This window comes from Vulpes lagopus, chromosome 1 (assembly GCF_018345385.1).
Source record: "Vulpes lagopus strain Blue_001 chromosome 1, ASM1834538v1, whole genome shotgun sequence".
Lineage (NCBI taxonomy): Eukaryota > Metazoa > Chordata > Mammalia > Carnivora > Canidae > Vulpes > Vulpes lagopus.
This window is the reverse complement of record NC_054824.1, coordinates 70,100,299-70,238,325: the sequence shown is the minus strand read 5'-3', so window position 1 is coordinate 70,238,325 and position 138,027 is coordinate 70,100,299. Positions and strand designations below refer to the sequence as shown.

The 138,027-nt window shown below is 53.1% G+C and overlaps 4 protein-coding genes across 21 annotated transcripts; 2 read left to right on the top strand and 2 right to left on the bottom strand.

The window, feature by feature from the left end:
* The first annotated feature begins 16,581 nt into the window (after positions 1-16,581).
* LOC121497432 (gametogenetin-binding protein 1-like) lies at positions 16,582-44,009 on the top strand. 9 transcript variants are annotated; one of them, XM_041767112.1, is made up of 7 exons: positions 16,595-17,272; positions 21,043-21,152; positions 23,326-23,363; positions 27,701-27,796; positions 28,015-28,162; positions 29,043-29,202; positions 30,418-30,445. In XM_041767112.1, exons 2-6 carry the CDS (start codon positions 21,086-21,088, stop codon positions 29,093-29,095), a joined length of 402 nt encoding a protein of 133 aa, XP_041623046.1. In that variant the 5' UTR covers positions 16,595-17,272; positions 21,043-21,085; the 3' UTR covers positions 29,096-29,202; positions 30,418-30,445. The 9 variants fall into 9 exon arrangements, 6 of the variants coding, with proteins under 6 accessions (XP_041623012.1, XP_041623003.1, XP_041623046.1 ...); XM_041767097.1 differs by lacking the exons at positions 29,043-29,202; positions 30,418-30,445 and adding exons at positions 40,712-40,928; positions 43,798-44,009 and having other exon boundaries at positions 16,603-17,272; XR_005989475.1 differs by lacking the exon at positions 30,418-30,445 and adding an exon at positions 30,805-37,031 and having other exon boundaries at positions 16,582-17,272; positions 28,015-29,202.
* On the bottom strand, positions 18,253-25,857 carry BAK1 (BCL2 antagonist/killer 1). 6 transcript variants are annotated; one of them, XM_041767029.1, is made up of 8 exons: positions 24,747-25,120; positions 23,309-23,384; positions 22,637-22,737; positions 21,496-21,631; positions 20,990-21,133; positions 19,714-19,894; positions 19,505-19,585; positions 18,253-18,380 (listed from the first exon to the last, which is right to left on the bottom strand). In XM_041767029.1, the coding sequence occupies exons 3-8, from the start codon at positions 22,704-22,706 to the stop codon at positions 18,261-18,263; spliced, it is 732 nt and encodes a 243-aa protein (XP_041622963.1). In that variant the 5' UTR covers positions 22,707-22,737; positions 23,309-23,384; positions 24,747-25,120; the 3' UTR covers positions 18,253-18,260. The 6 variants fall into 6 exon arrangements, with proteins under 6 accessions (XP_041622963.1, XP_041622954.1, XP_041622956.1 ...); XM_041767020.1 differs by lacking the exon at positions 23,309-23,384 and having other exon boundaries at positions 24,747-25,107; XM_041767022.1 differs by lacking the exons at positions 23,309-23,384; positions 24,747-25,120 and adding an exon at positions 23,649-23,827.
* A 4,189-nt stretch (positions 44,010-48,198) lies between the features above and the next one.
* On the top strand, positions 48,199-119,015 carry ITPR3 (inositol 1,4,5-trisphosphate receptor type 3). 5 transcript variants are annotated; one of them, XM_041735531.1, is made up of 59 exons: positions 48,199-48,891; positions 49,319-49,663; positions 65,584-65,654; positions 77,133-77,254; positions 79,797-79,883; positions 80,476-80,634; positions 80,790-80,888; positions 81,231-81,314; positions 83,580-83,726; positions 83,937-84,032; positions 84,613-84,663; positions 84,818-84,960; positions 85,959-86,058; positions 86,141-86,301; positions 86,866-87,007; positions 89,100-89,261; positions 89,961-90,133; positions 90,720-90,839; positions 91,177-91,359; positions 92,437-92,688; positions 92,775-92,919; positions 93,266-93,407; positions 94,045-94,244; positions 95,627-95,756; positions 96,222-96,279; positions 97,297-97,462; positions 98,358-98,522; positions 98,624-98,698; positions 99,106-99,231; positions 99,901-100,023; positions 100,105-100,305; positions 100,855-101,106; positions 101,344-101,469; positions 101,598-101,723; positions 102,923-103,043; positions 103,582-103,772; positions 104,257-104,405; positions 104,607-104,715; positions 104,844-104,934; positions 105,027-105,196; positions 106,729-106,903; positions 107,070-107,254; positions 107,366-107,566; positions 107,696-107,806; positions 108,213-108,308; positions 108,438-108,539; positions 108,651-108,737; positions 109,234-109,344; positions 109,442-109,634; positions 109,886-110,011; positions 110,457-110,629; positions 111,281-111,445; positions 112,098-112,290; positions 112,765-112,869; positions 112,957-113,084; positions 113,974-114,139; positions 114,720-114,880; positions 116,060-116,221; positions 116,899-119,015. In XM_041735531.1, exons 2-59 carry the CDS (start codon positions 49,575-49,577, stop codon positions 116,965-116,967), a joined length of 8,016 nt encoding a protein of 2,671 aa, XP_041591465.1. In that variant the 5' UTR covers positions 48,199-48,891; positions 49,319-49,574; the 3' UTR covers positions 116,968-119,015. The 5 variants fall into 5 exon arrangements, with proteins under 5 accessions (XP_041591465.1, XP_041591383.1, XP_041591530.1 ...); XM_041735596.1 differs by lacking the exon at positions 48,199-48,891 and adding an exon at positions 49,803-49,942 and having other exon boundaries at positions 49,184-49,663; XM_041735449.1 differs by lacking the exon at positions 48,199-48,891 and having other exon boundaries at positions 49,183-49,663; positions 105,039-105,196.
* Positions 118,801-132,459, bottom strand: LOC121479905 (ubiquinol-cytochrome-c reductase complex assembly factor 2). The gene is made up of 4 exons (XM_041735955.1): positions 132,294-132,459; positions 122,495-122,569; positions 121,633-121,702; positions 118,801-118,980 (listed from the first exon to the last, which is right to left on the bottom strand). The coding sequence occupies exons 1-4, from the start codon at positions 132,429-132,431 to the stop codon at positions 118,853-118,855; spliced, it is 411 nt and encodes a 136-aa protein (XP_041591889.1). The 5' UTR covers positions 132,432-132,459; the 3' UTR covers positions 118,801-118,852.
* Positions 132,460-138,027: the final 5,568 nt, after the last annotated feature.

The following is a 138,027-nucleotide window of genomic DNA, read 5'->3' as shown; positions in this document are numbered from 1 at the left end:
ATGGACAGACATCCCTTTAGTGAGTAACTCAGTACAAGTGACCAAATCCTTTCTTCCTCTCATTTGGTGGAATGAATAGGGGGTTTGGCTTTAGATCTCTTGGCCTTTTTCTTGTTTACTTAAGAAAAGGTTGACTAGGAAACCATTTACTCAGTTGGTAAAGCCCCAACTTTTAGAATGAAACTAGTGAATCTTTGTTCACAGAGGTACTCTTGACCTCATTTGTTCCTGCAGTTTGTGGTGTATTTGAATAAAACTGGCTGTGTTCTAACTGGGAAATGGGGAATGACAATTTGATCACTGCATGCAGCCCTTTGGATTATATTCTCAAAAATTGGACAATGTTTAGTTGTGAACCTATGAAAAGGAAAAAGATGATCTTTTGCAACACTGCTTGACTACAATATTCATTAGACTCTGGAAAAAAAAAAGCCAGTTAATGGATCCTTAAATTATAATATCATCTTGCAATTAGATTTGCCTTTGTAGGGCTAGTTTCCAAAATCTATAAAGAACTTATTAAACTCAACACCAAAGAAACAAACAATCCAATCATGAAATGGGCAAAAGACATGAAGAGAAATCTCACAGAGGAAGACATGGACATGGCCAACATGCACATGAGAAAATGCTCTGCATCACTTGCCATCAGGGAAATACAAATCAAAACCACAATGAGATACCACCTCACACCAGTGAGAATGGGGAAAATTAACAAGGCAGGAAACCACAAATGTTGGAGAAGATGTGGAGAAAAGGGAACCCTCTTACACTGTTGGTGGGAATGTGAACTGGTGCAGCCACTCTGGAAAACTGTGTGGAGGTTCCTCAAAGAGTTAAAAATAGACCTGCCCTACGACCCAGCAATTGCACTGTTGGGGATTTACCCCAAAGATTCAGATGCAATGAAACGTCGGGACACCTGCACCCCGATGTTTCTATCAGCAATGGCCACAATAGCCAAACTGTGGAAGGAGCCTCGGTGTCCATCGAAAGATGAATGGATAAAGAAGATGTGGTTTATGTATACAATGGAATATTACTCAGCAATTAGAAACGACAAATACCCACCATTTGCTTCAACGTGGATGGAACTGGAGGGTATTATGCTGAGTGAAATAAGTCAATCGGAGAGGGACAAACAGTGTATGTTCTCATTCATTTGGGGAATATGAATAATAGTGAAAGGGAATATAAAGGAAGGGAGAAGAAATGTTGGGAAATATCAGGAAGGGAGACAGAACATAAAGACTCCTAACTCGGGGAAACGAACTAGGGGTGGTGGAAGGGGAGGAGGGCGGGTGTTGGAGGGGAAGGGGTGACGGGCACTGAGGTAGACACTTGATGGGATGAGCACTGGGTGTTTTTCTGTATGTTGGTAAATTGAACACCAATAAAAATTAATTAAAAAAAAAAAAAAAGATTTGCCTTTGTAAAAGGGAAGGTAAATGCGATGTTCAGTCATTTTTTGCTTTTGTATCAAATAAGCCAGCTCAGAAAAGATGTAAAATTCTATTCCAACAAACCAGTAACACTAAAAAGCCCGTGTTGCCTAATCCTCACCAGGGAGAGGAGGATGATTTTTGATTACTTGGATTAAACTCCCCTTCTACTCTATGGGGGGCACCAGAGCTACTGCCTGTCCTCAGCAGTCCCAGTCCCAACAACTTGAACCCCTTACAGAGCCCAAACCATGAACCTCAGCCTCAGGGGGCCAACAGGTAGGAATGATCTCCCCTTCTTATACCCTAACTCAATTTGGTCAAATTGAGCTAGTTCCCAGGGAGGATAATATCTGCTAAGGCAAGTCCCAGTCTGAGGCTTAAATGCAGGGGAAAGGGGGATTTCCTGTAGGGATGATTTGGGTCCACTCTCCACCTTGAATTTGTGTAACTGGAAAAACAATATGCCTACTTACAGAGATGACCCCAAGAGGATGGAAATTCATTCACATCTATTTTTGTCACCCAAAACCCCACTTTGGCAAATATACAAAATTTGTTAAGTATTCTCCTCACTTCTGAGGAATGACACTTAATACTAAAAAAAAAAGCTAAGGAAGTTACCTGGCTGCATGCTAAAACCCCCATAACTCCCTAAGAGCTAAAGCCATGATGCCTGTTCCTACTGTGAATCCCAACTGGAATGTCAACATTGGAGACCAAGGTAAGTTTGAATACTATTGGTGGTATTTTAGCTAGATTAAGAAAGGGGGTTCCCACACTGTGCAGAAGGTTTTTATTTTGATGTAGTCTCAATAATTTAATTTTAGTTTTATTTCCTTTGCCTGAGGAAAATGTATCTAGAAAAATGTTTCTGTGGCTGATATCAAAGAAATTACTGCCTATGTTTTCTTCATGTTTTATAGCTTTCAGGTCTTACACTTAGGTCTTTAATCCATTTTGAGTTTGTTTTTGTGTATAGTATAAGAAAGTGGGGGTGACTGGCTGGCGTGCTGAGTGGAGCATGTGACTCTTGATCTTAGGGTTGTGAGTTAGAGCCCACATTAAGTGTAGAGATTACTTAAAAATAAAATCTTAAAAAAAGAAAGAAAGAAAGTGATACGGTTTCATTCTTTTGCACGTAGCTATCTAGTTTTCCTAACACCATTTGTTGAAGAGACTTTTTCCCATTGTATATTCTTGCCTCCATGGTCATAGATTAATTGACCATATAAGCATGAGTTTAGTTCTAGACTTTCTATTCTGTTCCATTGATCTATATGTCTATTTTTGTGCAGTACTATAATGTTTGATTACTACAGTTTTGTTGTATATCTTGGGATCTGGGATTGTGATACATCCAGCTTTGTTCTTCTTTTTCAGGATTGCTTTGGCTATCTTTTAGGGTCTTGGGTCTTATCTTAGGGTCTTTTGTGGTTTTATACAAATTTTAGGATTTATTTGTTCTGGTTCTGTGAAATATGATGTTGGTATTTTGATAGGAGCTCATTAAATCTGCAGATTGCTTTGAGCAGTATGGACATTTCAACAATGTTTGTTTTTCCAATCCATGAGCATGGTATAGCTTTGTTTACATTTGCTTGTGTTATCTTCAGTTTCTTTCATCAGTGTTTTATAGTTTTCAGAGTATAGGTCTTTCACCTCCTTGTTTAAGTTTATTCCTGGGTATTTTGTTCTTTTTGGTGCAATTGTAAATGGGATTGTTTTCTTAATTTCTCTCTCTCTTTTTTTAAGATTTTATTTATTTATTCATGAGAGAGAGAGAGAGAGAGAGAGAAGCAGAGATACAGGCAGAGGGAGAAGCAGGCCCCATGCAGGGAGCCCCATGCGGGACTTGATCCTGGGACTCTGGGATCACGCCTCAGGCTGAAGGCAGGCACTAAACCGTAGAGCCACCCAGGAATCTCATTAATTTCTCTTTTTACTACTTCATTATTCGTGTATAGAAATGCAACTGATTTCTAGGTATTAATGTTGTATCCTGTGACATTACTGAATTCATTTATCAGTTCCTGTATTTTTTTGGTGGAGTCTTTAGGGTTTTATATATATAATATCATGTCATCTGAAAATAGTCCAAGTTTTACTTCTTTCTTACCAATCTGGATGCCTTTTATTTCTTTTTCTTGTCTTATTGGTGTGGCTAGGAGTTCCAGTACTATGTTGAGTAAAAGTGGTAAGAGTGGACACCCTTGTCTTGTTCCTGACCTGAGAGGAAAAAGATCTCAGGTTTTCACCACTGAGTATGATGTTGGCTATGGATTTTTCATATATGGCCTTTATTGAGGTATGTTACCTCTAAACCTACTTTGTTGAGAGTTTTTATCATGAATGGATGTTTTACTTTGTTTAGTGCTTTTTCTGCATCTATTGCAATGATCAGATGGTTTTTACCCTTTCTCTTGTTAATGTGGTGTATCACATTGATTGATTTGTGAATATTAAACTACTCTTGCATCCCTGGAATAAATACCACTTAATCATGGTGAATGACTTTTTAAATATATTGTTGGATTTAGTTTGCTAATATTTTGTTAAGGATTTTTGTATCTATGTTCATCAGAGATATTGGTCTATAGCTAGCTTCCTTCCTTCCTTCCTTTGTTTCTTTTTCTTTCTTTTCTTCTTTCTTTCTTTCTTTCTTTCTTTCTTTCTTTCTTTCTTTCTTCCTTTCTTTGTCTTTGTCTGGCTTTTGGGAAAATTCTGGCCTTGTAGAATGAATTTAAAAATTAAACTATTGGGGGATCCCTGGGTGGCGCAGCGGTTTGGCGCCTGCCTTTGGCCCAGGGCGCGATCCTGGAGACCCAGGATCGAATCCCACGTCAGGCTCCCGGTGCATGGAGCCTGCTTCTCCCTCTGCCTGTGTCTCTGCCTCTCTCTCTCTCTCCCTCTCTCTCTCTATGACTATCATAAATAAATAAAAATTTAAAAAAAGAGTGCTTTTTTAAAAAAAATTAAACTATTGGGACTACACCAAATAAAAAGCTTTTATACAGTGAAGGAAACCATTAACAAGTAAAAAAACTACCTACAGAATGGGAGAAGATATTTGCAAATGATGTATCTGATAAAGGATTGATACTGAAAACATATAACTTCTTCAACTCTACAATATATATAGAACTTGGGATGCCTGGGTGGCTCAGCAGTTGAACATCTGCCTTTGGCTCAGGGCGTAATCCTGGAGTTCCAAGATCGAGTCCCACATTGGGGTCCCTGCTTCTCCCTCTGCCTATGTCTCTGCCTCTCTCTTTCTGTGTCTCTCATTAATAAATAAATAAAATCTTTTAAAAAAATATATAGAATTTATACAACTCTACACACACAGAGATACACACACAATTCGATTATAAATTGATTTATAAATATAAAGGCAGAAGACCTGAATAAACATTTTTCAAAAGAAGACATACAGATGGCCAACAGATACATGAAAAGATGCTCAACATCACTAATCATCAGGGAAATGCATATCAAAAGCACAATAAGATATCATTTTACACCTGTCAGAATGGCTAAAATCAAAAACAGATGAAATAACAATTGTTGGCAAGGATGTAGAGAAGGAGAAACCCTCATGCACAGTTGGTGGGAAAGCAAATCAGTGCAGCCACTGTGGAAAACAGTATGAAAGTTCCTCCAAAAATTAAAAATAGAATTACCATACGATCCAGTAATTCCACTACTGGGTATTTACCCAAAGAAAACAAAAACACTAATTCAAAAAGATATATGCACCCCTTTGTTTATTGCAGCATTATTTACAATAGCCAAGATATGGAAGCAAGCCAAATGTCCATCAATAGATGAATAAAGGCACCTGGGTGGTACAGTTGGTTAAGCAACTAACTCTTGATTTTGGCTCAGATCATGATCTTGGGGTTGTCGGATCAAACCCCACATTGGGCTCCACCCTCAGCAAGGAGTCTGCTTGATATTCTCTCTTCCTCTTCCACTGCCCCTCCCACTCATGCTCTTTCTCTCTCATAAATATATAAATCTCTAAAAAAAGAAAGAAGATATGATATATTTATACAATAGAATATTACTCAGCCTTAAAAAGAATGACACCAAAGAGAAAAAAAAAAAAGAAAAGAATGACACCTTGCCATTTGCAACTACATAGATGGACCTAGAGGGTATGATGCTAAGTGAAATAGGTAGATTGGTCAGAGAAGGACAAATACCATCTGATTTCACTCATATGTGGAATTAAAACACAAAGAAAAAAGAGACAAACAAAAAACAAACTTTTTAAAATAGTTTTTCTTTCTTTCTTTTTTTTTAAGATTTTGTTCATTTATTCATGAGAGACACAGAGAGGGAGAGAGAGAGGCAGAGACACAGGCAGAGGGAGAAGCAGGTTCCATGCAGGGAGCCCGACATGGGACTTGATCCCAAGTCTCCAGGGTCAGGTCCCAGGCTAAAGGCAGCGCCAAACCACTGAGCCACCTGGGCTGCCCCAAAAAACAAACTCTTAATTAAATACAGAGAACAAACTGGTGATTGCCAGAGGGGAGGCAGGTGGGGAGATGGGTGAAATAGATGAAGGGAATTAAGAGTGCACTTACCTTGAGGCACCTGACTGGCTCAGTTGGTGGAGCATGTGACTCTTGATCTCTGAGTATTGAGTTTGAGCCCCACATTGGGCATAGAGATTACTTGAAATAAATAAAGTTGCGACTAAGTTTTAAAAAAAGAGTATATTGGGGCAGCCTGGGTGGCTCAGCGGTTTGGCGCTGCCTTCAGTCCAGGGCGTGGTCCTGGAGACCCGCGATCGAGTCCCCACGTCAGGCTCCCTGCATGGAGCCTGTCTCTCTCTCTCTCTCTCTCTCTTTCTCTCTCTCTCTCTCAAATAAATAAATAAATCTTAAAAAAAAAAAAAAAAGATAGGGTGCCTGGGTGGCTCGGTCTGTTGAGCTTCTGCCTTCAGCCTGGGTCATGATCCTGGGGTCCTGGGAAGGAGCCCCATCTCCCCATCTCTCTGCTCAGTGGGGAGCCCGCTTTTCTCTCTCCCTCTGCCTGCCACTCCCTTGCTTGTGCACATGTTCTCTTTCTTTATCTCTGTGTCAAATGAATAAACTGTTTTAAAAAAAAGAAATAAAGCAAAAACAGAATAAGGAGCCTTCAGACTTTCTTGAAAGGATTTTTGAGATATATAGGAGATATACTGATATGGATCCTGTGGCACCAGAGAATTTAAAAATGATAAATATGACATGGCGGGGGAAAAATATCCTAGACATTCAAAAGAAACTCCAAAGTCTAGAGAGTAGGAATGTCTGTGTCACAATTGGTTGAGATTGCTTTTAATGTTGTTTTGTTTTTTTAGAGAGAGAAGGTGGGGAGGCAGAGGGAGAGAGAGAATCCCAAGCAGACTCTATGCTCAGCACAGAGCCCAGTGTGGGGCTTAATGGAGGACTTAATCCCATGACCCTAAGATCATGACCTAAGCTGAAATCAAGAGTCAGATGCCCAACTGACTGAGCCATTCATGTGGCCCTATCTTTATTTTTTTTTTGTGGCCCTATCTTTAAAGTTTTTAACAGACCATGTGCAAAAGAGAAAAGAGCATAGAAAATGAAACAGCAGGCTACCTTTCTATTTGTTGCCCTAATTCAAGGAAAACCAAGACCAGGCTGAGGACCACAATGAGGATGAGGTGTACCCAGATAAGAAATTTGAGGTTCTTGGGCCCCACAGGATGTCTCAATTTGGGGCTTCAAAGAAGGCCATTGGAAAAAGGAATGCCCCAAGTTCACAAGGTCTCTTAACGGGACAGAACAACAAACTGCCCACCAGATGCCTGAATTGACTGATAGTGACCAAGAATGAAGGAGCTCAGGGGTTCCTTTAAACCTTGAAAAGCTTGTCATCATTTCCTACAAGGAACCCCAGATAACAATGAAGGTGGAAAATGAAGTTACAGACTTTTTTATTGATATTGGGGACACAGATTCAGTACTGACCTCCTGGCTCTCTCTGCTATCAGATCAAACCATGGCTGTAGCAAGAGTCTCAGGGAGAAGTGTTGGCTAAAACCTTCTTACAACCACTCCTGACAGATGGAACAAATTCACTTTAAACACAGGTTTTTGTATATGCCTGAATGTCCCATTATTTTACTGGGATGTGACCTGTTAATTAAATTTAATGCTGAAGCTAGTTCTGTACCTGGTCACCTGGATAAAAAAGTACCCCCAGAGCAAGCTGGTGCCTTTCAAGCAATGTTACTACATGAAGGTGGATAAGTCCTATCAAAGCTTCCTGAAGAAGTTATCCAAAAGGTAAGATCACTTTACACACACACACACACACACACACACACACATACACACACACAAGCTAAGATCAGATGTTTGGGTCAATGGGAAGCTGGGGCGAACAAAGCCGGTGGCACTCATGCATGTTAAACTTCGTGGTGGGTAGAGATTCAGAATCTCAGTACCCACCAAAGGAACAAGTGAAAAAAAGAGCATTCAGCCCATTCTCCCTGCCTTTTTGGAATTTGGCCTCATCAGCCTGTGATGATCTCCATACAATTCACCTATCTTTCCTCTACAAAAATCAGGCACTCAAGACTTAAGAGGTATTCATTAACCATATTGCAGACTATATCCACTGGGTGCTACCCAATCTACATACTCTCTTAACAACCTTGTCTGGGGACTTTAGGTGGTTCACTGCTCTGGATCTAAAGGATGCTTTATTTTGCATTTTTCTTGGTTTAGATTTGTGTGAACTGAAGACCACTGAGATCAAGAGTAAGCAACAGTATTGGTGGACAATCCTTCCCCAAGGTTTTAACAACTCCCTCACCATTTTTGGGGAAGTCCTAGCTAGAGATCTGAGAAACCTCTAATTAGAGATGGAGACTCTCCTCCATTACGTGGATGATATATTCATTGCTGAGTAAAACAAAAGAGTCTTCACACTTCAATACTATTTTGACTCTAGACATTTTGGCTGAGGGAGGTTACAAAGTTTCAAGGAAAAAGGCCCAAATCTCACAAAGGCCCAAATCTCCCAATGAAATAGCATGGTTTTGAGTTTTCAAAGAGACAAAGAAATCTGCTCCCTGATAGAAGGGAGGCTCTAGTCTGAGTGGTAGTCCCTACATGCAGGAGACAATTGTGCAGGTTTCTTTCTTTCTTTCTTTCTTTCTTTCTTTCTTTCTTTCTTTCTTTCTTTCTTTCAAGATTTTATTTTACTTATTCATGAGAGACACAGAGAAGCAGGCTCCATGCAGGGACCCCGATGTGGGACTCTATCCGAGGTCTCCGGGATCATGCCCTGGGCTGCAGGCGGTGCTAAACCGCTGCGCCACTGGGGCTGCCCAATTGTGCAGGTTTCTACGAATGACTGGGTTTTGTTGAATTTGGATACCTAACTTTGTTTGACCTGATAGCTAAACCCCTTTATGAAGCACTTCAGTGCCTGATTTTTGCAAGAGGAAAAATGGGTGAATTGTATGGAGATCATCAGGGACTGAATGAGGCCAAATTCCAAGAAGGCGGAGAGAATGGGCTGAATGCTCCTTTTTCGCTTGTTCCTTTGGTGTGTACTGAGATTCAGAATCTCTACACCACCATAAAGTTTATTTTATTTTATTATTTTTTAAGATTTTTATTTATTTATTCATAGAGACACAGAGAGAGAGAGGCAGAGACACAGGCAGAGAGAGAAGCAGGCCCAGGGTCTCCAGGATCACGCCCTGGGCTGCAGGCGGCGCTAAACCGGTGCGCCACCGGGGCTGCCCTGCCATAAAGTTTAATATGCATGAGTGTCACCAACTTTGCTCGCCCCAGCTTCTCATTGACCCATTGAGTCTTCTTGATTGGACTAGAGAATGTCACAAGACCTTTTGGATTATCAGAGAAAAGTTGTTAACTGCATTGGGCCTCCTGGATATTAAGAATTAGCCTTTTGATCTATCTGTTCATGAATGACAAGGAATTATTAGCCTTGGAGTCGTTTTTTTTTTTTTTTTTTAAGATTTTTAATTTATTTATTCATGAGAGACAGAGAGAGAGGCAGAGGCACAGGCAGAGGGAGAAGCAGGATCCACGCAGGAAGCCCGATGTGGCACTCAGTCCCGGGAATCCAGGATCATGACCTGGGCCGAAGGGAGGCACTAAACCGCTGACCCACCCAGGTGTCCCATAGCCTTGGAGTCTTAACCCAAAATCTTGGCTGTACTAGAAGATCTGATGCTTATTTCTCAAAGCAATTGGACACTGTTACCAAGGGATGGCCTGTCTGCTTAAGAGCTGCCACTTGTGATCTGGTAAAAGAAGCAGAAAATTTTACTTTGGGCTAACCCATCACTGTCTATACTCCCTCCACTGTGTGCTTCTCTTACTAAAGCAAAAAGAGGAATATTGGTTAACATCTAGAAGACTGGACAAATACCAAGCCACTTTACTAGATAACCCCAATGTTACTTTGAAGGCTGTCTTCACTTTAAATCCTGCTACCTTGCTACTTGTTAGTGCAGAAGAACCCATTTATGATTGTATTCAATAGTTGAGCAAGCTTATTCTAGCTGTCTTGACCTAACTGTTGTGCCATTGTAGGATCCTGACATGGAAATGTTTACTGATGGAAACAGCTTCATGGGCCAAGGACAACAGAAAACTGGATATGCAGAGATTACCAGCTAAGGAACTTTGGAGGTGGAAACTCCTCCACCAGATACCTCTGTTCAAAAGGCAGGACTCATTGCCGTAACAAGGGCCCTTTATTTGGTAAAGGAAAAAGGTAAATTTATATATAGATTCAAAATATGCTTTCTCAGTGATTCATGCACATGGGTCCATATGGAAAGAAAGAGAATTATTAACTATAAGAAACAAATTAGACACACTGAAGAAGTTCTAAACTTATCAACTGCAGTAATGAAACGGAGAGAATTATGCCTATAATATAACCAGAACTGGAAGTAGTTCTTTGCCCAGGATATAAGAAGCCTAATAATTATATAGCTCAAAGAAATAATCAGGCTGATCTTGTCACCAAGGTGGCAGCCCATATGAAGTCTCCAAAACCTTCTATGATGCCGTTAGTGCCAGACATAGACCTAACTAAATGCCAACCCAGATATTCCTTGGAAGACCTAAGAAGGGCTAAGGAATGGGGATTTGGGAACAATGCTGGCATGAAAGTCGGCTAGAAGGGATGCCTGGGTGGCTCAGCAGTTAAAGTGTCTGCCTTTGGCTCAGGGCGTGATCCTGGAGTCCTGGGATCGAGCCCCACATCGGGTTCCCTGAAGCTTGCTTGCTTCTTCCTCTGCCTGTGTCTCTGCCTCTCTCTCTCTCTCTCTGTCTCTCTCAGAATAAATAAATAAAATCTTAAAAAAAAAAAGTCAGCTAGAAATGTAGTGAATAAGGAGTATTCCTTATCCCAGAACATCTTATGGAAGAAATAGTCATATTCACCAAAGCACCATTATGAGTGAGATGCTACTTTTCAGTGGGTATAAGATATATTGTGAACCCCAAACTCCAGAGAATTATCCAAAAGATAGTCTAGAAATGTGACATTTGTGCTAAGAATAATCCTAGGATTGTGTCCCCACCAGTTCTAAAAGGTATAAAACTAGGGGGCACCTGGCTGTCTCTATCAGTAAAACATCCAACTCTTGATCTTGAAGTTGTGAGTTCAAGCCTTATGTTGGGTGTAGACATTACTTTAAATACATACATACATACATACATACATACATACATACATAGAACTCAAAAGCACTGAACCTGGAGAGGACCAGCAGATGGTCTTCACCATGATGCGGAGAATAACAGATAATTTTCAATGTTTGCTAGTATTTGTAGACTTTTACATGTTGGGTTAAGCCTTTGCATACTGTTCAGAGAAGGTCTCACAGATTGTCAAAAAACTTTTTAAAAATTTATTTAAGAAATTTCTATACCTAATGTAGTTTTGAACTCAAGACCCTGAGATTGAGTCACATGCTCTACCAACTGAGCCTGACATTTGTAATTCTAATTATTGAAGTGTTATGTGTCACAGAAATAACCAGATTTCTTTGTCACCTGCATTATAATGAACTCTCATCAGATCTTTAACCATGGCCATTTTTGAGTCTTGTCATTTACGGTTATTGTTTTAATCTGTTGCTCCTGCAAATGTATTTCAGCTTCAGAGAGATTCACAGAAAGGACTCGGCGAATACAAGTTTTTGATACCTTTAAGATCATAAAACTAAGCTGAGTAAGAATTTCCAGAACTAATGGGCTGGATAGTAAATTATTCTGGTTTCCTCAAATACCTGACTATGACTCTCTAAATGAAAAATTTTCCCCATTCTCTTGACTTGGAATCCTTGAGAACCAAAACTGCCCTTTTTCCTAAAGCCCTGAAAAACTGAAGCTGAACAATTTGAAGTAAATTTTAGAGAAATTGCCACAATGGCCATGTGTAGACAATCTTAGTGCCTGTTACCGTATGGGCCACTCAAGAAGATGACCAGAGACATTCAAGCTGCAAATGGGGAAAAACTATCAGATTGCACTGCCTGCCCTCACTCCATCTGAAGATGCTTGAAGCCTGACATCTAGAAATCTTCTCACTGGCAGCACTCGGGACTCAAACACTGGATTTATAACATTAACCTGTGTTTTTCTTTTTGTTTCCACAGAAATATTTCTTATTGCCTCTGTAATATAAGCCTGAGAACCCACCTGCAGGAACCACCTCCTGAGATGAGCCAGCTGTTTAACTGAACTGACCTATTCTCAAGACTGAGACTGGTTCATGATGTATGGAGCAGACTTTGTACCTACAGTCCAGAATGAATATGAGGGAACAGTGTTGATTTGTGATGTTTTTGTAAGAAAAAAATCTTGGTCAAAAGAGGGATCTTCTCATTACTCCTAACCAATCCTGGGCTTATCTAGCTAGGTACTGACATTTGGAGAATTGGAGGGGTCTACACACTAGGGAATTTGGTTACTCCTTTCTCTGTTCACTATTCCAGTGAACTTTTAGACCTTTTATTGAGTGAAAAGGGAATCGACACCAGATAGGGATTACTTGCCTGGTTATCAAGAGGCTAGATCTTGGTATTCTTTTGGGAGAACATTTTTAGTTGGCTGACAAAGCTGCTCTTACCATTGTTGCCCAACAAAAAGAAAGTAAATTTGTTAGCTAAGGTAGCACTTGATAATCACATTGCTTTGCACTATATTCTTGCAGAACAGGATAGAATGCCATTGCTAACACAACTCACTGTGTTTATATTAACACTTCTGCTGCAGTAAAAACTAAAATCTCATTTAGATAAAATCAGAGAGCAAGCCACTTGGCCATAGCAAATTTCGCCAGAGGTGCCTGGAAAAAGTGACTGGATTACTGGACTCTTTTTCTGGATTCCCCAAGGGATTAGCAAGGTTACACGGACTACTCAGATTTGGGTTATCTATACTTTTCATTTCATTAATTGTATCTGTACTAATAAGATGTGCTTTCCAATGTTGCTCTAAAGTGGCCAAAGAAGAAACTAATGTTTTGGTCATGCAGAATGTACATGTTAAGCCAAATACTAGGAAATACTTCCAACAAAGTGCAAAGTAGTTTCATTCCTCAAACACTGAAACTGCAGGAAGTAGCCAGAGCAGTCATTGTCCCAATCCTTCAAGACTGAGGAATGATCATAACTCTTGGGGGGACTGAAAATGTGCCCCATAGGATTAATGAGGTTAAGACTAATAGGAAATTTAAAGCTTGTTTTTCAGAGGCCTGTCTCTCCCTAATCAGCTATTGTTTCGTTTCAGACCCTACAACAAATCCACTAACTGTTTCCATTGAGGCTTGGAATTCCATGAGGCTCACTGACACCAATGCCCTGCATTCCTTCCCTGTGATAATGAGCCCAAGAACTTAGGCAGTATATACTTCCTTTCAGAGATGGGCATAGCCCCTCTTGTCCTACAGTTGACTTCCTGACATCAGGCACCCAATTGTGCCTCGTTTTGATGTTGTATCTCCACCCTAAAGTGAACATGGGATGCGCATGCTCCATCTTTCTTCATGAATAGTCATAAATCTCCCTGTCTTTTGCATCAATATGTATGTAATCCCACCCCTAAGATTATAAACATTTGTTCTAATTTCACTCAGGGGAGACAGATTTGAACCAACCTCTGTTTCCTCTTTTTGCTGCCTTTCGAATAAATCTTTTCCCTGCTGCATACTTGATGTTTCAGTGATTGGTTTTGCCACGCATTGGGCAGACAAACTTGGGTTCATTTACAGCATTTGCAATTGGTTGTGTTTAAATCAATTTTCAATTTATTAAAGTTGTAAATTTACAAACAGATTTTCTTAAGTTTTTAAGTTGAACTTGCATAACTTTGATGTTCTATTTAGAAATCTTGTAATTTTCGTATAAAAATAAAAGCAATAACTTTTTCCTTGATTAATGTTCAATTAGCCCATGGGCTTGACATATTAAGTCTGCTTGAACATTACTCTTGCCATTTACAAAGTTAGCTAATTAAGTTCTCTTACATATTTAAACTACATTTACAAATTTAATATACTTGATTTTTTCAAGCACTTCAAATTCCTCATATGGCCAATTTATACGTCAAACAAGAAAAAATTCAAGCATGTAAATGACTCTCATAAACCTAATATTTCAAGCTTTTAAGTGTGGCAAATCAAGTTATCTTAAAGATTTCAATTGTTTACAAACATAATCAAATTATCTTATACCTTTCAGCTTCAAATTACAAGTCTAAAATAAATTACACAATTCAATTTGAAATCACAAGACTAATCTGTCAGATTCTCTAATATGCCAACTTCTCTTAAATATTATACACATTAAAAACACGTATACAGACTATCTCAATTTTCAAAAATTTTTCCTTAAGGGGGCTCCTGGGTGGCTCAATCTATTGGGCGTCTGACTCTTGGTTTCCACTCAGGGTCTTGAGATCAACCCACCCTTTGGGCTCTGTGCTGACCCGGGAGTCTACTTAAGATTCTCTCTCACCTCCCTCTGTTCCTCCTTGAAACTCCAACTCTCTATCTCTCTCTTAAAAAAAAAAATCTTTTTGCTAACCTTACACAAATGAAGTAACATTATGGACTTCTTTTTATATAGTCGTTTCTATTTTCCTTCCCAATATGGCAGAATAAAAATGTTTTCTGCTCATATTTTTCTTGCCACAATTCTACAATCATCTTATTGATTTGTCCCTACAACTAAAGAAAAGTCTGATAATTATCCTTCTATTTTTTTAAAGGTTTATTTATTTTATATGAAAGAGAGAGTGAGCATGAGTAGAAGGAGAGAGAATCTCATGCAAACTCTGTGCTGAGCACGTAGCCCGACTCAGGGCTCGATCTCACAACCCTGAGATCATGACCTGAGCCGAACCACAAGTCAGATTAACTGACTGCACCACCCAGACGTCCTTGATAATTATCCTTCTGAGTGTAAACCCAGATTTAAACGAAACTAATCAATGTATTAATTTATATTATTTATCTATGCAAAATAATAAAAATAACACTTATGATAGAGTGAATGATGCAACTGACCATTATCTTATACCATCCTGTTCTTTCTTTAGTATATATATATATAATATATATATAATATATATAATATATATATATTTGCTTCATCTATAAAATGGGCATAGTAATTTCTGTCTTAGTGAGAGTACAGCCAAACGAGACATCTGACATAAGTATAATAACTCAGCACATGTTCATTTACTTCTTTCTCCTTTTCTGTCACTACAATCTTTCCCCAAAACTCAGATTAAATTGGAGAAATTCCAGAGTCTCTCCTTCTTCTAAGTGTAAGGGGCAGGGGGCATATCTAGGAGGCAGTTTTGTGAAACACAGAAAAACTGGCTTTCTTCAGAGAGGCACCCCCTTCCTCACCCTCATCCCTCCACTGCCCACAGTAGGATTTTGAGATGATTCACTGTGTAAACAAATAGAAATAGGGGTGCCTGTCTGGCTCAGTTGGTGGAGCCTATGACCCTTAATCTCAGGGTTATGGGTTCAAACTCCAAGTTGGGCATAGAGATCACTTAAACAATGTGCATATTTGTATCTTGTATTTTAAGGATATGTTAAGGATTCTAAGGTCATGTGAAGACAATCTGTTCCATTACAATATATATTATACTATATACTATATATCACTATACACCCAGGTGGTTTGCCCCATACCCTTACCAGGATAGCACTTGGCTTTGAGCCTGCACACAACTCTTCTCTCACACAGCCCAGTAGCAGTATTATTCAGGTTTTGGAAACCTCATTCTTTTCCAGCAGCCATGGGAACCCACATCTCTAAGCTCAACCCAGAGCATGCCTTGCACTCTGATTCACAACATCCACAATTCAGAGATGCTGAATATGTCAAATCCTCCTGCCTTTCCCTGGTATGGTCCACCTGAGAATTTAGCAAGAAAATGTTCCCATTCTGGAGGAAGCCTACCCATCTGCCAGAAATGAATTGGAGAAATTGTTCTCAGAAGGCCAGAGGTCAAGTGAGAAAGGGGTCAGATCAAAGCATGACAAGGTTGATGAGCATAGCTTCCATGCAGCCAATCACCACATTAGTCTGAACTTTGCAAAAGGAGTTTTTCTTGTGATGCAATAGAGCAGGCAGCTTTGAAGAATTGCCTTTGTGCTGTGTTCTTAGCCAAAGCTGGGAAAAGCTGAGGCATTAAGCATCAGGATGATTCCAAGATTGCAAAGCAAGAGTTGAGGTAAGTGGAGATGAGAAATATTCTGATTTGCCTATTGATTTCAACAATGGATGTTCCCTCAAATGTTACTCTCCAGGGCGCCTGGGTGGCTCAGTCTGTTGGGTGTCTCTCTTTGGCTTGGGTCATGATCCCAGGGTCCCTGGGATTGGGCTCCCTGCTCAGTGGGGAGTCTGCTTCTCCCTCTCCCTCTTCTCCCCCCCCCCCGAATTGTTCTCTCTCACTCTCTCAAATAAATAAGCAAAAAATCTTAAAAAAAATAAAAAAAACCCAATATTTTAAAAAACAAAAAACAAAACAAAAATCAAAAAGCAATAAAAAATTAAAAAAACCCACAAATGTTATTCTCTAGATGTCACACATGCCTTCACATCCTCATAGGCATCCATTTGGTTACCAAATCCCATACTTCAGGTGGAGAAAGATTTAATTGAAAGAGAGAGAGAGCAGGGGTCTCTCTGCCTTTCTCTGTGCCTCTCAACTTCTCACACCTCTGTTTCTGGCAGTCCCGGAATGCGCTGAGATTTCGGTTTTGGAAACTTCATCCAGGCAGAACAAAGGGCGGAGTAGTGGGGGTCGGGGTAGACTCAGGCCAAACATTTTGGGGCTCCCCACGCCTTCAGGATGGAGTTCCAACTCTTCCCTTACAGGGGCAGAGAAAGCCACAGCCCTGCCGCTGCCCGCCCGCCTTTCTTCCAGCGGTAGAAACGCCCTCAAGCGGCTCTCAAAACCCGGCGGGGCCGGCGGGGCAGGTGCACCCGGAGGCCCCGCCCACCAGAGGGCACGCTGGCGTGCTTGGGGCGGCAGCGGCCATCTTGGATCCTGGCAGCCCGCCCACCTTCGCGGTCTCCGCCTTCCTGGGGCGGTGGCGCCGCGGCTGCGCGCGGGTGGACGGAGGCGAGTCGCCACCCCGCCCCTCTTGAGCCTTTGGCGGTCTTGTGCTGGAGACCAACGGCCTCGTCCCCACCTGGCCGGCCTCTACGTAAAACTTCGAGCCAGTATCGCGGTGGCAAGTGCCGGCTCCTGCCCCTTCTACCTGGTGACTCTGGGCAGGTACCTCAGTTTCCTTTATCTGTAAAGTTGGAGTTTAAGCCTCAGCCTCACCTCCCAACCCCTCAGGTCACTGATTCTAATACTTACTGATTGGGCGTGTATGATAAATTCCCAGCACAAGGCCTGGCATGGAGTGTGTTCCCTGTAGGTCGTCTAGATTGCAGGGTGCCTTGTAGCCACCACTGTTGGGGAACAGGCGGGGGATCGCCACGAGGGCAGTGTGTAGTGGACTTTGGTAAGACCCGAGTCCAAAGGGAGCGGGGACTGCAAGATGCCCTCAAGCAGTGAAGGCGAAGCCCCTAAGCCCTTTAGGACTTGCATGTGACCATTTTGGAACTGTGTCAGAAACACAGACCGGGATGCCCAGGACTGGAAAGACTTAGTAGGAACATTTGAACGCCCCCGTGCTTGTTATTTTTATCACCCCTCGTTGCCTGCCCATAGGGACTGGGATGCAGCACAAAATTCCTGGAACGAAAAGCCGTGTGTGTGTGTGTGTGTGTGTGTGTGTGTGTGTGTGTGTGTGTTTATGTGTGCTAGTTGTGGGGGACATGGGGAAGAGGGGACTGAGACAGTGTCCCAGGGAGAGCCAGTTGTGAGGGAGAAGGGCCTTTTGGGCCAGGATGGATAGTGGCCCCCGGGAGAGGCATTCAAATCAGGCCTGGCGGAGGCCTCTAGGAGTCCCCAGACATGCAACTGCCCTACCAGGTCCACAGGCAGAGCCCAGCACCCTAATTTCCTAAGGGGTGGGAAACTTGCCTGGGACACAAGAGATGAGGGAGGTGCCTGGGGAGGGACCAAGGCCTTGTAGGGAGCTAGGGCCTGGGAGAATCATACCCAGCCTTCTACAGGTTTGTGGAGGCCTAATAATGAGCTCTAATTCAGTAATAACGGGGGTGAATGCCAGGCATGCCTGGGTTCTCCTAGTCCAGCCTGGTGGAGTTAGGGGTAGCAGAGGATACAGAAATTAGCATATGGAATCAGGGGATTACAGTTTATTTTCAGACACACTCAGAGGGTGGGGGCTGGTCAGCGGGCTCCATCTGCATCCGCTCCCTGCATTTGGCTTAATCATGAACTTCTCTCTCCTTTCCCCCAGACCTGTAGGCTGTGCAAGATAGACAAGGTATTTCCACCTCCACTCACAGAAGGGGCTTAGGCAGGTGAGGAGTGTGAAAAGTGGGGGGTTGGAGGGTCGAGTTCAAGTATTCAGTTTTTCCATCCACACCCCCAGATTACACTGTGCCCAGGCCACAAGGGAGGATCCCAACCCTGGGGTTCCTAGTGACATTAACAGCCCTTTTCTCACTCAGAAACCTCCAGATGAGCTCCTTACCCTCTTTCCCTGACAATAGCAAACCAGTTCTAAACTCTACAGTCTGGGCAAGAAGGGGACCTCAGCACTCCACTTATCCAAGACCCCTCCTTCCTTGTTTGAAGTGATAGGGCCAGGGTGGGCTTCACTTGTAGTGAATAGGTCGGGTTTAAATGGTAATAGGTGAGAGGAAGGAAGAACACTGAGAATCTCAGGAGGCAAACTTAGGGGGTGCTGATGAAGTTGTGACAGCTCTGGTCTGCACCCCCACGCCATCCTCATCCCACCCAGACCCAGAATCCCTGAGAGTCTGCTGCAAAGGCAGTATGAGGTGGGGGCAGTGGGAGAGCAGGGGGGAGAGCTTAGGAAGGGCCAGGACTGGGCTCCAGGCCCAGTAGTCACGCTCTGACCTTCTAGAACAGCTGAGTCCTACGGAATATAGAGTGGCCTACTAACCCCCCACACCTCAGACATCCTGGCTTAGACAGAGTGGTGGGTATGGTAGGGAGGGTCCTTCCAAGGGCATTATAAAAAAGCTATAACTATTAAAAATTTTGGGTAAAGTGACTCTCAGCCTCTTGCTTCCCCAAGTTGTCAGTCTCCCCAGTACCCAGAGACAGGGTGGAGAGAGCCCCAGAGAGCTGAGGAAGAAGGATACAGCCTGTCTCTGACAGGATGGGGCCCAGAGAGGGGGCCCATTAGCACCATGCAATGTTGGGGCACCCCTGGCAGCCTGACTGACCCTGGGCTGGGGCCCTCTCAAACTGGAGTGCCCACTTGCTAAAGCTTCTGTAATCTTGAGGAGGGCCCCTGCTGGGGAGGGGGTGAGGGAGAAGGCTTGGCTGAAGTCCAGGCAGAGGTGTCAGCTAGGACCCAAAGGGCCCCTCTGGGAGTCATGATTTGAAGAATCTTCGTACCACAAACTGGCCCAACAGAACCACAGACAGCACTATCAGCACGTTCAGGATGGGGCCGTTTCCCAAGTTCAGGGCTGCCACCTGCCAGGAGAGACAGAGTGGTCACAGTGGGGCTGATGGAAAATATAGGCACTCCAGGGCTGGGGCAGAGCTGGGAGAGAGAGGCGTCCCAATAGCAGGGAGGAGATCGCCAGTGCTTGGGCACCTACCCAGCCACCCCTCTGCGCAATCCACCGGGCAATGCAATGATGCAGCATGAAGTCGGCCACGAAGCGGGTCACCTGGCCCAGGAAGCCAGTCAGGCCACGTTGGTAGACATGCAGGGCCAGGCGGTAGCCAAAGCCCAGGAGAGCCACCACTCGGCCCCAGTTGATGCCGCTCTCAAATAGGCTGCAGACAGAATGGTGATATTGTCAGTGGAGACCCCCCGGAGGGCCCGCGGCCTGCTCTTCCTCTCCCACCATCTGGTACCCACCCGCCCTGCTCCCAGCTGGAAAGCAAAATGGCTTAGCTGTGAATCAGGGTGGCAGAGGCTGCCCCAGTCTGGCCTCAGTTTGGGAAGAGCCTGCATCTCTGTGAAAGGAGAAAAACTCAGAGGGCAGAGGAGCAGGGCGCTGCTGCTGGATTGTGGCCCCAGTGCCCTGGGGAGCATAGAGGGGCAGAGAGCAGGGAGGGCAGAGCAAGCAGACGGAGGCAGCGGGGAGATTACCTGTGGGTGTTGCTGCTGGCCTGGCAGCCCGAGAGACAGCAGAGAGAGAAGGACAAAGAGGAAGTTAGGATAGGTCCTGGAATCCGAGAGGGGCAGGTGTGGCTTTGAAGGACGGGGCAGGATGTTCCAGCTCTGAGCACTAACCCTAAATCTACACCTACCCCTACCTTCACCGCAGCGTCAGTCACCTTGAGGCTGACTCCTAACCCAGATCTCACAATAGATGACACCAGTAAGTACAGCCACTGTTCTAAGCCTACTTCCTCTATTTTATAGACACGGCGTCTGAGGGCCAGAGGGTTTCACAAAGCCCGTAAGTGGCAAAGCCGAGATTTGACCCAGGCATGTGGTCTCACTAACTACAGCAGACTGCCTCTCAGACACCAGATGGTAGTAAAGGGGAAGTCATTTCCAGGACACAAGCAGCCTGTCTTTGGTAGGGAATATGATTCCAAACTGGAAGGACAGCTGTGTCTCGGCGAGGCTGGGAAGCTCTGGGGACATCCTGATCCTGGGCACTTCTCGAGTCCTGATCTATCCCGTCAAGTCCTCGGTGCCTCAGCTAACAGGAGCTGTGAGCTTATACACTGAAGATGACGAGTCTGAGCCCAGAGAGAGAGAGAGACAGGGGCCCAACACCATGCGTGAGCTAACAGCAGGTACGGGAATGGCACAGGTGTCTCTTGACACTGACAGAGAAGCGTGTCTCTTCCAACCCATGGGCAGGACACCGTGTGAAGGCGACAGCACAGTAGAGAGGCCAGGGCTGGGGCTACCTCGAGGCAATCTTGGTGAAGTACTCATAGGCATTCTCTGCTGTCGGCTGTAGGTGCTGCAGCATGGCCTGGAACTCCGAGTCATAGCGCTGGTTGATGTCGTCCCCAATGATAGCGAGCTGCCGACCCACCTGCCCCATGGTGCTGGAGGAATGGGAGCCAGGTAGGTGAGCACAGGACAGGCAAGGCTGGGGCCTGGGCTCACGGAGAAGGGGTTCCACCTAAGATGCCTCCGGCCTCGTGGACCCCTCCTTGGAGATTCCTAACCGTGTTCTCAGACCTGAGGGCCCAGCCTGGGGTCACAGGGCACACATGCTGCCATGAAGGGTGCAAGGTCCCAGATGGAGGTAGAAGCCCAAATGAAAAAGGCAATGATGGCAGAAGGACAGGAACCCCCGGACCCCCACCCAAGGCCTCCCCAGCTCCCCGACCTGCAGGGCATTGACCCCACACGAGCCTCCATCTCCCCGAAGATGTCCCAGAGGGCCTGGGGGGCTGTTGCTCACCTGCTAGGTTCTAGGGGCAAGGTGACCATTTCTGGGTCAGCTGGCACAGCCGCCCCCTCAGCCTCCTGCTCCTGCCGATGGCGGTAAAAAACATAGCTGCGGAAAACCTCCTCGGTGTCCCGGGCTACCTGCTCCTCTAAGGATCAAAGCCGGGAGTCAGGGAGGAAGGGCTGGACCAGGCAGCCCCGTGCTCTGTGGATGGGTCACCCTTCCTGAAGGCCCCAGCCGGCCTCCCCTGTGTCTTCCACGGAGGACAGTGCTAGCTGCTCCAGCCCTTCGTTAACAGCTAGCGATTTCTGTTTGGGATGAGCCTCCCAACAGCCTTGCAAAGTAGGTGAGCACCGGTGTACAGATGGGGAAGATGAGGCCTGCGGTGTTTACATACCTGCACGAGGTCACACAGAGCGAGCCACGGAGTAACCAGGGCCTAACCCAGGCATGTGGGATTTTTAGTGTGAGCTTAGTGTGCAATGGTACCTGGCCCTATGGCTCAAGAGTATGGAAGGCGAAATTTGAAATTGTAGCTTTTGGGCCCAGAAAAGTCACACAGGGACATAGTGACCGAGCGGAGCCCTGAGCCCGACACCCAGAGAGCAGTCTGTAGTGGGCTGGGGATGGCAGGCTTCCCTGATGGTCTCTTCCCTGAAGAGGGAAGAAGGGCAGCCATCTTACTTCCTCCCCAAAGTCCTAACAATTGCTTTCGCCAGTTAGCACGCCTGACAGGGTGATAAGCCTAGGAACTTCCTTCTTTCTCTTACTGTAGGAATAGGAGAGCCACACCCCACTCTTCTCACCTCTCCACCCCTCCCTGCTCCTTTTTCCTTGGGATGGTGCTCTGCCCCACCTCACACTGACTCTGGGGGCTCTCCTAGCCCCTGCCCCCCCACGCCCCACCCTGCCCCCAGGCCCAGACTCCTCCCCACTCCCAGGGATTAACCTGGACTGTACTCCAGCTTCTGAGGCCACCCACACCCACCTGCACTGGGTGGGGAGATGCTTTTCTCCTTTATCCCAGGTGAGTGAATAGAGGGCAGGAGAGCCTGCCTATAAGTCCTGCCTGGCCCTGTCCACCTCTGCTCTCACCATCCTCTCCGACAGCCCTGGTGGTTATGGGATGGGTGAGGGGCAGAGAGACTCTTACCAGAAGTAGAAGACGGGGCAGCCTCTCCACACTCCCGCCTGGGAGGCCCTGGGCCTTGCCCGGATGCCATATTTCAGGTCCCAGTGGAGGACCAGGTCAGCCTGTGGGGATGGGTGAGAAAAAGCAGAGATGGAGACAGGCTGGGGCTGTTGCGAGACATTCCCACAGCCCCACAGCCACAGAGAGAGGAGGAGGGGCCCCCACTCCTAGAAGACCCCATGGCCCTAGCTGTAGCCGCCTCTCATTTCACCACCTTGGGTCCCTGTGGAGTCTGCTGGCAGAATCAGAACTTCCTGAGCATTTCACTAGCAGTCCTTCAAGAGAGGGAGAAAGGCAGGGCAGTCAGGACTCACATCTAGGGACCCGGAGCCTGCAGCCAGGGCCCTGGGGAGGGGTGAGAGCAGCAGTGCCCTTGTGGCTCTCAAGTCATAATTCACCTCACTCCTGGGCAAATGAAGGGAGTTTTAGAGGCCGAGGGTTCTTTCCGTTGCTCCTGGGGCCTCTTACACCCTAGCTAGCACATGCTTACCACAGGATTGCCACCTTCTAGCCAATGACCCATGAAGGCTGTGCTTGAAGGGCCCACTTCCCCTTGGCCAGCCAGAGCATGCCTGATTTCCAACTCAGGCCTGTTAGCCACAAACATTTCCTAAGCACCTTCGCCTTACTTACTTCTCCCACTCCTCCAGGGGTGCCAGACACTGAAAATGTACATCCACTCAGCAAGGTAAGCATCAGCAGACCCATTCTACAGGGGGTGAAGTGAGGGACCAAGAAGTTAGGGAGGGGTCCAAGGGAGTCAGGTCGGTAATGGGAACCTCCAGGAGCTCATACCTTCAATTCTAACTTAAGATTGATTTTCCAGTTTGTGGGCCTCAGTGGGTACCCTTTCAAGGCGAGGGGACCTGTGTACAGCCCACCGGTGCTCTCCCCATTCCTGCCTGCAGTGAGCTGAGGAAGCCTTCTCTGCGGCTCCCCCAGCCCCCCCCCCCACAGGTCCCCTACCACATACCTGCTCCCCTGTCCCCAGCCCCGTTTTCCTCTTTGCTCAGTGCTGGCCACAGCCCTGATCTGCTCTGTGAACCCTCGGCCAAGGGAGTGTTTCCTGGACGTGAGCTCTTTCACTTTCAATTTGCACCCCTTCATAGCCAACCACCCCCCAGGCTGCTTCTGTCAGCCTTTTGGGGAAGTGCTCCTCCTCCCACCCCTGGGGAAGGTGTAGTCCAACCCTGGGCCAAGCACTGCCACCTCCTCCTCCCCTCCTGGAAGACCTGAGAGCACCCTCCCCGCCTACCTCCTGCCTCTCAGGCCTGGGGCCATTTTTGAAAGTGCCGCAAGGCAGGGGCTCTCAGGAAGGGGTGTGGAGGGCTCTCCGCCTCAGCATTTACTGGGGGCAGGGGTAGGGAGAAGGTAGGGCCTCCCCTCCTCCAGCTCTGGGAGCCAGTGCAGATTGCTTGGCACACCCCCACCCCTGCTGCTCCTTCCGGAACAGGATGCCCTTCCCTCTCCCCTGTCCCCAAACAAAAGTGGCACCCCGAGGACAGCCCGGCAGGAGGATGCTGACTGCACAACCAACTCCAACTGCCCCTAGCCCAGGGGCTCACTGCTGGGAAGTAGGAGGGGTGTCAGAGCAGCCTCCAGGGCCAGAGGCCTATGCCATCCTGCCCTCATCCAATGGCCTGACTTCCTGGTAAGGGGAGTCCAGTGCTCTCCACTTGCTAGGCCTAGATGTTCCCTAGGGGGAGATGCCTGCTTGGGAGGCTCCTGGGGCAGAAAGAAGCACCATGTGAGTTCTCTCCCTGCCCTTGACCTTGGCTCTGACCTCCGATTCCCAACTCCACCTCCAACCCCCACTGCAAAAGGACCCGGTTCTTTGGTGCCCAGGGCCAGGGCAGGGTCGGGGGTGGGCAGGTGGGGGGGAAACTGTCTGAGGGGCAGCCAGAGGGAGCCCTGCCTGGATCAGCCCCCAGCAGGGGTTTGGCTGCCCAGGCAAGCCTCCAGACCTACCCTCCCTGCCCGTCCCCCCCCCCACCCCAACCTGGCTGCCTGCAGACCCCTGGGTCTGGGGCTGCTGAACGCTGCGAGGATGGGCAAGACCCTCCTACCTTACCTGCGGGACTCTAGCCCAGGCCTGGGATGGCTCACAGGGCCGAGGCCAAAGATCCTGAGAGGCCAGCAGCTGTTCCCCGGAGGCTGGGTGCCCAGGCCCAGCTTCCAGGAACAGGCGTCAGGAGAGTCCTGGAGTCTGGACGCAGCCTCAGCCTGTCACGGCGTGGCCCTAGTGCCTCGAGAAGCTGCGGTGATCCTAGAGGTGCCGGCTGCTCCGGCTCCGATCAGCTCCCCCTAGAGGAAGCTGCTGTGTGGCCGCCGGATGCGGATGCTGAGCCCCTGGCTTGGGGGTCGGTCTAGGCTCTCATGTGAGGGAGGCGCTCCACCCCCCACACTTGGCCCCGGTCAGGCAGTGTGGCTTCCCCTCTCCCACTCCTGATGCCCAGTCCTGGCCTTTGATCTTCACCCCCTTTCATCAATCAGTACCAATAAAAAAGCCAGGATGGCAGAGTTTCTTAAGCACCACAGTGTGCCTTGCACTTTAGCGAGGGACACTTATCCCTCTGAATCTTTTCAGTAACCCCTGGAAGTAGGTGCTGTCCACTACACCTGTTTTACAGATGAACAAACTGAGACTCAGCAGGTTTAAGGAACTCCCTAGGTCACTAAGCTGGGTTTATAATCAAGTCTGTGGATGCTGTGGGGAATAATACCACTAAATTGAGATTCCACGTGCAATTGAGATGTGTACCCAAGGCACCTTGGTGGTCTCCAGAGATTTGAAATCCTGAAGGTGACAGACAGGTAGACAGAGATGAAAACAGGGGTGTCTGGGTACCACCTGGGCACATGCCAGTGGATGCTGCAAGGAGAGAAAAGAGGAAGGGCAGATAGCATCTAGCTGTAGGGGCTGGTTCTCAAGGGCAGGGGCAGCCCCGACCAGGGAAGGACAAGCCAGGTAGAGAGGGGTGTGTACAGAGGCCCCAAGAGCCCCTGCCCCCTTCTCCATCCAGATACCTCCAGCTTCCTCTACCAGCCCCCCCACCCCCCATGCCTCCTGGAGCCTACCCCAAATCCACTGCCTCATATCTCCTTCCCCTGCCTCATGACTCTTCCCTCTCTGCCCCCAACTAATCCCCCCCTACCATGTCTTCCTCCCAGCCTCCCCATCCCCCCCACCCTCCATCTGACCTTTGCCTTCTAGAACTCCTGGAAGTTTCCAACTGGAGGTTTTAATTTGGAAACTCCTCCTGTTCTTAAGCAGTTGGTGGAGGTGGCTGCTACGGCCCCTCCCTTGGAGTCAGGGTCCCTCAGGATGGAGACCCCAGCTTCAACCCCTCAATCCTGAATTTTGGGCCGCTCCTCCATGTTCTGCTTTTTCCGTAGCCTGGTGGGGAACAAGGGCAGCCTAAACAGCTCTGACAAGGGCCTGGTGGGGAGTCAGGCATGTCCCTCACAAGAGCAAGATGCCACCCCCCTGATGATAAACTGCCAGGAAGGGGTGGGGAGGAAGGAGCTGAGGCCGCCCACCACACTGTCCTACACGCTCTCTGTGGCTTTGCCACAGCACAATTCCTTGGGGCTAGGGATGGGGGACACAGGGGCCCAGATCCCCACTCCCATGGAGGTCCTGAGGGTGGGGGCCCAGGGTGGAGAGGTGAAGCCCATCCTGTCCAGGGGAAGCCAGAAGATGCTGGGCAGCCCATCGGAGAAGAAGGAAAGGGAAAAGAAAGAGAAGGCAATAGGGGAGGCCTCCAGAGATACAAGGACCTCAGACAAGTGAGGGACTGAGCTGTGGGGGGCAGGTAGGGGCCTTGGATGGGGGAACTGGGGCAAGATATGGGGCTGAGATGGGAGGACCCATATTGAGGAGGGTCCAGGAATATAGGTCTTCAGATGGATAGAGGACTGGAGTAAGGCCCTCACCTGGGTGCAGAAGGGACAGATATATCGAGGATAGGAGGGAACCTGAGGGGCTTGGGGACCAGAGATGGGGTGAGTCTTCCCACAAGTCAGGGGTTGTGGGTGGAGGCACCAAAGATGAGAGAAGGACAGGCTGGGGATCGGGAGGGGCAAGTGCAAGGGTGAGCCAGGCTGCCATGGCTTCCCAGCTCCTTCCTGGTCCCCACTCTACCCTACCTTCCCTCCCCATTCTCTCCCTCCTGGTCCCCACTCCCATGGGGACCTGGCATCACTCCCTGTGAGGAAGAGGGCCCACCTCCTCTTCTGTTCTCCACCTTCCTCCTCACTCTGCCTTCAAGGAGGGATACCCCCCTGTACGGTGAAGACCCTAGAGGGCCAAGCAGGGATCTGTTGGAGGTGGGAGGCGGGAGGGGCTTGAGCAGGGCCCATGGGAGGGCCTTAGGGAGTTTGGGGGGTTTAAGGAAGCCTTTGTCACATCTCTGGCTCCACCTGCCACCCCCATCTGACTCTGGTCAGGGGCCACTTTGTCCAAGCATTGGAGGTGGAACAAGCATGCCCATAGAGGGCTGTGGGGCCACTGGAGGTCTGCCCCAAGACCTTCATCAGGGAGGAGAAGGAGTGTCTGCTTGATGGTGAGTGTGGTGGCCATAGGCATCGAGACAGTGCCAGAAATAGGCCCTCTTCCTAAGACTCGTTAGGGGTGTGGGGCCTGGAATGGAAGGACAAGGGATAGGTATGAGGGAAGGAGGGGAGGGAGGGGGGCAGGCTGCCTGGATTTGAATCCCTTCTGGTGCACTATGCCAAGCTGTGGGATGGGGGCAAGTTGCTCAACCATTCTGTGCCTCAGTTTCCTTACCTACAGAATGAGAATGAAGCAGTATCTACCTCAGGGGGCAGGTGCAAGGAGTCAGTGAGATGCTCTTTGGAAAGTGCTTAGTGCTATGCCTGGCACATAGGAGTTGTTTGCTAAGAAAACGGGGCACCTCACCCTCACTTGAGCCTGCTTGGTGTGTCCCCATCCTGCTGGGCCCAACTAGGCCTGGGCTTACCCCTCGTTCCTGTCAGCCTGTCAGTTACACTGCTCCTTCACAGGAGACCTCAGGCTGGCCTCTTCGAAGGTCGGGGCAACTCCTTGGAACTGACTCCTCACCTTGTACAAGCAGCTTCAGAAATCAGCCATGGCCAAAGGTCTGTGGGACTAGGCTGGGGCAATAGAGGGGGTGAAGCCTGGGTCGGGGCCCCAACCCACATGTTGTGAGGCCCCGGGATTTGTGGCTTGGCCAGACCCCTCTCAGCCCTTGGGGAGCTGTTCCCTCCTGCCTTTTGTTTTATCTGGGGGTGGGGGCGGGGCTGCAGGCTTGGGTTCTTTTCCTCCTCACCTGTTCAGCAACCAGGCATACCCTCAGTTTCCTCTCAAGGAAAGCTTGTCTGATGAGGAGAAAGGCAAGGAAGAGGAAATGGAGGAAGATGACAGCTCCTTCAAGCTCTGTGTCCCAGGCATTGTCCCCCTGCAGTCACCGCTGCCTAAGACTTTTAGATCAACAGATACAGTGGGTAAGTGCAGCGTGCAGCCTGCCCTCAGGCCCAGAGGGCTCCCCTTCGACTGAGGCTCATGGGTGTGATACCAGTTCTTACCACCAGGTGGGACCAGAGGACCTAAGATGACTACTGGAGCCGGGTTGGCGGGGCCTGAGTCATGCTTAGTCTGGCTAGAGTCCTTTCTCAGCATTTGGGAGGCAGTGAAGTGGGGACTGTGACTGGGGCTTGCGCTCCAGGAGCATCACCCTTTCTGAGCCCAGAATTCTAACTTGTTTGGTGCCCCTTGCTGCCCAGACACAGTGAGCAAGGATGGGAATAGCTTAACATGATAGCATAACGTGATCATTGCTGTCGTTTACATAGCCATTATTACTATGGGCCAGACCCTCTTCTGAACACTTTTCATGAAATACCATATCACAACCCCGAGGTAGGTCCGATTATAATATCTACTTCATAGTGAGGAAGCAGAGGCACAGATAGGTTAAGTAACACAGACTTGTCCAAGGTCACACAGCTAGTAAGTGGCAGAGCTGGGATTTGAACCAGGGGAGTTTGGATAGTTCCAGATCCTTGTTCTTGAGTCTACAGCTGGTGGAAAGTGGGGGCAGGTGTTTGTCTCTGGCATGCTCTCCCCAGGAGGTGAGGAAACTCACACTCATGCATGTAGGAGGGAGCTCATGGCCAGTGAGCTTCCAGGGGGAAGTCAGGGAGGTGGGGAGGAGCTGTGTGGCTGGCTCCAGGTAATGGAGATGTAGGGGCTGGCGTTGGAGATGACCAGGGATTGCACAGGGCTGGGATGAGGTCTGGAGAGTCGGAGCCGCCTTTTCTTTCATCCCCAGCAGGTTTCTCCACCCTCTCCTGCCTGTCCCATGCCCATCTCTCTGATTCTCAGGTTTCGTGGAGTCGGAGTTAAAGAAGCTTCTGATAGTTCAACAGGAGTCCTAAGACTCTGGTCTCTGGAAGGTCTCTGGAAGAGGGGCAGCCATGAGGGCCGAGAGCTGCTGACCCAGCCAGAGATCACCCTGGAGGAGGCGGGCATTGTGGATGGCCAGGTACTTCTGGCCTGTCCCAACCACCACTCCTCTGCCTGAGGCCATTGGAGAAAGTAGGGCCTCCTACCTCCATAGGCCCCTGGCCCTGGCCTCAACCTCCCAGGGCCTAGATAGGGAAGGCATGATTCCCTCTTGGTAGTATTTCTGAGGGTAGGAGCCTGACCCCCGGTGCACATACACTTGCCCAGCAGTCTCTCCATCTCTTACTTGACCCCATTATGTTGCTCTTTTCCTGCTTTCTCTCCCAATCCCCCCATGCTTCCTCCCATAATCGCTCATCGGTTACCCATCTGTGTCGCACCATGGCCCACTCACTGCCCACCCTCCTTGACATCAGCCTTCAAGGTCAGGCCTGTCCCAGCTTCTCTGAGCACACACAGGTGGATCTGTTATTGAAAGAAGTATTGATGTGCTTTTTGAATTAATTTTCATTCATTCATCAACTCATTCTTTCATTCCGTGGACATTTGGCCCGGATAGCCTCTATAGTTTCCTTTTGTAGGAAAATGAAGGAAAGAGTGTAGGATTCAGAGGCCAAAGGCTTAGGTGAAGCCTTGTTTTGGCATGGATTTTCTCTGTGCTTTGGATGCGGGCTGTGGCATCTTTACTTGTAAAGGGAGACTGACTGGTGGGAGGATCAGATGGCACTTGATCTTAGCCAAATGGCCAAGAAGTGAGTGAAGGATCAAACATGATGAAGGGGGGTGCCTGCCATTGCCAAGGGCACTCTGGTGTTAGGGATGTGACTTTCCCCTTTGGGGGAGTGAATACCAGGAATGCCTGTCCCCATCCCCTGGGCACTGAGGGGCAGCCTTCTCATTGTCCTGAGTCACAATGTTCCTTTGTGCTCTAGGGAACTAGGCTGTGCACCCCATCCTAGACTACAGAGGGTGGTCAGCTCTGGCAGGGCCCCTTGCTTTTGCCTTTTCACGCTAAAGGGATCTTTAGTCACCCTTCCCGCCCTCTTCTCACCCCTATCCTCTCCAGAACCATCCTTGAGTCAGTCTGCCCCTGTCCCAGGGGTACGGGTCACGGTCCTGGGGTAGCCTGAGCAGTATTGGGGGCCCGTAGGGAGTTTCCGGGTTGTGGCAGGTCGGGGCCCAGCCCAGTCCTCACTTGGAGGACAGAGCTGCCTCAGGAATGTCTTCCTTCTATGGGTGTTTCGAGGGTCCTGTCCTCATCACCACTCCCTACTCTCTCCTTATCTGCCCTCAGGGACACCAAGCTGAGGGGGAAGGAAGCCACCCACCAGCCTTTGGGGAAATGCTGGGGACCTAGGGGAGGGGCGCTGAGGCAGCTGAAACACCACTCTAGGCTGGAGGGAAGGGTGCAGAGTCCCGTTGGTGTGGTATCCAGGACAGAGGTGAGGGAAGGGAGGGTTTGGCTGGGGTGCCTGACTCCTGGGGCTCCAAGGACCACCTCCCCCATCAAGTTGGAGGGAGAAGGATCCCTCATTTAGTGGGAGGGAGGTGGACTGGGCTGGCTGTGGGGAGATGGGGGAGGGTCTGGCATGGCCTCAGGGTGCCTATCTCTGGGGGTACAGAGCAGGAAGGGAGAGCCCACGGAGCTGATGCCTCTTTCTTCACCCATTTCTAACCCTAGCACTTGCTCCTGGAGGAGATGGACGAGATGGGAAACTGGCCCCCAGAGTGAAGCTGGTGTTGGCCCGAGTCTGCTTGCTCCCAGGTCCCTTCAGCCCCAGTAGAAGTTTAGTGTCTCTCATGAGGGCACACCTGAGGTGCCCCTGGGGCCAAGGGGTCTTAAGATCAATGGTATTCATGCGTCTGCGGGGTGGGATGCCCAGCAGTGTCTCCACCCACCAGACTCAGGCCTGTGCTATTATTAATAAAATGCTCTTTGACTTTGGCCTCCTTGGCTATCTCTGGAGCTCACTCCTCATCCTCAGGCTAGGTGCCAGCTCAGTTTACCCAGGATCTCAGTCTAGCCCTCAGTGTGTCAGCCCTAACCACAGAGCCCTGGGTTCTAGTGGAGGGGCTGCAGTGGGGCATCTAAGCTGCAGGGTCAGAGGCTTGGTGTACCTGCCTGGGTGGTCCAGAATGCCAGGGTAGCCCCTGTGACCACAGGGGCTGTGAGTGGGAGCATCCCTGACTTCCCTCCCTCCAAAGTTCCCAAGCCAGGCAGGCGGCCTCATGGGGAAGATCCGGGAATTCTGCAGCAGGAAGTTCCTGCCCAGCTACCACAGGGACAAAGCCAGGAAAGCAGCCTTGGGGTCATGGGGAGCTGCTTAGAGACTGGGCTGGGGGCAGGTAAGGGGTCCCCGGGAGTGACACAGGAGGGCCGCTGCTATAGGGGTGGGGGCCGGGCCCCATCCTGCTGCCCCTGGTTACAGCCCCTCTATGCCATGCTCAGTGCTAGGTGCCTCAGGGGATCTTGGCCAGAGGGAGGTCCAGACCCAAATCTTCATCCCAGAAGCAAGGATAGGCTTGAGTTGGGGGAAATGCTGTGCCCTTACTGGCCATGGAAGGGTGCACCTTCATACCTGGCTTTTCAGGGATGCAGTGGGAGGGAGGGCCAGGCCCGGTTTGGACACCAGAAGGCGTTGTTTGCCTGGAATCCTTGACGCAGGCTGGTGGAAGGGCCCTTCTGACTGTATGTCCCCTGAGTCAGCCAGGAAGCAGCCTTGTGACAATATGACTCACCTGTGCCCTAATTATTTCGTCCCAGAGTGCTGGCTGTTGGGAAGGGTGGGGGCCTTAGACAGTGGCCTGTGGGGGTTCCTGGTTCCACCTGGGCCCTTTGATCACCCTCAGCACAGATGGAGCACTCCTCACGGACCCTGTCTGTGCCCTACCTCCATCCTCATAGGCCCCTGACCTTGTGCCAGGCCATGCCCAGGCTTGGAAGGGGAATCCAGGGCCCAGAGCACTGTAGGACAGAACGTCTGCTCCCCCATTGCCCTCTGGGTGGGACCAGCCAGTGGAGTGCACAGACAGCCCTACGTTGGGTTGGGGTAGGCTGGGTCCCCACTGGCAGCTCAGGCTCCTTGGCTGCCCGTGTGAGCCACGTCGTCACTCATAGGTCACCTCTGCTCCTGGGGAAGGAGCATCTCATCCTCAGCCCTACAGGAGTGTGGCTGCTGGGGAGGCAGGGGGCAGGAACCTTGATTTAGTATCAGAGGCTCTGAAATGATCACTCCCCTTTCTGCTTCTCCCTTTCCCTTTCTCTCAGTGAGGGTCATGCCACCTCCTGCCCCCCTACCTCCAGAGGGTTCCCATGAACTACAGAGAAGGTCTCTGAGGCTGGGAGGTATCCTGTGGAAGCAGGAAGAGGGTCTGCGCACTGATGCAGGCACAAGGGCCTCATCTCGGCCCCTTGAAGTCCTTGGCTGGCTTGTGTGGGTGGGATGACACTCGTGAGTGATGAAGGCAGGGGTAACATGACCTGGGGACCTGCTGTGGTGGAAGGCCCAGTGGGCAAGTGCGGAGGGCTGGACTCAGGCTCACGGCCACACGGAGAGAACCGGGCATTTCCCAGAGGCTTCCAGGGACTTCTGTAGCTGCATCTGTGGGTCAGATCTGTGGACTGGGTGGCACTGAAAGTGGCCCTCCTCCCCCGCAGGCACACAGCAGGGCTGGGCTGGGTCAAAGGCCAGAGGGCTCTGGAACCCAGCCAGGGTGCCTCTCTCTGATTCACTCCAGAGCACCAGTTGGGTTGGCAGTGGCCCTGGGCCGGCCTGTGGGTTTGAGGGGAGCCGTTATTTCGGAACTCACCCGGTCTCGGCTCCTTTTTGGGTTTCGTCTTCCCTCTGTTGTCTCTGCATGTGTGGCTCCGTTTCGTGCTCCTCCCACACACACCCCCCCTCATACTTCTCTTTCTGTGTTTCTATCTCTTTCTTACTGTATCTCTGGTGGGATAGAGGTAAGAAAAGCAGCCTGCGATTATTTTGAGGGCATTTTTGAAACCCAGAGGTGGCTGAAAGGAAGGTAGAGGCGAGTGATGGGGGGCGGGGAGACACAAATAGTCCCAGGGAAAAGTGGTCAGGGCCAAAGCTGGGCCTGCCTGGGGAGCCGGTGAGTCTCCCTGTGGGCCCCTGGGCAGGACCTCTGTGGAAGATGCTGCCTTGGGCCATATCTAGACTCACTGTTGGTCAGTCTTGCCTGTCCCCGGACAAGGGAATGGCAAAACCACCTGTATTCTTTTCCAGGTGGGTGGTGAAATGGAGAACAGAGAGACAGAGGGAAGAGACTCACTGGGTTGGAGCCCCAGCTGCAAGGCTGGCAAGCTCATGTGATCGCAGACAGGACCCATACCTCTGTCTCAGTTTCCACATCCATGACATGGGCAATTCATGGGGCTTCTTGGGTCGGCTATTCGGCATAGAACAAATATTTATCAAGCACCTACTATATCCCCTTCCTATTCTAGGCACTAGGGAATAGAGCAGAGAAGATGTACAGAACCTTTATTATTTTCTTTGAGGATTTATCGTATTGCTAGAAGGATAGACTATAAACAGAATACATCAGGGAGTGATAAGTACGATGAAGAAAGATGAGCTGGGTAATGGGATGCTGTTTTAGATCAATGGGGTGGGAAAGGCAGCTCTAAGGTGATTTTGTGTTAGCAGGAACCTGGAGGAAGGGGGGGGGTGTTGGGGGAAGGGCATTACAGCAGAGGGAATAGCAAGTGCAGGTGCCCTGAGGCAGGAGCAGACTCCAGTGTGTTTGAAGAAGGGGAAGAAGGAGGGTGGGGGTGGGTGTCGGGGGTGGGGACAGGGAGTGAGGGAGAGGGAGTAATAGGTGAGGTCTGGAGGGAAGGGAGAGGACATGTATTTAGCCCATCTGAGTTTTTTCTGGGGATTATTTGAACACAGCGAGGAGTGACCTGATGTGGTTTACGGTTTCAGAGTCCTCCTTGGCTGCTGAGGGGGAATGAGACTGTAGAGGCAGGGACTGCAGCCTGCAGCAGGGAGGCTGCTGGAGTCGTGAGGCAGGTGGCCTCACTGCTGTAATTATTACAGGGGTACTGACTGGGGGCTGCTGTGGGGGGTCTCCCACCAGGGAGCGCCCCCTGGCCCGCACCTCTGTGCAGCAGTCAGCCAGGGGCTCCCCCAGGGCAACCTCCCAGCCCCACCCCTGAGGGCAGAGAGGGGCACCCTGGGCTTGGAGCTGGAGAAGGCCCAGGAAGGCTAGCGGTAGGCCCCAGTCGTGTGTGGGCCACTGCAGTGCGAGGGCAGCACTGAGGTGCGAGGTGCGGCAAATGCAGCCTGGCCCCCTGCCCCCACCCCCAGGCCTCTCACAGGGGCAGAGCCCAGAGGCGGTCTGACTTAATTCATGGGGAGACGAGGATAAGACACCTCCCTGCTCACAGGAAATTCACAGTCGGGGGAGTGGGGTAACAGCAGACTCCTGCAATGAAAGCAGATGATGAGGTTCGGACAGTATGCCTGAGGGAGCCAGTCATATCAGCAGGGAGGAATCCAGAAGGCTTCAAGGAGGAGGCACCATTTGTGATTTGGACTAGCAGGGGGAGGGAGAATTCGATGGATGAAATAAGGGGGGGGGAGGGCATACCTGCCAGGAGAACCCTGTCCTGATGGGAAAGTGTCCAGTGGGCACCACATCCCTCTGTCCACCTCCCTGAGCCATCCCAGACGTCTCTCCTGGGCCTCCTGTTCTGTCCACCTGTTCGGATGTCATCCTTTGCTCCCTGCCATCAGTCCCTCTTCGCACGTGCTCTCTCCAGGCCTTTCCTGGAGCCCCAAATCACAGCCACAGCTTCCTGGGCCTCTCTAAGCTGCTGCCCCACCATGCCCAGGTCCTCCCTGCCCCTCCTCAATAAGCCCTGCCCATGTCATACAGCTCAGCTCCAGCACCTCTTCTCCTGGAGCACTCAAATCTCCCTGGCTCTGCATGAGCAGGAGTTGTCAGCTCACCTGCTCTTCCCTACCCTGGACAGATACACTGTGAGGACAGGATGGGTCCTGGGGGGCCTGGGCTCCCTGTCGGCAGTGTCTACAGTGTCCACTGTAGTGGTTGGCACACAATAGACTCAACACATGCTGCTAGACTGAGGGGGGAAGGGAGGGGAGGGGCTCAAGGCTATTGCTGGAAAGATAGACAGGAGCCAGATTGTATAGGACCACTAATACCATCCTAAATGGCTTGGTAAGATGTACTGTGGAGGGTGGAGGGGACAGGGGGCCGATTGGCCAATTTGGAGGCTCTCAAGTGTCCTACTGAGAAGGGTGTGGGCCTGAGCTGGGACAGGGGCAGATGGGGTGGACAGGAAGACACTTAGGTAGTCGTTCTCAACCAGGGACATTCTTTCTGCTAGGAGCCATTTGGCACTGTCTGGAGACATTTTTGGTTTGTGACAAGTTAGGGGAGGGTGCTACTAACATTTAGTGTGTAGAGACCTCTCTAGCTCAGTTTCCTCAGCTTTAATAAAAGTCATTAGGAGGATTAAACAGGTTAATACATGTTTGGTGTTTAGAAAAGTGGCTGATACATACAATACACTATGTAACATGAGCTACTGTTATTTTAAAACATAAATCCTCTGTTCAGAGCTCCACACTGGTTCCCCATCAGTAAGTGTGAGCCAAAGTCCTTCCAAGGGTGATAAGGCCCCTCTTTATCCAGTTGCTGCTCTGTCTCTGACCCCCTCTCCTGCTGCCCTCCTTGCTCTGTGTGCTCTGCCCTCACCAGCTTCTTTGCTGTTCCTTGCAAACACTGCCCCCCGCCCCACTCCTGCTTCAGGGCCTTTGCACTTGCTGTTCCCTCTGCTTTGGAGGCTCTGCCTTTAGGAATTTATGTGATTCATTTCCTTGCCTCTTTAAGGTCTTTGGCTGTCACCTTCTCAGGAGGGCTTCTTATCCACTGTATATGTTGTGGGGGGGAAGGCATTTATTCCCTTTCATTCCCTGCAACTGGCTCTGTCCTTGTGCTCCTGCCCTGCTTTTCTTCCAAGCACTTTTATCATCTAATGTAGCACCTATTTCATTTGTGTGTGTGTGTGCTTATTGTCTCTCAACTGGAATGTAAGCTTCATGAGGGCAGACATTGTTGCCTGTTTTGCTTGCTGCTGTGTCCACAGGGCCTCGAACTTTACTAGCACATTCCAAGTGTTCCTTAAATATTGCTTAAGTGAATGAATGGAGTGAGTGAGTGAGGGAAAAACTCCATCAGGAATCAGAGAGGTAGGAGACGAATGGAAAGAAGATAGAATGGTGCAGGGGAAGGGAGAGGCCAAGTGGACCTCTGAAAGGGAGGGGCCTGAGGCACGGAGCCTTGCTCATTTGCTCTCCCCAAGGCCCTCCATCCCTGTTTACAGGGATCTTCCTGCCTCTGCCAGCCAGGTCCTGAGTTGGGCACCCGCAGCCCAGGCAGATGGCCAGGCCTGAACAAAGTGTCCTTTTCCCTCTGATAAGCGGCCTCTTTCCAGGGGCATGCAGGGCAGGATGTGTCCTGCTGCTCAGGAAGTGCCTGAGGGTCTGGGTGGGCCTCTGGAGTGGGCATGAGGCCTAGGGCAGTAGTCCTTCTGCCTGGAGGCTGAGCAGAGAGGGTGGGGCCGCGGGGGGCTGACCCCAGCCTGCCATCAACTCCGGCAGACACCCACTCCTCCTTCACTCAGCAACTCTATTGAGAGCCTGTTGGAAATATGGCTGTGCAAGTCCCTGCCTTGGAGGGGATGAGGGAGACTGGGTGACAGGTTGCCACACCCTGCCAACCACACTGGCCTGCCTTGGCTGCTTTGCCTTGGGCTCCTGTGGTATGAGGTTGGACTGGAGGCCTAGATCAGCTCCAGGGACAGCGGGGACAGGTGGGGTACTGGAGAGGTGGCTCCCTTCTTTTTTTTTTTTTAATTTTTTTTTAAATTTTTATTTATTTATGATAGTCACAGAGAGAGAGAGAGGCAGAGACACAGGCAGAGGGAGAAGCAGGCTCCATGCACCGGGAGCCCGATGTGGGATTCGATCCCGGGTCTCCAGGATCGCGCCCTGGGCCAAAGGCAGGCGCCAAACCGCTGCGCCACCCAGGGATCCCGGTGGCTCCCTTCTTGACCTCAGGGCAAGGAGTGAAGACCATGCATTTCTCCAGGCCTGCCTGAGCCCCCAAGTCTTCCACTTCCAATCTGCAAATGTTTCCCTGTGCTGCCAGGAAACTGTCAATGTCTGATGATTAGCTGTTGCTAGCTTCTTGGGAGCCCTGAGCCCCAAGACCCCAGGACCAGAGCGCTAGCTCCTCCAACCCTCATGGACCTTTTTCTGGCTCAGCACACACTCTTGACTCAGCCCCTAACTCTTGAACCCCTCTCATCCTTGTGGTCCTACCTCAGCTTCTCCACTGCGCTGGAAAGTCTGTGCCCTACAAGAGGGGAGTTTGGCTACGGCACAGTATCTTCTAGTGAGTGGAGTAACCCTCCCCTGTTCGGGCACACATGCCAGTGCTTGTACAAAGCAGGCACAGACTTAAATACCCCTTGGGCATAGGCATCCCCCCACATACCTCTACCAGTTGCCGACCCCCCCTGGGTGTAGGGCCTGAGGACTCCTTGGCCTTCCCTGTCATGGACAGGCAGGATGGGGCAGAGGCAGGTGCTGAGAGCCAAGCTCTGCACTCTGGGAGCCCCAGTCTTCAGATCTGTAGGATAGGGGCTGACTTAAGGCCTCTTGGTAACTCTCAGGCCTCTAACCGGTGAGGTCCCTGTTAGCGCAGGGAGAGACCCATTCTGCAATGTTACCTGTGGTAGTTTTTTTTAAATTAATTTTTATTTATTTATGATAGTCACACACACACACACACACAGAGAGAGAGAGAGAGAGAGAGAGAGAAAGAGAGAGGCAGAGACACAGGCAGAAGGAGAAGCAGGCTCCATGCACTGGGGGGAGCCCCACGTGGGACTCGATCCTGGGTCTCCAAGATCGCGCCCTGGGCCAAAGGCAGGCGCTAAACCGCTGCGCCACCCAGGGATCCCTACCTGTGGTAGTTTATTTTTTTTTATTTTTATTTTTTTATGATAGTCACAGAGAGAGAGAGAGAGGCAGAGACACAGGCAGAGGGAGAATCAGGCTTCATGCACTGGGAGCCCGATGTGGGATTTGATCCCGGATCTCCAGGATCGTGCCCTGGGCCAAAGGCAGGCGCCAAACCGCTGCGCCACCCAGGGATCCCCTGTGGTAGTTTAGAAGCATGGTCCCAGTATCCTTTGGCACTCTTTCCAGGGAGGGGTGGGATCTATGTCCTTCTTCCCTTGAATCTGTGAGGGCTGTGGCTGCTTCCATCAGTAAAATACAATGGAGGTGATGCCGTGTGACTCTGGAAATGAAGTTATAGGGATGCCTGGGTGGCTCAGCGATTAAGCATCTGCCTTCGGCTCAGGGTGTGACCCTGGGGTCCCAGGATCGAGTCCCATATTGAGCCTGCTTCTCCCTCTGCCTGTGTCTCTGCCTTTCTCTCTCTCTCTCTCTTTCTCTCTCTATGTGTGTGTCTCTCATGAATAAATAAAATCTTTAAAAATAATAATAAAATAAAAACTATTTTAAAAAAAAGGAAGTGAAGTTATAAGAGCCTACGTAGGTTCCTCTTGCTTCTCTTAGGGTCTTGGTTTCCTCACCTTTCAGGTGGGCGGAACAGCAGTGCCCCTGCCATAGGGCCATTTGAAGAATCAGTGCATCGATAGAGACATGGAAGGACTATGGTAAGGTTCAGGAAATGCTCATTCTTATTGGCTCCGAATGAGAGCAGTGTGAGCTGCTAGGTGTGTCCTGGCTGGAGGTCTGAACAGGTTCTGGAGTCAGCCTGCCAGCTGCCACTCCCAGCACTCAAGCCCTTAGGGGAGGGAGCTGGAGAAGCCAAAGGAAGCTAATTAGTTTGGAACCCTTGAATCTGGATTTTTACTCGGGCAGCCTGGCATAGGCCTCTTTTAAAGAACTCCACAACCTCTGTCATCCCATCCTCGGCACCTTCCATTGCCCACAACCTGGAAGTCATCCCTGCTGTCTAATTTCTTTTCCTCCTGCTGTGCGTTTTGTCTGTTGGGACAAAGGGAGAGCTAATGAATCATGGTGGTTGGTGCTGGAGTCTGCAGGAATCAGAGCAGGTGCAGCCTCCGTGTGTCCCGCAGACTGTGGTACCCAGACAGAAGCCAACCTGGGCATGGAGGCCCACTTGGCTCAGAATGGAGGGAGCCAGGCCAGGCCCACTAGAAGTTGGAGTTGGAGGAAAGATTTAGAAGGAGGCTGGAGCCATAGGCCTTGGTAGAATCCCTGTCCCAATGGTAAGGGTCTCCTCCCAGCCACCACCGAGTTCTAGGCAGGGACTGTGAAGGCAAAGGAACTGCCCTCTGGTGGGCGTAACTCGTGGGTGAGCACATTCCCCTCCTGTCTGCACCCCTTCTGCAGAGGGTAGATTAAGCCGGCAAGCTCTGCAGGTCAGGCAGGCCTGAGTTTGGGTCCCAGCTCTGTCATTTATTAGCAGTGTGGCACTGAACAAGTCCCTTCGCTTCTCTGAGCTTTCCTTATCTGCAACATGGGGACACCTTACTAGTAGACAGCCCTCACCAACCTGTTATAGATGAGTTTCTACTCCCTCGGTAGTGTGGGGATGATCCATTAGCTGTTTGATTGCCTTTGAGTCTGCTCAGCTCTGCAAGCCTCAATTTTCTCATCTGTAAAATGGGGCAGGGATGAGGCTAGCCTAAGGGCACTAATGCAGCCATAGCACCACCTAGGGGCAGTGGTCAGCAATAGTTTCTGCTTCTGGCTCCTGCTCCAAGAGCTTGGAGAGAGCGCCTTCCTCTCAGTTCGCCCAGTCAATTCTAGAGGGCTGGCTGAGGTGCTGGGGGCCGCTCCTGGGTGTGCCTATGTTCAGAAAGAGGGCAGTGCCGACTAAAGAGGGAACTGCTGAGGCCCAGCTTGGCCCAAGACATGCTACTCAGAGGTCTGCTCTGGGTCAGGTGCTGGGCAGGAGCTGGGTGCCATGATGACCGAGATGCTTAGGCCCTTGGGGAGCTGTCACCCTGCTGCCCCTGCAGAGTGGCCAGCAACACAGCACGGGACTCAGTAGGTATCTGTCAAATGGCTGGACGCAGCACTCCTCACCAGACTGCCCTGAAGGTCTGAGGCTGGGCCTGTTCATGGCAGACCAGGAGGGCCCCTTCCAAAGAAAAGCCTGGCCAGCTTCAATGGCCCAGACCCAGAGGGCTCTGCAGCCCTGGGGCCCCAGGAAGGTAGCACCTTGCTCAACAGCTCAGGGTTCTTCTGTGCACCCTGGGACTGTTCTCGTATCGGGGTGGGATTGGGGGCTGGCTTCGCCCGGCCTCTGTGAGGCTCCTCTCTTGGTCTTGGGCTGGAGAGGAAGAGAGCCCCAGGAGCTCCGTGGGGGTGTGGGAGGAAGAGGCTGATTGCTCAGCCCAGGAGTCCCTCCTCTCCCGCCCGCTGCTCTCCATCTGGCCGGCAGCCTCCCCCGCTGCCCCAGGACAAGGGCTCTAGTGTCTACTTGGCTCCTGGGCAAACAGCAGGCCTTTCTCTCCTTCTCCCCTACAGAGTGCCTCAGCTGTGACCCTTCCCTGCCCCCTCAGAAGGGCATGGCTCACCCTTGCTGCAGGACCTCTTCCATATGATCCAGAAACAGAGGCTGGCAAAGCTGGCATAGGAGCAGATCCTGTTTGGTGGGCGAACCCCTAGATTTCAGCCATTCCCAGCTTTGGCCAAGCAGCCCAGGCAAGGAAGGGCCGGATCACAGGGCCCCAGCCCTGCCAAGGTGGGTGTGGGGCGTGGCTGGAGGCCAGGACCCAGCCCAGGTGGACTTGACATCATCCTCTCCGTCTCCTGCCAGACAAAGGCTGCTCCTGCCTGGCCCTGGCCCCAGGGAGATTTTCCATGCTGGTCCCCTTTTCTAGCAGGATCACTGAGATGATATCCTTCTTCTAAATGGCCTCCCTTTCAGCAGGTGAAGTGCAGAGGCCTGCGCAGCTTCCCCTCAAGGGGCAGGGCCCTTTCCCCCAAATCTGGAGAGAGGCAGAGTTGCCAGAAGCCTGCTCCTGTCTCGGGAGCTCCACTGTGCTGACCTGGATCCAAGGATGGGGTGACGTCACAGTGACTGGGAACTGTAGTCAGCCTCCACTGTAACCTCCACCAGTCCCGACTCCCTCAGAATTCAGGGGCATTTGATGCTCAGTCCAGCCTCCTCCTGGCCAGTGGGTGAAGTGGGCACTCAAACAACTGATTGTTCAGTTGGGGAGGCCTCAGGCATGGTTTGTGGAGAGCTTGATAAAATCTTGTGCCTTATCAATGTTTCCTCCTTGGTCTCCTCTAAAACAAAATCCACCATTAGATTGTCATTCCTTTAGACCCACAAGCCTTTCTCTTTATGAAGATCACTCAGGACTATGCAAAGGCTACAAAGAATATTTGCTGACAATATTTGCTACAGAGAATATTTGCTGACAGAACTAAGGGCTTTACAAAGCAGTTCCTTACGCTAGACATTCAGCCCTGCCCTCCAGGTCCACTGTCCACTCTTCTCTGCTTACTCTCTGCCCTGGGAGGCTGACCTCTGTGGCCTGAAGTACTTAGACTCCCTCACCGTTTGAGCAATGAGAGGGCAAGGGAGGGCAGGAAGAGAGAGCGGTCCAGGTGTTTGTTCCATTGGCTACTTTTCAGGCTTGGAGTGGTCATGGCTCTACACAGTTGTTAGCTGCATGGCACTTTCCCATCATCCCCCCCTGGGGCAGGTTAACCTGCCCGCACCTCTGTGGGTGGCCCCATTCATGAACTTCTCTTCAGTCCCTCCTTGGGGATGTGTTGGCAGTTTCCTGCCAGGTTCTCACTACAACAATGTCAGATCCTTATTTTACACATGAGAACGCTGAGGGCCAGAGGGCCTGGGCAGCTTCTCTGTACCTGTTGGCAGGTGGTCAGGGCCAGGACTCCAGGGGTCTTGCCCCAGGACTTCTGCCTTTCGCTTCTGTTTGTGAAGGTGCCTGGGGAGAGGGTCACGCCTCGTCTGCCAGCACACCTCAGGGCAGAGGAGGAGGGAAGGCCTGGAGTAGGGCCCCCTGGTTTCAGGACTCCAGAGCCAGAGTGCCTCTCTCTCAAGAGATTAAAATTAGAAGGAATCATGCTTCCTTCTGGGACCAGAGGGAATCCCAGAAGATTCTTTTATCTCTCTCTTCACCAGCATGGGACCATGTGTTCAAGTTAGCTGGCCACATTTTTATAATCTGTTTCCTGTCTGGTCCCTTGCATGTGAAGGTGGTTAGCAATGTCTGAAATACACAGATATGGCATCAATGACGGGGTCGTGGGGGTGGGGTGAAAGCAAACAGAATAAGTATTGTTTCCTTTTAGGCTTCCTGGGAGGGTGAGTGTGTGAGTGTGTGTGAGGGTGTAGATGAGAGTGTAGGAGTGAGAGTGTGAGTGTGTGGGGGAGAGTGTGAGAGTTGGTGTGAGTGTGTGAGGGAGACTGTGAAAGTGTGAATGTGCGAGGGAAAGTGTATAAGTGTGTAGGAGAGCACGGGTGAGGAAGAATACATGAGTACATAAGGAAGAGTGTGAGTGTGAGAAGAAGAATGTGAGTTTGTGAGGGAGAGTGTGACTGTGGAATGTCTGAGTATGTGAGGAGGTTGTTGGTATGAGTGTGTGAGGGAGAGTGTGTAAGAGGGTGTGTGTGAGAATGAGTGTGTGAGAAACAATGAGGGAGTGTGTGAAAGTGAATGCGTGAGGGGAAGTGTATAAGAGTGAGTAAGAGAGCATATATGAGGGAGAGTACATGAGTATATGAGGAAGAGTGTTGGTGTGAGAGTGAGGAGACTGTAAGTTTGTGAGGGAGAGTGTGTGACAGGAATGTGTGAATGTGTGAGGGAAAGTGTGTGACTTTGTGTGTGATGTGAGTGTTGGTGTGTGTGAATGTGTGAATGTGTGAGGGAGAGTGTGTGACTTTGTGTGTGATGTGAGTGTTGGTGTGTGTGAGGGAGAGTGTGAGTGGACGCTCCTGAGGCACCAGCCCTGGTGGTGGCTAAGTGGTTACTGTGGGCTGGGGTGCCAGCCCGGGGCAGCTTATGGCATGGGGAAGGAATTCTCTGGGAACCCCAGAGGGCCTGGGCTGGCACCCCACCCACCGCGGTGACGGCTGGGTGGTTGCTGCACTGAGTCAGCCCTCTGGCCTGGCTCCGCCCCTGCCCTCTTGCTGCCCTATCAGGAGAGAGGAGCTGAGGAAGTCCTTCAGAACTACCTGTTATTTGCTCCAAACCACAAGATGGCACAGCTAGCTAACATGGGGGTAGCATTCCCACCCCTCCCAACTGCAGTCATGGAGGGACAGAAAGAGGTTAAAGGACAGTCAGAGCCAAGGGTGAAACTTGGGAAGGGGATGTGAACTCTCTTTACAAGAAGTCACAGGCCCAGAGAGGTCTGTCTGTACCCTGTGCAAAGTCACAGGGGAGCTGGGAATGTGTCTCCAGGAGGCAGCTGAGGTGGGGGTGGGGACATACTGGTGAAGGAGGCCTAGGGTTCACAGCTGGTAGCCCCTCCTATGTCCAATTGTCCTCTGTCCCCCCACCCCCACCTCTTAGGTGAAACCATGAATCCAGGAAGAGGGTCTGAGGACCACCACCAGTTCTTTTTTACAGGCCCAGGATGGACAGAGAGTGGAGGTGGGCTTCCTGGAAGTCTTCCTGCTGGCTCTTGGAACTTGGGGGTGATGCTTTGAACATCTTTATTTCGGGGATCCCTGGGTGGCGCAGCGGTTTGGCGCCTGCCTTTGGCCCAGGGCGCGATCCTGGAGACCCGGGATCTAGTCCCACATCGGGCTCCCGGTGCATGGAGCCTGCTTCTCCCTCTGCCTGTGTCTCTGCCTCTCTCTCTCTCTCTCTCTCATAAATAAATTAAAACAAAATTTAAAAAAATGAACATCTTTATTTCTATTTATTTGGGGTTAGAAGCTGTATATTCACATAGTCCAAAATTCAAAAGTTAAGAAGGGAGTGAGCCAAAGGTAATTTCCTCCCAATGGAGCCCCCATCCCCTCTTTGGTTCCCCCTCCTAGAGGCCCCTGCAATTGCTGGCTCCCTGTGAATCCAGAGTTCAGGATTTCTTACTAGAGCTTGCCATCCCCTCTCTTCCCCCTCTGGGAGAGGCTCCGGTGGGAGGTGGGTATGGGGAGATAGCCAGCCATTGACACTGGGGCCTGGATAAGGCACCCAATTGCCCTGGGGACGGTGGTGACCTCCTTCCTGGGTCTGAACTTGGCCCCAGCTTCCTAGCATCCTGCTCAAGCCACCCAGGAGGGTTGGGGCCCATTACTTCTTTTCACCTCCTTAGCTCAGCATCCCTGGAAGTTCCCTGCCCTCCGTCTAGGAGACCCAGGCACCTGACAGACACCCTGAGCTGGGGCTCCCACGGTATCCTTTTATCTCCTGATGTAATTTATTTATTTATTTTTAAAGATTATATTTATTTACTCATGAGAGACACAGAGGAAGAGGCAGGCTCTCCGCAGGGAGCCCAATGTGGGACTAGATCCCAGACCCAGGATCACACCCTGAGCCAAAGGCAGACGCTCAGCCACTGAGACACCCACGTGTTCCTCCTGATGTAATTTATATACTCTCGCCATCTTCTTTCTCCTTGACTGTTCAAATCTTGGGGTGCCTGGCTGGCTCAGTTGGCAGAGCATGCGACTCTTGATCTCAGGGCTGTGAGTTCAAGTCCCATGTTAGTGTAGAGCTTATTTAAAAAAAAAAAACAAAACATGGCCTTGTTAAGCCTTTATTATGTGCCTGACCTGGCCTGGAGACATAAAATGAAGTGGACGTAGTGGCCTGCTCCAGTGAAGAGCTCACAGTTGCCTGGGGGAGGGCCAGAAAGCAGAGAGATCATTACAGTTCAAGATAGCCCATGATATGTTCCTTGGTAGTATGGGGGGGGGGGTTATAAATTCCATATTAAAGAGTCTGACAATGCCAGGTGTTGGTGAGGACATGAGTCAGTGGGCACACTCCCAGTGGCTGAAGAGAGGGGGAATTAGAACGGCCACTTTGCAGAGTGATTTGGCAGTTCTAGGGAGGAACTTCCCTGTGATCCAGCAATCCACTTTCTAAGCTCTTTCTCTAGAGTTTTTCAAAACCTCTGACAGTATCCTCAAATTAGCATATATCGCATGTTCATGACGATGCAGTTCTCACCCTGATAGTTACCCTGATGATGTGTGATGTATGTTATTTTTGAATCAGTTTCGAGTTTTAAAAATGCTGATCTTCATCTGCTAAATTGATTTGACCCATTAATAGGTTTCAAGCCATGGTTTGAACAATGCTCTCAGGAGACAGGGAGGCTTACTGCAACATTGTTGTCACAGCAAAAACTGAAATAGGGCTTTCATGGTTACCAACAAAATGGATATGGTGTTGTGACATGGTCAGGAATGGACTATCACACTGTCACACTACTGCCCCATGTATTAAAAGAGACACACAGGGTGAAACCATCTGAAGCCATCTAGAATGGAAAGCCCTGCAGAATGATGGTGAATTGTGATGATAGTTGTGATACACTCGTATCATTTATGAATACATCCCTATGTGGCATAAGCATAAAAACTGTACAAAGTGAAACCCACATCAGGATAGTGGTCACCTCTGCAGGGAGAGGGAAGGGAATGGGATTGGTGGAGGATAACATAGGGGACTTCAACTCAATTTTTAAGGTTCAGTTCTTTTTTTTTTTTTAAGGTTCTATTTTTTTATTTGAGAGAGAAAGAGAGAGAATGAGTTGGGGCAGGGCAGGGCCAAAGGAGAGGGAGAAGCAGCCTTCCAGCTGAGCAGGCAGTCAGATGTGGGGCTCGGGCTCCCTTCCAGGACCGTGAGATCATGACTTCAGCCAAAGGTAGACGTTTGACCAACTAAGCCACCCAGCTGCATCTTAAGGTTCAGTTCTTTAAAAAATATATTGGAACCAAATTTTGCAAAATATTTACATTTGGTGAAGTTAGAGGAAAGGCACTAGGCCCTCACTATATTTTTAATATTTTATTTAATATTATTATTTTTTTAAGATTTTATTTATTCATAGAGACAGAGAGAGGGGCAGAGACACAGGCAGAGGGAGAAACAGGCTCCATGCAGGAAGCCCGACGTGGGATTCGATTCCTGGTCTCCAGGATCATACCCCAGGCTGCAGGCAGCGCTAAACCGCTGCGCCACCAGGGCTGCCCAATATTATTATTTCTTAAAATATTCCATAATAATTCTTAGGGGACTGATGTTCCAGAACATGAGGGAAGGAGATTTTCTTCTGACTCCTGGATGGGAGTAGAAGGGTGGAGTGGAGAGGGAAACCATTGAGCTCGGGTGCAGTGGTAGGAGTGGATGAGACCCTGAGTAGGGAGAATGAACACCTAGTCCTTCCTAACTGGGGGCGCTGTGGTGATGGCTTTAGCCCACTTCCCTCCCATGTTGGCACCACACAGGTTTCCAGATGGAAACAGAGGCTGGGACTCGAACCCAAGCCTGTGAGTCAGAGCCTGTGCTCTGAGCAGTCTGCAGGATGGTTCCTCCTTGAAGAGCTGTGTGTCTGCCCAGGGTGCAGGGGTAGGGAGGAGCGGGGAAGGGTGGAGACAGACAAGATCTGGTGCACTGAGCTAAGATGTGTAGACTTGATTCTGTTAGTGATGAGGAGATTCAGGAGGATTTCAAGCAGGGGAATAGTGGAGTGAACTCACTCTAGCTATAGCATCTGTTTCTTTAAAAAAAAAAATATATATATATATTATAAAAAATATAAAATAAAAACGTTTTATTAAAAATATATTTTAACCAACGGAACCTTTCTTTAAGCAGACTCTAATTCAGAACCCAGAATCTAAAAGAGCTTATGGTGGAGTTGATTTGGCAGAAACTGGTGATGGGGGCCTAGAGCCCAGGGATGGCTCCCCTGGGAACACAGCATGGATGTCATGTTCCAGAAAAATACCTGGAAGTGGTGTGTGTGGCAGGAGGCTGGCAGTGGCCTCCCTTCTCAGTTGGATGAGAGTTGTGCTCTCTCCCTCTTTCCCCCAGTCCTCCTGGTTGGTGGAGGGACAGAGGTTCAGGGTACTCCCAGGCTGGGTGCGGAGGGAGAAACAGTGGCATGTGCTTTTGTGAGGAGGTAGGCCTGAGCTCCACTGCCTGGCTGGGAGGCCTTAGCTAAGTTATGGAACCATCCATCTGAATCTCAGGAGCAGGAGAACATGGATTCCTGGATGTGGCGGGCACAAGGGAGGCAGATGTCCTGAGTGTGGCCACCAAGAGGGTGCTTCCAGCACATCCCTCTTCATCCTTGCTGGGTGGGGAGGGGAAAAAGCAGGCCAGGGTTCAGCTCCATCAGAGGCTGGTGCTCAGCAGAGGCCCCGCACACAGTAGGCCCTCAATAAACATTTATGAAATGAATGCATAGGTTTACCTCCTATCAGTGGAGGCCTGACTCCTGGGAGCCAGAGAGGCTGTTCCAGCAGGGCTCCAGGCATGGACAGTGCCTGTCCAGTGCAGTATGGAGTTCTAGAGAGAGTATGGGGCTGCCAGTCAGGGGCCGGGCTTCTGGCTAGGGCTACCAGGAATATACAGTGTGACCTTGAGGTTTGGTGCTCTTTCTCTGGGCTTTTGTCATTTCTTTTTGGCAGAGAAATCTGGATGAGGTTTTTTTAACTGCAGTTAAATGTGAGGTACATTTAAAAAAGCAATTAAATGGGTCACAATCAGTATTGAAAAATGAAACAAAATACAGAAATAGAACAGAAAATATCAGAGTGCATCACAGGTCATCAGGGTAAGTATTGTTTTGTGAAACTATTGTTTCAATTATATATAGATAGCTGTGTGGACTGTGGATGTAAAACGTATTTATTACTGTGGGTCTTGGTAACAAACCGTCAAACATCGAGCTCAGCAATCCCGCAGGTGCCCCCCCCCCCGCCCCCACATTCTAGGGGTCTCTGTGAAAAAGCCACACAGCCAGAACTCTTCTCTTCATTCCCCCGGGGTCAGCAGCCGTCTCTTTACTCTTCACGCCTCCACCCCTCCCTGGGTCTCTCTTCTTCCTGCTTCCATCCAGTCCCCTCCTCCCTTTCTCCCAGGGACAACCCCCCCACCCCACCCTCTTCCCAGGAAGTCCGGGTGGGGGTTTCAGAAGAGAGTTAAATGGGGATGGCAGTGGACACTCGATTCCAGGAGTTACGATAAAAGGATTAAGAAGCAAACGCCCAAGCACTCGGGAACAGAACAGAAAGTAGGCGAGCCGGAGACGTGGGTTTCAGGGCTGGACTCCGTGAACCAGAGCTCGGTGGCGACACCGCAGCGGGTCACTCCGAGGCCCGGTACCGGCCTTGTGGTTGTTGGCACTCGGTGCGCTATTAACCAGCGAAGGTAGCTTTCTCTTTCGTCACCTCCCCACCCCCCTTTAAAAAGAAAGATAGAAGGAGCCAAGAGTTTGGAGCCAACTCCTGGAGAGGGAGCGGCTGAACTGATTCGGAAGTTGGATCTCTTTGTACACAGGAATGCGGAGAGAAAAAACAAAACCCACCCCATTGCTTCATTTCCCCTCTAAGCCCAAGCGCCTTCTATTGTGCAATGAAAAGGCTTTTCACGTTGAGAAAAATGAATCCCGATTTGCGCTGCGAAGGAACGAGCGCGCCTCCCGGTGCGAGACGGCTCTCAGCTGGGGCGCTCCCGGCCCTCCGCGCGCTGCTCCAGGTAGAGCCTGCGGGGGCGCTGGACCCCCTCCGCGCGCGCCCGCCCCGGCTCGCTGCGACCGAGGGCCGAGGGCAGGGCCGCCCGGGGAACCCCGAGGGCACAGAGCCCCCACCGCGGCCGGGCCTCCCGGGGATGGCGGTTCCGCGAGTCCGTTTGGGAGCTCGTTGGAGCTGGAACTCCGAAACGGGAAGCCCGCCAGAGCCCAGGACTCCTGGGGCGGCGGGGGCCGGCGGCTCGTTCGCGCCCGGAGGCCCGGCCCCGGACGAGCGAGGGGCGCAGGGCACCGGGAGGCGGGCAGGCGCACATGGGTGCCCGCGGGCCGGCGGCGGCGGGGCGCGGGGGGGCGGGGTGTGGCTTCCCCGCCTCCCGGGCGGGATTTGCATGTGTGTGTGGCGGCCCCAGACTTCCTGCTCCTTCTACGCTGCAGGTACGCGCGGGCCGGGCTGGGCGGGCGCTCCGAGACGCGGGCACCTCCTCGCCCGGACGCCCCCGGCGGCTCCCGGGCCGCGCCGCGCCGCCTTCCGCTCCGGTGGCCGCTGGTCTGCCCCGGCCGCGCCGAGCGCCCCGCTCGCGGGTGGGGGCGCGCCCCTCCGGCCTCCGCGGTCACCGGCGTCCTCTGCACCCAGCCTGGCCCCGCGCCCCAGAGCGCCCGCGCCGCCCCGGGGCCCCGGCGGGCTGCAGCCATGAGCGAGATGTCCAGCTTTCTTCACATCGGGGACATCGTCTCCCTGTACGCCGAGGGCTCCGTCAACGGCTTCATCAGCACTTTGGGGTGAGTGAGCCGAGTCCGAGGGGGCGCGGGCCGGGAGGGGGCCCGGGTGCCTTGTGCGTGCGTCTGCCGCCGCCCCCGGACAGAAGCCCTGGAAGTCCCCAACTTCAAGGAGCGAGGTAACGGCTCGCCTCTCTTTTAGAGAAAGGAAGTGAAATGCTCGCCCAGGTAGAAGTCGGAGCCCTCCGCGGGAGTTGATGGGCGGGGCGCCCCCTCCGCGAAGCCTGCACCCCTGCGCGCTCGCCTGTCTCGGAGCCCGGGGAGAGGCCACTTCCTCTGCAGGTGGTCCCGGGGCGGGGCAGGTGGGCGGCTGGGGCCTGAGTTGGGGAAAGGCATCCGGGCCTGGACGTGACTGGCTCTGGGGGTGGGGCGGAGCTGTGGGGGAAGGCAGGCTCAGCCTGGAGCCCGGAGTCCTCTAGTGACGGTCCGCTCGCACCTTTTCCCTCCGGCTCTCTCCCGCCCTGCCCGCTTTCGTCGGAGCGTCTTCCCCGCCCCCCCTTCCAGGAGTCCCAGGTTCTGGCCGCCCCCCCGCCCGCCCCGCGCCCCGCCTCTCCCTGTTAATTTCCTGCGCGGCTCTCCTGGCGCCCCGGGGTCCCCGGTCCCAGGATCTCCCGGGCACTTTACAAACATTAATTAATTCTGGACGTCACCCCCCGGGGTCTGGATAGCAGGGAATCTCTTCAGATCCCTGGAGAGGTCTAGGCCCGGAGCGGGGCATAGGGCAGGAAAGGAAAGGAATTAGGCAGAGCGAATAGGTCTATTTTCAAAGGAGCAGTTGGGTGAGTCGCTGGAGGTGGGGGTAGCGTGGTTTCTCCGCCTCTCCAGCCAGGCTCCTGGGCAGGGCCTTGCTGTCTCTGTCCCATTTTCATTTCGGGGACTTGTGCTAAATTGTCTCATCCTCCCCACCGCACCCAGCTGTCCTTTAGGATAGACCCATCCTCCTCTGCTCCCCCTACTCTTCAGACCCCAGCCAGCCACCAGGTCCCTCCTCCCTGGAGCCGTTGGAGGACAGCCCTGGAACCCTCCCTCACCCCAGGCCTGGCTCCCCCGAGCCCGGGAAGTGGGAGTCACCTGGCTCTCCTGGTGTCTCCCAGGGTTGTTGGGAGTTTGGCTCTAGTCCCGTTGGAAAGGGGAATCCAACAGGCCTTTGGGGATTGGAGGACTAGCTCGGCCAGCAGGGGATTCTGACTGGGAATTTCAGTATACCTGCCCTCCTTGTCCTGCCACCCTTTTCACGTTTCCTTCCCCTCCCCACTGAGACGTGGATTCCCTAGCCACAGGGCCTCTCCCCCGCACTAGATCGGACAGATGTTGCTCATTTCCCCAGAGGATGGGGCTGGAACCACACGTGAGCAGCATCTGGACAGGCCTCCCCAGAGCACTTGTCCAGGGGTTCCTGACTGCTCCTCTGGCCAGGGCTGTGCTTGCAGCGAGCCTGCACACAGTAGGCACACAGTAAACACCTCTGACAACGCTGGGGGAAGGACAAGCGTGGGGGAAATGGGGGCAGATGGTGGAAGCCCCCCTCCTACTGCCTGAACAGCACTGGGGGCTTTTGGGAAATGATCATCTTCTCCGTTGCTCAGTGCCTGGGTCAGGGCTGGCACAAAGTGGGTGGATTTTTTGTTTTTGTTTACTAATTTATTTATTTGACATCACAGAGGGAGCACAAGCCAGGGGTTGGGGGGTGGAGGCGGCAAGCAGAGGGAGAGGGAGAAGCCGATTCCCCATGGAGCAGGGAGCCAATGCAGGCTTGATCTCACAATCCCAGGACCTTGAAAACATGATCTGAGTAGACACTTAACCACTGAGCCACCCAGGCAGCCCAGAGTAGGCAGTTTTTAAGTACTTGTGAGATCTGACAGAGTCAGGGAAAGCATCCCATTCCACCCTCCACACAAGTCTTATCCCCCCACAAGACATTCTGTTGCCTCCCAACATAGCTTCCTCCTGCCTCTGCTCTTTCTGCCGCACTCCCTCCCTCCCCACTTCCTCAGGGCAGGACCTGGTGACCTCTGATGGCACTTCTACTCCAGGGTGCCTGTTCCCTGTGCAAACATCTCCAACATCTCCATTTGCGCCGATGGATGCCCACCTCCCAGCTTGGTGCTCTCACACCCCAACTGCATTTTTTCCCCCTAACTTAATTTTCTATTTTGTGTTTCCTACCTCCCCTTTCATAGACTCTGCAGCCCTAGGTGACACTACTCTGATTCCTGGAACCTACCCCAGGCTCTAGGTCTCTTTACCTTTGCACCTGTGCTGCCCCCGCCCTTCGGCCAGCCTCCACCTGGGTAAATCTGACCCACCCTCTAAGACCTAGTGCAAAGTGACCTCTTTTGAGCGATTCAGCTCCTCCTCCCACAACCTGGGAGAATTAACCCTTCTTCCTTTGTGCTTTGTGTGGCTTTGCATAGACTCCTCTCCGGTATTGTGTTTCACAATTAGTTGGAGGGTTCTCTGTAGGGCCATCTAATGCTGGGCATTTTGCCGGGATTAACTAATTAATTACACCATTCATCCGCTCAACGTGTCCACAGGCCCCGTACTGGCCACTGAGACTCTGAGGGAGCAGTGGGTCCCACCCTCTGGGAACTTAGAGTCCGTGGGAGAATGGTCTCTAAGCCCTGCTAAGTCCTCACTACTGAAAGTGTAGTCCTCGGTCCAGCAGCCTCACCTAGATGCTAGCTAGAAATACAGCACCGCAGACCTCTGCCCGTCCCGCAGAATCTGTGTGCTGGACCTCGTGGCATTTGGTGCCTTCAACTGTGAGCTGCTTTGCTCTAACTCAAACTCTTTCTGCTCTATCCTCACCGGAATCTATCTTTCTTTCTCCTTCCTTCCTCCCCCCACCCTTTTTTAAAAAAGATTTTATTTATTCATTCATGAGAGAGAGAGAGAGAGAGAGAGGGAGGCAGAGACAGATGGAGAAGCAGGCTCCATGCAAGGAGCCTGATGTGGGACTCGATCCTGAGTCTCCAGGATCATGCTCTGGGCGGAAGGCAGGCGCTAAACCGTTGAGCCACCCAGGGATCCATCCCTCCCTCCCTCCCTCCCTCCCTCCCTCCCTCCCTTCCTTCCTTCTTCCTTCCTTCTTTCTTCTTCCTTTCTTTTTCTTTCTTTCTTCTTTTTCTTTCTCTTTCTTTTCTTTCTTCTTTCTTGAGAGCCAGAGCAGAGTACGAGCAAGCGGAGGGACATGGCAGAGGGAGAACCAGGCTTGATTCAGGGCTGGATCCCCAGGACCCTGAGATCATGACCTGAGCCAAAGGCAGCCATGTAACTGACTGAGCCACCCAGGCGCCCCTCATTAGAATCTTTCTGCTCCTGTCTTCAACTCTGGTCCCCTTTGAAGCCTTCACCCTGGCTCTTGATGCCCATGTCTGTGAACCCTGGAGGCTGATTTGACTGAGTTCCCAGGCTAGCCTAACACTTGATGTCTGAGAAGTGCCCAGTAAAGGCTGGACAAAATGAATTTGTTGAAGACAGGGGCGGTCTTGGTGGGCAGAGGGGCTGGTCAGCTGGGAGGTGGGAAGGGGGGCCTTGGTGGAGGAGGGAGTCTTGGGCAGCCTTCAGATTCTGGCCAGACTCTATGGGGTGAAGTAGAAGAGGTCAATTAGAGCTGCCTGAATAATTAGAGCTCTTGGTGCAGATTGTACATTAACTCTGGGTTGGGAGGATGGGAGGGGTCTGGGCCGTAGATCCTGGAGCAGGTCAAGACCTCAGCAGGGAAGGGAAAGCAGGCCCACGCCTGTTCTTGGCAGGATTGTGTGGCCAGGGCCACTGCCTCACAACTCACCCTGGGTGGAAGGCAGCAGAGGCCAGGGCTGGAGTGACTGAAAAGGAGCAGTGAAAGGTAGAGAATTTATGGTTGTTCCTGGCCAGCAGCTGTGAGGAACTGGTCCTGAGTGTGCAGGGTGGGCCGCTCAGAGTCTGACATCCAGTTTCTTGAAGATCCCTCTGGATGGCCAGAGGGGTGGGCCCCCACCCACAGGGAATCACTTGGGAAGGGTAGGTGAGCTGGGTCTTGAGGCTGAGCTCCTGACATTTGTCAAAGTGCCTTGGAGCACCATCTGGGGGGGTCTCAGGGCCTCTGAACCTGTGTCACCCAGGGCTGGGTGATCACAGGGAGTAGGGTCCAAAGGGGCCTCCCCTTGGGCTTCCCTGTCCACCTTCCAGCCTGATTCACTTCCCCAGGAGGGTGGACACTGGAGGTCAGCACCCTGAAAACACAGAGGTAAATGTGGAAAAAGGCCCAGTTCCCCAGGGTCAGGACCCTTGGGTTGGCAGCCCCAGGGGCCCAGCTTTCCTGGCTTGTCACTAACTCGCTGGGTGACTTTGGCAGGGCACTGCCTTCTCAGAGTGTGTTTCTGTCAGCCTGGATAGCCTCTAAAGGTGCTCTGTTTGCACCTGAGAATCCCCCTGGGTTCTTTAAAAAACGTTTCAGCTTCTGAGTCCCATGTCAGACCAATTGTATCAATGTTTCTAGGGCTGGGATCTGACAGTTGTTGTTGTTGTTGTTGTTTTTTTAACTCCCCAGGGATTTTACCTGGGTGGGGATCCCTGATCTAAGGGCCCTCTTCAGCTGATAGGCTGTGAGGAAGCCTACCTGTTGGATCCACCTGCCCCTTGCTCCAGAGAGCCCATCTCTTAACCCTCTTCAGACTTCAGTAAGTCATTCAACAAACATTAATTGAGCACCTAATTTGTGCCAGACACTGTTCTAGGCACTGGGGAATCAATAGTACCCAAGATAATTCCAGCCTGTTTTAGTCTATACCCTGGGAGAACTGGGTGAGGAGGTCTGGAAAGGCCCTTTCAACCTTAAATCTCTGAGACACATGTAATCCCAGGGGGGAGGGCACTGCCCCTTCCATGCAGACTGCATTTCTGGGGCAACTTTCAGACCTGCCCTTGGCTCTCCTTTAATTGTGATTTCCCTGGGGATACTGGAAGTCCCCCTGTCCTGTGCCCCAGGGAAGGGTCTTGGCCTCAGCTAGGCTGATTCATGTAACTTATTTTTTAAAAATACATATTTTGGGGGGGTACCTGGGTAGTTCAATTGGTTGAGCATCCTACTCTTGATTTCAGCTCAGTTCTTGATCTTAGGGTCCTGAGTTCAAGCCCCATGTTGAGCTCTATGCTGGGCATGGAGCCTACTTAAAACACAAAAACAAAAACACACACTTAAAAGAAATATGTTTTCTTTTTTGTTCAAGAATAATGTATGTCCCATGGAAAAACTGGAAAAACTCAAATAAAAAATTATGTGTGATACTACTGTGACTTACATGAACATTCTGTATATGGATCTTTTAGTCTTCTTTTTTTTTTTTTTAAACTTTCGATCTACACAAACGTTTACAAAATGATGTCAAACTGCACATGTAGATTCGTATTCTGTCATTTTGGGAGGATACATTAAGCTGTATTTTCTAATGCCGACAGGCCATTGTTATGGCTGCACAGCATCGTACGGTATGATTTATCCTAATTAATTCAAGCAACTCTAGTCTTAGGCATTCAGGTTGTTTCTAAATTTTTGCACTATAAACAATCTGCACAGAACATCCTAGTCCATACATGCCCGAACACTTGTCCAGTTATCCTCTCGGGCTAAATTCCCAGCAGTGGAATTCTGAGATCAAAAGGAAGGCCCATCTCTCCCTCATAGGCTCTAACTGTCTCTGTGGTGGTAGAGGTGCTGCAAAGGTGGCCCTGTGCCCCAGGGGGGTTCTGACTCCACTTCAAGGCCTAAATTTGAGAGTGTGGTACTAGGAGGTATGGGGAGAAAGATCAGCCTCCGCCCTTGAAGTTGGATGTGGTGGCTGTGATGGAGAGGGGTGAAGTGAGGAGAGGAGCTGTGTGGGGGTTGCTCGAGGACAGAATAGGCCCTGGGGTTCAGCCGTGGGATGCCAGGGACCCAGGCTGCATCCAATTCCCTGGCCCTAAAGAATCTTGCTGTAGCCACTTCTCATACTCTGCCCTGCCCCACATTCCTGACCCTATATCCCCTTCCCTTCCCAGTGGGGCTGTGGGGTGGGTGGGGCAGTGGCTTGGTTTGGGGGTGGGGTGATGTGCTGGATTTTAAGGTGAAGCCACACCAGCCTTCTGCTCCCAGCTCAGGGGGCGGTTTCTGAGTTTTGATTGCTTCTGAGACTGGGTCCAGAGTCCCTGTAGTCGACCCCAGGCCTGTTGTCCATGCTCCCCCCACCCCCATGTGGAGCTAGGGGCTCCGCCCTGGAAGTGGGGCCTGTGAGAGAGGAGGAGAGGACGTCTGGGAGAGGGGAGTAGGGCAGAGCCCAGATCTCAAATAAGTTTCATCATTGGCCTCTGAGTATGAGCTCTGAGTTGCCCTGAGTGTGTCACATTGGTCACGCTGGCACTGACACCCAGCATTTGCCCCCGACAGTCACAGTTCCCTGCAGTGAAGACCCCTGGGGTAGAGAGGCTAAAGGACTTGCCCCGGGTCACATAGCACGGGTCTGCGGAGAGGACGCCGCAGGGCCTTTCACACCAGTGACTGTGGGCCACAGAGATGAGTCTACGTCTTGACAACTCAGCGAGCCCAGGGTGTGGGTGGAGGCTGGGGCTGGGTAGGGACACTTTGCAGAGGGGTTTCCACTTGGGGAGATAGGCAGGGAGGGAATCTGCAGGGAGCAGAGTAAAATGATCCCGGTGGTGTGTAAATATGGGCATTTGGGGGTTGGCAGGTGGGTAGAGCCAGAAGAGGCAGTGAACATAAATCTCAGGCTCCCCCCCTCCACCGGGGGGTGGGGGTGGGCAGCTGCAGGTGTTGGGGCAGACACCTGTGTGTATTTGGTTCGCAAATCCCTCCCATTACTCAGCGAGCCAGCTAGCACCCCCTTCCTCCAGCCTGCAGGAGTGCTATCCTCTCAGGCTGTGAGTCTAGAAATGGGTGACCAGAGTGATTTAGGTCATGGGAGGCAGAATCAAGTCTGCATCTCCGAGATGCTGTTGCTGATGGTAGTGGGTAGGGGTAGACTTTATTGAGCTCTTATGCGGTGGCTCTGGCCTTTACCTGTCACTTTGGCCCCTCACCACTGGCCTGAGGCATACATATAATTCAAGACACTCAAATGCCCACTACTTAGACTTAATAATTGTCCACATTTTGCCATATATGATGAATCCATTTTTTTTGCCCAAGTATTTTATGGTAAATTACATAATTGCGTGTTTTCACCTCTAAATACTTCATTACACAGCTGCAAGAAATAAGGATATGTTCCTGTGTGACCATAGTACTGGCATCACACCCTTTAATAATTTATCCGATGCCCAGCCTGAACTCAGATGTGCCCCATTGTCCTAGTGTGTCTTTGACCACTGGTTTCTTCCTTTTCTTTCTTTCTTTCATTTTTTTTTTTTTTGACCACTGGTTTCTTTAATTCAGGATCCAGTCAAGGTCCACACGTTATTGGGGCAGCCCGGGTGGCTCAGCGGTTTAGCACCGCCTTCAGCCCAGGGCCTGATCCTGGAGTCCTGGGATTGAGTCCCCTGTCAGGCTCCCTGCATGGAGCCTGCTTCTCCCTCTGCCTGTGTCTCCGACTGTGTCTCTGCCTCTCGCGAGCTCTCTCTCTCTCTCTGTGGGTGTCTCTCATGAATAAATAAATAAAATCTTTATTAAAAAAAAAAGTCCATGTGTTACATTTGATTCTTAGGCCCCCACCTCTTTCTTTGCCATGATGATCCTGAGTTTCTGACAAGACAGGGCTGGTTATGCCATAGACTGTTTCACTCTCTGGATCTGTCAGGGCTGTTTTTGCTGCCCTGTTTCCCAGAGAGCTCTGCGGCAGTCCAGAGCGGGGTGGCGGGGCCTTGGGGCCTGCCTGGCTGAGCCCTGAGGCTTCAGTTACTTTGGTGAGCAGGACAGGCTGAGTCCAGAGAGCAGGAGAAAGGCCTGGTCCTGGCAAGCCCAGGGGATGAGGTGAGTGCCGGCCAGGGGCATGGCTCCTGCTTGCACCTCCTCTGTCCCTTTTCAGCTTCCCCTCATGTCTCTCTAGCTCCCTGTCCCTCTTCTTAGCCTAAGAGGCATATCTTCCCGTGTCCCCAGCAGCACTGTTGAGACCCCAGCCCTTGCCAGAGCCCACCAGTCCTGAGAGCCAGAAACCCAGGCCTGTGGGCAGAAGGTTTGTACATTTAGCCTTGTACATTTAGCCAGGGATCTTTCTTTCTCTTGGGCCAAATATAGTCATTTTTGCCACCTCCATGCATCACTGGAGAGATTCTCGGGGTTCCCTGAGCATGTGGCTTACCTGTCCTTTCTAGATGTAAGCTCTCTGAAGAGAAAGCCTACCTGCCTGCCTATTGGTCCAGAGTCTATCTCTCAGCCTTCGTCGGACTTCATGAAGTCATTCAACAAACATTTATTGATCCATGCTCATTTAAGTTCCATATACTGGCCCCTCTGGCGGCACATGGTGGATCCTTGGTACAGAAAGATTGGGAGAGGTTAAGTAAATGGATGTTTTTGCAGGGATGCAGAAATGAATCTTTTCCCTGATGAGCCAGGGATCCCAGCGAGTGAACCTAGGTTCCTCTCCCAACCTCCTTCCCCACCTCCATCTAGTGGGTGTGACTTTGGGTATTTGGAGAAAGGGACTCCAAGGCCTGTGTCTACCACCAGCCAATCCCAGTATTCTAACAGTGGCTTCTTTGGGAGTGGCCTTCCTTGAGTCTGGCTTAGATTTGTGGGGCAGTGGCCAGTGTCCTGGACTGGAGTCAGAGATCTGGGGTCTGGAACTGGCTATTCCTTTGACTTGTTGTGTGACCTGGTCAGTTTCCCCTCTGTGCCTCAGTTTCCAAGATAGATTGGGGGGGTGCTGTCTATAGAGTCTCTGATTCCCTGTCCTGTGCTGCTCTGAGGGTGGCCATGCTGGTGGGTGCAGGCTTTGATTCAGACTCGTCTGATCGTCTGATCGTCACTTGCTCCACCTCTAGCTCAATTCTTCCTCCTTATCTAATCTTTCCAGACAGCATTGACCTGCCCCACTGCCTTTCCTGTGGCTCCCACCTGGATCTCAAAGTGCAGCCAGGGCAAAATGGGGCCACTCAGGTCACTGGATGCATCTACCTTTCTCTTTTCCCCCAAAACAAGCTCTTGGGGTGCAGACCCCATGGGCATTTCAAGGACGGCACCCTCCTCCACAACTTTGTAGTGCAGACTTGTCAACCATCTCCTTTCAAAGGGTTCAGGGCAGGGCCCCCTGGGTGGCTCAGTGGTTGAATACCTGACTTCAGCCCAGGATCCCGGGATCCTGGGATCGAGTCCCACATCGGGCTCCCTGCCTGGAGCCTGCTTCTCCCTCTGCCTGTGTCTGTGCCTCTCTCTCCCTGTGTCTCTCATGAATAAATAAATAAAATGTTTAAACAAAAAAAAAAAAACCCAAACAACAAAGGGTCCAGGGCAGCCCTGAACACAGGCCTCCTGCCAGGCCCTCCCCACTTACCCTCATCCCACTGCCCACTTTGCTGATGGCCCTGTGTAGTCCAGGATCAAACTGGCTTTGTGCCTCCCAGTGGGTAGAAGGCTCCTAGCAGGCTCTGTCCTCAAAGCTCCCAAGTGTCCTCTGGACAGGCCCTGAGGTGGGTAGATGCAGGGGTCTAGGACATAGTGGCCCCTGTCCTCAGGGCAATCAGCATGGTGGTTATGAGCTTCTTGACTCCACCTCGCCCATAATGGCTTTGTTGTAAGGTTTTGTTGAATGCATGGAGATCTAGCTTGTACATGTGCCATCAACTGACCAGCTCTGTGGGTGGGTGGGTGGGGCTGGGGCTGGTGGTGTGGTGTTGAGTTTTACTCAGTGAACCTCACACTAAACTGTGGTGGGAATAGAATTAGGTATTGGATATAAAAACAGCTTATAAATTGAAACACGTTCAGCACATTGGAAGGTTGGATTTTCTACTGTGGTCGAGGCTGGGGTGCCACCTGCTTTTAGATGAGGGGCGATGTCCGTGGTAGGACCGGGCGGGGAAGTCTGCAGGAGCCTAGGCACGGCCTTGAAGAGGGCAGGACTTGGCAGGACTGGGACAGGGCTTCTGGTGTGCAAACGCCTGGAGGTGGGACCAGGCGGGACGATGAGATCAGCGGCTGGCAGAGGGTGGGAGGTGGCCTTTCCCGGGACCTTGGGCGGAGACCGAGGCTCTGGGGAGGGCTCCGGGGAGGGTGAGGCGCTGGGCACCTTCGCCGGAGAGCTCAGCTCTGGTCCCAGCGCCGGGTGCGCACCCGAGGCCGGGCACCTGTGACCCGGGTCCGGCCAGTTTAATGAATACAGATGCCCCCGGTGGGGGAGAGTGCGGGGTGCGCCCCGGCCGCGGGTGCCGCGGGGCGGGGTGCGGGGTGCGGGGTGCCGGGGGAGAGGCCGGGAAGCGCGGCCGCGGCGCACGTCACCTCCCGCCCCCGCGCGCACTTGCAGTCGAGACAGGCGGGGCGAGGCGGCGGGGCGAGGCGGCGGGGCCACGGCTGCACGTGGGGCGGCGGGTTTCGCCGGGGGGCGGGGCGGGCGGCGCCCAGCGCCCAGCGCCCAGCGGAGCCCGCCTGGCCTCCCCGGCGCGCCCCCTTCTGAGGCGCTCCCGCCCGCAGAGCTTGGCCCGTCCAGTCGCGCGGCCTCGTCCTGGCCCCGTCTCCCTGCAGCCCGGCCTCGTCCTGGCCCCGTCTCCCTGCAGCCCGGCCTCGTCCTGGCCCCGTCTCCCTGCAGCCCGGCCTCGTCCTGGCCCCGTCTCCCTGCAGCCCGGCCTCGTCCTGGCCCCGTCTCCCTGCAGCCCGGCCTCGTCCTGGCCCCGTCTCCCTGCAGCCCGGCCTCGTCCTGGCCCCGTCTCCCTGCAGCCCGGCCTCGTCCTGGCCCCGTCTCCCTGCAGCCCGGCCTCGTCCTGGCCCCGTCTCCCTGCAGCCCGGCCTCGTCCTGGCCCCGTCTCCCTGCAGCCCGGCCTCAGTCCTGGCCCCGTCTCCCTGCAGCCCGGCCTCGTCCTGGCCCCGTCTCCCTGCAGCCCTGCCTCGTCCTGGCCCCGTCTCCCTGCAGCCCGGCCTCAGTCCTGGCCCCGTCTCCCTGCAGCCCGGCCTCGTCCTGGCCCCGTCTCCCTGCAGCCCGGCCTCGTCTTGGCCCCGTCTCCCTGCAGCCCGTCTGATCAGAGCGGCCTGCTCACCCCCGACGGCTTCGCGGGCGCTCGGGGACCTGTGGGACTCTGCACGTCCTGCCAATGGCTTCTCTGCTTGCCGGCCACGGCCACGGGGGGAGCTCCCCTAGGCACCAGGTGGGAAATAAAGCGATGAGCAGGGCAAGGGGCCGCAGCCAGACGCTTGGCTCCTGGGGACGTCCCCAGGCCGCACTGACTGTGCTAGTCCCCCACCGCACGTGGAGGCCGCAAGCTGTGCAACATTGGAACCAGGAGGAACCCCTCAAGTCCCCATCTACTGCCCTTGTTTTCCTGATACCTTCGGGGAACACCCCTGCCTCTTGTGTCCTCCCACTTTGCTTCTTTCCTCTGGTCCCTCCTACACAGTCCCTCAGCTGCGGACCGGAGGGTCCAGGATGGTTTCCTTCCTGACCTTGTTTGAAGCCCTCCTGGAGGCCATGTCCCCCTCCCGATCAATCCCTCCCTTCCCCTGTGTGGTTGCAGCTCGCGCTCCCAAAATATACCATGCTTTGTAGACCACAGTGCACTGCGAGGGGCTGCTTGGAGCCGCCAGGGCTTCAGAAGCCATGCCAGGGTGGGAGGGGACAAGTGGACAGCCGCAGAAGGGCAGGCAGATTTGGGCCGGGGGGTTAGGAAAAGCATGCCAGGCATCTGAATTTTCGTGTGTTCTTCCTGCACGTGTGGCCCAGACAAGGAGTTTCCAGGGCTGCTGTGGAGGGGTCAGGGTAAGGATGGATTTCTCCTTGGTCAGACAAGCTCTGAGGAGGTGGCCTCCCCAAGGCTTGAGCGCTGGACAAGATAGGGGCTGTTATGGGCTACCCCAGCCTGTCCTCAACCACACTCACTTCCATGATGCCCTGTGGCTGTCCAGCACCCTTGGCAGTGCCAGGTCCTAGGCCAGGGCCTCCTCCCATCCCCCATCCAAACATAGCCATTCGGGTTCCCTCCCTTCAGGGCTTTGCTAAGAGACAAGCAGCTAATCTGATTCCCTAATGTCTTACAGGAAACTCTATGAATTATTCAAGGCTCTGTATAGCTCCGGCCTCTTCTTTCGCACCTTCTCTGATTGGCCAAGCTCTGACCTGTTCTTTCCCTGAATTTGGACAAAATCCACAGCTGGTACCACCAGTTGGCACTAATACATATTCTGCATAACATTAACTCTTCTGAGTATGTGACTTGTCTTCCCAAGGAGATTTTTAAACTCCTCGAGTCAGGGACCTACCTTACCTTTTGCTTCTCAAATACTTTCCTCAGCAGCTAGTCAAATGAATTAATTCATTCCATGTTTGCCCTCTCTGTGCCAGGCAGTGGTCTAGATTCTGGGGATACAGCAGGAAGCAAAACAGACACATCCCTGTCCTCATGGATCTTCCATCCCAAGTGTAGGGGTGTTGTAACCAAAATAGATAAGTAAAATATACAACAGGTCAGGTGGTGAGAAATATTATGGGCATAGTGAGGCGGCGGCGGAGAATGAGGAGTGTGAGAAAGAGCAGTTCTGAGTTTTAAAACAGATAGGGAAGGCAGCCCGGTGGCTCAGCGGTTTAGTGCCGCCTTCAGCCCAGGGTGTGATCCTGGAGACCTGGGATCGAGTCCCACATCGGGCTCCCTGCATGGAGCCTGCTTCTCCCTCTGCCTGTGTCTCTGCCTCTCTCTCTCTCTCTCTCTCTCTCTCTCTCTCTCATGAATTAAAAACAAACAAACAAAACAAAACAACAACAACAAAAAAACAGATAGGGAGATGGGTGCCTGGGTGGCTCAGCAGTTTAGCGTCTGCCTTCCACTCAGGGTGTGATCCCAAGGTCCCGGGATCGAGTCCTATATCGGGCTCCCTGCAGGGAGCCTGCTTTTCCCTCTGTCTGTGTCTTTGCCTCTCTCTGTGTCTCTCATGAATAAATAAATAAAATCCTAAAAAAAAAAAAAAATGAAAATGAAATGGTTAGGAAGGGAGGGTGTTCAGGAGAATGGCCATTTGAGTGGGGATCTGAAGGAGGTGAGGGAGGGAGCCAGAAGGGTGTCTGAGGGCAGACAAAAGAACTAGTGCCGAATCTCCTGGAAGGTTTGAGGAACCTAGGGGAGTGTGGGCTGGAGTGAAGTGGGCAGGGGGTAGAGGGAGGGGATGAGGTCAGAGAGGTGAGGGCTGGGTCATGTAGGTTCAGGCCATTGTGAATTCTTGGCTTTTACTCAGATGGGTAGTTCTGGAGGGTTCTGAGCAGAGGATGTTCCTGATTTGACTCACCCTTTAAAGTAAAGGTGTGAGGCATGTGTGTGTGCTGTGTGGAGAACAGGTCTTAGGGAGAAGAGGGGGGCACATCAGGAGGTCAATGAGGAGGCAGTTACTCACATCCAGGTGATAGCTGGTGGGGGCTTGGGTCAGGTGGTGGTGGCAAAGATGAAAAGTGGTCAGATTCCACACAGATCTGGAAGATAGAACCTGCAGGGTTTCCTCCCATATTGGGTGTGAGAGGTGAATGGAAGAGGAGCTAAAGAGTGGCTCAAGGTTTTTTGGCCCCAGCAGTGAGAAGGATGGATTGCCACCAACTGAGATTGGGAGGACTTTAAGAGGAGCCCATTTAGGTGGCAGACGAGGAGCTCAGTTTTGAACCTGTTGAGTCTGAGATCCCCGTGGTCAGCCAAGCAGAGGTGTTAGATGTAGGATCTGGCCTTTGCGGGGGAGATGGATATGGGAGTCATTGATGAGTGTCTGAGTGGTCCTTTGAATCTGTGAGTGTGGCTGAGATGTGCAAGGGTATGCGAGCAGATAGCAGAGGGAAGAGGGCCAAGCTCTGAGCCAGTGCTGCGGGCCAGAGAGAGGGAAGGAGACCAAAGGGTCCTCCTCACAGAACAAGCTGCCTCTCTGCTCCCCATCATTGTGAGGTCCTACACAACATCTGCTCTGACGCTTCTCAGCCGGCTTCAAAACCAACCCTTCTGCTTGCTGGCTGTGTGTCCCTGGCCAGATTGTTTACCTCTCTGTACTCTGGCTTCCCTGCTCACCAAATGGAAATAATAACAAAGTGGATTTAGAAAATTAAATAATGTTATATGAAAACATTAGAAACAAAATCCTGCTTGCTTTCATTATTCTTATTGATGACATAAGTGCTGTTGATGCCAAAGAGAAAAACAGGGTCCTGTCCTCAAGAAGCCCATAGTGTAGACATGGCAACTAGTTGCAGTAGGAAGAGACATGGCAACAGGAGAGGCCAGGACCCGGGCGCCTGGGTGGCTCAGTGGTTGAGCGTCTGCCTTCAGCTCAGGTCATGATCCCGGGGTCCTGGGATCGAGTCCCACATCGGGCTCCCAACAGGGAGCCTGCTTCTCCCTCTGCCTGTGTCTCTGCCTCTCTCTGTGTCTCTCATGAATAAGTGAATAAAATCTTTAAAAAAAGAGAGGGGGGGGGCAGGACCAGGTGCTTCGGGAACATGGAGGAAGGAGGCCCAGCGGGAAGGAGGGCACTGGCACTGGCCAAGGAAGTTTTCACAGACTAGAGGGAGGGTCTGAGTGTGGAAGAATTAAGTGAGGTCTGCTAGGCCTGGGTCTTGGTGGGAAGCCAGGATGGGTTGGGCATGAACAGCATTGTAGGCTGCCACTGCAGAGGTGGTCACCTCTGTAGAGATGAGAGCTCCAGGGACCTTGGGATCAACTGGAGATTTAGCATGGTTGGAGCAAGAAGTTGTGAGGCTAGCTAGGGAATGGATAGAGGTCAGACCACAAAAGACCTTGTTAGCCAACCCAAGGAGGGGAGGAGAAGGAGGTTTTGGAATCAGCTCTTTGACTTCAGGCAAATTATCTCACCTTCAAAGTCAGTTTCCTCCTCTGTTAAATGGTGTTAATGACTAGACCCTGGGAGGAAGTTGGTGAGAATTCATAGGGAACAGTTGTGAAGTGCTGAAATAGACCTGGCCTCTGAAATGGTGGATCGTCATCATCACTGTATCCTAGAGGCTGGGATGGCATTGAAGACTTTCAAATGCAGGAATGGAAGGAAGGGTAGATGGGTGGGTGAGTGAGTGGGTGGATGGATGGATTGGTGGCTGGCTGGATAGATAGATGAGTAGGTGGGTAGATGTCCTCCAGAGATTCAGGATTAATCCCAGTTGTAGTTTAAGGGGGGGAGGGGATTTGGGGCCCTAGGGTAGGCCTATAGGGAGGGAATGGAATGCAGCCTGACTGAGGTTGAGAAAGTGCAAGGTTCATTGTCCTGTCTTGGAGACCAAAGGACCATCCCCCTAGTTTGAGGTCTCATACACTTCTGTTTGTCTATCTCTAGTGTCTCTCTGCCTCTGTTTGTATCCTACTTATTTTTCTGATTCTATTTGTCTTTTCTGTTCTCTGTCTCTCCCTTCTGATCTGTCTGACTTCATCTCCGTCTCTCTTAGCGCCTTTCCCTCTCCTTCCTCCATTACCCACTGCCCTTAGGTCTGGGCAGCAGGGTCTCAGGGCTTTCGCGGGAGTTGCATCTACAGCATGTGGCAGCCCAGGCTGGAGGAGACCCCCCTCACAAGACAGCTCTAGCTCTGTCAGGCAGAGGGGGTGGCCTGGGTGTGTCTCTGTGCTTTTCCTGGGGTTCCCCAGCCCCAGCCCCCAAAGACCTTGCCTTCTAACCTCCGTGGCAGGAAAGGGAAAGCCTTGATGCGTTGGGGGGGGAGTGTGACAGTGATGGAGAGGGATTTTTTGGAGGCTTCCCTGGTGCCCTGGCATCCCCTGCCCTGGGGAGATGGCGTCTTCCCTCCCACTGACCGAGCTGCCTTGTCCCTCAGGTTGGTGGATGACCGCTGTGTGGTGGAGCCGGCCGCGGGGGACCTGGACAACCCACCTAAGAAGTTCCGAGGTGAGACTCCCTCCCCTCCGAGGCTGTAGGTCCTGGACCTGGGACGAGCCCGTTCAACCCCAGCCAGTGCCCCCACGGCCCAGCAGCCCTCATGCTGCTCTCTGTGGAAGCCCCCCATGGTTGTCTAGGGGTCGCCCCCAACTTCTCAAGGGCTTACCCCTTCTGGCAGAGAGCCGTCCTCCCGCAAACTCCCCATCAGCCACAGGCCACCTTTGTCTGCCTGACTGGGCATTTTCTTAGCTGGCGGGGGTGGGGAGAATTTCCTCAGGCTTCAGGAGGCCCAGGGTGAGAGCTCTTCCTGGGGGCTTCTGGTCTCCTCATCTGCCTGGTGAGGTTGTTGGGCCCTTCTCCTGCCCCCTGCTGTGTCCCCAGCCCCATGTGGATGACGCCAGCCCTGGGGGAACTCATGGATCCCGGGCAGGGCCCTGCTGGCTGACATTGGGCAGGGGCCTTCGTTCGCGGGGCCTCCGTGTCCTCCGTGGTCAGTGGGCTCCTCAGCCGCCCCCAGGCCCAAGGGCGCTGAGAGAATTAAATGATATCCTGCTGTCACCGTGCCCAGCCGGGGGGGGGGGGGGGGGGGGGTATTGTTGTGATTGCCTATGAGGCTGAGACAGACAATCAGACGGATCCTGGGCGTGGTGGGCAGGGTGGGAGCAAGCAGGGACATGCCGGGCTGCTGCCACCTTGCCTGCCCACGTGGCTGCTCCTCTGGGGAGAGATTAGCCGGGATTGTCCTCCAGGGGGATGCTGGGAGGAAAGCGGGGTTTAAGATAATCCTGTGGCATCCTTGGCCGTCTGTCTGCTGGGGCCTTGCCCATCCACCGGAGGGTGGAGGAGAGGGAGGGGGACCCTCCTCGCCCGCAGGGGGGCCCTGTACCTGCTGTTCTGCTTCTGCTTTTCTCCCAGGCCTCTGAGTGGGGCTGTGTGGGGGTCTCAGATCAGGCTGTGCCCAGGTGTGTGGGAACCGCCTCTGGCACTGGACAGGCCTCACCACTGAACACGCCTCGGCCCTGCACCATCTGGCCCCGCTGCCCTCCTGCTGTTTTCATGTATCTATCTCTGCACCTTTATACTCGTTCCCTCCGCCTAGAAGGTTCTTTCTCCAAATACTCACCTGGCTTGCAAGGCAGTCTCCTGTCCTCAGTGGGCCCATCCCTGATCACCCCATATAAAATTGCACCCCTGTCTCTCTTCCCTGCTTTCCCTCTCTTCACGGCATGAGTCTGACACACTCCGCGTATTTTAGTTATTTGTTTTCCATCCGTGGAGCTAGAATGTCAGCTCCACCAGAGCAGGTATTCTGGTTGTTTTGTTCACTGTTTCAGTGGGTGGTACACATCTGAGGAATAAATGCAGGCAGCAGCCACTCCTTAGGCTTCCTCCCACCCCTGCCACCTCTCTGAGGCCTGGCTGCTCTAGTTCCCATTGCTGTGATGACCCATCCGGAATCTCTCAGCTGAACCCAGCCTTGAAGGCACTGGGCCCGGGCTTTGGGGATTTCAGGGTGCTTGTGCGGGGTGTCCTGCTTAGAGGCCCAGCTCTGACCATGCCTGCATCTGGGTCCTGATGATTGAGACGGGGCCTGTGTCTCTCCTGGAGGCAGAAGTAGTAGAGCTTTGGGGACGCCTGGGTGGCTCGGAGGTTGAGCATCTGCCCTCGGCTCAGGGTATGATCCCGGGGTCTGGAGATCGAGTCCTGTATCAGGCTCCTCACACACAGCCTGCTACAGGCTTCTCCCTCTGCCTGTGTCTCTGCTTCTCTCTCTCTGTCTCGTGAATAAATAAATAAAGTCTTTAAAAAAAATAGAAGTAGGAGAGCTTTGAAGCCACTGACAGAGGGGCAGATTTCCACTCTAGTTGGGGGATTTAGGTAAATTCTTGGGAAGAAGTTAGTAAGGGTGAGGGTCCCCAGGGTGGGCTGTGCCAGGGCAGAGAGGGGACTGGAAAGGGAAGGTGTGTGCATGTGTCAAGGTGTATGTAGCCAGCCGTGTGGTGTGGCAGTGGTGACAGGGAGGTGGGTGTGACAGAGAAAGATTTGCCCTAGAGTTCCAGTGGACAGAGTTTGGGGCCAATTTCTGACACAAAAAAGCCGCTCAGCAGAACAAATGCTCTTTTGACTTCTCATCCTCCTCTCCCATTGGTCCTTCTAGTCTCTTCTTTCTCTTCCTCTCCATCATCCCAAAGCCTGTGAGTGGGGCCCTCCCCAAGGTCGGGGTGGGGGGAGAGGGAAATGCCCCATGGTCCCTGTGGCCTCACCATGCCCAGCCAGCTCAGAGAGGTGGGAGAGGGGACTCAGCCTCCAGTCTCCTCCCTGCCCTCTCTGCCCCAGGTGTCCTGAGGCAGAGGCCCATCTGAACTCCCTGTGGCCCTATTTGGACCTGAGAAAAACTGATCTTCTGATACAGAACCCAGGCTCTGTGCAGCCCAGTGGCTGGTGGGTACAGTTGAAGTGTTAGAACTTGGGACAAGAGACATGGCCTCCAACGTGTTCATTTTGACTGAAGCCCGGAGGAGAGAAAAGCAGAGCTTGGCCTCACACCTGGGAGTCCTGGTTCTAATTGTTCTGCATCTCTCCCTAAATACCCTGGACTGGAAGGAGGTCCTGGCAGGGCCATGGGGACCATGGCAGGTGTGTTGGCTAGATGTTGTTAGAGATGGCTGTGTCCTGAGGCTCCATAAGTACTGTCCTGCCATCCTGGGCTGGACCCCACCATTGCAAGGAACTCTGGTTTCACCCTTTCTCTCGCTACAGCTTGGTTGTCCTCACATGCTGACCCTGGAGGCCCCCAGGCTGAGTGGGCAAAGCCCAGTGAAGCTCCCAGCCTGCCTCCATCAGCCCCTGATTGGCTTCTTGGTTGTGGTTTCAGCTCTAACCATCATCTGAGGCCATTCCAAGCCCTCACATGTTCTGGGAATTCTTTCCAGAGTCTGCAGGCTGTGGGGAGGCCCAGGCTACTGGTGCTCCGATGTGTAGGGCACCCCACTCCAGCCCACCATCCCTGACCTTTGCTTTGCTGTAGGAGTCGTGGGGTGATGGCTGCTCTGAGTTGTGTGCTGCTGACTGGGTCCAGGGCCTGGGCATGTTCCCTCCCATGTGGGGGCATGGGGAGGGGCAGCTCTCGCCTCCCAGTCTACCTTAGGGAAGCTCAGAGCCCATACACCAAGATACAGGGACCCCAGGAATGTATGTAGGGGCCACTTACTCCCCGAGACCGTTGCAGTGGGGAGTTGGTGTTGGGGAGGAGGCTGATGAACCGGCCTTCCTGTGTTTATATGGCTGGGTGCCCCCCATCTCCCCCAAGCTGTGCTTCTGCTCTACATGTCCTGCCTTCCAAGCCCAGTTTATTGGTTTTTTTTTATAATAATAATATTATTATTATTAATATTATATATATATGGGGGGGGCTGGGGGAGCACAGCTAGGAGGAGGAGCTGAGGGGAAGGGAGAGGGAAACAGTCTCCAGCAGACTCCACCCTGAGCGCAGAGCCTGATGCGGGGCTCCATCCACGTCCATGAGCCCTGACCAAGGGTTGGACTCAATCGACCGACTTACCTAGGTACCCCCAGACCTTGTCATTTTTAAAGCATCTTATGCCTGTCGCTGAGGCCCTCGGTCCTCTCCCTGACCCCTCTCCCCTCCTTCCCTCTCCAGAGGCAAATACTCATCAGAAATTGATGTGTATCGGGGTGCCTGGGGGGCTCAGTCAAGTCAGTGTCTGCCTTTGGCTCAGGTCATGATCCTGGGGTCCCGAGATGGGGCCCCATGTTGGGCTCCTTGCTCAGGGGGAACTCTGCTTCTCCCTCTCCCTCTGCCCCTCCCCCCATCCCCTGCTCATGCTTTCTCTCAAGTAAATGAGTAAAATCTTAAAAAAAAAAAAAAAAGAAAAGAAATTGTTGTGTATCATTCCAGAGCCTGATTTTATACTTTCGCTATTAATACATAGGGCTATTATAACTAACACAGAGTATTTCCCATTTTTATAACCCTGTATATTAAATTTTTTCTGCACATTTTTCATTCTGCACTTTAAAAAAATATTTTCTTTATTTGACATGGAGAGAGAGAGAGCACAAGCAGGGGAAGTGGCAGGCAGAGGCAGAAAGGGAGAAGCAGACCCCCTCCCCCCCGAGTGGCGATCCAGATGTGGGACTCGATCCCAGGACTCTAAGATCATGACCCGAGCCAAAGGCAGACGCTCAACTGACTGAGCCACCCAGGCGTCCCTATTCCGCATTGTTTTTGAGATTTCTCCATGTTGATGCATGTGGCTCTACTTCATCTGGTTAATTGCTGTGTAATATTCCACTGGGTGAATAAACTGCAAGCCATTTATCCTTTCTCCTGTGGATGGACATTTAGCTCATCTCCAGCTGTTGGCAGCTGGCAGCCATGCTGCAGTGAGCATTCCCATACATGTCTCCGTGGGCCCGTGTGCCCGAGAGTTTCTTGGGTGTGTTCCGAGGTAGGGGGAGCCCTGGTGTGAGGAGGCCCTTTTGAGCCTTCCTCTGGGACTGTGTGTGCTCATCCCCCTACAGATTGTGGGTGTGCCCCCCCCACCCTACCCCACTCCCACCAGCGATCTTGCCACACCTGGTTCTGTCCCACTTAAATTTCTTCCAGCCTGCTGGGTGTGAGATGGCATCTCACTGTGGTTTTAATTTGCATTCCTCTGATGACTAGTGAAATGGAGCATCTTTTCATGTTTATTAGCCACTTAAAATTGTGTACTTACCTGCCCACCCTCTCCCGCACCCTCAGTTTATAAAAGTAATGCAAACACTTTCCAGGGGCAACCATATAGAAAAACAGACTTAGTAATTTATTCATATGGTTAAAACATCAAAACCTTGTACAAAGAAGTATAGAGGGTCTGCTCCCACCTGTGTGGTCTCCTCACTTCCCTCCTCTACCATGATCCCTGCCAGTGACCACTTTCCTGAGTTACTTATGCTTCTTCCAGGTTTCTTCAAATATAAACATATATTCAGGATCCCACCCCTTACTTTTTTTACTCAAAGGTAGGATTCTGTATACACCATTCTGTTTTTTGTTGTTCTTACTTTATAAAGCTTACTATGGATCCTACTGGAGACCTTTTCATATTAGCATATAGAGATTTCTCTGTTTTTTCCTTCATTTAAACACTCATTTTTGTTCTGTATCCCGGACAACTGTGTGAAAATAGTGCTTCTACAACTTGCCTGGTTTGAAACATTTAGAAAATATTTATTTTTAAATTGTGGTAAAGATCCATAACAAAGCGTTTCCATCCTTGGACACCTGGGTAGCTCAGTGACTGAGCATCTGCCTCTGGCCCAGGTCGTGATCTTGGGGTCCTGGGATCGAGTCCTGGATCAGGCTCCCCACAGAGAGCCTGCTTCTCCCTCTGCCTATGTCTCTGCCTCTCTCTGTGTCTCTCATGAATAAATAAATTTAAAAAGAAAAAGTTTCCCATCTTTAACCATTTTTAGGTGTATGGTTCAGTGGCATTAAGCACATTCTCACTGTTTTACAGCCACCACCACCATCCAGGAACTTTTGTCTTCCTATAAAACTGAATCTCTAAACTGTTAAATAATTACCACTGCATCCCTCCTCCCTAGCCACCATGCTACTTTCCATCTCTATCAATTTGACTATTTCAGTACCCACATGAGTGGAATCATCCAATATTTGTCCTTTGGTGACTGGCTTCTTTTGCTTAGTATGACAGCCTCAAGGTGTACTCACGTGTAGTGTGTGTCAGAATTTCTGACCTCTCTCTCTCTTTTGCAGCTGCAGAGCATTCCATTATGTGGCTCTGTTGGAATGTATTTAGCCAGTCCCCTCTGATGGGCACTTGGGCTCTTCCTAATCTCCATCTTCCCCAATAGTGCTGCGGGAGAAGACCCTTGTCCCTTGTCATGTTGTACAAATGGAGGTGCGCTCTTGGAAGGTGGACCAGCAGCGAGATGGCTGAGTCGAGGGGCAGGGGCAGCTGGAATCAGTGTGGTAGGAGAAGGCAGCCCCTTCCAACTCTCCATTGTTCCTTCCGTTCCCTCCCAGATCTCTCAGTGTTTTAGCTCATTCCAGGAGAATTTAGCTCCCTCGGCCACTCCTCCACTTCCTCTGCCCCATCCTCCCTAGGCAGCCTGGTGGCCATTCCCCATTGTCACCTGCAGGAACCCAGGGATCATCAGTTCCACCTTCATTTCTCTGCAGCCAGCAACCTCGGATGCTGCCCCACACCCCCTCCCTCTGCTATCAGGTGCTCTTTCAGTTTTACATAGAGACTGAACAACCTTGCCTTTCTCTTCTGTAACCACAATGAAGTCTTCCATGTTTTGTTCAATAGGTCGAGTCTCTGTCGAAAATAATTAGAAGCAGATGTTTACATGAGTTACACTGAGCTTATATGTGACTATGACTGTAGAACTTTATTCCCTGTGCTCTGTTCTCATCTCGAGTCCTCAGCACTGGTACTTTTCAATCTTATCGGAGCAGCAGAACTATTTGGGGTCAGGGGTGCCTTTACTAATGCATACCCCTCAGGCTCATGAATCTATGCAGGACCTGGGAGTTTGTATTTTTTTTAAGATTTAATTAATTTATTTCATTTTACTTATTTTATTTTTAAGATTTTATTTATTTACTCATGAGAGACACAGGCAGAGGGAGGAGCAGGCTCCATGCAGGGAGCCTGATGTGGGACTCCATTCCGGCACTTTGGGATCATGCCTAAGCTGAAGGCCACCCAGATGTCCCTAATTAATTTATTTTAAAGAGAGCATGAACTAGGGGAGGGTTAGGGGGAGAGGGAGAGAGAATCTCAAGTAGACTCCATGCTGAGTGCAGAGCTTGACCCAGGACTCGATCTCATGACCTGGGATTATGAACTGAGCTGAAACCAAGAGTCAGATACTCACCTGACTGAGCCACCCAGGTGCCCCAGGAGTTTGTTTCCTAAAGCTTCCCCACTGGCAGTAGCTTTTGGAGTATTACAAACTTGAGTTTAAGGGAAGGTCACTCGACTTCATTTACTACGTGAATATCCTCTTGTCTGCAGCCTCACAGGCCCTGTGCCCCCTCAACCGCAAGTTCATGTCCCCCAACACACACAGTCCTTACTGTTGGAGTCCTCTCTGGACCCAGACTTTTCTCTTGGCCTTCGATGCTGCTGCTCCGGTGTGAGCCCAGTCTCCTGGCCACCCTCCCATCTTTCTTCTTCTCTGCCTTTCTGCCCTGTGGTTTGGTGAGAAGAAAGGTTCCAGCCCCTTCTGGGGTCCTGGCAGGGCTGCCTTTGGGCCGAAAGCACCGTGAAATCATGGAGGTGTGTGTAGAGATGGGCCACAGACGTTTTAGGGGACTCAAGTCATTCGTTCATCCAACAAGCATTTCCTGACAGGTATTATGGGCAAGGCTCTAAGGGAGATCTGTGTGTGAGAGAAAGAGACAGTTTTGACAAGTGCTAGGGAGTCTGTTTCCAAGACAGACAGGAGAGTCGGGAGTAGGGAGGGCTCATTTCTGGCTTCCTTCCCACTCCCAGGATGCTCCTGGGCGGGGTGTTTCATTCAAACTCAGGCTCTGACCCTTTAGTGGCCGTGTGAGGTCCCTCTAATGGGGCTCCACCATCCTTTAAAGACCTGCATAGAATAGAATTCGAGTGCATCACCATAGGAGGGGTCGTTCATATTTCATTAATTCTTCCTTCAGCTCCTTCCTTCCTGTTAAATATGTTCAAGGAGTTTTAAATGTGGTTATTGAAGCTTTCTTATTTCTAGAGATTCCATGGCGTTCTTTTTCAGCCTTTGATGTTACTTATGTTACTTTTTATATAGTTTCCTCCTCTCTGCAGGGATCTTCAAAGTTTTGTGGATTTAAGCAGAGTAGGCTATCTGTTCTACAGATGTTGTCTGTGCCTGAAGTCTCTTCGCGTCTGTTTCTACTCTCTGTTTGGTGGGTTGGTTCTCTCTCATGACAGCTAGTTCCTGAGAGTTCCTGGTTAGCTTTGACTGCACACTGGTTATTCTGTTTGAAAAAATTGGTGTGACTGGTTGTGGACTAGGAGGAAGGTACCTTTCTCCAGAGAGGACGGGGGTGTGTGTATCCTATTATGAGACTCCTGGCGCTCCACTTGTCCAAGACTGCCTGAAGCTGGGCTCAGGTTTGGGGTTTCTGCAGCATCCAGGAGATTCTAGCAAGGCTCTGGTTTCTAGAAGGAGCTGTTCTGCCTCGGGTTCAGCCTTCACTTGGGGGTGTAGCCCTGTGCAGTTCCAGCTTATTGAACGGAGGGTATCCTCTTAGATTCTCACCTTCTGTGGGCCTGGGTTTGGATTTCTGCACCACCACCCTCCATCACCTGATGAAACCATCCAAATAAAAGCCTATTTCTGGAATCAGTGAATATCCTCAGGGTGAAAGTAGCTTGGGTGTTTCTATATCTTTCTGACTTCCCTTTGATCCACTGCTTGGACCCAATAATTCTTCACTATTTTGTCAGTTCTTTAAGAAGTCTTAAAATAATATCCATTTGAAAAATCCAGTTGTGTTAGTTGCTTTCTGGTTGGATTGATCCAAAATATATCATAACCACGGTTTTTAGCCCTGTCAGAGCCTGCCCCCCTTACCAGGGACAGAAGCCCCTGCCATGTTGTTTCATGAAATGGTGATCCAAAAATATATTTCCTGGGTGAGCCAGTTCAGAAAGCTTGAGAACCTCTGCTCTAGGGCGACCTGGGGCAGCATCTCTCTTTCCTTCTGTTCGCCTTTCTGGATTGGGAGTGGTGGGGGTGTGGAGGAGTAGGGGTGCAGGGAGACCAGGGATCTCATGATCGCCAAGACCTGCGGGCTCCAGGCTCATTCAGACCCAGGGCTCTGGCCTGCCTCCGCCCATCCCAGTTGGCCAGACCCCAAGTGTGACTGGCTGCTCTCACTTCACTACCCCTTCCACCACTCTCTTGCCCGTCCCTCCATTTGCAGTGCCTCATCCCTTTCCTCCCTTCTTGGCTATAAATTCAGCCCCATCTCATCCACATGAGAGAGTCATTTCTAGATGCATGTATTCATCTGGCAGATATTTGCTGAGCCCCAGGCTAGAGGCTGGGGACACGGTGATGAGCTCCACATGGCCCTGCCCACCTGCAGGTGAGCCTGTCAGAATCAGAGTATTATGAAGTAGAATTCAAAAATAACACAATCGATGCATGTCTATCTTTATGCAATATAAAATGGGCGTCCAGGGACAGGGTCTGAGTGACCCTGGAGCTGGGAGGAGGGAGCGAGGTCAATGCAATGTCCTAAGTGTGATAAAAAAGAATAAAGGGGAGCAGTTTATAATGAAGTAATACACATTTTAGAAGTAGATGTTGGACACAACTAGAAGACCCAAGGAAGCAGTCAGAGCTTGCCTGTGAATCATGAATAGGGCAGCCACAAACGCAAGCATGTGGCCCAGCCACGAGTGATACATTCTCTGAAACAGCAAAACAAATGAAAAGGAAAACAAAAAAACTCCTGGTAAAATTGGAACAATACAAAGAACACAAATTCCCTCAGTTTATATCTGAGTTGCATTCCCAAACAATTCAGCATTTGCTAAAACCATGCAGAAAATGCTTTGTGTTTCTGTGTGCCCCTCTGGGCTCACAGCCCTGCCCGCGGCTGTCTACCTGCCAGTGTGTGGCAGGATGCTCTCGGCAGGAGTCATGCCGGACAATATTTATGGTGCAGGTGGTCAGCATCCCTGTCCTGACCACTGAGCGCCCACTGTTACCTCTACTGAGACAACCACTTTTCCCTACCCCTTTGCAAAACAATCCCTGGCATGGTCCCCTTCTCCGACTTCTGCTGGGAACCGGTGGCCTCCATGTGGTAACTGGGGGACCTGGGGAGCCCTTGGGAGCTCCAACCCAGCCTGAAGAAGCAGTAGGACTTCCTGGAGGGGGTGACACCTGAGCTGCTTCTTGAGGACTAAGCAGGTCCTTGTAAAGACATACTCTCCCCAGCAAACTGAGTGCTTATTTCCAGAAGTGATGGCCGTTCATGCTGGTGGTGCCAAGGTGGGCCAGGCATGGCAGGCCTTGGTGACTCCATCCACTTATGGAATTGTTGTGTTTCCCCCCTCCCTTCTTGGAAGTTCTGTCTTTGAATTTTGACTCATTCAGTCTTTCTGCCTGTTCATGGGCTAGATAGAAAACCCAGTTTTGCTTTTAGTTCCTGGGGGCTGGATGACCAGCTCTGACCCGAGCAGGCATCTAGCCTTCTTTCGGAGGGCAGAAGGAGAGGGCCTGAAGGAGGGGCTCCCCAGCAGCTCCCTTCCAGGTGCTCCAGCACAGCCATCCCTGTCCTGGGCACATGCCCCTGGAGCCTGAGCAGTCATGCAGGGGTCTCATGGGCCATGAACCCAGCTCCCTGTCCAGGCTGTGATTCCCTCCTGTGACAGGGAACTTGCTGCCTCGTAGCACAGCCCATGGCATTGTCAACACGGCCCAGCCACTGTGCTAGCACTTCCCCATGACCCAGAACCTTCCATCTCCTCGTGCCACACTTTTTATTTATTTCAGAGAGAGAAAGCAAGAGACAGAGCACGAACAGAGGGGGAGGGGCAGAGGCAGAGGGAGCCGCAGACTCCCCCCTGAGCAGGGAGCCTGCTGTGGGGCTCGATCCCAGGACCCCAGGATCATGGCCTGAGCCAAAGGCAGATGCTTAGTCCACTGAGCCACCCTGGTGCCCCTGCCGTGCTTTAGAATAGGATTTTCCAACTCATGCCTCCTTTGGATAAGTAGAAACATCGGACGCCCTGTCTGGAATTTGGGCTTACATAAAATCATAGGTGTTTTGTCTACTTTGCAAAATAAAAATAAGAATGGTGAAGCTGCTTCTGAAATTTTGGTGGGCTCGATGTCAGGTCAAGATCCCTGGAAGCAGAGCCGATTAAGGAGGGGTCTTGAGAGGATGGAGTGAGGGAGCCTTGCCCATTCAGGGCAGGGGAAGAGCCAAGCAAGGATGTGGTTTCAGGGCGAATAGGAACCTCAGCCTGGTCCTGCAGGGATTTGGGGAGTGACTAGCAGTGCAGACAGGTCACCTCCAGAGGCCAGATGGTTCTGTGCCTGTGTCAGCCACTTGGAGCGAGCTGCTCCTGAGCCATGTGGGGGATAGGCTATAACTTCCCAGGCATCTGTGGGCGACAAGGCAGTGGGTCAGAGAAGGATGGCAGGTATTAGCTGGCAGCCACCAATGTCCACAAAAGCTGGCACGGATGGGACAAGGGGTGGGGCCCCAGGAGCCTCTGATGAATCTGCCATGGGGGAGAGGGCCCGTGTCTGCCTTCCATGTGGGATCTTGCTCTCATGCCCTCTCCAAGTTCTTCGGGGTTATTCCAACCACTAGCTCTCCACCCTGGTGGGGCAGGGAGGCTGAGGAGGGATGGGGAGAGTGGAGGTGCGATTGGGGGCTGGGTCACGGGCCGAGCCCCGCGTGAACTGATCGCCCTCCCACAGACTGCCTCTTCAAGGTGTGTCCCATGAACCGCTACTCGGCCCAGAAGCAGTACTGGAAGGCCAAACAGACCAAGCAGGACAAGGAGAAGATCGCCGATGTGGTCCTTCTCCAGAAGTTGCAGGTGGGTGTGCTCAGGTGTGCAGCTGCCTGTGTACTGCGGGAACTGGGCACACACTGGGGGCCCGCTGCTCATCGAAGCCAAAGGGGGCCGTGGCCTAGTCAAAAACCCCAGTATGCGAGCGATGGGTATGCTGGGCTGTGAATGAGGTGAGAGAGGGGAAGTAGAGTGCTTTCCCGGTGATCCACTCGTCTCTATGACCTTCTGTGCTTGTTAGGAGAAGGTGCTCCTTCCTCCAGGCTGGCATAGCCCTCTGCTCCGGGCACATGGCTCAGTGAGTGGAATGTGGACTAGATTTCAGCTCCCCTACAACCCTTCAGCTGAACATTGTGGTGCAGTGAACAGCCTGAACATGGAGTTACCAGTAGTTCCTGGTGACAGTGGCTCCAGGGAACCTGATTTGAGAGCCAGTCATTTTTTTTTTTTTTTTAAGATTTTATTTATTGGGACAGCCAGGGTGGCTGAGCAGTTTAGCGCTGCCTTCAGCCCAGGGCGTGATCCTGGAGTCCTGCGATTGAGTCCCACGTCAGACTCCCTGCATGGAGCCTGCTTCTCCCTCTGCCTGTGTCTCTATCTCTCTCTGTGTGTCTCTGATGATTAAATAAATAAATAATTTATTTATTTATTTTAAAATTTTTATTTATTTATGATAGTCATACACACACACACAGAGAGAGAGAGAGAGAGAGAGAGAGAGAGAGAGGCAGAGACACAGGCAGAGGGAGAAGCAGGCTCCATGCACCAGGAGCCCGACGTGGGATTCGATCCCAGGTCTCCAGGATCGTGCCCCGGGCCAAAGGCAGGCGCTAAACCGCTGCGCCACCCAGGGATCCCATAAATAAATAATTTTAAAAAATTATTTATTTATTTGAGAGAGAGAGTGAATGAACAAGAGAGAGAGCAGAGCACAAGCTGGAGGAGGGGCCGAGGGAGAAGGAGTAGCAGACTCCCCACTGAGCAGGGTGCCCATGTGGGACTTGATTCCAGGACCCTGGGATCATGATCTGAGTGAAGATAGATGCTTAATCAACTGAGCCCCCAGGCACCCCGAGAACCAATCTTTACCTCCTCCCTCATGTTATAGAGTTGGATCCTGGGGCCCTTAGAGGGGGCCAGGGTGTCCATGCTCATCCTGTGAGTGTGTGGTAGGGCCTGAATGGCCCCAGGTCTCTGACCCACCTTGGGCTCATTGAACACGTGGACAGTGCATAATGGAAGTGCCTGGTGGTTGGTCATGGGCCTCCTGGGGGCAGTGGCTCAGTTGACATCCTAGACAGCCCTCTCTAGACAGACCCCAGGGCCCCGGCCCAGTCCCCGGGAAGAGAGGAGGAGGCTTTGGGTGGTCAGCAACTTTGCAGCCTGTTTTCTGAGGCCCTCCCTCAGGCTTGGTGCCCCACCCCCTGTCCTGTAGACCTTGCTTCCTTGTGTCCCCTTCTTTGATGAGGTGGGTGGGAAATGGGAGAGGGTGGGCCTCCCCCTAGAGCTCTGAGCTGGGCTGAAAAGATGGGGCGGTGGAGGGGCTGCCTGAGGTCTGTTGTAAATACCCCATCTTTCTTCCCGGGCTGGGGGCTGTCACAGGCTTCCTTCCTGCTGCCAACATGGGCCAAGACTGAACTGGGGACCTGGCCTGGGTGTAAGGGCGCTTACATGTGTGCACACACATGGTCATATCGTCACACACTGTAGGTTGGTGGGAAGTCATGTGGTATGTGGCTAGTTTCCCTAACAGCCACCCTCACCCCAGCCTCAGCCATGAGGCCTGGATAATGGGGCTGAGGAGAAGATGGGGCAGAGGGGTCGGTGCTTTCAGGGAGTGCCAGTCTGTCGGAGGAGACCGAGCCCTGTCTCCAGGAAGCCCAATCTGATGGAGGAGATGGAGTCAGTCTATCCTTAGGCAGCTTCCAGTCAAATGTGACAGAAGTGCTTAGAAAAAGGTCCTTAATGGGAAGCCACCCAAATCCTCAAGGCCACTAGAGTTGAATCTGCCAGAGTGGGATATGGCCCACCAGTGAGGGCTTCCTGGAGGCAGTGGCCAGGAGCACATAGAGTTTTGGGAGGGAGTGTCTAAGAGGAGAGGGGTGGAGGAGGAGGAGGAAATAGCACCAGGCACATCTGTCAGGGTTTGGGCTGTGGCAGGGGTTCTGTTTTGGGAGCATCAGGAGTCTGCTAAGATGGGGGTAGTGAGGCACAGCTTAGGTTGTCTGCTGGCGGTATCAGAGGGCATAGGGAGCCCAAGGGCCTGCTGGCATGCCCCCTCCAGAGGAGGTGAGGAGGAAGGGGCAGGGGATTGGGATTCAGTTCCCTGGGCCTCATGCCATCCGACCTCCGACTGACCCTCCATACCCTGACTATCAGACCCTTATCAACAGAGGGAGGGAATAGGCTAGGTAGCCCCTGGGTGGGTGGGAGGGTCACTGTGAGTCCAGCGCCAGGAGCTCTGTGTGTTTGTGAGCATGCCCATGTGTACATGTGTGGGGGTAGGGGATGTCACCCTGCAGGAGCAGGCTTCTGAGTGTGCCTTCCACTTCTGTGCATGTCTATGCAGCATGCAGCCCAGATGGAGCAGAAACAGAATGACACAGAGAACAAGAAGGTGCATGGGGATGTCGTGAAGTATGGCAGTGTAATCCAGGTGAGACCCAGTTGCATCTTCCCCTGAAGAGACTGGGCTGGTGTTGGGGTGAGGGTGCCAGCAGCATGCCCTCTGGGGGTTGCATCCCCAGTGGGTGGCCCTGGGACTGTCTCTGTGACTGCGTATCTGCTCTGTGTGCACCTCTTGCTGTGTGACCCAAGTAGCTGTGCCCATGGGCATGTTTCTGGCACACTGGTTACCAGCACAGATTCTGGAGTCTGAGTTCAAATCTTGGCTCTGTGACCTTGGTTGGGCAAGTTGCTTAACTTCCTAGTGCCTCCGTTTTCCCATCTGTAAAATCAGGCCAGTGGTAGTACTTCCCTTTTGATTGTTGTAAGATTATACGAATTAATACAGAGAAAGGATTTAGAAATGCTGGCTTCCTTTTTTGTGATCACCTGGGTACCTGATGCAGGAAGGTGTGTGTTCTTGTGCTTGTGGCTGCGTGTGTCTCCATTTGTGTATTTATGTCTGTGTATCTGACCCTGTATGTGTGTCCAGCTGTGACCAGTGGACCCCCTAGAGTGCCCCTCCCTGACAAGCTGGCCTCCTGGGGCCTGGCACCCTCACTTGCACCTTGCCTGCCCCCCAGCTCTTGCACATGAAGAGCAATAAGTACCTGACCGTGAACAAGCGGCTGCCTGCCCTACTAGAGAAGAATGCCATGCGGGTGACGCTGGATGCAACAGGCAATGAAGGCTCCTGGCTCTTCATCCAGCCCTTCTGGAAGTTGCGGAGCAACGGGGACAATGTAAGGACAGGGCCTGGCTGGAGGGGCCTGATGGGAGGCTCAGGCCACAGCTCCAGAGGGGTCTTCCATGAGAGGACTGGGTAAGGTCATGGCCATTTCTTAGAGGGGTCAGACCTGGCCCCCCAACCTTCCACCTGTCCCGCCTGTCCCCATAGGTGGTTGTGGGGGACAAGGTGATCCTGAATCCTGTCAACGCCGGGCAGCCTCTGCATGCCAGCAATTATGAGCTCAGTGACAACGTGGGCTGCAAGGAGGTGAGTGGGCTAGTGGGGTCCCTGAGGGCCTAGACAGCCCCTCCTCACTGCAGTCTCATCCCCCAGTCCCCCATCCCCCATCCCCCACTGCCTGCTGCATGAACTGCTTCTCTCCATTCCTCTGCCTGTTTCTCCACCTCTGCCCTATTCTGCACCCTCCAGGCTGGCAGCCCCAGCGCAGCCGGGTGGGGCCTGGGGGGCCCTGGCTGAGAGCAGACACCTCTTCCTGGTGCCCTCATGGGAAATGGGCTGCTCTTCCCCTCACCTGGGGCCTTTCACTTGCCCCAGTCTCCAACCGCTGGGGGTCAGCCTGGCGTCTGGGTTCACTCTGCCCTTCCCCAGGTCAACTCCGTGAACTGTAACACCAGTTGGAAGATCAACCTGTTCATGCAGTTCCGAGACCACCTGGAGGAGGTGTTGAAAGGGGTAAGGACTGGGGGCCCCCACTGCTGTCACCTGCCTGCTGGCTGTCCAGTCCCTCCCCTGCAGGTCCCCCTTCTCACCTTCCCTCCGCCTCCCCATACCCAGCTCTGCTCCTCCTCTGGCCCTTCCCTCCATGCGCCTCTGTCTCTGGCTCTGCACCCTCTTCAGCCACCGTCCACCCCCATGACACCCCGGACCCCCCTCCATAAGTTGGACAACCCCTTCTCTTGTCTCTAGCCTTGCTGCCTCCCTCTCCATCCCTTCGGGGTCCTGGCTAGCCTCAGTTTTGTCTCTTGCTAAGGGTGTGCCAGTGGACTAGGGGTCCCCATCCATTCACCTTGGGGGCCTGCATTCTTTGACCTCTCCAGCTCCCCCCGCCCCCATGCCTGTTCCATGGATCCAGGCCAGGCACCCTGCCCTTTGCCCTGTGCCCTCTTAGGCAAGGGTCTGAGGCTGGTGAGTCAGGGCCTGTGCCCTGGTTCCAGACCTGCTGGCTTGCGCATTGGGACATAGGGGTTGGCAGATACAGAGGGGTTCAGCCTGTGAGGCAGGGTACTGCTGGGTAGTGTGGTAATGACTTATGGAGGGAGCAGAGTGATGGGGAAGGAGGGCTGGAGAGACCAGTAGAAAAGCCCTGAAAACCCGATGTGGCAATGTGGTGGAGAGAGGGGGGCTGAGAGGTTTAGGTGGGGCTTTAGGGCATCGAACTAGCCTACTGGAGTGGAGGTCCTATGCAGAGGGGCAGATGGGAGGGGCAGATCTGGGGGTAGCAGAGGGTGAGGCTCCTCAGCTAGGGGAATTGGCAGGCACCTGGCCGTGAAAGGGACACATAGTGACAGGTGACAGGCCTGAGAGCAGCCACCCTAGGAGGCTGGCTGCCCTGTGTTCATTGCATCCTCTCCTGCTTAGAAGCCTGCCCTGGTTCCCTTTACCCTCTGCTCCCAGCCAGGCTGTTGTGTCAGACTTTACTGCCCCCATCAGGCTACTGTGTCCCATCACCCGCCCCCCTCCCATCTCCTGTCCTCTTTCCTGTCCAACATGCTCTGTCCAAGTGCCTTTCTTTCCCTCCCTTAAGCCTGCATACCATCCACATACCATTCAAGCCTTAGTCTGTGTGCTACCTCCTCCCAGAAGCCTTCTCTGATTACACATTCCCGTCCCAAATCTGTGTGGCACTTAGATAATAAAGCAGGGTGCTGCCTGGACTGGTTTCGGTGAATCTAGCTAGTGCCACTAGCTATGTGACCTAGACAGGACACTTACCTGCTCTGCCTGAGTTTCTCCGCCCATAAAGTGGGGATAATGATATATGCAGCCGGGGAGTTTGTGTGAGGGTCAAGTGAGAAAGTCCATGTAAAGTACTCACACCGCAGCTGGCACGTGGGCAGCATACAGTGTCACTTCATTAAACCATGAATTCTGGGGCAGCCTGGGTGGCTCAACAGTTTAGCAACGCCTTTAGCCCAGGGCCTGATCCTGGAAACCTGGGATCGAGTCCCACGTCGGGCTCCCTGCATGGAGCCTGCTTCTCCCTCTGCCTGTCTCTCTCTCTGTCTCTCATGAATAAATAAATAAAATCTTTAAAAAAAAAAAAGTACACAGAAGTGATGGTCGCACCACATCTTGAGTGTACCACTAGAAAAAACCCAACCAACCAACCAAACAAAAAACCTGTGAATTCTAATTTCTAATCCTCGCAATGTCTGCAAGGAGGCCATAGTATCCCCATTTTACACAAGAGGAAACTGAGGCTCACAGATGTTAAGGGGCTTATCCAAGGTTATACAGCTTGTGAAGCAGAACCAGGATCCATGCTTGGTCTCTGTGTCCAAAGCCCTGGAGATGAATAGGCCACAGTCTATGCCCTCCAGTTGTCCCAGTCCTGTGGGAGCAGAAGAAATGGGCAAGAACTACCTATATTCAGGCAGAAGGGGCCCCGGGGAGGTACAGCCATGGGCCCGGGGGGACCTCCGCGGGGTGATATATCTCCTGCCTTCATAGAGCGGGTTTCTAGAGGTACCCATCAGGGAAGAAGATGATCAAGGGTGGGTTTGACCTAGGAAGCCGAGGAAGGCTTTGGATAAGACCATGTCCCGCCCCAGTGATCTGGAGGTTCTGGATGTGGGATCTGGGCAGAGTGCCTCTGGCCCTGGCCACCCTCCAGTGGGGCTTAGCATGCATCTCACCCCCTGCACCTGAGGTGGGGGTGCTGGGCCTGGCCCCCGGGAAGGTCCTGGCCCCTTCTGAGCCCGTGACCCACACCTGCAGGGTGATGTGGTGCGCCTGTTCCATGCGGAGCAGGAGAAGTTCCTGACGTGTGATGAGTACAAGGGCAAGCTGCAGGTGTTTCTGCGCACCACACTGCGCCAGTCTGCCACCTCGGCCACCAGCTCCAATGCCCTCTGGGAGGTGGAGGTCAGAGCTTGTGCCTTACCCCAGACCCAACCCTCCTCTCCAGTCCTGGGCCCACCCCTTCTTCTTCCCCCATCACCCTATAGGGGAGAGGGTGTGAAGCCAGGGAGGGGTCTGGGTGCCGCTGACCCAGAGCTCTCTAGGCCTCCCTAGAGTGTGAGCCACCCCTCCCTGGCCAGTGTCTCCTCCCTGCCTCACCCCTGCACCCCCCAGGTGGTCCACCACGACCCCTGCCGCGGAGGAGCTGGCCATTGGAATGGCCTGTACCGCTTCAAGCACCTGGCCACGGGCAACTACCTGGCTGCAGAGGTGAGTGGGGAGGTAGAGGGCCCCCGGGAGCTCAGGCTGTATGCATGTGGGCATGCATGAGCACGCAGGCCTGGTACACGTCTGCACACGTAGTCACACGTGTCTGTGTGACTTATTTGCACTCTTGCATTTAACAAATACTATCAGATAATTGTGTGACTGCAAATAAGCCTAATCAATGTTACTGGGCCTCTACTATGTGCCAGGAGCTGTTCTCGGCACTGGGGGTACCACAGTGAGCCAGATTCCCAGTGCTCGTATAACTTACATTCCATATGTATGTCTGTCCACCACACAGGCTTGTGTATACTGGGGCATTCGCGCGTATTGGGGCGTGTGTGTGTGTGTGTGTGTACTCATCTGTGGAACCATGAACAGAGGCATGAAGGGCAGGGCCTGGGGGCTCTTATTGGTGGCTTCTTCAGGAGTGACTTGGGTTTTAGTGCTGGGGTGGGCACCCCTGGGACGGTGGAGGCTCTCTGCCTCAGCCTAGGGCTCTGTGTGGACTTTGTTTTGGGGTGGGGGTCATGTGAGCATAGCTCAGTGTCCAATAGCTGCCCCACCTTGTGTCTCCATCCAGGAGAACCCCAGCTACAAGGGGGATGTCTGTGAACCCAAGGCAGCAGGAATGGTGAGGACCAGGGCCTGGGAAGAGGGACCATGGGGGCTGGCCATGAAACCCTGGGAGGTGAGCTGGAGGGGGAAGGCCTCTCAGGTGGGACCCCAGGTGGTTTCATGAGGCCCGAGAGCAAGGAGGGGCTTCTGAGCTGGGATGCTCATGCCAGGGTGCTCAGGGTCGTATAGGTCGCCGGAACGCTGGGGAGAAGATCAAGTACCGCCTGGTGGCTGTGCCCCATGGCAACGACATTGCCTCCCTCTTTGAGCTGGACCCCACCACGTTGCAGAAAACTGATTCCTTTGTGCCCCGGTGAGTAAGTGCCGTGTGCCCCAAGGGCTGACGGGGGTGCCTAGGCTGTGCTGTCCTGTCCCTTGTCTCCCTGCATCCTACCTCCTCTGTGCTCCTGACGTCCTCTGGCCTCAGGACCTGCATGTCCTGTCCCTCTGGGGTCCGAGCTCTCAGAGCTGGGGACAGCTGACCACCACGAACACTCACTGTGTGCCTGACCCTGGGTTCAGTGCATGCTGGGTGCTGCCTTGTGCCAGCTGCTTTGTCAAAATGCCTTCTCTCCAGAGTTCTTTATCAGCCACCTGCCCCCATTGGTCTGCATATTCAAGCATAGGCTGCTCCAGTTTGTCCATGGCGCACTGTTGAGGGGTGCAGGCTCCCTGATCTTTCAGGCCCTCCCCAACCCTGAAACGCTAGGACATAGCATCACATAGCATCAAGAAACTTCCTGGGTGTCACTCAAGCTTTAGCATTTACCAGCTGTCTGACCTCGGGCAGCTTACCCAATCACTTTGCCCTGACTTCCCGCTCTGTCAAGTGAGCATATGGAGTCCACCCTAGACAGGGCTGCTGGGAGAAGTGACAGAGTCACCATTAGGCCCACCCACCCTTACCTGAAAATCCTGGGGCCAGGTGCATGTTGAGATTCAGATTCAGATTGTTTTCTATTTCAGAAAGGTAATTACATTTCATAATAAGAGACAAGAGTGTTTCTGCTCTGAGACGTGTGGATCTCGACACTAAGTGGGATAAATAGTCTAAATAGTCTCATTTGTCTAAATGAATCTTGGTTTCAAGTTTACAAACAAGCTCAGGCTTTTGGGATGCTCTGGGTTTGGGAGTGGAGGTGAGACGCTTGCCTGGGGGCTGTTTGCTGGACCCTCTGCTCTGGCCTGGGCTCCTTCCGCCCATGGCTGTGAAGTCAGGGGGGATGTGGGGCCGTCCTTGGGTAGAGCAGACTCTGGCTGGGATGTGATCCAAGACATGCCCCCTGTGTCCTGCCCCGGCCCCGCCTGCAGGAACTCCTATGTCCGGCTGCGGCATCTCTGCACCAACACATGGATCCAGAGCACCAACGTGCCCATCGACATTGAGGAGGAGCGGCCCATTCGCCTCATGGTGCGGGCCGCCCAGGGCTGGGGGGGCCGGGGCTGGGCCCTTGGCTTGTCCCTGGGTGCCCTGCTGACCTCTGTCCCCGCAGCTGGGCACCTGCCCGACCAAGGAGGACAAGGAGGCCTTTGCCATCGTGTCTGTTCCTGTATCCGAGATCCGAGACCTGGACTTTGCCAACGATGCCAGCTCCATGCTGGCCAGTGCCGTGGAGAAGCTCAATGAGGGCTTCATCAGCCAGAATGACCGCAGGTGAGCCACTGGGCGGGGTCCCCGAAGGGTCTGTGTTTCATGAACAAAGCAGATGCTGGGCAGGCTTGGTTGGCTGGGATGGGGAAGATAGATGTGGGCCCCAGGCCCTTGCCTTATTGCTTATGTACTCCCAGAATTCACCCTGATGTTGTGTTGATGCTCAGAGAGGTTAAGAGATTTGTCCATAGTCACATAGCTAGTAAGTGGCAGGGTCAGGATGGAAATGCAGAGTCACACCAAACCCTGCCTTGTGCCCTGTTGCTCCTTTCTAGAATGGAGTATACTGAGATTCATTGTCTTGGGCACTTTGGAATCCGGCGGGTGGAGGCTGGGGGGGCGGTGCGAGGGATGTATTGAGAGCCTTTTGGGGTGAAGCCAGGAAGAGAACTTGAAGGCTAATGATGGGCTCTGTGCTTTGGATAGCCGGGTGGGCAGGTGACTCGATGAGAGCGTGTTTGGGGAAGGGCTGGTTGCTCATGATTGGCACTTGACAGGTGGGTCCCCGGGGGGTGTTTCCCAGAATCAGTGCCTCACACTTGTCATCTCTGGTGTCCCTTCATGAAGGTTTGTCATCCAACTGCTGGAGGACCTGGTGTTCTTTGTCAGCGACGTCCCCAACAATGGGCAGAACGTGCTGGACATCATGGTTACCAAGCCCAACCGAGAGCGGCAGAAGCTGATGAGGGAGCAGAACATCCTCAAACAGGTGCTTGTGTGCATGTGTGAGGGATGGGGTGGGCTGCATCTGGGCCCTGCAGCTCCAGGCCTTGGGGGGGGGGGGGATGTCCAGAACAGGAGCCTTGTCCCATCTGCCGTGGACCTGCAGTCTCACTGCAGCTTCTCTTCACCCCTTTGTAGAAAATTAGTATCTGTTGCACACTGATCACATGCCAGGCACTGCCCTAAGTGCCCTATGTGTCCTGCCTCAGTTGATCCTCTCCACTTGGGGGAGGTACAGTAATTATCTCCATGTTACCTGTAAGGAGGTGAAGGCACAGAGGTTGGAGTAACTTGGCCAAGAGTATGAGGCTAGGAAGCAGCAGGAACAGGATTTGAACTCAGGATGTTTGGTCCAGAAGTTGTGCTTTTTTCTTTTGTTTTTTTTTTAAAGTAAGCTCTATGCTCAATGTGAGGTTTGAACTCACCACCTGGAGATCAAGAGTCACATGCTCAACAGACTGATCCAGCCAGGTGTCCTCAGAACTTGTGCTTTAAAAAAAAATAGGGGCCCCCTAGGTGGTTCAGTTGGTTAAGTGTCTACTTTTAGCTCAGGTCATGATCTCAGGGTCCTGGGGTTGAGCCCCACATTGGGCTTCCTGCTCAGGGGGGAGCCTACCTCTCCCTCTTTCTCTGCCCCTCCCCTCTGCTTGTGCGCTTACTTTTAAATAAAATTAAAAAAAAATTTTTTTTTCTGGGGTGCCTGGCTGGCTGGGCCCGTTGGTGGCATGTGACTCTTGATCATGGGGTCATGGGTTCAAGCCCCATGCTGGGTGTGGAGATTACTTAAAAAAAATTTTTTTCTGGGCAGCCCGGGTGCTCAGTGGTTTAGTGCCGCCTTCAGCCCAGGGCCTGATCCTGGAGACCTGGGATCCAGTCCCACGTCAGGCTCCCTGCATGAAGCCTGCTTCTCCTTCTGCCTGTGTCTCTGCCTCTCTCTCTCTCTGTCTCTCATGAATAAATAAATAAAATCTTTATTTTTTTATTTTTATTATTTTTTTAAATAAATAAAATCTTAAAAAATTTTTTTTCTAAGTTTTGATTGTGAAACTTTTCAAATATTGAGAAAGTAGTGAAAGAATAGTACAGGGAACACTGTACAACCACTGCCTGGATCCACCGGTTCTCATTTTGCCATTTTGGCTTTATGTAACTGTACATGTGTACATCTGCCCTTCCACCCTGGCATTTCCAAATGGGGTGTACCTCACCCCTGAGTTTTTCAGTGTGCATCTCTTGGAATAAGAGCACTGTCCTCCATAAACATAATACTATTATCAAATGTAAAAAATTAGTAATAATACTGATCTGTACCAGATTTCTCTGCTTTACCCAAAATGTCTTTTTAAAGCTTGTTTTTTTTTTTTTTTTTTGGGTGCCTGGGTGGCTCACTCAGTTGAGCATCTGCCTTGGGCTTGGGTCAGGATCCCAGGTCCTGGGATCTGGCCCTGTGTTGGGCTCCTTGCTCAGTGGGAGCCTGCTTCTCCCTGTCTTCCCCACTTGTGCTCTCTGTAGCTATCTCTGTCTCTCACTCTCAAATAAATAAGTAAAATCTTAAAAAAAAAAAAAAAAGCCTGATTTTTGAGCCAGGATCTCACTAAGGTTTTCTCATTCCATTTGGTTGCATTTCTTTGGTTTCTGTTTTAGAACAGTTTTTCATGCTCACCCAATCCATGCTTTTAAAATTTATTAACTACATCAACATTTTTTTTTTTTTTTGATGAGGCAGGCTTGTGTCTGGGCTCTTTGGTGCTGGCCACACTGACCTGGCCTGCCTTTTCTCTTAGCCTCAGACCCCTGAGCTGAGGTAGCCCCAGATGCTGAGCCAGGCCCAGGATCTGAGTGGAGATTAGTCATGTGGGGATGAGAGGGCTGAGGCCAGCGTTGGAATATCGGCCAGGAGAAGGGAGTGGGGGCTGGAAGTGGGGCCGATGGTGGGTGGGCTGGGGTCTCACTCCAGATCAGAATCAGCTTGGGCATTCATGTCCGTATGGCCTTGGGGCAGGGTGAGTTTGGGGCTGAGGGTTCCTGGGAAAATGAGGGGTGTAGGGGATCCCTCCTTATTCTCTCTGCTCCCCCAGATCTTTGGCATTCTGAAGGCCCCTTTCCGTGACAAGGGTGGTGAGGGCCCCCTGGTACGACTGGAGGAGCTGTCAGACCAGAAGAACGCTCCCTACCAGCACATGTTCCGCCTCTGCTACCGTGTGCTGCGGCATTCCCAGGAGGATTACCGCAAGAACCAGGTGCGCTGGGGCACCAGGTGGCTCAGTTGGTTGAGGGTCTGGCTCTTGATTTCGACTCAGGCCGTGAATGTCAGGCTCCACTTAAAGTTCTCCCTCTCCCTCTGCTCCTCCCCCGCCACACCATTTCTCTCTTTAAAAAAAAAAAAAAAAGAAGAAGAAGAAGAACCAGGTGCTAGACTCACCCTGGCCTGACCCTCCCTGGCCTGGGCAGCCCCACTCCCCTGCTCACTGCCTTGCTCACTCCCTCCCTCCTGCTTTTGTTCATTCAGCAAACATTTTCTGAGGCATACACCTGCTGTGTGCCAGGCACTGTTTCAGGACCCCAGGGATGTAGCAGGGAACCAGAGAGGAGCGTCAGCTTCATGGGTGGGCAATCCAGCTCCATGCTCAGAATGGCCTCAAGATGGGTTTGCCATCTTGAAAGTCTCAGTTTTTGAAGAAGGGTCTGGCTGTTTAATTTTGACAGGGACGAACAAATCATGTAGCCAGTCCTGCCAGCCAATTTCCTCCCTCATGGAGGCTTCCCTCTGGTCGGGAGACAGGCTGTGAGCTGCAGAACTATGTTATGTGAACCCACTCCTCTGCCCAGTGCTCGTTTCTTCTCCCAGATCTCCACCTGACTAGGGTTGGGGTTCCCTGCCTGGGGTAGTGGGCTAGAGCAGAGCCGCCCCCCCTCCACTCAGCTCGTCTGGTCTCCAGGAGCACATTGCCAAGCAGTTTGGGATGATGCAGTCCCAGATTGGCTATGACATCCTGGCCGAAGACACCATCACTGCCCTCCTGCACAACAACCGCAAGCTCCTAGAGAAGCACATCACCAAGACAGAGGTGGAGACCTTCGTCAGCCTCGTGCGGAAGAATCGGGAGCCCAGGTGAGCCCACCCGCTCCCCAACTGCGCCCACTCCCTTCTTCCCGGTCCTCCCAGGGCACAGAGGCAGTTGGTGCTGGTCGTTAAAATAGTGAAAAACCATGGCCTCCATGGGTAAATTGCCCACGTGTCTGAGATCCTGGCCTCTGCAGCCCCTTCCTTGGACCCCTCCCAAATTTGACCCAATCTTGGAACAAGAGAGTTGACACCCGATACAGGAGAAGCCCTAAGACCCTTCTCTGGTGATGAAATTGGTGTCTGTATTGAGCCAGTTGTTAATTTTTTTTTTTTTTTGTTAAATATTTTGAATATCCCTCCTGTCCTTGTGCTCCCTTTACCCTGGCCCCCGGGATCCCCAGCTGGCTTCCCCCTGCCCAGGGTGATCAGGGTGATGCCCATGACTTGTCCCTCCCCAGGCAGCTTGGAGTCCATCACGCCCATCTTCCAAGCTTTGGGGCAGGAACAGAAGCAAGTAAATTAGCTCCAGGGAGCCTGTGCTGCCCGTGGGGACAGGAGGAGGAGGGTGGGCTTCATCCCCACTGGGGACAGGCCCCTGAGCCCCCTCGCACCCCTGCTGTCACCACACCAGGTTCCTGGACTACCTCTCTGACCTGTGTGTGTCCAACCACATCGCCATCGCCGTCACCCAGGAGCTCATCTGCAAGTGTGTGCTGGACCCTAAGAACAGCGACATTCTCATCCAGACCGAGTGAGCCGCTGCCTTGCCCTGCTTGGGCCCCGTGCACGTCTGGGCTAGAACTGGCCCTGGGCTCTCTGGATGTGTACCCTTGCCTGCTGCGTGCCCAGCTCTGTGCCCAACCCCCTGTGAAGCCTGCCTTCTGGCCTCTGCTGGACCAGAGGGGGCCCCTGTGAGGAAGGGGCCTCGGGGAATGAGCCAAATCCTCTGTCCTGGAGAAGCTCACTGTCTAAGAAGTGTGTTTGAGCTGGCACTTGGCCGAGCTCCAGGCAGGGTCTTTGTGGCTGGGCATGCTCGGGGAGGGCTCTGGGCAGCGGGTCCTCCTGTGATGGGTGGCCCTGGTTTGCAGGCTGCGGCCAGTGAAGGAGATGGCCCAGTCCCACGAGTACTTGAGCATCGAGTACTCAGAGGAGGAGGTGTGGCTCACTTGGACGGACAAGAATAACGAGCACCACGAGAAGAGTGTGAGGCAGTTGGCTCAGGAGGCGCGGGCTGGCAATGCCCACGATGAAAACGTGCTCAGCTACTACAGGTGCCTGTGGGCCCAGCTATTGCCTGTCCTTCAGCGCTCCCCATGCCCTTGGGCCTTCTCAGAAGGCTGTCAGCCAACCCCTGCTGAGGGATGAGCTCAAGCAGCTTTGTGGCCTTCACTGTGGAGACTGAGGGAAGGATGACTGTGTAACCCTGAGAGCTCAGCCCAGTGACAGGGCCTGAAAGCACCCCAGACCTGTCCCCAAACATATTTATTTAAAAAATAAGATTAGGGCAGCCCGGGTGGCTCAGCGGTTTAGCGCCGCCTTCAGCCCAGGGTGTGATCCTGGAGACCAGGGATCGAGTCCCACGTCGGGCTCCCTGCATGGAGCCTGCTTCTCCCTCTGCCTGTATCTCTGCCTCTCTCTCTCTCTCTCTCTCTCTCTCTCTCTCTCTCTCTCTGTGTATGTGTGTCTCATGAATAAATATGTAAAATATTAAAAAATAATAATAAAATAAAATAAGATTAGTGGATAACACTTAGCAAATGCTGGCCATATCCCAGGCCACTCAGGGAAGGCTCACTGTAGCCCTGTGACTATTAGCACCCTCAAAGTTAGGGAGACAGGCAGAGAGAGGTGAAAGAGCTTGCCAGAGGTCACACTTCCTTAGTGGTGGGCCACAGTACAAACCTGCCGTCTGGCGTCAGGGCCGCAGTGAGTGAGGCAGGGCTCTGAGCCAGAAGCTGAGGGCAGGCCAGCACCCAGTGCAGAGCAGCACCACCTGCGAGCCTACCTTCAGCCCCTCTTCTGCTCGGAGCTCACCCCTGTACCCGCTGCCCTGCCGAGGCCCGTCCCCCTGCTGCACTTCCCTCCCCTGCAGCTCCCAGCCTCTCTGCTCAGCCAGCTCTCCTCCCAGGATGACCTGTTCTGGTTGAGCCAGAAAGTGCCCTTCTCCTTCATGAGGAGGGGAAAGCTGCAAATCCTCACTCAGAATTGTGTCTTTCCTGTTGCGTTGGCGGGTGCCCAGTTTGCCCTAAATCCCTTGGTCACCTTCCCAAGGCCTCAGGTAGTACTGGTAGCCCTCCTAGGCCCTCACCTGTTGTGTGCTCACCCTGTGCCCCCTCCCCCCACCGCAGGTACCAGCTGAAGCTCTTTGCCCGCATGTGCCTGGACCGCCAGTACCTGGCCATCGATGAGATCTCCCAGCAGCTGGGTGTTGACCTGATCTTCCTGTGCATGGCAGACGAGATGCTGCCCTTTGACCTACGCGCCTCCTTCTGCCACCTGATGCTGCACGTGCATGTGGACAGGGACCCCCAAGAACTGGTCACGCCGGTCAAGTTCGCCCGCCTCTGGACTGAGATCCCCACAGCCATCACCATCAAGGAGTGAGATGGGGAGGGGAGGGTGGGCCAGGCGAGGCCAGGGTTGGGGGGGTCTCTGTGAACCTCATGCCTCACTGCCTCACCCCCAGCTATGATTCCAACCTAAATGCCTCTCGCGATGACAAGAAGAACAAGTTTGCCAGCACCATGGACTTCGTGGAGGACTACCTCAACAACGTGGTCAGCGAAGCCGTGCCCTTTGCCAATGAGGAGAAGAACAAGCTCACCTTCGAGGTTTCTGGCCAAGGGGGGTGCAAGGGGGGCTCTGGTTTGCCCCCTCACTAGGAGTCAGCTGCCCCCAGGGGTGCCCCCGGGGTTCCATGACCTCAATTCCCTCTATGCCCCAGCCACTTCAGGGAGATGGCACAGACCACTGGGGCTCCCCGGGTAACCTTCCTTGTGGTCCTCAGTCCTTGCTGCCTCATCAGCCCATCGTGGGCGGCTGCATCCTTGCAGCCCTGTGCTCCCCCGGAGGTCCTGCCTTTTCGGAGGAACTTCATCACCTCCTGACACCTGCTGGGCCCCACTTTCCCATCCAGTCCCGCCCCTGCCCCTCACTTCGGCCTGCCCCCTCCCGCAGGTGGTCAGCCTAGCGCACAATCTCATCTACTTCGGCTTCTACAGCTTCAGTGAGCTGCTGCGGCTCACCCGCACGCTGCTGGGCATCATCGACTGTGTGCAGGGCCCCCCGGCCATGCTGCAGGCCTACGATGACTCGGGCGGTGAGGCTTTGTGGCCAGGGTCACCCCCAGCCCTGGCCTTCCTCCATCTTCTCCTAGTGCCAAAGTCCCTTCTGATCAACCCCCTGTGCAGCCTGCCTTCTGGCCTCTCCTGGACCAGATGGGCCCCTCTCCAGGCTCTGTGGAGACCCCGAGGTCTGGGGGAGTCACCTTCCAACGCATCTTGGTCTTGAGGGGAGATGATGGGGGAAGACGGGAGATACAGGCCCTGCATGAGGGGCTCCCAGTCATACAGGGGAGGTGGGGGAAATAGCCCTGCCATGGAGGAATCACCGTCTGACAGCAGCCACGGCCCTGCCCTCAGGGACATTCCTAGGGGGCATAAACCCTAATCAAAATGTGCACAGAGTCTGACACCTGGTATGTCATGCTCCGCACATGGTGTCCCCTGGGCTGTGCATGCTCTGTAGCAGCCCTTAGGGTGCCCTGCATGAGGGTTCTCACCGATCTCCCCACGCAATGTACCTTTGCCCTGGCCAGTCCTTCTTTACTCAGATTTGGCTTGAAGCTCACCTCCCCCAGGAAGCCTTTCTGGGTTAGCCCTGCAGCTGACAGAGACAGAGTAAGGCCGCAGGGCCCTGCTGTGCACCCCCTGTGATCCCCTCATGCTTCTCCACAGGCAAGAACGTGCGGCGGTCCATCCAGGGCGTGGGCCACATGATGTCCACCATGGTGCTGAGCCGAAAGCAATCTGTCTTTGGTGCCCCCAGCCTGTCTGGGGGCACTGGTGCCACGGAGCCGCTGGACAGAAGCAAGTTCGAGAACAATGAAGATATTGTGGTGATGGAGACCAAGCTGAAGATCCTGGAGATCTTGCAGGTAGCTGGGCAAGGACAGTAGTTGGAGGTGTTGGGAATAGGGCAGGAGACTGGGTCCCGGGACAAGGAGGTTGTGGGGGGGCTGAACCCCAGCTCAGATCACAGTATCAAGTACTGTAGGGCTCCATAGTGATTGGTTGTGTAGCCCAATGATTTTCAAAGTATGGTCCTTGGGGTGCCTGGGTGGCTCAGTGGGTTGGGTGTCCACCTTTAGCTCAGGTCATGGGTCATGATCCCAGAAGCCCGGGATTGAGCCCTAAATTGGGCTCCCTGCTCAGTCGGGAGCCTGCTCCTCCCTCCACCTCTCACCTTGCTCATGCTCGGTCTCTCTCTCTCTCTCTCAAATAAATAAATAAAATCTTTAAACAAAACAAATTGTGGTCCTTGGACCAGCAGCAGCAACAGCCTCACCAGGGAACTCAGAAATGCATATTCTTGGGTCCTGCCCCAGACTTACATGCAGAACAGAAGCACCTGAGGAGGCCCACAGTCGTGCTGTGACAAGCCTCCCAGGTGATGCTGGTGCGCTCTAGAGCCTAGCTCCATCCCTCCACTGTACACCTGAGGAAAGGAAAAGCAGGGACTTTACTGCCAGTGGCCAGAGATTTTGAAGCAAAGCTAGAGCTTTGAGAGCCCGTTTCCTGGTGAGGCAGACAGTCTTTCCTGTTCTGGGTCTTGTTTGAGAACCCCCCAGCACTTGGGGAAGGGGCTTGTAGGATCCCCAGGACTGGTAAGGATGCTTGCGTTTGCCTTGCTGCCACCAGAGGACGGGAAGGGTAGTGCAGTGATCCACTTGGGGACCCAGGCTGACCAGGGGCCTGGGCAGGGGAGTCAGAGGATGTGATTCAGTCTAGGAGCTAAGGGCTTCCAGATCTGCATCCTGGGGTGTGGTCAGAAGCTCTGTGGCCCATAAGGAGAGAGGCCGGTCAAGGGTGTCTGCAAACCATCTGTCCCCAACCCCCTGCCCCACACTGGCATCTCCTGCAACCCCCTCCCCGGGTCTTCAGTTCCAAGCCCCCTGCCCTCCAGCCCCAGGCAGAGCAGGGTAGGAGGATGAGGTTGGTCTCTAGGTCCGGGGAGCTTCATTCTCATTCCCGTTACTGTCCTCCCTGCGCAGGAGGGACAGAGTGGTCTCTGCCTCATTCGGAGAGGTGCTGTCATCGTCCCTCAGCACTGGGGCAGGAGCAGGGGAGAGGGTGCTCTGGACCTCCCCAGGGAGACGAGTCTGGATTTTCTTAGCTTCTGATGCTCTGCAGTATCTGGAACATCAGTGCCGAGATCCCTGTGCTTGAGCTCATTCTGGGTCCCCCTTCCCTGTCCTGGGGCACAATTGGCCTCCCCACCTCAGCCCTGTCCTCACTCCCATCCTCCCTACGTCTCCAGTTCATCCTCAACGTCCGCTTGGACTACCGCATCTCCTACCTGCTGTCCGTCTTCAAGAAGGAGTTTGTGGAAGTGTTTCCCATGCAGGACAGCGGGGCTGATGGCACGGCCCCGGCCTTCGACTCCACCAGTGAGCACCCCCCGCCTCCCCCCACCTTCCCCCTTCAGGCTGAGGCTTCATGACTCACCCAGGGGTGCACATTAGTGGGGTGGAGGCTGGGAGACGCCTCGGGGCCAGCTCCCCAGCCCTGCCTGTTTCCCAGATCATTCAACTGTCACGGCAAGGGGCAAGGGCAGACATCATTCTTTCCATCTCCTAAATGGAGAAACAGAGGCCCAGAGAGGGGCAGGGACTTGCCCAGGGTCACAGCCTGTCAGAGGCTGAACCAGGCCAGGACCCAGGTCTCTTGGGGCCCAGCTCGGAACTCTGCTCAGGCCCCTGCCCTGGCTGGCTCACCCCCACCGAGGAGCATGCAAGCGGGGCACAGGGATTGGGGTGGTTTGGGGTCCTCCCTGTTCCCTCAGCTGTGTGCTCCTCATCTTTCCTGGGCACGGACCTGCCACCTGCCCTCATCTACCAACTTGCTCCCCGCAGCTGCCAACATGAACCTGGACCGCATAGGGGAGCAGGCGGAGGCCATGTTCGGAGTGGGGTGAGGCCGGGGTGGGGTGCGGCTGGTGGGTGGTGCCAGCACGGGTGTGAGAACCCCCTCTTGGGTCTCCAAGGCTGGGGCTGGCCGCTCCTCCCACCTCCTGCAGCCCCTTGGCTGTGTGCTTTTGCTCTCTCGTGCCTACCTGGCCCCAGGGACGTGGGGGCCACTGGGGTCCTAGTGTCATCTTGGTCATTCCACTGCCCTCACCAGGCCCATCGTGGCTGTGTGGGCATTGGGCCCAGGGCCAGGAGCCGGAGGGGGCGGGGCGGGGAGGACAACGGCAGGAGGAGGATAGGGCCTGTAGGCAGGGCTGTGGTGGGGAGGGGTCGCCCCGGGGGGCTGGGTGCTCTTAACCACTTCTCTGCTGCCCTTGGCACCTAGTGAAGCTCTTGGACCCTGCTTGGAATGGCATTTATAAATTCACAAAATAAAGTGCATGAATTACAAAGGAAACCAAGAGCTTTGAGATGCAGTTATCAAAATATTGAAGAAAACAAATTTGAAGTGACAGATATTTGGCTCTTTATTAACACATTAAGCAACGAGCTGTGCCGGGGGTATAATTAGGAGCATGATTTCGAAGTAGTGATGAATGTAAACGGTATTCACAATTCCTGTAACAACTGTAAGGTGGTGTGAGAACATCTATGATTTTTCTCGGTGACAAAATCATACGTACTGCTAATTTCCTCTCGCTGGAGGCAACACTGCCTTTTGGAGGCAGGTCAACCCAGAGATGGGACTTTCCCCACCCCGTTCCTGGCCCTCAGCCCATCCCCACGAACCTCTGTTGGGGGTGAGTGTCTGTGGGTCTCCCCACGGGGAGCAGCTGCTTGAGCTGCTTCATCCAGGGGAGCCCTGCGGGGTCTCAAGGGATGTGGGGATCCCTCGGGGCTGGTGGCTCTGCACACACTGGGCAGAAATCACTGTCCTGAGCGAGTGTGACACCGGGTGCTGCATGTGCAAAGGGGTGTGGGGAGCTTGTGTGCCCACCGTGCCCCTCGTCCGGCACCACAGGAAGACCAGCAGCATGCTGGAGGTGGACGACGAGGGCGGCCGCACGTTCCTGCGTGTGCTCATCCACCTCACCATGCACGACTATGCGCCGCTCGTCTCGGGGGCCCTGCAGCTGCTCTTCAAACACTTCAGCCAGCGCCAGGAGGCCATGCACACTTTCAAGCAGGTGCCACTCCCATCTGAGCCCCTGGGCCTGGGGGGCTTGCGAGTGGTGGTGGGGTGCCCCAGCCCTGCTCTGGCTGGTGCTGGGCGCTCAGGCTTGACCACCACAGAGGCGCTCACAGCTCAGGGGAGCTCAAGATGCTTCTTTCGTGTTCTCGGTCTTGCTGAGGTCCTTAAAGAGAAAGGCCCGCGGTTGGCCACCTTTATGACCTCTTGGCCTGACGTAAGGCCTGTCACTTTTTTATGAGGCACTTTAGAGTTTACAAACCATACCACATGCGCCTTTGTTGGGTGCTTCAAGTCATGCCTGGCACACAGTCAGCTCTCGCTAAGGTGGTTGGCTCTGTGACTGCGGTGTCGTGTGGTCTCGACAGCTTCCTCCCACCCCGTCCCCGGAAATTCCACCAGCAGGTGCCAGGTACCAAGCAGCAGCCCCTGGCAACGTGGTTACGACTTTCATTCCTGTTTTATGGAGGGGGCATGGAGGCCCAGGAAGCTTTCCTCCCTTACCCTGACCAGGGCGAGTGAAGTGGGAGCCGAGGTTCACGTACCTCCTGTAGCCGGCATTCAGTGATGCCAGTGTGCTTGATTCTGCCCTGTTCGGGGTCGAAGTGACCAAGTGACAGGCCTTAGTGGCACAAGTCCGTGAGTAATTGAAGCCAGGGGGCGGGGCGGCTTGAGATGAGGAGTACAGGGAAGCCTCCAGCCATCAGGGAAGGCTTCTTGGAGGCAGTGGACCATGGCGGGGCCATCAGCCCTAGGTAGGAGCAGAAGTGGAATGGAGATGCCGGGAATAGAGGCCTGGAACAGGGCAGGTCCCCGAGTATGGGGGGTGGTCTCTACAAGGCGGTGGAGCCAGGGTGCCCGTCCAACCTGGCACGCCCTCCATCAACCTTCAGGTCCAGCTGCTGATCTCGGCTCAGGATGTGGAGAACTACAAGGTGATCAAATCGGAGCTGGACCGGCTGCGGACCATGGTGGAAAAGTCGGAGCTGTGGGTGGACAAGAAGGGCAGTGGCAAGGGCGAGGAGGTGGACACAGGTGCAGCCAAAGACAAGAAGGAGGTGAGCGGGTGACAGGGACCTGGAAGTCCAGGGCTCCCGGCAAGGCTGGGCCTGGCTAACTGCCCCTGCCCCCTCCCCGGCCCCATTCTCTGTGTCCCCAGCGGCCCACGGACGAGGAGGGCTTTCTGCACCCACCTGGGGAGAAGAGCAGCGAGAACTACCAGATCGTCAAGGGCGTGAGTATTCTGGGGCCCTGAGGTCCCCCAGAGGCCCCAGAGCCGGGCCTTTCCTGCCTCCTCACTCCTCCGGCCGCTGGCCCTAAAAGTACACATCTTCTGGCTTTGCATGTGCCTTAAAGACAACCCTGCCAAGGTCCAGATGGAAGTATTTTAAAGCTGAAGGAATTTAATGAAATTCCATTTCACAGTCATATTGTTCTATTTACTTTTATGGGCAGAATTGGGTTTTTAGTGCTCCCCTGCCTGTTGCGGTGATCTGACTCAGTGACCATGGCCTCCTTCCCCCTTCGCATCCCTGATATGGGCTGGCGCTTGGCTGGGCTGGCAGGGGGCTCTGACCAGCCTGAGCAAGGGGGCCAGGGCGGAGGGAAGCGGCTCCAGGCTCACCGCCCCACCCTTGCCAGATCCTGGAGCGGCTGAACAAGATGTGCGGCGTCGGGGAGCAGATGAGGAAGAAGCAGCAGAGGCTGCTCAAGAACATGGATGCCCACAAGGTCATGCTGGACCTGCTGCAGATCCCCTATGACAAGGTGACCTCTGACCTCTGGCTCCCTGGGGCAGCTCCCCGCCAGGCCCTGACCACACAGTAACCCCGAATGTTGACCTAGCCCCGCCTCACCCCAATCCTTGACCCTGACCCCAGTAAGTTTCCCTCTCTGGCTACATCCTGACCATCTCTGCTTCCCTGTGACCTCTGACTGTTGCCTCTGCATCTTGAGCCATGTTGATCCTAATCCCATCCCAGCCTGTCTGTGACTCATGAGGTCAGCTCCTCATAATGACTGCTGACGATGATTTCATACCCTAGCTTCGCTCTGATCTCTCACCCTGACCTGTCTCCCACACACCCTGGCCCCAGACTCCAAATTCAGCATCATTTCACCCTTTGACTTTCCATGCCTCACCTCGACTGACCTTGATCCTGATGTGTGCCAAGCCTCTCACTGGCTCTTGAGCCCTACACCCCGTGTTCACCTGACCCTGACCCTGACCCCTCAGCCTTGCTCCCCCATGCCAGCCTCACCTCAGCCTCTGACCCTTAGCCCCTCACACATTTCCTTATCCTGACCTGGAGGCCCAGCTTTCACCTTGAGCCCGGCCTCCCTGTGGTCCCAGTCCCAGGCCCTGACCTGCTGCCACACTTGTTGGACCTCAGGCCCAAGGCCCGGCCTCACTCCCCCTCCCCTCCCGGTACCCAGGGAGATGCCAAGATGATGGAGATCCTGCGCTACACGCACCAGTTTCTGCAGAAGTTCTGTGCGGGGAACCCCGGCAACCAGGCCCTGCTGCATAAGCACCTGCACCTCTTCCTCACGCCGGGAGTAAGGGCACAAGGTGGGAGAAGCTGCAGGGGGAGGCAGGACCTGGATCCCCCTTTCTCATGACCGCCCACCTGCCCACAGCTCCTGGAGGCGGAGACCATGCAGCACATCTTCCTTAACAACTATCAGCTGTGCTCGGAAATCAGCGAGCCTGTGTTGCAGCACTTTGTGCATCTGCTGGCCACCCACGGGCGGCACGTTCAGTACCTGGACTTCCTGCACACTGTCATCAAGGCCGAGGGCAAATACGTCAAGAAGTGCCAGGACATGATCATGACCGAGGTGAGGACGAGGCCAAGGGGCGCAGGGGAGCTCCACTGGTGGCTGCAGACAGGGAACTCAGGAGGCAGGATCCAAAGTTAAGACAAGTCAGATAGCAAGTCACAGAAGGGACACTGAAGGCATTAGCCCGGGGGAGGGAGAACTTAGGTCACAGGGGCAGGTCTAGTAGGACTCAGATGGCAGGCCTGAAGGCACCCAAACACTCCTCTCTTTATCCTTTTATTATCACGTATTTAAAAATTGTTAAAGCAGCAGCTGTATGCCAAGGGCCATGTGTACCTGGGGGATGTCAGGGGGGCACCATCCTTCATGCGCTCTGTATGGGCCCGGCATCTGGAGGAGGGGGCACTTCATCTGGGTCCAGGTTCAGCCCTGATGGTAGAGGGCCCGAGGCATCAGCCCACAGCCCTGGGGGCCGGGCAGGGGAAGGTGTTCCTGAGTAGTCAGGTGAGGGCCGGGGTCAGACTCCCAATCTCTCCCTGGAGCCTGGGGCCTGCCTGCTGGACTGGGGAGGCGGGGGGTCTGACGGGGCACCCTTCCTGCCTGCAGCTGACCAACGCAGGTGACGACGTGGTCGTGTTCTACAATGACAAGGCCTCACTGGCCCACCTGCTGGACATGATGAAGGCTGCCCGGGATGGTGTGGAGGACCACAGCCCGCTCATGTACCACATCTCCCTGGTGGACCTGCTGGCCGCCTGCGCCGAGGGCAAGAACGTCTACACTGAGATCAAGTGCACCTCTCTGCTGCCCCTGGAGGATGTGGTGTCTGTGGTGACACATGAGGACTGCATCACGGAGGTCTTCTGGGGACTGGGAGAGGTGGTCTGTGGGGGAGTGGAGGAGGGCCAGGGGAGTGGCGGTGGTAGAGCCAGGCGGGGGCAGCCTCTCAGTCCTGGGATGTAAGGAGCATGGGGTGATGGGAGGGGCGTGGCCAGAGGACCAAGCAGGGAGGTCAGGGGAGAATCGATAGGGTGCAGAGGAGAGCCTGGGCAAGTGGCCCCCCTAGCGCCCCTGACCTGGTTCCTGGCTGCTCAGGTGAAAATGGCCTACGTGAACTTTGTGAATCATTGCTACGTGGACACAGAGGTGGAGATGAAGGAGATCTACACCAGCAATCACATCTGGACACTCTTTGAGAACTTCACCCTGGACATGGCTCGGGTCTGTCCCCGGGGGGCGGCGTGGGCTTGTGGGCGCGCCGTGCTAGGCAGGGTCATGGATGGGAGTCCAGGCAGCCTTCCAGGGGGAGTGAGTGGAGGGGCCCCCAAGGCATCTGTCTCCTACCCCAGGTCTGCAGTAAGCGGGAGAAGCGCCTGGCTGACCCCACCCTGGAGAAGTACGTGCTGACAGTCGTGCTGGACACCATCAATGCCTTCTTCAGCTCTCCATTCTCTGAGAACAGCACCTCCCTGCAGGTGAGCTTCTCCTGCCCGCACAGCTTGTGTGCAGGGAAGGGGAAAAGCAGAGTAAATACTCATGTTTGCTTGTGGCGCATAAAGACGTAGCACAAGGACACACATGCGTGTGTTAGTTGTGTATGTGTAACAAATTGCCCCCAATATTAGCAGCTTAAAACAACATTTATTCTCCTATAACTTCTGTGGGTCAGGAATTACAGTGGGGACAGTACCCTGGAACAGGAATTCCTAAATTGACTTCGCATGACGGGCCCCAGGGTGGCAGGGGAGAGCTGGCAGCACTGCCTCACCAAAGAGAGGACGGTCATGTCTACTGTGATGGATAGCAGAGCCCAAGCAGTAATCCAGAGGGCCCGATGCAGAGATCTTTGGTGTTGGCTTAGTTGATCGGGTGCCCCTAGGCCCGAAAAGACAGGCTTCTGCAGTCTCACCTGCATCAGCAGAAAGGCTCGAGGCTAGGGAGCAGAAGTTTGCCTTCGGTCACTGGAGAGTCATGGCCCCTCAATTATTCTCGGATTCCCAGACTTCATAGCCCAGAGCCTCTTGGCTATGGTTCCCTGGAGGAGGGAGCCCGCAAAACAAATCATAGATCATAGCACCAGAAGTCCCCGCATGGACACAAGAGACCCACAGAGGGGTTACCTACACACAGAGGGCCTGAGGGTGGAATGGGTCCTGGTCTGTCCACAAGGGCGGGTTGTCTTGACACACACATGTTTGGACCCTGGGACCTCTTCGGGACTATGAATGATTTGTGTCAGCCTTTCCCACCTCTCTGTCCCGGGCAGAAGTGGGAGAATGGGCTGATGGGATCAAGGCCAGGGTGAGGCTTTTCAAAGTCATGCTTTTGTGTTGCATACTTTGGGTTTTGAACCATGGGATTATATCACCTTTTTGCAATATTGATTTATTTTATAAAAATTTTTTAAAGGAAGTAAAGGCTCAGCAATAGGTCTATAAGCCCTAGGTCTGGACCTTAGGGAGTTCTCACAGGGCTGCACGTACGGTTGGGCAGGTTGTGCACTTCCAAGAGGAAAAGGGGTGCCTTCTTCCAATTGGCACAGAGACGTATGGTAGCTATTAGAAGCCTTCTTCCTCCGTCATGCCCACTCCCAGTGGGCCCTGGTCACTGGGCCTAGGGCTGCCCAGGGCAGAGGGTGGGCAGGCTGTAGCAGTGGTTGTGTTGCCTCTTGCAGACACACCAGACCATTGTGGTGCAGCTGCTGCAGTCCACCACACGGCTGCTCGAGTGTCCGTGGCTGCAGCAGCAGCACAAGGGCTCCGTGGAGGCCTGCATCCGGACCCTCGCCATGGTGGGTGAGTGTTCCCCGGGGACTGGCTAGGTCCAACCCCTGCCCCTCCCTTCACCACAGGGACACCTGCCCTCCAAATAAAACCCAGTACTCCTCAGCTCCCCCATCATCTACTCCCAGGTAGTTCTCAGTAAGCCCTTCTTGGCATCTTAGCAATTGACAGAAGCTTTATCTCCTTTGAGCTTTGAGTCAGTTCCCCGGAGGACAATGCTGTGTGACATCCCCCAGCCAAGGTCTCTTGCACACTTGTGGATGGTTTCAGGCAGAAGGGAGGCTGGCAGATTGCTGGGGAACACTGGGGAAGGGGACTGAGAGGTGGGAGACAGGAGGGATGGGTCAGGGTGGAACAGGGTAGAATCAAAGAGGCAGACACTCCCTCCTTTTGCCTGGAAAGGGGAAGAGGGCACTTCAGGCCAAGTGGGGGCCAGCATGTCCCCGAGTCTCGGTTAGTTCTCCCAGCCCCCAGCACGGCAGCCCTGGCCCCTCTGGCTGGCCAAGCCGGCACCCCGAGTGCCCTCCAGCGCCCCCGTCTCTCTCCCCAGCCAAAGGCCGGGCCATCTCCCTGCCTATGGACCTGGACGCACACATCAGCTCGCTGCTCAGCAGCAGTGCCAGCTGTGTAGCTGCTGCCCAGCGCAACGCGTCCAACTACAAGGCGGCCACTCGGGCCTTCCCCCGCGTCACACCCACCGCCAACCAGTGGGACTACAAGAATATCATTGAGAAGCTGCAGGTGGCTGTGGGGCTTGGCCCTGGGCACGGGACCGTGGGGCATCGTTACAGGGGAAGCCAGGAGAACCCAGGCATCCGCTAGTAGGGCGGGTGCTCGTATAGGGGGTCAGGACACCTCTCAGTCCTGAGAACACTTTGTGTTTATGCAACACAGTCCAGTCCACGGTCTACACACTTCTTACTATCCACAGCAGGAGGCCGAGGCTCAGAGAGGATGAGGGGTTTGCCCCAGGTCACACAGCCAGAGGAGGGTTTGGGAGAAAAGCCCGGGTGGGTGGCTCCCAGTCAGGGGCTCTGAGCCCGCAGACAACCTGCACTGTTCAGGGTGGTTCTGTGGGTGAGGACCCCTCACACAGGCTGGGAGCAATCGCAGGGCTGTTTGTCGTGGGGGCAGGAGCAATGATATGGAGAAATGGCCTCACTCCTCTCTTGGGCCTGGGTGGCCTGCACCTGGCCCAGTAGTGATGGAGCCGTGCCTTGCCCAGGACATCATCACGGCCCTGGAGGAGCGGCTGCGGCCCCTGGTCCAGGCTGAGCTGTCTGTGCTGGTGGACGTCCTGCACTGGCCTGAGCTGCTCTTCCTGGAGGGCAGTGAGGCCTACCAGCGCTGCGAGAGTGGGGGCTTCCTGTCCAAGTGAGCGAGATGCCGGGCCGGGCACGGGGGTGGGGGCGGCAGGTGCAAAGCAGTCTGGGAAAGGGCAGGAAGGGCCCTGTGGGGACCGACAGCCCCCAGGCGGAGGGCCGTGTGCGCTCCTGCCAGGGATGGGGCAGGGGGAGTGGCTGTAGGGAGGCGGCTGGGGCTGCCCCGAGCGTGCCCCCCTTCCTCACCCGCTAGGCTGATCCAGCATACCAAGGACCTCATGGAGTCGGAGGAGAAGCTGTGTGTCAAGGTGCTGCGGACCCTGCAGCAAATGCTGCTCAAGAAGGCCAAGTACGGGGACCGGGTGAGTGCCCCGGTGAGCTGGACGTCATGAGAGCCCGGCCAGAAGGGCCAAGGGCTCAGGGCCAGCACCGGGGCTGGTGGTTAAAGGGTGAAATGTGCCAGTGTGGGGCCTCACTCCCTTCCCCACAGGGCAATCAGCTGCGCAAGATGCTGCTACAGAACTATCTCCAGAACCGCAAGTCCAGCTCTAGGGGGGACCTCCCGGACCCCATGGGCACCGGTCAGTACTGCCTCCTTGCCACTGGGCCTCTGGGTGGCCCTCCCTTCTGTTCCCCTGCCCCCTGCCCCCTCACGTGGGTTCCCCAACTGCAGGCCTGGACCAAGACTGGTCAGCGATTGCGGCCACTCAGTGCCGGCTGGACAAGGAGGGGGCCACCAAGCTGGTATGTGACCTGATCACCAGCACCAAGAATGAGAAGATCTTCCAGGAGAGCATTGGCCTGGCCATCCGCCTCCTGGATGGTGGCAACACCGAGATCCAGGTGTGGAGCGGCTGGGGGTGCTGGGGGGCTGACCCCCTGCTCAGGAGGAGGTACGGTGTGCCATGTTGCTGGGACCGCCGGGGCCTGGCTGCAGGGCCAGGCGCTGGGGGCCTGCACCGGTCTGACTGTGCGTGGGCGGGTCCACACACAATCCCCCCCCCCCCCCCGTGACTGTCCCCGTGTCAGGTGGTCTCTTTCTACCCACGCATACCGTCCTGCTAAAGCCAGGCCTGCGCCTGTCTCCCTAGCACACTGCCCACATCACGTCCATCATCCCTGCCTCTCAGCCTCTGCTCAGGCTTCCTTGCCTCCCCCCTACATCCTCCTCGGCCTCTGGTGCCTAACGAAGGACTGCCTCCTCTGAAAAGTCCCCTAGGATTGCTCTAGCCCCATTCGTTCATTCAGGCCTTGGATTTTTTTTTTTTTTTAAAGATTTATTTATTTGAGAGCGAGCAAGGGAGGAGGGGTAGAGGGAGAGGGAGAGAGAATCTTAAGCAGACTCTGCCAGGCGTGGAGCCCAACACGGCCCTGAGATCACTATGTGAGCCGAAACCAAGAGTCGGATGCTTAACTGACTAAGCTACCCGGGCACCCTCCATGTGATGTTTTATTTTATTTTATTTTATTTATTTATCTATCTATCATCTATTTTTTATTCATGAGAGACACACACAGAGAGAGAGAGAGAGAGAGAGAGGCAGAGACACAGGCAGAGGGAGAAGCAGGCCCCATGCAGGGAGCCCAACGTGGACTCGATCCCGGGTCTCCAGGATTGTACCCCGGGCTGAAGGCAGCGCTAAACCACTGAGCCACCCAGGCCGCCCCCATGTGTTGTTTAATAACTCATGCCTTCCACGTGCCTGTCAGTGTTCTAGGCACTAAGGATTCAGCAGTGAACAAGAAAGACAAAATCCATACATCCTGTGGATTGGTCCTATATCCTGGGGGGGACACTAGCCAATAACTACAATCCCTACACGATGCAGAGAGTGTGTTAGACAGTGGTGAAGGGCCGAGGGGGTGCTGGGACAGCAATCAGGGTGGAGCAGGCAGCTGGGGCCAAGTTTGAAGGGGAAGTGGCTGATGTGGCAGGAGAAGGGAGAGAAGGGGAGAGTGGTGGGCCCTGGGGTCAGAGAGGTGGCAGGCCTTCAGGTGGCCTCGTGGCTGCTGTGAGGTACAGCTTTTCCTGTGGGTGAGATGGGGCCACTGCAGGGTTTTGGGCAGGGGAAGGACAAGACTCAGACTTCCGAGGGGCACCCGCTGTGTGGGGAGCTGATGGAGGGCCAAGGGTACGTGCAGATGGTGTGAGGAGGCTGGTGCAGGCCTCCAGCATCGCTGTGATAGCAGTTTGGGACCCTTCCCCTCTGCCTCTGCCAATCCCGGCCACCCCAGCCCCAGCAGTAGTCCTAGAGCCTGTCTGGGGACCCATCTGTGGCCCCACCTCATCCCTGCAGCAAGGGATAGAGCCCTCCAGGAACTCACCAGGGGCTGCTCAGAGCCAGGCCCAGTGCTGAGAGTCACCCTTTCCCCAGAAATCCTTCTACAACCTGATGATGACTGACAAGAAGTCAGAGCGCTTCTTCAAAGTGCTGCACGACCGCATGAAGCGGGCCCAGCAGGAGACCAAATCCACAGTGGCTGTCAACATGAACGACCTGGGCAGCCAGCCGCGTGAAGACCGGGAAACGGCAGGCCCCACCACCAAAGGTTAGAGGTCATGGCGGTACAGGATGGGGGTGCCCGGCCGGGGTCAGAGGGTATAGGGTGCGGTGGTCACAGGGCAAGAGGTGCAGGCAGGCGCCTGAGGGTGGGAACATAGGGTGAGAGTGAGGTCCTTTCCAGCAGCCCAGCCTCACCAGGCTTTGCCCTGCAGGTCGTGTGGCTTCCTTCTCAATGCCAGGCTCCCCATCCCGCTATTCACTGGGCCCCAGCCTGCGCCGGGGCCACGAGGTGGGTGAGCGCGTACAGAGCAACGAGATGGGCATGTCTGTGCTCATCATGCAGCCCATCCTGCGCTTTCTGCAGCTGCTTTGTGAGAATCACAACCGGGACCTGCAGGTGAGTGCCTGCCCCTTCCACCACCACCCCTGCCATCTGCCGCACACAGGGCCGCCATCCCAGGCCTCTCCCTCCCTGCAACGGCTATGCCCGCCCTTTTGTGCCCTGCAGAACTTCCTGCGCTCTCAGAACAACAAGACCAACTACAACCTGGTGTGTGAGACACTCCAGTTCTTAGACATCATGTGCGGCAGCACCACCGGCGGCCTGGGGCTGCTGGGCCTTTACATCAATGAGGACAATGTGGGCCTCGTCATCCAGACCCTGGAGACCCTCACTGAGTACTGCCAGGGCCCCTGCCACGAGAACCAGGTGAGCCATCGTGGCAGTGCGGACGTGTGGGTGGATGGAGCAGGCAGGGCGGGGGAGAGACTGAGGGCTCCGGAGCTGCCACAGTTCTGAGGGTCCCGGGCCCCATGTCCCCCCACTTCCTCCTGCCAGACCTGCATCGTGACACACGAGTCCAATGGCATAGACATCATCACTGCGCTGATTCTCAATGACATCAGTCCCCTGTGCAAGTACCGCATGGATCTGGTGCTGCAGCTCAAGGTGGGGCTCCTGGCAGCTCACACGAGTGTGCATGTGATGTGGGTGCATGTGTTGAGTGTGCATTTGGGGTGTGGTGATGTGTTTAATGTGTACGTGTTCATAAGCATACACGAATGAGATTGTGAGCAAACGTGTTCTGGGTTTATCTGAGGGCCTCCTCTGTAGGTGTCTGCTATCTGGGGGACTGTGTGCACCCGCTTCAGGGTGGGGGTGAAGGCAGCCAGCGGGTGGGCTGGCGTTGCAGGACACTTCTCAGCAAGTCCTGGGGAACAGTGGGGAATGCAAAGGTGGTGACACATCTTGCGGGCGGGGGGAGGCTGTTGTGAAGTAGATAGAGGAAGGGTTTGTGGGGGTCACTATGGGGGCTCTCAGACTGTGGCCTGTCCTCCTCCCCACCTGTCCACAGGACAATGCCTCCAAGCTGCTCCTGGCTCTGATGGAGAGCCGGCACGACAGTGAAAACGCGGAGCGAATCCTCATCAGCCTGCGGCCCCAGGAGCTGGTGAGGCTGGGCCAGGGGTCAGGTGGGAAGGCGGGAGTTGGGGGAGGTACGGTGGGCTGGGGTGGGTGGGTGCTAGGTAGTTCCCTGCGCCCCAGGAAGACGGCGTTCAAACAGGCACTGCCCCACCAGGTGGACGTCATCAAGAAAGCCTACCTGCAGGAGGACGAGCGTGAGAACTCGGAGGTGAGCCCACGGGAAGTGGGCCACAACATCTACATCCTGGCGCTGCAGGTACCGGCCCCGCCCGCGGCCCCCGCCCCGCCCCGCCCCGCGGAGGCCCCGCCCCGCCCCGCCCCGCCCCGGCGGCCGCGCCCCGTGACTCCGCCCCGCCCTCTCTCGCAGCTCTCCAGGCACAACAAGCAGCTGCAGCACCTGCTGAAGCCGGTGAAGCGCATCCAAGAGGAGGAGGCTGAGGGCATCTCTTCCATGGTGGGGGCCCGAGGAGGAGGCAGGGTGTGGGGCAGGGCTTAGATCTAGGGGCGGGGCTGGGCGAGAGATTGGAGCGGCTGGTATCTGGGGGTGAGGCTAGGGATTGAGGGCGGGGATGAGAGCCGAGGGCAAGTCGAGCGCCCGTGGGAACCCGGGAGGAGGCGGGGTCGGGGCCAGGGGCTCCGGGCGGAGTGCGGCGGGGACGTGGCCTGAACCTGAGTAAAGAGCTAGAATTGGGGGGTAGAGGGCAGGGCTGACGGCGGGAGGAGCCGGCCTGGTGGCCCCTGGTGAAACCTGGACGGAGTGGAAGCCTAGAGCAGGACAGCGGAGGGCGCTGACTGTCCTGTGGGTTGTTTGGACATGGCTCTCCCCCTCCCCCCTCTTAATTTGGGGCTTCATCCTCGTTGGGCTGGGCTGGGCTGGGTCTGGCTGGGCACCGGGGTCAGGCCTAGCAGTAGGGAGTTGCCGCCTGACTCAGCGGCCCCTCTACCCCCAGCTCAGCCTCAACAACAAGCAGCTGTCCCAGATGCTCAAGTCCTCGGCGCCAGCACAGGAGGAGGAGGAGGACCCCCTGGCCTATTACGAGAACCACACCTCCCAGATAGAGGTGGGCCTGAGGGCAGTGGGGGGCTGTGAGTGATGGCGGTGAACCTGGCCCTCGGTGGCTGCGGCCTGGGTGTGACCACGTGCCTGTGTGCACCCAGATTGTGCGGCAGGACCGCAGCATGGAGCAGATCGTGTTTCCGGTGCCTGGCATCTGTCAGTTCCTGACCGAGGAGACCAAGCACCGGCTCTTCACCACCACGGAGCAGGATGAGCAGGGCAGCAAAGTGAGCGACTTCTTCGACCAGTCCTCGTTCCTGCACAATGAGATGGAATGGCAGCGCAAGCTCCGCAGTGAGGACCCCAGCAGGGCGGGAGGGCAAGGCTGGGCCTGGAGCTGCTCAGTGATGCCCCCTGCGGAACGCCCCCCTCACGTACCCATGGTTGTCTCACTGCATGCCACCCCTCGGAGGGCTCCAGCCACGTTTTCCTCCTGCAGTAGGGCCTGGAACTCGTGCAGGCACCGGGGTCCCACGTGCGGTGGGTGGACAGTGTTGATCAGAGACCCCCACTCACGCCAGCCTGCCACCACCCTCCTCCCTCAGGCATGCCACTGATCTACTGGTTCTCCCGCCGCATGACACTGTGGGGCAGTATCTCCTTCAACCTGGCAGTTTTTATCAACATCATCATTGCCTTCTTCTACCCCTACATGGAGGGCGCGTCCACAGGTGGGGACGCAAGGCTGGCAGCCCACCACACCCCCTCCCTGGGTTTGGGCAGAGCCATGGGGCCGCCAGGCTCTGAGGGAACCAGATGCTGAGTGGGGAAGAGCACCCCTGCACTGCTCTTTGGGCTCTGCACTCCATTGTGGGGAGAGAGATGTGGTCTGTGGCACAGGCAGGGTCCTTGACCTCTGGAGACAGTACATATCTCTCTGTCTCTCTCTCACACAAACGTGAGGCAGAGCTCAGATACGGTAGCAGCAGCTGGGTAGGGCCTCCTGCCTTAAGCCTAGACAGGCAGGTGTGATGGTGGGGGCCCTATTACCAGGTGACCAAGAACTTACTATGAGGAGGGAAGGTTTCCAGGAGGGGGTGGCTTCTTGGAGTCTGTGGGGGCTGGGGCTGTGGTGGGCTTAGCTGACCAGCGCTCACCCCTGCCCCCTTCCCCCAGGTGTGCTGGGCTCCCCACTCATCTCACTGCTGTTCTGGATTCTCATCTGCTTCTCCATTGTGGCCCTGTTCACCAAGCGCTACAGCATCCGCCCCCTCATCGTGGCACTCATCCTGCGCTCCATCTACTACCTGGGCATTGGGCCCACACTCAACATCCTGGGTGCCCTCAACGTGAGTGCCTGATGCCTCCCCCATGCTCATGGTGCTGTTGGCCCTCACGCAGGCTGGCCGCCTCCCAGCAGCCACTGCTCTGCCCAGCCCCCCTTGTCCTTGTGTTGGGATCAGTCTTGTTAAAAATCCAGGGGCAGGACTGATCTGTGCCTCCTCCATCTCCCTAGACAACCTGGGGCAACTGGCACTTGGAGCCAGTCAGCTAGGGGTCACTTTGGGGCACCAGCTTCAGGGCTGCCGTGTACACAGTGTCTGCTGGGCACTATTCACACTCTAGACATCAAAGATGTGTATGTTCTGACAATTCCTGACAGCTGGAAATAAAAAGTACCTGGAGCAAGGGTGGGCGGTGGGGCAGGCGCCTTTTCCTAACTTACCAAGTCACCATAAAGGCCAAGGTTGATTTATCCGATTCTATCCTCCTTCACCTATATCTCACTTTCTTCCTGGAGCCAGGGGCCCCAGGGGCTTCTCCCCTATTCCATCCCAGGAGCCCAGATACATTTCCAGAAGCAGTCTCATTAATGCCAAGCCTGCCAGTGTGAGCAGGACCAGCTCAGATCTGCTCCACAGAAGGGGCACCGCTGCAGAGAGTGGAGATCTGGGGTGGGTGGTGGGACACTGATCCCCATGCTTTGTACTTGCCCTCAGCTGACCAACAAGATTGTCTTTGTGGTGAGCTTTGTGGGCAACCGCGGCACGTTCATCCGAGGCTATAAGGCCATGGTCATGGACGTGGAGTTCCTCTACCACGTGGGCTACATCCTGACGAGTGTCCTGGGCCTCTTTGTCCATGAGCTCTTCTACAGCATCCTGGTGAGTCTGCTGGCGGTGGGGCTGGCAGGGGCGTGTGCCCCTCAGCTTGCTAGCGGTTCCCCCGCACTGGTCTTTCTGTCCAGTCCTCTTGCTGTGGGGCTGGAAGGCATGGACTTCCAGAGTCCTCCTCTGCCTGACCCCAGCCTGGCCTTCAGAGCCCTGATGGCCACTCCTGACTCCCATCTGGCCCAGCTCCCGAGGAGCTGGACTGCCCAGGTTTGTGTCCCAGCTCGGCCACTCTCAACTCTGTAATTTTGGGCAAGTTTCTTAATTGCCCCACACCTCCCTTTCTGTCTCTGTAAAGTGCAGATAATTAACAGCACCTATTTTCTAGAATGGTCATCAGGCTGAAATGAGCTAATGCATTAAAACTCTATAGAGTATGTCCTGGCAGATGGCAGGCACACTTTAGGAGCTGTCCATCTCCCCAGCCCTGTGCGGGTTTGTCTGCCCATTCACCCTTTATGCCTTCTCTGGGGCCATTCCCTTCCCTTGGGCTTAGAAGTCCAGGTTTCTCCGAGTGGCCTCCCCCTCCGGGTCCTCCAGGCTGGTTCCACCTGCCTGAGCACAGCTCCTTCGGGTAGAGCCTGTGGGAAGCCACTGGGAGCTGGTGGCTGCTGCAGGCCCTCAAGGCCCTATCCCCGCCCTGCAGCTCTTTGACCTCATCTATCGTGAGGAGACGCTATTCAATGTCATCAAGAGCGTGACCCGCAATGGCCGCTCCATCCTGCTGACCGCCCTGCTGGCCCTCATCCTCGTCTACCTCTTCTCCATCGTTGGCTTCCTCTTCCTCAAGGATGACTTCATCCTCGAGGTTGACCGGCTGCCCGGCAATCACTCAGGAGGTCTGGTGCTCCTCTCCTTGGTGGGTGGGGGCGGGGGGCTGCACAAATGATCAGGCCCTGGGAGTGCTTATCCAACCAGGCTCCCTGCCTCAGTTTCTCCTCCTGGGTCCTGTGGAGGGCTAGCTCATACCAGTCGCCCTGGCACAGGCTGAGGGGGTGAGAGAGCCTTGGTTTTCGGCTCCCTAAGGAGCTTCTTGCTTGTAGACCCTGGCATTCATGTTAAACTCAGTATTTGTAGGGACTGCCTGTGTGCCAGGCTCAAGGGTGTGGACCCCCTTCCTGCCCTCAGTACACAGCCCGGAGCTGGGCGGGGGGGACAGGGCATGAAGACCCTTCATTTGTAGCCTGACAGTGGGGAGCTTGCAGGATGGGGGAAGGCTTCGTGGAGGATGTGATGCTGGGACACAACGAGGGGAATGGTACATCAGGCCAGCCATGTCCTTATCCTGCTGACCTCAGCCCTGTCCTCTCTAGCCAGCCCCCTGGGGATGCCACATGGAGCTGCTACGTTTGTGGGCACGTGCAGTGGGGACCAGCTAAACTGTGACTCAGGGGTCTCGGTACCCGAGGTCCTGGAAGGTGAGCGCAGTGTGTCTCAGGGAGCCTGGGGGAGGGGCGTGGAGGCAGGTGGTTTGATGTGGGTGTGCACCCACACTCTGCTTGTAGGGAATGAAGAGCTGGAGAGCACGGAGCGGGCCTGTGACACTCTGCTGATGTGCATCGTCACCGTCATGAACCACGGGCTGCGCAATGGAGGTGGCGTGGGCGACATTCTCCGCAAGCCCTCCAAAGACGTGAGCATCCCTGGCCCCACTCCCAGATCCATGCTGCCCAAGGCCTGGCCTAGCCAGCCATGGTGGGGTCCTGCCCTCAGGTCACAGGCTGGCAGAGCAAGCATCTTGGCCCTCCTACCATCTGCGGTGTTGCTGGTCCCCACCATGCATCCCCTTCTGCTCTCCCACCGAGTCAAGCGGCGCTCCCAAGCTTGTTGGGTTTCCCCGCCCCACTCCGCTTGTACCCCCCACCAGCTCACCGTAGCTGCTCTAAAACCTTGGCAACCAGGCTTTGCCCAGGCTAGGGAAGGCATGAGTCAGACATCGGGCGGATCCCCGGCTACACTGGCTTCCTCTGTGAGGCAGGGCCCCAGCCCACATTTGGGGTGGGCAGGGTGGGGAAGCTGAGTCGGCTCCACAAGGAGGCCTCAGGATTTGACTCAGGCAGCCAGGCATCACCGGTAGTCAGTCTGTCCTCAGTCGCATGGGAGCGAGAAGCCGCTTCCCTGGGCCAGTTTCCAGAATTTGTGAGGCCAGGCATCCCCAGGGTGGGAGTTCAGAGGAGTTCAGAACTGGCTCTGCCCCCAACCAAGAGTCAGGGGCAGAGACAAGCCTCGACCTCCAGCCTTACTGCCCTGTGCTGGACTCCTTCCATGGGGCTCAGCCCAACTGGGATCCGGCATCTGCTCTTTCCTGACCTGCACTCAGGGCTTGCGGTTGCGGTGCTCGCTGCCCTGCTGCTCAGAGTGAGGCTGGCTGGGTGGGCTTGGCCTCCCTCAGGGTCCTGGGAGCCAGAGGCCTTCATTCCCCTCTGCTGAGGGCCCAGCCTCCTCTGTCACCGCCCTGCCCCCTGCCTGAGTCTGGCCTGCCCTGGTGAACTGGGCCCAGCCTCCCTGCCTCACCCCTGCAGGAGTCTCTCTTCCCAGCCCGAGTGGTCTATGATCTCCTGTTCTTCTTCATTGTCATCATCATCGTGCTGAACCTCATCTTTGGGGTGATCATCGATACCTTCGCTGACCTGCGCAGCGAGAAGCAGAAGAAGGAAGAGATTCTCAAGACCACGTGCTTCATCTGTGGTGAGGCCTGGTTCCTGCCTCCTGGGCTGACTGGGCGTGGTGTGGGGGGGCATGGCAGCCTCAGTCTGGCCCTTCCCAGGTTCGCATGGCCACCAGAGGGCCCTGCCCTGGGGCTGGTGGCTCTGGGACTTTTTGCTCAGGCCAGACCTGAGGAGAACAGGACCCTGCCTGAACTTGAGGTCATAGAAGGGGTGGGAAAGGGCCTCAGAAAGGCCCTGAGAAGGGCCTTCTCAGTTTATGGAGGAAACCCAGGCTCTCTGACCCCCGTTCCAGGGCTTTTCCTGCTCCTGCTGTGAAGTGCTAGTGGCTCACCACAGGCTAAGGAGCAGGTTGTCACCTGTGGGACAGACCCTTCTCGGCCATTCCTGCCTGCCCAGCTGCTGGGAGCGCTGGCTGCCCTGGGCCTCCGCCCCCAGGTGGAGGGCTGCGACTCTGGGGGCCGGGGGGGGCCGTCACTCACCTTCATTGGCCTGTTAGGCCGAGGACCACACCCGCTACACACCAAGAGGCGGTGTCTACTCCACCAGGTGGCCCCACCTCGGCTCTCTGTCCTCCTCACTCCCCCTCTGCACCCCCACAGGTCTGGAGAGAGACAAATTCGATAACAAGACAGTGTCATTTGAAGAGCACATCAAGTTTGAACATAACATGTGGAACTACCTGTACTTCATTGTGCTGGTCCGAGTGAAAAACAAGACGGACTACACAGGGCCCGAGAGCTACGTGGCCCAGATGATCAAGGTGTGACCCCCGGGGTGGGCGGGACAGTTGGGCACGCTCGTGGGGATGCCATCCTCACCAGGGCCCCGCCAGCTGCCTATGCTGCCGGAGGGGACTCTGACTCTTCTGCTTGGGCACTGTTGTCCGGAAAAAGCCCACGGCTGACCTGCCAGTCCCGAAAAATGTGCATGGTGTCCCCCAGGGCCTGTGGGTGCCTGAACCTGAGGAATCCGGGGAGCAGGGGCTGCCGCTCCGTGGACCATCCTCAGAGAGCCAGCTCGGCAAGAGGAAGGGCAGCTTCCCCGAGCTTTGTATGGTTAGGCTGAGACAGAGCTTTTGGAAAAACTTTGAAACTATCAGACCTAGGAGGAATCAAAGTTAATCTGTCCAATTTCTATAGTGATGAAGGGAGGGAAGGCAATAAATTAAAAAAAAAAATCTTGCAGTGTTTTGGGGAAATGAAGCCCATCCATTCCATCAAATGTAGTACATCTTCAAACTCTTGCACAATGGATAAATTGCAGGCTAAGAGAAAAGACGTATTTAGCAGCATGGCACGGGGCAGGGGACGGGGGGAGGGTTCTATTTGTTTCTTAAGTCTGTAATTTAAACAGATCTTTAGTATAGGTTTATCTGTCGGTCTGAGAACTCACGGCTTGTGACAAGGGGCCAGGAAACTGGTGGTCTTCTCCTGTGCCTCCTCTGTCCTGGGAAACGTGGCCTTGCCTCTCAGACACGTGTCAGATGCCAGCTGTCCTCGGCAGAGCCTCCTGTCCCTCAGCATGCCATCTGTCTGGCTCGCAGCTTCCTGGGGTGTGGGGCGTGTAGGGTGGGGTGGGGCGGAAGGGAGGAAGGGAGGGAGGAAGGAAGGAGCTTCAGGGCCTGATGCAGAGGCCCCCCTCCACCTCTCGTGGGGTGTGAAGAGAGTAAACAGATGGTGTCAATACCAGTGGGACTTGAGGCTGTCTAATGGAAGCTGGCCTGTCACCACGCTCTGGCCTCAACACCCCATTGAGGGTTCACGGCCAGCTCTCTGGCTCCGGGGAGGACCCCAGTCGGTCCAGATTGTCCCGTGACATATCCCTGGGGAGCAGTTTGTCCAGGATGTGACAGCAGGCTCCCCCTACATTACTGCTTCTATAAACAAGGCCTTCCGAGGCCAGGCCCAAGCTTGCTCATCCTGCCCGGGATCTTTTTCAGAACAAGAACCTGGATTGGTTCCCCCGGATGAGGGCCATGTCACTGGTGAGCAATGAGGGGGAAGGGGAGCAGAATGAGATCCGGATTCTTCAGGATAAGCTCAATTCCACCATGAAGCTGGTGTCGCACCTCACTGCCCAGCTCAACGAGCTCAAGGAGCAGGTGTGTACCCAGGCCTACGCTGGCCCCACCCTGGGGTCCCACACTGTGCAGCTCCAGACCCTCACTGGGAGGTCGCAGCCCAGCCTGCCACGGCGGGGAGGGGAGGGTGCTGGGACCTTCACATTCCTTCCTTTCCTTCTTGGGTTTGGGGTGGAAGACAGGTTCGGTACGCTTTTCCCTCCATGGAAAGCTAGACTGGGGTTGGCAGCCCGTGTGTAAGCACCCTGAAGGACATGGCCGAGTGGAGCCTTGGTGCTGTGTGAGGGGTCCTCCCCCTTGCCCACCCCTTACCCTAGAAGCTGCTAGGGAGGCTCTCTGAGGGGTTCACCAGTGACTGGGGAAGTCAGGGCATCCTTCCACTTCTCAAGACCTCCTCTTGCCCAGAACACCCTCCTTTCCAGCTGGCAGTGGCTAAGTGGCCTTAGGCAGTGCCTCTTAGGTGGGGGGGGGGGGGGGGGTGCGGTTTCCCAGTTGCACATCAGGGGTTTGTGATGCACCAATTAAGGACGAGGGTTTGGGGTTGACATCCTCCATGCACCCTGGGGGTGGGGGTGGGGGCTTGGCTTGCTGCAAGTGCTGAACAGCAGCTGGGCCCAGTGGGCAAGAGGCTGGGCGGTGAGGTGGAGGGCGGGCGCTGAGCAGCCCGATCCGACCCGTGGGCCCCCATCTAATCCTAGATGACGGAGCAGCGCAAACGCAGGCAACGCCTGGGCTTTGTGGATGTCCAGAACTGCATGAGCCGCTGAGAGCCACCCGAGGCCCCGACAGGGGATGGTCATCCCGGACAGTGTGACTGGAATGCTGCCCTTCCCCATGGGTCGGGTGGCGCCAGCCCACCAGCCTCGCAAGGCCCAGTGCCCACTCGGCCCCTGGCTTCCACCCTGCCGGACACCCCCCGGACACCCCCGGGCCATCCCAGGCTCGGCCAGCACGGAGTGGGGAGCCACAGAGCTGGCAGTCCTACCTAGAGCTGGAGAGACAACTAGACAGTCACTGCGACTCAGCTTACCCTAATGCCTTAGAGGAAGTCTCTGGAAGGACTGCTTTGTCCCTTAGAACAGTACCTGACATTCCTGTGTTCCTCCTCGGGGGTCGTTAGGAGTGGGGTCACCTCTTTATTCTAAGCACTACATTTGCTCTCTGCCTGCCCCCCCACCGGGGGGAGGTGCAGTAATGCTGTTGTTGCTAGTGATCTTAGGGCTTCGTTATTTAACTTATTCGAGGGTGCCGTGTTCAACCCTGGCCGCGGCTGCAAGGCTCCCCGGGCCTCAGATCTGCTGTAGACTGCACAGAGACCTTACTGTCCAGGCCATCCCTCTGGCCCGGGCCCAGGTACACTGGTGACCTGAGGACAAAGAGCCTTGCTCCTGGGACCTGCCTCTTCCTAGTAGGCAGCTGAGAAGAGTTGTTGGCCTAGATGACAGGGCAGGGGTGTGTTCGAGTGGCTGGTTCTTGACTGCTTGTTTTATCTCTTGGTGTAACATTTTACAAATCCTTTGGCCTGAGAACTAATATGGTAATTGCCTTAAATAAATTAATAGAACTCTAGTCCATTAGAAAGGGATGTGGTTTCCGACACTCCCCAGGGGCTGAGGGGCTTCATGTGGCACCCAGGCAGAGGACAGGTTCTGAGCCCTTGCCCCCTGGCCTCACCTCACCTTGGGCTCCTGGTAGATGCCCTGGGTGCATCCTGTCTCGCAGCAATTCCTGGACAGAGCTGTACTGCACTGTAACTGGTTTGTATTTTACTGTATGTATTTCAAAGCATACTGAGGGGTACAGATGAGGCTAACAACTCCCCTGCCCTTGTTCCTGAGGGGTGCTGTCAGCCCCTGCCCTACACCTTCTCTCAGCTCTGTCCTTAACAGAAGAAAGCGCAGGTGGGGGGACCAAACACTGAATACAGAGCTAAGGTTCCATAGTTAGGTGACCCCGTGTGTGGCCCTGGCTCGGGGGCTCTTGTCCTGTGGCCTCCCACAGAAGCTGCTCAGAGTGCTGAAGCTGACTGCAAACCAAGGCCCCGCTTGGCCAAGGCCCATCCGAAGCCCTGCCCTGGCCTTTAAGCCAACCTGGAACAACCTGGTTTTCCTGCAAGGTCAGGGGCAGGGGACTGAGCTGCATCCTCCTGAATCAGTGGGAATGAGGGCCAAGTGGGCTCTTCTCATCTCTGCCATCTTTCCCTTTGCAGCAGGATGCCTTCTTCAATATTTACTGCTATTTTTGGCTCTCCCCCAGGAGCTCCTACAACAAAAGGGAGCCTGAGAATCTTGCCAGAAGCCAGCCAGAACCCCCAGCTGGCAGGTGGGGCTCCCGTGGCTGCTCAGGAAGCACCTTGCCCAGAGGTCCCTTCACCTTCCCTTCTCAGGCCCAGACAGAGGCCCCCATTTCCTCTCCTCTGGAGACTTCCCTACCTGACCAGTGGGTGGGGTGGATGCTCAATGGCCTTCCTTCTAAAGAAGGCAGAAGCTAAAAAAAAAAAAAAAAAAAAAAAAAAAAAAAAAAAGAAGGCAGAAGTTTCCTTTAGAGGCGCAGGGGCTTCCTTTTTGTGAAGGCTGGATAAGATTCCCAAACTGCGAGGATGGGGAAATCAGGACAGTTTTATTTATGATGGCAACATACAATACTCCACACTTAGGTGTGCGGGCGAGACAAGGACCGAGCCCAGGCCTTCTGCTTCTCCTCGGTATTCCTGGGGGCAAACTTCTCCTGCAGTTTCTGCCACATTCCTTTATTCATTTCCTTAAACTCTTCCAAAGTGTCTGTAATAGGGGAAGACAATAAATACATAAATAGACTGCGTTTTACAATTTGGTGATGTCAATTGGCCCCAGAGGCTTTTGCCATCCAGATATACCTTGATTTTCACACTGTGTGTTCCTGAGAGAGGGAGTGCGGCCCCAAGTTCTGATAAGCAAATCAGATGGGCTAAGAGAAAATCACTGCTCATATGGATGGAGCACTTGCATAGCAGGAACCATGCAAAGCACTCTGTACCTCTCGACGGCCGGTCTCTGCCCCCATCTAAGCTGGGGCCCCTGCTGCCTGGTTCTGCAGGAGCAGCAAAGAAATGGCACTGCCATGTCAGCGACACATCCTGCAGGCCCAGGGGCCCAGAGGCTTTCACTCAAAACTTGGCCTGTGTCACATAGACCTTACCGTCTCCACTTTGCAGATGTGCAAATGGAGGCAGAGGGAGGTGAGGTCATTTGCTCAGGTCGCACAGCTCAGAAGTGGTGGAGCAGGATGGGTGTGGGTGTGGGGGAACAGACCTGGGATGGGATCCCCACCAATCATTTCCTCACTGGGAAACAAATGATTTAACCCTGTTAGCCTCAGGTTCCTCATCTGGAAGGTGGAGATTGAAACTCCTGCCTCAAAAGTTGTGGACCAAAGGAAATAATAGAAGAATGTGTTGGCACCCGGCCTACACTCAAGAAGAGGCGGCCAGCTTCATAGCTACGAAGGTGGCAGTAAGCTGGCCCACAAGACCCCACAAACGCAAACACACTCACAATCCATAGGCACCACAACCAGCTCTCTCAGTCTCAGCATTACTGACCTTTTGGGCCAGACAATCCTTTCTTGTGGGGCTGACATGATCATCGCAGGATGTTTAGCAGCAACGTGGCCTCTACCCACTAGATGTCAGTAGCAGCCCCCTACCCAGCCCCTAGCTGTGACATCTAAAAATGTCTCCAGACACTGTCGCATGGCAATGTGGCAGTTTTGTCATCCTCCCCACCCCCCAACCAGTGGAGAACCAGCAATCTAAAGTCTCTCCAGGGCTAAAGTTCTACACTACCTAATTTTATCTGTATTTTAAATTTAGATTTTCACACAGTATTGTTTAAATTTCAGCCTGGATTTTCATGGGTTAACGAAACTTCTAGAGAAAAAAGAATAGCTTTTAGGAACAAAAAGGCAACTTAGATTATCATCAGTGGCCTCTTGACTAAATTAGGACATACACTACTGCAGCCAGGAGCCCAACATCCCACCCTGAAACCTTCCCAGAAGTCCAGGTTTCCTCAGGGGCACACAGTGGGATGCTGAGGGGCCCCATCCATGTATAAGCCCTGAGGCCTCTTTCAGAGGCGCCCATGACCCCAAGCCCAGGTGAACACACTGGGGCCCCAGACTCGCCAGGCCCTCAAACACTGTAAGGTGTGTAATCTTGCCTTGTCAGGGAAACAATCAGTAAGCCTATGTCACATAGTCACAACAAAATATGAGGCTTATCGTGAAAACAAATTATCAGCAAATTTCCTGGAGCTGAACTCCTGGCCAAAATAAGATGCAGCACAGGGTGATAGTGGGGAGTCTGTTGCCCCCCCAACTCACAGAGGGGTCCAGGCCCTGACAAAGGGGATGGAGGCCGGGATTCTGGAACTTATTTCCATTCTAGTTTCAAGCCCAAACTTTGTTCAAACCCTTTGGGGCCCTCAAGAGTGACACAGGGCATCAATGCAGGTGGTTATGTGGGCCCAGGGATGGGAATAAACTTATGTACGTGTTTTAGAAAATTGTTGATAAAGTAATTCTGCTTGGCCAAAATATCTTTACCCCAGTTTTCCAGAGTACTGTAACAAAAAGAGGATCAGAGTTGACACCACCAGGTTTTACCTGTTCAGAGGGTAAGCGTTTTCTGGAAGGCCAAATCCCCAAAATTTAGTTGCTAAAAAGCTGCCAAAGGAATAGGAAAGAGAAATTTCCAGAGTACCGGAAGGCAAATGTTTCAGGGCTATGCCCTCCCAGAAAAGGTTAGCCTTTTTGTATATGGTAGCCTTGGCAATACAAATCGTAATTTTCCAGAACTTGCCTACTTTAACCCAGGCTCCAATTGTCACTACCCCCATCTCTTCCTTTGGTGACAATGGAGATGGGGAAGTAAGGAGGGGATGGCTAGGCAGGGTATTTCCTTTCCTGTTAATTGAGGTCTGTCAACAACTCCCAAATGTACCTAGTTAAACCCATATCTAACCCACAAACCATGTCCCTGGGTCAAAAAACTCTTTGACGATATCCCTGTACAAGTTTATTGAATACCTTTTTGTTTTAATTAAAACCCTCATTGTTTATAAAGCTCCCTTAGGACCATAAAAATAAAATTATTTTCCTTCCATCTGATTTAAACTACTTCCATTTTGCAAATATGTATTCCCCTGTTCCTTGCTGCCCAGCCTTGAATTTAAAAGCTCTAAAGATGGATTTTCTTTTTTTAAATAATGTCTTTGACCTTCTCCATATTCTATGGCCAAAAAGCATGCCCTGAAGCTTCAGAATTTCCTCTGGGCTATTCCACAAGACTTTCCATCAAGCAGAGCAGTCTTAATAGACAATTCCCCTTGGCTGCTCAAACTCAAAGAATCATTTGCAAACCAACCAGAAAGGGGCAGCAGGGCTGTCAGTACCTGTGGACAGGATCAGCTTGTACTCTTCCACAGACAGGCCACTGAAGCTCGTGTCTCTGGGGCGAGGGTACTGGTCACATGGGGAGAGAGGACAGAGGAGAGATTAGTTCTGCACACAACCTGAGACCTGATAAACTGGGAGAAGCCTTGCTCTCCTGGCACGGTTCACCAGAGTGGGCCTCTGCAAACCAGACTGGCTAGAAGAGCAGCGCCACCTAGAGGTCAAAGACTTGGCCTCGCTTGAATGGACCCAAGAATCCTGCCTGTGTGATTGTCTGGGTGTGGCCCACCATTCTGCACTTCTAACCAGCTCCCCAGGGACGCCCACACTGCTGCTCACAGACCCCACTTTGAGTTGTGAGGATTTAGAAGAAATCCCTTTTCCCTGCAGGCTAGGCATTTGGCTGTGTATATCTCTGGAGTTACTCAACATGCTCCAGCTCGGGGAAAACCACATTAAATGGAATTTGACAGTAATCATGTCAGGGCTGAGGAAAAGCCCAGCTTTGTCTGACAGGACTTTCCCGAAGCATCCCTCTTTATCACCAGTGTGGGGAAATGCCAGCTCCATCAGAGTAGATGGGAAAATATGGGTATGGCCCAACAGTTGTCAGATACACCCTGAGCATACAATGGTCTATAAAACACATGGCTTTAGCTCAAAATTATAAATAGCTTTTATTTAGGTGACCTAAAAGCCTCTACCAGGTGCCTCTGTTAGTTTGGCTGAAATTACTGGTTACATTTGAAAGTAGCAAAACCCCAATTCTTTACAAAGCACCGCAGAATCAGATTTTCACTTACTCTCATTGGTCCTTTCCAGTAGGAGGGCTGGGGTTATAAAAAAGACTGGCCCACTCACCTTGTGTTTGTAATAGTTTGAATGGAGTCTTGCTAAGCTCTCATACATCTGATCACAGGCCTCAGGTTCTGCAATCTGAAAAACAAAGAAACCCCCCATGGAAGTGAGCAAACAAGCCCTGCCTCCCACAAGGAGGGTCTGTACTTCCAGAATGGACCCCTTACATAAAGGCATTCAAATGAAGCAGGCCTGCAGCTTAGCACTAGCTTCTCCACTCTGTGGGGAGCAAACTTGGCCTACAGCCCCAGTTATTAGAAAGCTATTAGAAATCACCTTTTCGTAATGGCTCCACCAGATCAACTCTCCAACCTTCAGAAAAACTCCATCAATCAACTGGCAAACAAACATCAGTTGAGCACCTGCATCAGGTACTCACAGTTGAGCAGCTGTGACCTGTGGACTACTATACCGGCTGCAGTGGGAGCCACCACAATGAAAATATAGTATCAGGAGGGTGAACCTTTTGGCGGTGTGGGCTGCAAGAAACCGGAGGGGGCATTCGTGTGCTCAGTGTATGACACAAATGACACTAAGCTGGTTCTGAAGGATGTACAGGAGTTGGGGAGCAGAGGGGAGAGTGCAGACCCTCCTGGTGGAGGGAGGGTATGAGCAAGCGGAGGCATGGACACTATCTCAGCTTTAGACCAGTCTGGCTGAGGGCCTGATGTGTAGGTAAGAGCCTGGGTGGGAGAAAGAACAAGAGCTTTTTGAGTTAAACCTTCAATACAAAATGTATTAAATATTCTTTTATGAAAGGCAAAATAAATTGAGCTTTCATCTGTGGTGAGCCATTGCAATTTTACAAGGAAAGAAACATGAAGAAGGCCGTGGTTTAAGATCAGATAGGTGAACTGAGGAGAATCCAGAGGAGAGTCCAATTAGGTCCTGCTAGAAAGGAGAGGCCCTGAACACTGATGCGTGCGAGTAGAGGAGGAGAAAACCAAGAGATACCCTGGTGCCCCTGCTGGAAATTGCAGGAAAGGTGGACACACACAGATGTGAGGTGGTTTTATCCTGTTCATCTCTCTTTTTAGTTATCCCTTCCTTCTGCCCTTGCTATTATTTACCTACTATTCCTTACATGATTCTGCCAAGAATTCTGAAAGCTCCCCAGAAAAAAACAAAACAAAACAAAACAAAACCCTTTCTCTTTTATGTTTTTCCCCAGAATTCAAATGATGGATTTTCCAACTTAAATCCTTTCTTGAAGAAGGCAAAGCATAAATAAATCAGTAGTTAAGTGTTTTAATAAGGCAGCTCTGCTTCTGCCTCTGTGCATGTGTCAAATGAGGTTCCCCACTTCAGAGCCAACAAAAAAAGACAATCTGTCATGTAGTTTCACTTGATCCATCCCTGGGTTCAGGCCACTCATCACGAGATTGCTCAGGTAGCCACATCAGAAAAGAGAGGATTCTGGGCTGAGGAGGTAGCCAGTATTCGCTGAATAACAAAGGCATTACTTGGGTGGACTGGTGCCGTGGACTAAACAGAAAGAATGGATGGAAAAATATGAGACCAGGACTGGGTTCTGACCCCTGCAGGACAGCTTTTCTGGAGAGTGGGGTGTGGGTGGGGTGGGATGTGTGGGGGGATGTCCAGTTGGAACAGAATTCTGCAGCTGGCACTTTGGAGGAAAGCATTTTGAACATTATGGTTTCAGCAGAGCATGCAAAACTGCGAGCTAACACGGAAGCTAGGAGAACAGAGGGTACGAGACACAGAAGGAAAAAGAGAAGAATGCCAGCATCAAGGTTTAAATATCACGTCGGTTATCAAAAGAAAATCAAGCATTTTTATCTTCTGCTTGTGGCTTTTATTCTTGTGTAAACGAGTTCACTTACAAATTTAAAAATCATGGGCACCTGGGTGGCACAGTTGGTCAAGCATCTGCCTTCGGCTCAGGTCATGATCTATCTCAGGGTCCTAGGATTGAGCCCAGCATCAGGGTCCCTGCTCGGCAGGGAGTCTGCTCTCCCCTTCCATCTGTCCCTTCCCCCCACTTGTACACACCCTTTCTCTCTCAAATAAATAAATAAATAAATAAATAAATAAATAAATAAGATCTTTAAAAAAAATTTTTTTTAAAAATCATGCATCCAGAACTTGCAGCGTGCTCGGCCTGCAGGTATGTGCAGGTCTCCATGGCTGTGAAGAGCAGTGGAGTTGCACTGCCTGGCCTGGAATCTTGACTCCTTCACCTACCAGATATTGGATGCTGGGCAAATCACACTCTCCCCCTATCCCGCACACTTTAGAAAAGAACTGCCACATTTGCTTAATCACATTCCATCTCTATATGCATATTTTCCTTCTGATCCATTTGAAAGTTGAAGCGTGATGCTCCTTCATGCCATATTTCAGGATGTTTCCTAAGAACAAGGGCATTCTCTTATATAACGATGGTTCAGTGATCAAATTCAGGACACCTGACATTGATGCAACACTTTTATCTGGTTCATCATCCATATTCCAATTCTGTCAATTGTCTCAGTAATAATCCTTATAGGAAAAAAAATATTCTGTTGGCCTGGCATCACCCATGGCATTTATCTATCGTACATCTTTCTCCTTTCAGCTGGGACAATTCGCCAGCCTTTCTTTGTCTTTCAGGCACCGATATTTTTGAAGCACACCTGCCAACTTAACCTTTCTTTTAAAAGAACAGATAACAATAGTCCCTATTTCTGAGGGCAGTGCGAGGAAAAAATGAGGTAATGCCTGGACTGCTCTGAAGTTGGGGCCCGGGACACTGATAAATATGAGTGATTTGCTTTTCATAGTATTATTGGTAGTCAACAGTTGTAGCAGGCCTCCACCTCACAGACTATGAGGGGAAAGAGTAGAACCATTCAGGACAACCCTGGAGACAGGTGATTCTGGGGCAGGCGAATGAGGGGTGTTGTGGCCGCTGGCCAGAGTAGACCTGCCAGCCAGAGGGTCATGGCTGAGGATGAGCACCAGCTACCAGAGGGAAGTGGGGGCTCTCCAGGCACAGGGACAGTTAAAGCACATGCCCAGGGAAGAGGCAATGAGATAATTCTGGGTGGATCAGTGTTGCTGGTGTGACCACCGGGCTGTGGCTAGGCATAGAAGTAACAAAGGTGTGGACAACTGCCCCATCTGACCATGCCACCGGCTCTGACCCTGTTGGCTCCCTGCAGCCACCAGGCACCCCACAGTCAGCTTGGTGGGGATGAAACTGATCCTTGGGTCTCTGCCAAATAAGCAGTCAACTGTGGCACCTTTCTCACTCAATGGGTTGTTTGTCTGGACTTTACCCCTCTACCACCATCTGACCACCTTCCCAACCGAGGTCTTAGGAAAGGCGTTCACACCTGGGATTTGCCCTCCTCACAGCTCTGCTGGGCTCCCATCACTGCTGTCAGGCCAGCAACACAGCGTTTCTTGATCAAACCCCCAATCTGACCAGGTCCTCGCCCTTAGAAATCTTGCCCACGCAAATTCCCCCTCCTGCTTCTCCTTTGACTTCTCTAACAGTGAGAATTTACCATGGGTCTACTCAGCTCAGCTACCTACTATACCCTCAAAAGGGTGAGCAGGTGTCCTCTTCCTTCCTGTCTTTTAGTATTAACGACACAGCCTCCTAGATATCTTACATGATGCCTGATGCTCCATTGACAATCCAAGAAGGAACCAAATGCCTAACAATAACCAATCACCAAAAAATCACTCAACTTCTTATTTGACGTCAGAAGGTGTCTGTATGAGGCTGTAAGCACAGTTTGATGGAGGTGATGAGAACCACGCATGCCAACTTCTAGCCACTTGTTACTGCCAAAGGGCAGAAACAGCCATGGCCAATTCTGGGTCCTGGGCACATCCAACCCCAAGTTCAGCAATGAAAACAGTCTCGTTTACCACTTAAAAAGGTATCAATAGGAATATCTATCTAATTCCAGAAACCTTGCCACACTCCTACATCCTACACTTTATTCACAGACTCTGGCACAAACATTTCTGAATTTTGAAATATACAGTTTTCCTGATGAAATGTACTGTGCACTTTTAGAAGTATTCTTATATACAAGCTTTAAATTACCTGATTTTGCATTCACACCTAATGAGATTATGGACATTTTAGGACTAATAGCAGCTCTGGGTTTGAAAAAAGGCAGCAGTGGGACATTATGAAAAATTCAGCTCTGCTCCTTAAATGTGAATAAAATAGATGTTCAACTGACATAGTGTCCTTTATGGCTCTATTTCTGCTCCTTTTGCATTTCCCCTGCTCAGTTGTCAGAAAATTTCTCTTTACCATATTAAACTTTCATACATACAAATCTACATCAGGGCCGCAGGCAATGATTTCCATTTTCAAAATTGAATTTTGGGTGGTGACTGCAATTGGTACACACAGCGGCCCTGATTCTAGTCACACAAAGGGACGCATAAGCACTTTTGGGAAAGGGTGTTGCAAATTGCTTTGCTAATTAAGGTAGAGCTGGATTCGGGCCAGGAGGATCTATGAAAAAAGGTTTTCCCGGCTGGGTAATGAACTTCTGGAGCCGCTTCCCTTCAATTCAATTGCAAATCTATTTCTTGAGCACCTACTATGCAGACTGCTCTGCTGGGGGCTGTGAGGGGATGTAAAGACTGGGCCTCGGCCTTGGAGAAACTGGCAATCAAGCTGAAGAGACAAGGAATGCATGCATTAAAAATCGAACATGGCCCTGGGGCAGCGTGTGATTGAGTGCTAGAGATACAGAAAATCAGGGGTGGGAGTCACCAGGCTTGACTAACAGGGCAGGTATGGCAGGGGTCTGGTTTCACTGCAGTGACAGTTCAGAGTGAGGGGGAGCCAGAGTACCACACCGAGGAGAGGAGTACAGTGGCAAGGCTGGAGCTGGATGTGGCTGGGAGAACCCATGAAAAAGCAGAGGACAAGGGTGTTTTAGGTAAAGCAGGGTCTTAAGCGAGCCAAGGAGTGCTTCGAGGGCATGGGAAGGCAGCAAGTCTTGGCAAGCCTTGTGTGTTTGGGGGGATGGTGTCTTCAGAGCACTATATTCTCAAGGGTTAAGAACCACTTCTATGGTGGCCAACCTGGGAGGCAAGGAGAGGCTAGGGCACATGCTGGGGTGTGGTGAGGGGCAAAACACAGGCTGGCACCAAAGATCAGAGGACAGTGAAGGCCTCACAAACCTGCCTGCCACTTGTCCAGGAGGCAGAGGCAGACCCAGAGAGCTCTGTGCAAAGTGCACACCCACTGAAAGTGATCAATAATTTATCCCTCTAGGAGGAAGAGCACGTACATCTCTAAACAAGCACAGAAAACTCACATCCCTTGGTCTAAACGCTACCTTAACTCTCTCTGGCTCCACCTGGAACTCGGGGAAGAGAAAAGATGGAGTCGTCTGCATTCCCTCTCAGAGAAGACTCTCCTCACAACTCCTGTTTTGCAGTGGGTTCAATATTATAGCTAAAAATAGCATGATCTATCCTTAGGCCATGCCTTAGGCCCACATGTGGGGATGGGCACTGCTGAGATGGTGTCACCGCCGCTGGCACAGGCCAGGCAGTTGTGGGGCTAGCTCCTTGCCACACTGAGGAAGGCCAAGGACCAGGGCTCTGCTGGATGACCGAGACAACAGGATTATATACAATCTTCACATACTCCCCAGAGAACTGGAAACATCATTTACATCACTGCAAACCCAAGATACAGTTCAACTTTTTTCCAATGAGATTGGTATGATTTAACCCTGGCTATAATGCAAGAATTCTCTGGCTGGTGCGCAGTCAAGAATCTTTCAGGCGGCTGCTTATGCACCTAGGGAACTCATTAGAAGGACTAGCCCCTTTCCCTGTACTTAAGCTAACAATTAGAGTTGTTCTGCCACCTTCCCCCACGTTGTGATTCTATTTATTAAAACTCCTGGTGCTGCAGGGGACCTGTTTTCTTGAAGAAACTATTCAAAGGGGTGCAAAACCCATAACCATTAACTTTCAAAATACCGCACAAAAGGACAGAGGGTGTAAGAGGTGTTAAGTGTGTTCCTGCTTCCCACCATCACCTCCCTCTTGGTGGGTTCTGGGTGGACCGTGAGACTCCCCAAAGGGCAATCTCAAGTGGAATAAATGGGAGGCGGTGGTTTTTGTATTCTGCTTTCAAGTCTGAAAGACTGATTTGCTTTCTAGGGAGTCTGGCCCTTCTGCACTGGTGTCCTACCTGAGAGTCATCTTTTTTCCTATTTGTACTAGGGGGGTCGTGGCTGGGGCAAAGAAAAGCGGGTGGGTAAACACAGGGTGATATTTGCTTTCAGCAAAACTGTCATTGGTTCAAAAAGGTTTGTACAGGACATGAGGGAAAAGGAGTAGCTTGGGGTTCATGGATCAAGAGGACTTTCTAGCAAGAAACCACTTGGAGAAATGGCAGCTGAGGAAAGATCTGGCACCAAGGAGGGAACGCCAAATCAGGACCAGGTGTTGCTTACTTGGCTTGCCACTTACTCCCAGCAGACCCCGAGTAAGCTAGTTTCGGTTTCTGATTTTGTTTCCTTGTCTGTAAAATGGGAGTAAGTGACGGCCAACTTACTCAGCTGCACTAAGGATTAATTTAAATGAGAATATGCATGCAAAAGCATACGGAACACGTGTGCAGTGTTACTGTTCAGATGCAGGAAGCCAAGAGGCGGAGAGAACTGCCTGTCCCTCTCCTCTACAGGAACAAGGAGGCTCCCCCTCTGATCTGGTCTTTCTGGCAACTGGCACAACCAAGGGCGAGTTCCCTAACCATCAGCCAACTGGTCTAATGCCTGCTGCTTGCTGCCAGCTTAACGAGGAGTCCACCAGAACCACCTTTCTTTCTCAAGGTTTATAAATGATCCGGGGGTGTCAGTGGGAGTGACTCACAGTGCTGTTCTCAATTCTGGCAAGAGGGCTGCTCCCTCTAAAAAATATCACCAAGATTTACTAAGCCCAGAAGTATTCTCAGGTGACATTAGGATGAGGTACCTGACAGTGGTCCTGAGTAATGTGCTTGCTGCCATCATGATATGTTGGTTTGCTCTACTAGGGATACATTCATCAGTGGCTCCAGAACCATCAATAGAGCCAGGACTTGCATCTAAAACCATGACTCAAATCTGTGTGGGCCTTCAACTGATTAGAACTATTTCCCCAGCTGATGACAAAGGATGACAACTCCAAAAGAGAAAGCTCTACCCTCCTTTCCTGGATCCCCTTACACAGTCAAGTAGGTGAACATCATACTCTCTCACCTCCCCAAGGGTCCAACCACCGTCAGCTTTCCTGCTGGCTGCTTTCACCACTTGAATTTCAGTAAATTAAATTGCATGTCTACCTGACTATAAAGTTTCTTGACGGTAAGGAGCAGACTGTTCCTCTTCTAGAGTTCCTGAGGTTCCCCACACACTCAAGCTCTCAAATTAATTCTCACCATCAGGACACAGAAATATTCCTTCTCACTCTTCACTGCTTCTCTCCATCTAGTTCTACCACACCTGCAACTACATTCAAATGATTTTTGTCTCATGAGCCATAACAGATCATTTATTTAATCTACTCATCCAGGGATGCCCGTGGCTCAGCGGTTGAGCATCTGCCTTTGGCTCAGGGCGTGATTCCAGATCTGGGGATCATGTCCACATCAGGCTCCCTACAGAGGGAGCCAGCTTCTCCCTCTATGTCTCTGCCTCTCTGTGTCTCTCAGAATAGATAAATTTAAAAATCTTTAAAAATCTACCCAGATATTTACAGATTGTCTTTTATGCACCAAGAACTATGCTAGACTGGGCGGGGGGGGGGGGGGGGGGAGGGGGGGAGATAAACAGCACCTTCTCTACTCTCAGGAGGCTCACACTAAAAATATGTAGGGAGCAGAGCCCTACGAAGTCTAGGGTGTTTGCAGAGCTGGGATGAGATAGAATTCTTGCCTTCGAGATCTTTATATGCTGGGCCAGTGAAGACCCTTGTAAAAGATGTGTTGGCCGAGTACCCCCACCAAGCTCTAAGCCAGACCTTTCATCCATGCCCTCCACCCAATCTGGAATCTGGTTTCACTGATGCCACTGGGCATGTTCTAACTCCTTGAGATAGGCTGGCTTGGCTCTTTGTTGGGCTAAGTTGCAAAACCAAACCGAACCAAACCAAACCACGTTCCTGCTTTGTTGTGGCCAAGTCTGGCAAAAAGTCCTTTCTTCAGGTCCTGTGTTTATCAGATTTCCTATCTCTGACCTCTTGCCTGAGCCCCAGGCTCAAATATCCCACTGTCGACTTGACATTTCCACTTGGGAGGTTAAGTCCACTTGGCATCTTGAATTTAATGTCTCACACTGAATTCAAGATGTTCTTCCCATACCCTACCTGCTCCTCATCTAGTCTTTCCCATCTCAGTAAACGGCACCTCCTCCCACCTGGTTGCTCAGGCCAAAAAAGCATCTGGTGTTATGGTGTTATCATTGGTTTCTTTTTTCCCCTTTACGTCACATCCATTATATTAGCAAGTCCCGTTGAAGTAACCTTCACCGTGCAACCCAAATCCAGCCACTCCATGTCCTGCGCTGCCACCCTCATCCAAACTGCCATTCTTTCTTGCCAGAATAGCCTTTTCTCTAGCCTCCTTGTTTCTCTCCTTGCCCCCTATAATCCATTCACCACCTGCAACCAAGATGATTTTTTAAAACAAATAAATCAGGTCGCATTAGTCTTCACAACCCCTTCCCGGTGGCTTCTTGCTGGCCTTATGATAAAATCCAACTCCTAACCAGAGCCTAGAAGACTGTACTGCGCCTGGCTCTTGTCCTATGACTTCAACTCTTAGTAAACGAAAAAACCTTCCTTTTTGTTCCTTATCAGGCCAGGTGCTTCCTACCTAGGACCTCCGGGTGGAATGCCCTTCGGACCAAGTATACAGTCAGCTCGTCCTCTTCCCTCGCGTCTCATCTCTGTGTCACCTCCTGAGCGAGGCCTTCTCTACCTCAATTAGTACTACCCTTTGATCATGCTATTCTGCTTTACGCCAGCACGGTATTGATCTGGACTGACCTATGTCCACTTGCTTACTGTGTCCCAGGGGAGAATGTAAACTTCAACTTCAGGCGAACAGGCGCTTGTCTGTCCCCCAGCACCTAGCACAGTTCCCAGCACACGGTGGGTGCTCAGTGAGTATGTGCTGTGTATGAATGAGGCCCAGAGCCGCCGTAGCACCAACCTGGAGGAGAGCAAGAACGCAGGTCGGCTACGCACACGGGGACAGGGGCTGAGGTCCCGAACCTGCCGCACCGGGCTCACCGGGGCGCAGGGAGCACACACGGGCTTGGCTGGGGCCCTGCAGAGGTCCTTGAGGTTTAGCTCGGTCACTGCACAACGCTGCCAGGAAAGCACCGTGTCGGGGAAGCTAGAGGCCTGTGACTGTCGCCACCTGCGACTGCTGTGCGTCTCAACCCAGGCTGCACCCTGAATCATCTGGTGAAAGTTAAAAAATAGAGACCAAAGCCCCGCCCCCAGAGGTTCTGATTCCCGAAGGCTGAATGGTTCCGGACATCTAGATTTCTAAAAAGCTTCTTCAGGAATTCCAAGTGCAGCCAGATGAGAGCGCAGAGTAACAAGGCTGGGTCGCCGCCCTCCGCAGTTCCGGGGCGGGGGGGGGGGGGGGGGGGGGGGGGCAGGAGGGTCCGCGCGCACGTGCGGCCAGGGAGGAAGGCGCGCGCATGCGTGGACCCCGCCGCTCGTCCGTTCGTAGGCCCCGCCCGCGCCTCGTCCTTTCCGCCCCTCGCCCCAACCACCGCCCCGTTGCGGGCGGACCCCACAGTCCGGTCACCTGGGTGTTCTCTCCCTCCCGAAAGGCCTGTGCTACCCGCTGCCGCAGGTAAGTGCCCAAGTCCCGGCCCCGTTTGCTCTCGTCCACTGGCCATTCCTCACAGAGCTTAAGGAAACGCCGATAGCGGCTGGCCGCCATCTTGGGCCCCGCTTGTCTCCGCCCCTGAGGGAGGAGCCCGCGCAATCGGCGGCGCTTGCGCGCTGAGGCTCTCCGGCTTCCTGAGGAGGCGGGGCGGGAGGGAGGAACGAGCATGCGCGGCTTCGCGGGCGCTCCGGGGCTCTCCGGATGGGGGCGATGTTCTCCTGTCTGCGGGGAGCTGATTCCGTGTTCTTGGTCCTCGAACTGGCCCCGCTCCCAGGGGCGGGTGAGACGCGGAGCACCCCCAGGGACAGGTTTGCTTCTCTTTTCAATGACTGCACAGTCTAAAAAAAACTTCCTCCGAGACCTCTGCTGATTTGCATAAACGAATATATTTGCATGTAAATGCAGATTGTTATTCGATGAAGATGTGTGTGGACTTAATCCCGTAGCATGCACGAGTTGTTCGCCTCCGCTGCTCTCCTCTGCAGCTCCTGTGCTTGTCACTACGACTTGGCACTGCTCCGCAGCTCTCGTTCCTCTTTCCCCAGCCCCTGTTGGTGCCCCTTTCGGAGTCCCCCCTCCAACCCCCCCATCGGGCACGTGTCCCTGGGAGGCGCAGATTTGCCAGCTTGAGCAAAGTCAGCTGGGTTGATTCAGCCTGGGAAACTTGTTTCACGAAGTCTTTTCTTATACATCTCCAGCTGCAGCATCATGTGGAATGTCATCATTTTTCTTTTCAAGCTACCCCCACCAGTTCCCTTAAGAAATCCTCAGCCCAGCTTTGCTGAGCCAGGCTCTTGTTTTCACTGTCTGCATTTAGCCAGGACCATCCCCTGCAGGCAACACTCGCCTCCCCCAGGCCTCTTCCTTCTCACCCTTCTACTATATAAAGGTAAATTCAGGAGACTCTTGCCTTCAAGAGGTAGACTGTTGAGTAGTGAACACACAACCCAAACACAGGTTCAAAGTGACAGGGGCTTTGACTGAAGTGTTAGGCAATGCTGCGGAGTTTGGAGGAAGAAATGCTACTTCTGGCTGTCAGGGGAGTAAGGGGAGAAAGATCAGAGGTGGCTTGTGGAGGAGATGGCATCTGGAAGGACGGTTAGGGTTTGAATAAGTGGGAACAAGAGGTTGCTGAGCAGCAGGAGCCAGGCCTGGGGCAGGAATGAGAGGGAGGGGTTTAATTTGAGGAAAGATCAGTGGGTAGTTTTAACAAGAATGAGTCAGCTTTGAACTGTTCTGAAGGTCTTAAGAGTAAAGACCTATTGAATGAGAACCTCTGGGGACCTGGGGTGTGCACTGCCCACTTGAGGTAAGTGAGTTCAGGGAGGGCCTACCTGAGGCTAGGAGAGCTCAGGAGGAGTGGAAAATGAAGCTTTCACGGGCACCCCCACCTCATTCCCAGTCCAGCAGTACCTCCCAGCCCTATCCTTCTCATCAGCTGTATTTATAGCCACATAGTTTTGATGGCTGCCATGAGGCCTAAAGGTCAAGGATTATATCTGTTTACTGTCAAGTTCTGGGTGCCTAGGGCTGTGCTGGGTACCTAGAGGTCTTGTCATTCTGCCTGAGGCCTGACCACAGCTGTGGCTCTGAAGACCACCTGGCTGGCTGACAGAGTCCCTAGGAGGCAGGGCCTGAGGTCCCTCTGTCTTCAGTGAGTGGAAGAGTAGCATTAGGTGGCAACAAATGGTTTTCACTCTGCTTGAGGCACAAGTGGATTGAGAGGTTGAGAACAACCAGACAGTTGAGTTCCAGAACAACTGGAACTCCTTCTCAGGCTCTCCTTTCCCCAGCACAATGTCTTCTAGAAGGGTTGTGGTTGTCCCTGGTTCAGACTGCCCTGCCCACCTCTCTCACCCCCTGGAGGCTTGTTTTGGTGATTCAGTAGTGAGGCCTTGGCGTCTTATAGACCGGAGTTGGAATGTGGGCTTGCTCATTGATTCATTCATTCATTCAGAACTATCTATGTAATCTGTGGAGGCCCAGGATGAGGTGAAAATATAAAATTCCTTGTTAAAATATTATTAAGAATTTCAAGACAGGGCGTCTGGGTGGCTCAGTGTCTGCCTGGGCTCAGATCATGATCTCAGGGTCCTGGGATTGCACCCCACATCGGGCTCCCTGATCAGCGGGGGGGCCTGCTTCCCCCCCCCCCCCGCTTGTGCTCATGCCCTTTCTCTCTTTCTCAAGTAAATAAATAAAATCTTACAAAAAAAAGGAAGAAAGAAAGAAAGAAAGAAAGAAAGAAAGAAAGAAAGAATTTCAAGACAGTAACAGCCAAGCGTTAAACCAGTATGGGGCTTTTGGTCACTCAGGGCTCTGTGTGACCATACAAGTCACACACCCATGAAGCAGCCCTGGGCTCCTTCCCCATGGTAGACGAGACAGGCGAGGGCCTGATCCTGTGAGTTTTATATTTAAGTAGGTGGAGATGGACAACAACTGAACAGAACTATGATAACAATAATAATAGTACCTTTTTTTTTTAAGATTTTATTTATTGATTCATGAAAGACAGAGAGAGAGAGGCAGAGATACAGGCAGAAGGAGAAGCAGGCTCCATGCAGGGAGCCCAACGCAGGACTCGATCCCAGGTCTCCAGGATCATAACCTGGGCTGAAGGCAGCGCCAAACTGCTGGGCCATCGGGGCTGCCCAGAACTATGATAGCAATAATAATAGTACTTTGTATGTGTTAAGTCGTTTAGCAAGTGATCAAGATAAGATTTGAGGCAGGGTGCTGGGTGCACAGTGATTGGGGCCAGGGTGGGTCTGAGTGGTCTAGGGGAGGGCTGTGTATGGGAGAGACCTGAGTGGCTTCCTAGCATGGGGGCAGCAGAAGCCTTCAGGGCAGCCAGGTTTGAGTGGGTTATTTAATCTCTCTGAGCTTTATTTTATTTTATTTTTTTAAAGATTTTATTTATTCATTCATGACACACACACACAGAGGCAGAGACACAGGCAGAGGGAGAAGCAGGCTCCATGCAGGAAGTCTGATGTGGGACTCGATCCTGGGTCTCAAGGATCAGGCCCTGGGCTGAAGGCGGCGCTAAACCCCTGGGCTACCCAGGTGGCCCTAATCTCTCTGAACTTTAGTTCTTCATCTTAAAATGGGAATTATAGTGATAAAGTAACCCTTCTCTGGTACTTGCTCTGGGTTTGGCACTGTCCTAATGCCTCATACAGTAGTGGCTCATTTAGTGCTCATGATGGCTCTCAGAGACAAGTACTGTTATTGTTCCAATTGTACAGAGGTGGAGACAGTACAGAGAGGATGAGAACTTGCCAAGGTCACCAGCTGGTAAGTGGCAGAACCTGTACTTGAACCCTGGCTGACTGAGTCCAGAGCCTACACACTCGCCCCCTTCAGGAGGCCCCTTCGGTGTTATCATGAACTGCATACATGGTGTCTTTTGGGACACATGACAGGTTCCTAGGGGGCTCTAGGGCCCTCCAGCCTTGTTTTACCTGTGACCCCCACCTTCTGATGCCTGTGGGTGGTCAGAGCCAGAGTCTGGGCCCATTGGCTTGTCAGTCACCCAGCGCCATTCTGGACACATTAATAGGCCTTGCCTGGAATGGAACTTGGCAGTTCCAGTCCTCAGGGAGTTATGACCATTTTAACACCCACCTGCTGACTTTCACTCATTCCACAGTGAATGCCACCTCCCCTGGCTCCTTGAAAACTCCCTCCCAGAGCTGTACCTCCCGACCCATTTGGAATGGGTATTTGGGCTCTATGGAATCCTGGTTGCTCTTTATACAGACACCATAGGGAGAAGAGAGAGGGGAGGGGGAGAGGGAAAAGTAAGCACTGCTTCAGTTTTTCAAATTATAATGATCCTGGTAATTGAGACACCAAATTGCACATTTAAATCGCTTGAAAGTAAAAATATCGTTTTGTAATGCTGGTGTTAATAATGTAAACATTAAAAACGAATTAAACACTTAGCTGTATTGTCGAGCATAGTTGCCTGATTTTTCTTCTTTCAACTCTTTCAACTGGAGGAAACAATTGGCTATAATACCTAGATATGTTACCATAAAAAGTGGTCTGGACTTGCATGGAAGAGGTTAGTCAGTTAATGCCCCTCCCTTCACTCTGCTCTAGTTGAGGTCACCTCAGAGAGAGGCCTTCCCTGGCCCCCGTTTCAGAGAGTAGGCCTGCTACGCTTGGTCCCTGCAAAACACTAGTCACTATTGGACAGCAGGCCTGGCAGAGAGTCACCTCTCACTAAATGAATCTGAAGAGAACCGGCAACATCAGTCTGGAGCTGGGATATCCCCGCCTACCCGTTCCCACCCAGACCCCTGCCCCCGTGAGACACTCCTCTCTAGAGGTCTGAGGGAGAAAGGTAGGAAGGCACATCAGGAGCAAGTGGATCTCTAGATTTCTTGCTTGAATTAGCCTTCCAAGCTCGTGACCCATTTCAGGGCAGCCTAGTCACAGTAGGGAGAAGTTCTGAAATGAAATTACATTATAATGAAAAGGACCCAACCTGGCTGCAGGTCAACCTGCCAAGCTGGTGCTCGACTTGGTACTGTCCCAGAGCTGCTTTCCCTCCCTCCCACCCTCCGTCCCTCTAGTTCTTGGCACCCATGCCTTCATTTTAGTTCTTTCCTTATCTTCTGTTTTATGTTTTTGGCCACTGTGGATGCAGATGTAAATCAAAAGTCAGAAGCTTAGATCATTTTGCAGAGCTGCTGATGAGTGGTCTTGCCTTGCCATTTGTTTTAGGAGACTGCTTCCTGCCCTTTCCAGCATGGGCTACAAGACTCCATGCAACGGGGAAGAATGATGGGACTGCCAGCGTGCTGCCCAGAGGCCCAGGGCTTCCTGATGACATCGCGTCATGGAAAAGCTATAATAACATTCTGCTCTTTAGCTTCCTCTTCAATCACACCAGGAACGCCAGAGGGAGGAGACAGGTCTGGGTGACTGTCTCCCAGGCCGTCCTTGTCCTTCCTGGTGGGGAGGTCAGGAGCAAATTGCTCCTCTATGTCACCTGTCTGGAGGACCAAGTGAAAGTTCCTGGGGGGCAGCTGGGGTCAGAAGATGTGAAGCAAGTCTACCAGCTCCCTGGGCTCATACTCACTGTGTGAGGATGCAGCCAGGAGAAGGATCTGCATCAGGCCACTGCTGACAGGAGGGTTATGGAGGTTATAAGAGATTTGCTGGGGTCTCCTCGAACCTATTTCCTTTTCTAGGCTCATAGTTAAAGTACATCTCAGCCTGCTGGCATCTGGGCCCAGGGCTAGTTCTTGTGTCTGGAATGTGGGTGTGCCTTTTCTGTGTCTGACTTTTAGACCTTGTGGTTGATTGAGGAAGGTCCCTGGATGACTGTGTGGAGCAGAGAGGCTCTCTCTCTGCTGACTAAACCTGATTGTAATGTTAAGCTACTGTTGTTTGGGGATTGTTTGTTATAATGGCCCACCCTGACTAATAATTGTGCATTTCTCAGTTTAGAAAAGAAGAGACTCCCCAGTCCAGGGAAGGGGAGGCCAGCCAGGAGGCGCTTCCAGACAAGAGAAGAGGCGGGAGGTTTGGAGGTCCTTGATGGACCTCAAGTGCTGAGTTTTCTTCACTTCCATCTTATTCTCTCTTGGTGCCTCTTCACATCAACCCCTGTGGCCAACACCTACCCTGCTAT

Coding starts and splice junctions, on each gene's coding strand:
- LOC121479905 (XM_041735955.1), bottom strand. CDS start 132,431: ATGGCGGCCAGCCGCTATCGGCGTTTCCTTAAGCTCTGTGAGGAATGG. Junction 122,570..132,293: donor GGGAGGGAGAGAACACCCAG/GTGACCGGACTG, acceptor TTTGTTTTTCAG/ATTGCAGAACCTGAGGCCTG. Junction 121,703..122,494: donor CAAACTATTACAAACACAAG/GTGAGTGGGCCA, acceptor CCATGTGACCAG/TACCCTCGCCCCAGAGACAC.
- ITPR3 (XM_041735531.1), top strand. CDS start 49,575: ATGAGCGAGATGTCCAGCTTTCTTCACATCGGGGACATCGTCTCCCTG. Junction 90,840..91,176: donor GACATTCTCATCCAGACCGA/GTGAGCCGCTGC, acceptor CCTGGTTTGCAG/GCTGCGGCCAGTGAAGGAGA. Junction 97,463..98,357: donor CCATGCACACTTTCAAGCAG/GTGCCACTCCCA, acceptor ATCAACCTTCAG/GTCCAGCTGCTGATCTCGGC.
- BAK1 (XM_041767029.1), bottom strand. CDS start 22,706: ATGGCATCCGGGCAAGGCCCAGGGCCTCCCAGGCGGGAGTGTGGAGAG. Junction 21,632..22,636: donor TGCCCCGTCTTCTACTTCTG/GTAAGAGTCTCT, acceptor TTTGATCCTTAG/AGGAGCAGGTAGCCCGGGAC. Junction 19,895..20,989: donor TTCACCAAGATTGCCTCGAG/GTAGCCCCAGCC, acceptor TTCTGTCTGCAG/CCTATTTGAGAGCGGCATCA.
- LOC121497432 (XM_041767069.1), top strand. CDS start 21,086: ATGTCGTCCCCAATGATAGCGAGCTGCCGACCCACCTGCCCCATGGTG. Junction 23,364..27,700: donor ATGTACATCCACTCAGCAAG/GTAAGCATCAGC, acceptor GCTCCTTCACAG/GAGACCTCAGGCTGGCCTCT. Junction 28,163..41,114: donor TAGATCAACAGATACAGTGG/GTAAGTGCAGCG, acceptor CCTCCCTTTCAG/CAGGTGAAGTGCAGAGGCCT.